This window comes from Halichoerus grypus, chromosome 10 (assembly GCF_964656455.1).
Source record: "Halichoerus grypus chromosome 10, mHalGry1.hap1.1, whole genome shotgun sequence".
NCBI classification, from domain to species: domain Eukaryota; kingdom Metazoa; phylum Chordata; class Mammalia; order Carnivora; family Phocidae; genus Halichoerus; species Halichoerus grypus.
The window spans coordinates 9,165,955-9,310,133 of NC_135721.1; the positions used below are offsets into that span (position 1 = coordinate 9,165,955).

General features: G+C 41.5%; 1 long non-coding RNA gene across 1 annotated transcript; it reads right to left on the reverse strand.

The window, feature by feature from the left end:
- Nucleotides 1-52,752: 52,752 nt before the first annotated feature.
- Nucleotides 52,753-105,185, reverse strand: LOC118546584 (uncharacterized). The gene is made up of 4 exons (XR_004922668.2): nucleotides 104,897-105,185; nucleotides 55,653-55,695; nucleotides 53,028-53,079; nucleotides 52,753-52,925 (listed from the first exon to the last, which is right to left on the reverse strand). It is a non-coding gene; the product is annotated as an uncharacterized LOC118546584 (long non-coding RNA).
- Nucleotides 105,186-144,179: the final 38,994 nt, after the last annotated feature.

Sequence of the window (144,179 nt, forward strand, 5' to 3'; positions counted from 1 at the left end):
AGAACTCTTAACAGAAGGATTGGGGAGAAGCTCAGTGAAGTTATTCGGAAGTCACTGTTTTTAAAAAGAAGTAATGAGTAATGAATGAGTAGTAATCCTTGGTCAAGGGTTCCAGTTCTCATTGAGGTAGAGAGAGTACACTCCCAGTTTAGATCGAAAGCAGCCCAAATCTTCCCTGTGTATTAGCACAGAGAGAAACTGGTCTAGGAAAATCTTCCCCCAGGCACTTGTGTGGTTCAGTTGGTTAAGTGTCCAACTATTGGTCTCGGCTCAGGTCATGATCTCAGGGTCCTGAGATGGAGCCCCAACTCAGGCTCCGCAGTGAGTGGAGCTAATCTCTCTACCTCCCCCACTGCCCCTCACCCCCTTTAAAATAAATAAATCTTTTTTTTTTAAGATTTTATTTATTTATTTGACAGAGAGAGACACAGTGAGAGAGGGAACACAAGCAGGGGGAGTGGGAGAGGGAGAAGCAGGCTTCCTGTGGAGCAGGGAGCCTGATGTGGGGCTCGATCTCAGGACCCTGGGATCATGACCTGAGCCGAAGGCAGACGTTTAACAACTGAGCCACCCAGGCACCCCAAAATAAATAAATATTTAAAGAAAAAAGAAAAAATCCTCCTCTTTCTGGCTTAAGAATTAGGAAGGGAACCTATAACTGAAAGAGAGAGTAGGAGAAATCCTGTTTTATTTTTCCTCTCTTGGTCCTGCTCCCAGGCAAATCCAGACTTGTGTATCATGGAAAGGATGCTACCTTATATTTAAAGTGATAAAATAGCAATTCTAATGAGAAAGTGAAAAATTAAGTGTGTATATTATAATTCATGGAGTAAGGACTAAACCAAAAAATGTACTATACAATGTGATTTTATTTATTTATTTATTTATTTGTTTGTTACTATTTTTTTTTTTAAGTTTCAAGTTTTTATTTAAATTCCAATTAGTTAATATACCATGTAATCTTAGTTTCAGGTGTAGATTTTAGTGATTCAACACTTATATACATCACCTGGTGCTCATCACGGGTGCCCTCCTTAATACCCACTGCCCATTTAGCCCAACCCCCCTCCCACTTCCCCTCCCTCACTTTGTTCTCTATAGTTAAGAGTCAGTTTTATGGTTTGCCTCTCTCTTTTCTCCCCTCCCCAAGTTCTTCTGTTTTGTTTCTTAAATTCCACATGTGACTGAAATCATATGGTATTTGTCTTTCTCTGGTTGACTCATTTTGCTTAGCATAATACACTCCAGCTCTATCCATGTCATTGCAAATGGCAAGATTTCATTCTTTATGGCTGAATAATATTCAATTGTGTGTATATATATATATACATATATATATATATACATATATATATACCACATCTTCTTTATCCATTCATTAATTGATGGACACTGGGGCTATTTCCATAATTTGGCTATTGTAGATAATGCTGCTATAAACATCGGGGTGCATGTATCCCTTCGAATCAGATTTCATTTTTTTTTATTATGTTATGTAAGTCACTATACAGTACTTCATTAGTTTTTAATGTAGTGTTCCATGATTCATTGTTTGTGTATAACACCCAGTGCTCCTTGCAATACGTGCCCTCCTTAATACCCATCACTGGGCTAACCCATCCCCTCAACCCCCACCCCTCTGAAACCCTCAGTTTATTTCCCGAAGTCCATAGTCTAAGTAATCTCTACACCCAACATGGGGCTTACAACCTTGAGATCAAGAGTCTCCTGCTCTACTGACTGAGCCAGCCAGGTTCCTCCTATAATACGATTTTAGATTTAAAATAAGCCTTTAGTTCACCATGTTTTTTAATAGAAGTCTTTTTTAAAGATTATTTATTACTTTTATTTATTTATTATTTATTCTTTTTTTAAAAATTTTATTATGTTATGTTAGTCACCATACAATACATCATTAGTTTTTGATGTAGTGTTCCATGATTCATTGTTTGTGTATAACACCCAGTGCTCCATGCAATACGTGCCCTCTTTAATACCCATCACCGGGCTAACCCATCCCCCCACCCCCCTCCCCTCTAAAACCCTGTTTGTTTCTCAGAGTCCATAGTCTCTCATGGTTCGTCTCTCCCTCCGATTTCCCTCCCTTCATTTTTCCCTTCCTTCTCCTAATGTCCTCCATGCTATTCCTTATGTTCCACAAATAAGTGAAACCATATGATAATTGACTTTCTCTGCTGACTTATTTCACTTAGCATAATCTCCTCCAGTCCCATCCATGTTGATGCAAAAGTTGGGTATTCATCCTTTCTGATGGCTGAGTAATATTCCATTGTATATATGGACCACATCTTCTTTATCCATTCATCTGTGGAAGGATATCTCGGCTCTTTCCACAGTTTGGCTATTGCAGACATTGCTGCTATGAACTTTGGGGTGCATATGGCCCTTCTTTTCACTACATCTGTGTCTTTGGGGTAAATACCCAGGAATGCAATTGCTGGGTCATAGGGTAGCTCTATTTTTAATTTTTTGAGGAACCTCCACACTGTTTTCCAAAGTGGCTGTACCAACTTGCATTCCCACCAACAGTGTAAGAGGCTTCCCCTTTATCCACAACCTCTCCAACATTTGTTGTTTCTTTCCCTGTCCATTTTTGCCATTCTAACTCGTGTAAGGTGGTATCTCAATGTGGTTTTGATTTGAATTTCCCTGATGGCTAATGATGATGAACATTTTTTCATGTGTCTGTTAGCCATTTGTATGTCTTCTTCAGAGAAGTGTCTTTTCATGTCTTCTGCCCATTTTTTGACTTGGTTATTTGTTTTTTGGGTGTTGAGTTTGAGAAGTTCTTTATAGACCTTGGATACCAGCCCTTTATCTGTAGTATTTATTCTTTATATTATACTCTGCAACTAAGTTTAGTATCGTTACCCCATAGGGTAGAAAGACTTTTGTACACACTGCATTATTTTTCCTGAATAATGCTAAAGTATATGGTCTCAATACATTTCCCCAGCTTCAATTCTTTGATGAAGATACTTTAAATAAAAATCTCTAAATGTAATAGACCTTACTTTTTTCTTCTATTTTAACTTAAATATACATTAAAGGAAAGTCATATTTTCTACCATAAGAAGCCTCTAAAGGTGCTTTTGGAGTCACCTTTTTACTGAGTTTTAACCAAGAATGACCTTGTATAGAGGTCCTCAGATGATTGTGATTTCTGCTAGACTGGCCACTCAGGGAAAAATGTCAATTGCTTTAGCAGAAAGTAAAGGGAAAGGCTTACTTCAACATTTGCAAATCTGAATATCAGTGGTTCTCATTTCAAAACTTCTCATTAATTTTTACTAGAAATTATTATCCAGACCTCCAGAGAACCCCTGTGATAGACTGAGTATCATTTGCTCTTCATTTTGTAGATGAGAAAGCAAGGGATATCTACTGTCGGTTTGCATGATTTTCAAACATGATGCCTAATCAAGTAACGAAGAGGCACTTACCCTCCCTCTGAAAAATCCAGAGTTGATTTTAAAGCCTTTGTTGAATTCATTCCTGCTGGGAAAGAGCAGATAATAGTATTTGTTTTGTATTTTGGGCAGCTGAAATATAGAGAGTGTGAATGACTTTGTCAATGACATAACATTGCTCATAGGACCAATTTTATTCCAATTAAATTAAGCAAACATTAACTTACAGAGTGTGTGGTTTATGTGAAAATTATAGCCTTCATTAATAAGTCACATTCATGGATTTCAAGGTTTTTAGTGGAGGAAAAGTTGTTTAGAAGTAGAAGTAGCTAGACCTTCAGACTACAGCTCTTCCTCAGAACATTCCCCTTTGCCCTGGGAATTATTGGTAATTACCATGGCTGCAGCTGATCTGGCCTCAGCTCTGCCCTGGCTGACGGGTGAACACATCAGCAATCTAAATTCTCTACAGCATGGCTAAGATAAGAACAACATACCCAACCTAATCACACCGAATTTGGTGAAACCTGACAATTTAACTTATAAACCTCCTCATCATCATTTGGGGTCCACGTTCTGCACAGTGGCAGATTGGCACAGACCAGTGTAATATAGGCAGGGTGGGAGACAGGTCCAGATGCAGGCAAACACCTGAGCTTCTCCTCCCACCTGCCTCATGTACATTGTCAGAGATGTATTTTCCTTTTAGGATGCACTTCTCGTTGCTGAATCCTCAGTGCATCTGCTTCACTGAAGACAAAGCGTCACCAGAGTAATAAGCTGTAGAATATAGAGCGCAAAACAGAAATCATCGTAATGCATCGTATATTTTATAAGACAACCTAAGATCAGGAGTCTCTTTCCTTGTTATTCTCTGTGCGACAGAATTTGGGGACTATGGATGGTATACTGGGTTGAAGAGGGTTCCCTCCAAATTCATGTCCACTTGGGATCTTAGAATGTGACCTTCTTTGGAAATAGGGTCTTTGCATAAATACGGTCTTCACTGAGAGGAGGTCATACTGGATTCAAGTGGGGCTTCATCCAATGCTTCCTGTCCTTATAAGACGGGAAAAGAGAGACACACAGACACACAGAGAAAACCACCAGTGGTGATGGGGGCAGAGACTGGTGTGACACTGTCACAGACCAAGGAACTCCAGGATTGACAGCTCTGAACCAAAGCCAGGAGAGAGGCCCAGAGCAGATTCCACTTCTGAGCCCCCAAGAAGCAACCAATCCTCTTGACACCTTGGTTTTTCTTTTGTAGACAAAAAGCTGACAGAGAATAAATGTCTGTTGTTTCAAGGCACTGCATTTGTAGTAATCTGTTACAGCAGCTGGAGACACAAACAAGAATGGGAAAGATACTGTTGAAGAGGGTGGGAGAAAAGGAAGACTGCAGGAGCCTTTGATCCCACTTCAACTGACAATAAAACTGGCAAAGATTTTATATTATCTGCTATTTACAGATACATAAATACATAAAATACAACTGTATAGGTATATGTATGTATTTAAAACAAACACTCCTTGTTAACTGTATATATAGTTTTAAAAATATCACTTATTTCTGATTCTTGTCATTTGCAAAGCAAGCAGTTCCTATGTTAGTAAGTCTATTGTCTAGCCATTCCAGATGGTCCCCCCAAAGGCAACGTGGCTCATCGAAGATCACTCAGCCAGTTAGTGGCCAAGCTGAGCTACAATCCTCATCTCCTGGTTCTCTGAATACTCTTTGAATAATGTAGTAATCAAAATAATATCTTCACCTCAAAGAGGAAGGAACTGGGGCACAAAAAGCACAAGTAACTTGCTCAAGTTTCCTGAGCAACAATACAGGTAGAACTAGGAGCCAGGACTTTCTGACCAGAAGGCACGTGTTCCTAAGTATGATCTACAGAAGCCCCACTTGGACTCATGAAATAATGTCCTCAAGAACTCAGGTTAGAAAAAATGTCCCCCGGGATTGCTCCTTAGCTAATTCTGTGGCATAAGGAAAAATGAAGAGAAAATATTCTATGGTTCTGATTGTTTTCAGTGGAATTCAACCATATTTAACCCCACTTTAGAGCTACTTTGTGCCATTTTACTTAACAAGTTGAAGCTTAATCTGTCCACTAATTGAGATAAATCGAATATCCTTGAGATCCTCAGGGATTCCTTAGAATTTTAAAATCTCAGTTTGGAAAGGACCTCAAAGGGACCCCTTGCTCACCCTGCTCCACACCTTCACAGTGAGTAATCCAGTGTAGACATGAGCCCCCACCTACCCTGGACATGATATTTATCACCCCGCCAGGGAACCTATTTCAAATGCCTCACAGTCCAGAGTGTCAGAAAGCACCTTCTCACACTGTTCTTTTTCCAGCTCTTATTTCCAACAGAATGCATCTCATCAGCCCTGCTCATGAGAACCTGTGCAAAATGTGTTTTCCTTCTATTCAATTGTCCAAATTATTCCACCGTTCTAGTCCCTTCTTGATTGATGTCAACACTTAGCTCTTTGATCATTTATTCATTTCACAAAAAATGTATAGGACACAAACTATGATCAAACTAATATTCAGCACTTACTTATTTGTCATGAGGCAGGCATCACTCTGAGGGCTTGGCAAATAGTCTCTTTAAATCTTACCCTGTGAGGGTAAGTACTATTATTTGCCTGATAATACATATTTGAAGTTTAATAAATATTTTTTCAATAAATGAGTGAGCAAATGGATAAATAGATGGATGTACCAAAAAAAAAAACCTCATATTTTATTACATGAGCTTCTTTAATTCTCTGTCATGACTCTTGATTTTAAACCCAATGGTAGTATATGGCTGTGGTCGCTGCTTAAGCTAAAACAAGTAATAAGGATATCTAGAATGGACAACACCTTCAGGAACACCATTGATTCTGAAATAGGCACTTCATTCAGAACTGTCCTCAAGAGGCTGTTCCACAAGATGCTGAGGGATAAAAGAAACTTTTCTGAAATTATACAAGTAAGTGGGTGACAGGAGACCTTGCAAAATGCAAACCACAATAGAATGCATGACTGCCTAGGGGTGGGGATATTCTATAATTATGAAATGCTACCATGAAAGGCTCCTAACCTTTTCAGATATGTTCACCCTGGCTCTAATTAGCTAAAATCCAAAATTATACCTGTAGCCTTTTTTTCTTTGAGGGGTTATTTAAACTCTGTGAATTACTGGTTGAGATTTCTGTTGCCATGATGGGGATGACCTTCAGCATTTCCTGAAAATTATTGCACCTCCTAGAATCTGAGCAGAGTAGGCCCTAGTGACTCTGGCCAGGTACAGTTCTGTGGCATATCAATATCATTAGGCAATCCTGAAAAAGAAAAGGCCAAGATCTCAAAAACAAATACTCATTTGTAAGCACCTACAAATCAGTAAACACCTTCATTCATAAACACCTACAGATAGTTTTCAAAATGTTCAAGAATAATTTCATTTTTGAAGGCAAGTGAAGGTGGTAAAAGAGAAATTTCGGCTAGGTACAAATGGATTATATTCCTATAGACTTCCATGCAAAATTACCAGATGTTGAGGAGGGGGTAAAATATAGAATATTCTCTTTTGGCTTGATTTTTTTTTTCCAAGTGGTATTATTTATCAAGGCCCAGTTTAAATGTGACTATGTGTTAACATGCTGTCCCTGATTCCCTAGACAGAAATTACTTCTTTATCTAAATCTTATCAATTTTTAAATTTCTTCCTGTCCCACTTTCCGCTGGAGGAAAGTTGTCAGCTTAGGTTCAGGTAAGATGTGTTATTTACCTCTGTGTCTTTTCCTCCTCCAGCTAAACAGGTGGTAAGCTAGGCAAAGACCTGATCTTCCCGGAGCTTACAGTACAGTGGAAAAGTCAGACAATTTATAGACAGTGAAAATTCAGCCTATCTTCTAGAATAGGAGTGAGACTTGGGGCTATTGGTGCAAAAAAAAAAAAAAAAAAAAAAGGGCACCAACAGCTTTCTAAATGAGGTGACATTGATGCTGAGAACTGATGAGTAAGGAAGCATCAAGTAGGCAAATATGGGATGGGTGCCACAGAGGGTCAAACCTGTGAAAAAGACCCAGAAGTGAGAGAAGGAGGAAGATGTGTTCAAGAAAATTAAAGGTGGGCTTTCTGGCTAGGCAGGAAGCCTGAGGGCTGAACCTCACGAGAGTTAAGGAGGCTATAGCACGAAGGTCCTCGTGAGCCTCCTGGAGGTGATGGGAAGATCCACACATGCTGAGGCAATGCTGATCATATTTCTAATTTAGAAATATCATTCTCCTTGCAGAATGAGGAGCAAAATAGAGAGGTTATATCTGCAATCAGAGAGAAACCTGGTTCGTGGGAGGATTCATTCTGCTAGGGAATAATGATGGCTAGAGTCAATATAGTAGCAGTGGGGACAGAATGAGATTGATAGAATCATCTAGGGAAATCATTTGGAAAAATTTGAAAAATGGGGATGACTCGAAGGCTGGAGGACTGGAGTTAACTAAAGACACACTCACTTGCTTCTGACATCTGGGTGGGGAAGGAGTCCATGGCTGGGTCTGCCAACATTGCCTACCCATGTAGTTTGGATCCCTCACAGTGTGGTAGACTTGTGGTATTTGTACTTCAGCCATGGTGACGCAGTTTTTCTAGTGGGAGCAATCCAGTGAACATGGTGGAAGCTGCACCTTTTGTGTCCAGGTGTTGCTAGTCATCAGCATCAGAACAATTATACTTTATTGGTGTCCAAGGGTGTACGTGGGCCAGACCACTCAATGTAAGGAGTGACAAAGTTTCTTGGGGCCATGTTTTAAAACTGCCAAAATGTGTAATCTGACCATTATTAGCATCTTGATGTCTTTTTCTTTTTTGCCATATGGACTCATCCTCATACTTCAAAGACTAGAAAATAACACCCTTAAGAAAAATTGTTTCTAATTCTCTAGGCAGAGTTAGTTAGTAACTACATTATAGTACTTACTTCTCTGTGATATGGTAAATTACTTGCTGCTTTTGTCTCCAAGTAATTTATCAGAAATAGGACTTGTCTTATGTCTCCACATATCCCTATCCCCCCTGCTGAGCACAATTCTTGATCCATAGTAAGTATGTGATACATATTTCTTGAATAGAGATTCCAGCTCTTTGTATATGTATTTGTCTTCCCCACTAGAGTGTGAGCTCTATTATATAAGGGACTTGCTTTATCTTTTTCATTAGTTCACCACAGCTGTAGAATATTTCCTAATGTTTAGTAGGTACTCATTAAAAGTTTGGAGAAAAATATCTTGTGGCTATTTTATTCTTCCCTCTCATCAACAACCATGATATCAGCAGCAGAAATGACTTTGATAAGTAATAAGAGGGGAACAGATATTGGTATAAAGGTTTCTCTCCCAAAATATCAAAATTTATCCTCCAAATATATACAGCCTGAGAAGAAATCCTTCAGCAGAAGAGAGTAAATTCCATTTGTATTCAGAAATTCTACAACCTTCCCATCCGGTTTAGCCTGGACTCACATGACTGAACTGGAATGAGGTTTAGGAATCCTAAAGCTATGTTCACTCAGTATGCAGGTGGTGTTCACAGGAAGATGCAACAGAAATGATAGAATTTCCATGCTCTCTGAATCCTGTCACCTTCCCTGCTTTTAGTCTTGTAGAGATTCATAATGGTCAGGAAGATTTCTCCTGGATGTGATTTTCTTTTCATTTAGATTAGAATTATCTTCATGATTAAGTTCTACCTTAACATTTCCAAGTATAAATCATGACTTCCCAAGAAGTAATTTCGTATTTCTTTCCCTCAGAGCAATTTTAAGCTTAAAATCCTCTTAATCCAATTCAGTAGAAACTCATGGATTCTTGACTCTGAGCCAAGTGAGTGTAAGGTGCTGTGTGGAGCATCATTTGACTGTATTCCTTGTGGGGCAGCAGAAGTGTGGTTGTGGATGTGCCCCATCTCCCCACCCCAGGCAAATGTACGTAAACGTCAATGAGACGGACTTTGTCACATTGCCTGATGAGGCTTACTCAATTTAGGTATTTCCTCAAGAGTATTCTTCAGATCACCAGCGCTTTAAGATGCTAAGGTGAGGATATACTGTGTTCCATGTGTTTGGAAATGTTGGATGCTATAACTTCCTCCTAAAGAGATTTTTTAAAATGTCTCATGGAATTTCATTGTACACATTTTAAGAAATATTGATCTAAAGCAATACCTAGAATGCTTCTTTGTGCTCTAAAGTGTTGTTTAAAAAATTTTTTTGTTTTAAATTATTAGATCTACTTTGTGAAATAAGGTCCAGATAGAGTCCTGTCTATACCCAGTGACATAGAGACGGCTCAAAACACAATTCAGTTCTCAGCCTCCCTATGAGGGATCTGAACCGGTATGGCCGAGACAGTATTTGGTGTAGAGCCTCTGTTCCATGTCTCATGTTAGCTGGTCCAGTTGGGTGGGCTGTGCTGTGATGTCTGGATTTTTACTCAGGCTCCATATTATTAGTAAAACTTTACTCATGCATTTTCTTACGATTTAACTTGATACAGGAAAATTCTACAGCTTAGACTATTACCCATCTAAGTGCGGGTAAAGCTCACTCTGGAGAGCTTGGTCAAGTGAATGGAGTCTGAAGTTAGTGTTTCTTAGGTGGGATTCAAGTAAAAGACCACAGATATTCTTGGAGTGAGTTAGGAGGCAAGGAATTTTTCTGGGCATGTCATGATGATTCTGCACATACATAGGATCCTAAATGCTTTCTTTTTTTTTTTTTAATTTTTTTTATTTTTTTTAAAGATTTTATTTATTTATTTGAGAGAGAGAATGAGATAGAGAGAGCATGAGAGTGGGGAGGGTCAGAGGGAGAAGCAGACTCCCTGCTGAGCAGGGAGCCCGATGCGGGACTCGATCCCAGGACTCCAGGATCATGACCTGAGCCGAAGGCAGTCGCTTAACCAACTGAGCCACCCAGGTGCCCCCTTTTTTTTTTTTTAAAGATTTTATTTATTTATTTGAGAGAGAGAATGAGATAGAGAGAGCATGAGAGTGGGGAGGGTCAGAGGGAGAAGCAGACTCCCTGCTGAGCAGGGAGCCTCCTAAAAGCTTTCTTGACCTCAAATCATGAGGAACTATAAGAAATTATGGAAACCATGGCCATGAACAACAATTGCACTAGATCTTCCAGATCACCTGAATTCTGTTGGTCCTGGTGATAGGGACCCCAACAGCTGAAGATAGAATCCTTCAGCAAAATGACCAGCTATTTTGGTTAGAGTATAATAAATAGCATAGACTCCTTTTTGACTTGAATTATTTATCTGGAGGTCCTTGGATGTCTAAGAAAAATTTTCTGTAGGAAAATAGACTGTGATTCAGAGACCATGTTGTCATATGGCATAGGATTTACTTACACTCTTTCTCAGAGGAGAGCCCTCATTGCTTGGCTTGATGCTAGGAATGCAGTAGCTATGACTTTAGCTCCTGTGTGCACTCTATTTCTCTGGAGAAGAAGCATTGTAGGGGGATGACGACAGGAAAAAGCATCCGTTCTCCTTCTTCCAGCCCCCATTCTCCCTTTAATCTCCCTGACACTAGAGCCTAATGGAAGCCAGCTGGCTCCAGCAAAGCATGGTCTCCCAACCCCAGCATCACAGAGTGGAGAAAGGCAGGTTGGAGTTGAACAACCAGAGCAATGATGGACACCCATGTGCTCTTCATTTATTTTCATGAATTGAAAAGATTTTGTCTTGCTTATTTTGTCATTTTTTCCCCCTGAACTGTTTGAAGGTAATGATATCTCCTTCTTAAGTAATTTAGCAGGTGCTTCCTGCTAGTGATACACCATGACTAACACACATGAGAAAATGGACCAAAATTCTATAATTCTGTCATGACACGATTCATATTAAAACTCCTCCATTTGCCCTACAAATACCTTTTATAAGAGCTATTTTTTTTTCCTAGATTTGAAATCTAATCAAGTTCTGAACATTGCATTTGATTGTTAGGTCTCTTGACTCATTTTGCATCTTTTAAATTTGAGTTAAAAATTTTTAGAGTCTAGGCCATTTAAAAAAAATAGAATGTCTCTCATTCTAGATTTTAAAGAAATATTTCCTATAGTATTTGGGAATACTAGGCAGGTGATGTGCACTTCTTACTGCAACACAAGAGGACCATTGCACCAGTCCGTCCCATTACTCATGATACCACATTTGGTCACTTAGCTAGAGTGCTGACTGCCTAGTAGCTCCATTTTAGAGGTGCATTTTCCTTTTAGTAAGTAATCCATGAGATGAAACTTTGAGACCATGTAACTGTGGTATCTCCTGACTTTTCACACATGATTTTACTATCAATTGATGATACTTGCCTGGATCGATTATTATACTGGTGGTTGGAAACTAGCGGCTTCCCTAAGCATTATCCCTTCTACATTCATGACCTGACTTTCTTTCCATCCCCCCCCTTGACTCCCCATCTTTTCTACGTAACACTATGGACACACGGATTTGGGGTTTTAATTCAATGTGTTATAATCCATTTTCGAAATTACTCTTTTTATGTTCAAATTATCACACACTCAGCCAATAAGAACCTCTTGAACATGGCTCCTGTGTTCCACTTGAGTTTCCAATTTCAGGGTTACTCAGGTCACAACAAAACCTAGTTCTCTGAGCTGTAGAATGCAGAAGCAGGAGCAAAAACCAGACAAACCACTTTTTAAAGCATTTACAAATTCAAGCATTATTTCCACAAAAAGTTAGGTGGCTAAGCAAAATTAAAATGTGGGAAAGGGATCTATGACCCGAATCCCTTAAGTTTTCAGTGCCTTGCTCTCTGCCTTGCCCACCACAAGGCGTCCTCTTCCTGCTGATGAACAATGTTTCCTGGAAAGTCACAAGAAGTAGAGTATAAGGGTTTCTCAATGAATGTGGCTGGAGGGGTGGGGTAGGGTGGCAGTGCTGAGTTTTCTGCTAGCTAGCACAGGACCTGGAAGTTACAATACGCCTCACATGCTATTTGTTCAAAGTTACATCACTGCCTTACATCATTTGGGTTAAGTCATTCGGGGTTACATCATTATTCTCAAATGTTCTCACGCTCACCATGTATTATATCTTTCCTGGGCAAGGTGGCCCGTATGCTTATCAGAGTAGCTGAGTTTGTTTAGGGTGACATAAGCAGTGATTATAAGCACACAGGATGAAACATTCTCTATAATATTTTGAAATACACATGCCACGCTCCTGTGCCCTTTATGCACCACCCCCTAGGCTTTGAGCACTTTATTGCCTTTTGGCATATGATGTTGCACAAGTATCATGGCCTTTCTTCGTCCCAGCTCTGGAATCGGCCATTTCTTAGGGAAGTCTTAGTCCCTGGCATTTGGAAACTAATATCTGGGTGCCACGTAAGCTCATGGGCTTTTGTGGCATCACTGATTCTAGGTTCTTTCTGGTAGAAAAGCTAGGAAATACTTAGATATGTAAATAATGAGTTCATACGGATATTTCCAAATCAAATTTTACAACATGGGGCTTTCCTTAATTTATTTTATTTTATATTTTTATTTCATTTTTCCTAGAGTAAAAACCCTGGGTTCTAATATGAACATGCTTAGTTACTGTCTTATCTGTAATAGAAATAGATACTTTCTGATTTTTAATATCAATATTCATAGTAACAATAAAACTACTATGTAAAGATTAAAATTTCTTGGCAATTTTTTTGTCCCTAAACAATATCACATGAAAAATGAACAGAGTACTGTGGTCAACATTTATTCTAATTAGTTTACTTTCACTGCTTCATTATGTTAAAAACTTAAGTATAGTTAGATTTTTATTGTTTTTATTTCTGTTTTTACTGGATTTTCTAAACCTCTGTAACAGTTTTGAGCACACAGATGTTTGCTTCTTTGATAGCTGAGGGGTGTTTCTCTTGATTATCTTCTTAGTTGGTCTTTATTTTCTTTTACCTCTTTCAACCCTTCTCTTTAGTTAGAAGGGTCATAGTAATGATAAATAATATGTGTTGAGTACTCACTGTAACTCATGTATTCTTCAACTAACACTAATAATAGCTTAATGTAAAGAGCAATTACCACCTAATGGGCATGATTTCAAGTGACCTATATATTCTACGAGATATATATATATATATATATATATATATATATATATATATACAGGGAGATAAGAATTTTATTTTTTTGTTCCTTTTGTCAGGACTGTTTATTTTATTCAGTGTATTTAGTATATTAATTTAGGAATTTATATTATATAAAAATATAAAAAATTAAAAAAACCTCAAAGTTCTTATTATTTCCATTTTGCAGATGAGAAAACCAAGGGCATTTATACGAAATAAGTAACTTGCAAAAGACTCACAGCTAGAGAACGGCAAAGCTGGGTCATTTAGCATAAAACTAATCCTCAGCTATATTTCTAATGTATATACTATATCTTTGCAGAGATCACACTTCTTGGTAAGAACCATAAGGATAGGGGAAAAAAAAAATAGGATGAAGACAAATGTAAGCTTGAACTGGACGAACAGAAGAGCAGGCTCTGAAATAAGGAGATTGCCATAGACCACTGGGGAGACATAGCATGAGCCTGGCTCATAATGTTCCCACAGAACATTTAGGAAGTCACTACTATGTCCTAGATGCTTTCATATAATTGTCAGGCATAATCAGCAACAAAATTACTTTAAAATAGCTTTTTACATAAACAAATAAACAAACATTTTTTTTTTAAAGATTTATTTATTTATTTGAGAGAGAAAGAGCGTGCAGGAGCAGGGGGGAGTGGGAGAGGGAGAGAGAATCTCAAGCAGACTCCCTGCTGATTGCAGAGCTCAACGAAGGGCTCAATCCCAGGACCCGGCAATCATGACTTGAGCTGAAATCAAGAGTCAGCAGCTTAACCGACTAAGGCACCCAGGCACCCCTAAATAATCAAACTTTTAAAAGAGCTTTAATGAACTCATGGTCCAACAACCGGTAAAGCTCAAAGATGAGATTACATACTGGTCAGCCTGAGGTCCTTTTACTAAGATACCATTTCAGTAGCTTAAAGGAATGCTGGTGGCCATGAGTAATGTAGTTTGGTTTACTAAGACACAGTAATGAGATCATCTTTCCTGGGGAGGGTATTTGTACCTTAGCAAATAAGAGATGTACTTTGACTACAAACTCACTGTTTTTGCCTACAGAGAAATGGCCAGAGAATCAACATAACTGGGAAATAACTTGGAAAATCAGATAGCAATTCTCATTCCTTCTGAGCCTAAACCTATAATGTATACTGATTCTCTGCCAGGTTTTCCAGAATGATGAGGGAGAGTTGAAAACAGATCAAATTAATTCACTTAAAGATCAAAAGCGTATCCATACGGCATGATTTCATTAAGAGTTAAATAATCCACATGATTTCAAGGTTAATGGCAAACTACTACTCCACGTAACTGTTTAATACTCCCAGAAGGAGTTTGAATGAGGGATAATGGCCTTTAACTAAGAACAGACCCTTCTCGGTTTAATAAGAAGTGATTTCTCTTAATTGCAATTGCCTCCAAGAAAGGTATTCAAGGCCTCAGTATTTGACAAATTGTAGCTAGAATTGACACAGGAGATTTAACTGAAAAAACTATATATGGGTTTTTAGAAGTCAGCCAACTCTATGACCTCCTGACAGAACTTAGCAATTGGATTCTGTGTAGTGTAGGCCCTCAGAAACATCAAATCAAATTGAAGAAAATAATATGTGGGAATTACTGAACTCTTAGCTGACAAAGGTTTTTCCCATTAGGAGAGCTGTTACACAAGAACCAGGCTAACACCTCTGCAGAAGGAGAGGGCCATGTAGAAGTAGGAAGAGAAACCTGGGGAGCTCAAGTCATAAAACCTGATGGTACGAAGGGGAAGACAAAGAGAGTGGCAACCAGTCCAAGTGGGAAGACATCTGGGCAAGACAGACTCCAGAGCAAATGCAGGGAGGATTTGGCAATTATCGTGAGCTGGATAGAGGTTCCTAGTCTTAAGCCCTAACTCCTCTTGGGAAATAGAAAACCAGATAGATCACTGTCTGAAGTCTGTGATTTGTTTTTTTTTTTTTCATGTAAGAAAATCACTTGATTCTTTACATTTTGGGCCCGACGTCTTTCTGAAAATCTGATGGAAAATAATGATCATTCCATGAAAAATGCATGTAGTCATATCTTCACAAATTTTAATTATAATTTCAGGTGTTCTAAAAGCCATGCTCATGCTGGTTAAGAACCTCTGATTTATAGGACCAATAAATGGAGCTAACTCCATTCTGGGAGATTTACCATACGACATTCTTTTACATATGTCTTCTAATCTCTTTGGATAGCTTCTAACACTTAGGAAGTATGAGATAGGAACATTGACTGACTACTGGGTGCCCCTGTGCTCCCCTGGCTATTTTTTCCCATCTCTATTATAATTAGGTGGGATCAGAAGACTAGTTCTGACTTATAGATTGAGAGCTAAAGTGATGTCATTTCTTGTCCAAAGGTAAATATAGTCAGTGAGTTAGTCTTCCTTCCTCCACCCCGTTGATGGTGGAAGCTGCATGTTGAGGTGGTGGACAGGTTACGCTGCTACAACACATGACCTGAAGTGTCAGGTTCGTCACTCACTCCACCTGAACAGAGTGTTGGCAGGGGCTCTGCTCATCATGGTTACTCAGGTACCTAGGCTGATGGCTGTCCTCTCTGAGCACAGAAGAAAACAGTGAATTTTTCAGGTCTGCCTTTCAAAAAGTGGTAAACATGACTGCCACTCTCATTTCATTAACAAGGAATTCCACTTGGCCGAGTACCCTGTGTGTCACCATGGCTACCCTATAGTACTGTTACTCAATGAGACACTAATCTAAGTGTTGCTGTGAAGCATTTTGTTGGCCACATCTACAATCAGTTGACTTTAAGTCAAGGAGACTATTCTTGGTAATCTGGATGGGCCTCTTCATATCAGTGAAAAGGCTGAAGAACAAAATGGAAGTTTCCCAGAAAAAGAAGAAATTCTGCCTCAAGGCTATAGCCATCAGTTCCTGCCCTGGTAATTCCAGTTTACGGCTCTGCCCTGCAAACTTTGGACTTTCCTGCCTCCACAGTACTGTAAGCCAGTTCCTACAAATAAATAATAAATTGTAATAAATTCATATGTATTTATTTCAAGAAATGGACTTGAATTTCAATATGAATGAAACATGCACACGCATTTATATCTCCTCCTGGTTCTGTTTCTCTGGAGGACCTGACTGGTATGGCCACACTTGACTTCAAGTGATCACAACTCCAACTAGAAAATCTACGATTGGGAGCCTGGGTGGTGCAGTCAGTTAAGCACCTGACTTCTGGTTTTGGCTCAGGTCCTGATCTCAGGGTCATGAGATTGAGCCCCGCATCAGGCTCTGAGCTCAGCGTGGAGTCTGTTTAAGACTTTCTCTCCCTCTCCCTCTGCCTGTGCCGCCCCCCTACCTGTGTTCTCTCTCTCAAATAAATAAATAAATGAATGAATCTTTAAAAATAAAAAAAAAGAAAATCTATGATCAAGTCTAATGAATACTGCAATTTCTGAGTCATTATGTTCTGGAAACTGCATGACTTACATTAATTACATTGGATTTTGTGTGAATGATAAACAAATTTACAAATAAAACAATTTAAGCCTGAAGTATTTACCTCTTTGTATAATTTTATTTTTATTGACCCACAAAATATAAGTTTTTCGCTTGGTGATTTCTTATGAACTAAATACATCCATGTAACCAGCGTACAAATAAGAAAGTGAATGTAACCAACATCTCAAGAGATTAACTTTTATTGTACTATGCTGCTGAAATTTTAAGGTGAATTATTCTCTAGACCCATCTTAGCTTATCGTATCTAATAATCCAAGTTGAATTTAGCAGTTTATTTATGTCCAAAGCCAGTAAGTTCTGTTCAGTTAAGAATACCTACATACATACTGCATTATTGTTCTCATTAATCAGTATTTATTAAATACTTAGAAGTCGGCACTGTGCCAAGCATTTTACCTAATGATGACACAGTTAATAATGATAAAAATAATACCATTCTACGGTGGCGCCTGGGTGGCTCAGTCGTTAAGCGTCTGCCTTCGGCTCAGGTCATGATCCCGGAGTCCTGGGATCGAGCCCCGCATCGGGCTCCCTGCTCTGCGGGAAGCCTGCTTCTCCCTCTCCCACTCCCCCTGCTTGTGTTCTCTCTCTCGCTGTGTATCTCTCTCTGTCAAATAAATAAACAAAATCTTTAAAAAAAAAAAAAAAAAAATAATACCATTCTATGTCCCAGTCACTGAGCCAATTATCATAGTTTATCTTCATATCATCCCCCCCAAAATACCTAGTAGGTCAATGTTGTTATTATAACCATTTTGCAGGTGGGCAGACTGATAAGACCATCTTCCTTGATGAAGCTGGTGTCAAAGAGAGGAGGTCTAACTTGGAAGTCTGTGCTCCTAACCACTATTTTATACCAGCTCTCGGGAGCTGGGAAAATGCATGATGCTGTGGAGAAGAGTAAAGAGACAGTGGCACTGGGGAACAGGGGCAGACTGACAGGCTCTTCTTAGCCTACTACTGACAGGAAATCCCTAGCAAGTTCCTTCTCTTACTGGCTTCTGATTCTTCTCCATCTACATCGAGGTAGGCAGATTCACATTGACCGGTAGTGCCCACCTTCAGGTCTCTGAACATCTACGATCAGCAAAGCTGGAAATTAGGACTTTGTGAGCTGTTTTTCTCCAGACATTGCTAAACATTTTAAAATATAGAAAATTTGGAAGGATATGATAATGAATACCTGCATACCTGACCCTTAACATTTGTTAACATTTTGCCATATTTTCTTCTCATTGCCCTCGCTCTCTCTTGCCTTGCCCCACCTGCATTTTGCTGAATTGTTTGAAGAAAACATAGACATCATTCACTTAAACCCTACATATTTTAGCCTCCTTCTCCTCCGTATCAAGGACAATCCCTTTCATAACCATGATGCTATTAGCAGCCCTAAAAAGATTAACAAGAATTTCACAATATCATCTAGTATCTTGTCTTTATTAAAATTCTAGCAATTGCACCAAAATGTATTTTGTAGCTTTTTAAAGAGATTTTTATTTATTTATTTGAGAGAGAGAGAAAGAGAGCATGAACTGGGGGGGGGGGGGGTTGCAGAGAGAAATGGAGAAGCAGACTTACCACTGAGCAGGGAATCTGATGTGGGGCTTGATCCCAGGACCCCAAGATCACGATCTGAACCAAAGGCAAATGCTTAACCCAAAGCCACCCAGGTGTCCCTATAGCTTTTTTTTTTTTTTAAGTTAAGAATCCAATCAGGGTATGGCATTTCATTTGGTTCTTATGACATTTCAAACTCTTTTAGGCTAGAACTACACTGTTCAATAGAGTTCCTCTGTAGCCTTAGCTCATTTCAAGTGGTCAATAGGTACTTGTGGCTAATGGCTACCATACTGGACAGCAAAGAACAATTTATTATTGCTTTACATTTTATTGAACAGTTCTGAGAACAATTCCTTCATATTTTCTTTTCATGGCATTGACTTCTGGGAGAGTCCAAGAGTGCTATCCCATAGAATTCCCACATTCTGGGTTTGTTTGATTATTTCTTCTAGGTGTCTCAGAATAGAATCCAAACCTAAATTTTGCTGAGATTCAGGTTAAACATGTTTTGGTGTGAATAATACATAGGCAATGCTGTATTTCTTAAGGTATCACGTCAAAAGGGCTGTATAATCAGGTGTACAATATTGCCAATACTATATTCTATCATTTGTTAAGGAGGCAATCATCAGATCTCTCCATTGTTAAGGTATATTTTCCTCTTGTAACTATTTAGCAGTGTGTAAGGTAATATTTGGCACCATGCAAAGGTCCTGTTCTTAAGCAGACATCAGCTAATGCTTTCTGCATTTATTGATCATTCTTGCTCGAATCAATTATTATATAGCGAGAGTTGCAAACTTATTTTTTATAAAATTCTATCACTATTTATATACTTGTTAACTGGCATTATTTTGTAAAAGAAAGTTTCCTTTTCTCTATTTTTTTCTTTTTTGGAATGTAACTACAAACTCACAGTTTTTTACTTATGCAAAATTTTAAAATCAGTTAGTTTCCTTCTTTCTTTCTCTTTATCCTCACATACCCTAAATTTGGCCAGTGGGCATTTCCTAGAGCTGGCTACCCAGTCATCTTGCTGTGACCTTATTAAACTTCAAGAACGTCCTTTTTTTTTCCCTGGAATGCCAAGATTTCTTAAGCTTATCTTGTACTTTCTCTGGCTTAGACCTGGAAATCGCAATTTTTCCAAGGAGCCCTGGTTGTTTCTTGATTGGGAAATGATAATTGTCATCCAGTATGGGTGTGAGCAGTGTGTCTACAAGCTATTTTAATAGCTAAAAAAACTAACTGTTAATTAAAGCATTAAGTCTCTGCTTTTAAATGAAATTATATCAAATTTATTTTTTATATAATAGGTTGATTATTCCATATGAATTAGAAACTCTGAAGAGGATTGCCATTGATTTAGGTTAATCAGTAAAGGGTAATTAAGCCATGCTTTGTTCACCACTGCAACAGGATCATCTTAATCCCCTTTCAGCTCTCCTTCTCTACTTGAAAGGCAATTTTCAGTTTCAAGCCATCTTTAACGACATTTTAAACTTCCATCCATCTCAGCACCAAGAGTATAGCAAGATTAAAGTGAGTAATCCTGAAGCTTCAGGCTAAGAAAATTTCTCAGAGGGACATGGGTTATTCCAAATTCCATGGCTATTTAGTTCTTGTTTGGTAAATGGACCATACGTTACCATAGAATGCAGTTGAGTAAAATTGATTTGACAGACCATTTAGGATAAAGCTTCTGGTGAATTATATTTTTTGGTGGACTGATGTATAATAAGCAAGCCTGTTTTACTTCTCCTTTCCCAAATGTCAAAAGTTTACTTTTAAAACTTTAAGTAATCAAACACCTGTAATATGCCAGATTCTTGATAGAACACTGTAATATATGCCATGATTTATTGGCTTTAAGATACCAATAATGATAATATACACCATGCATCTAAGAACTAATTTTTAAGGACAAAAAAAGGTTATAAAATCTGGAGAGTATATTTTAGTAACTGATAGGATCATTCATTTAGCTGTTCAGTTAGAACCCAATTTCTTTTTCACTTTTAAACCTCTTCACATTGTAAAGCTAAAGACTTATTTGAATCACTTGCAGCCACTGGAAGACAGTCATAGATTACTGAACGTGATGGTATACTGTTCTCCATAATCCCTGCTCTGATTTAGACTTTTCAACAACCGATTGACCAATGTCAAAACATATTGAAGAGCAACAGGGCTTTGTATACATTTCTTCTTCATTTAGTCTTTTCTTTAGGTAGCATATTTTAATAACTTACTGAAATATAATTTACATAGTGCATCCAATGTATGTGCACTTTGAGTTCTGAAGAATGTTACGCATGTGGTATCATTGCAAACAGTGAGACAGGATATCTCACCACCCCCAAAGCTTCTTTATACACCCTTTGGTCTCCCAAATCCAGAAAACCCCTAATCTACTTTTTGCCCTTATAGGGTAGCTTGTATTTTAACAATTTTCTGTAATAAAACCATCCAGAATGTACTTTTTGTATCTAGATTCCTTTACTCAACTATTTCAAGATCCATGTTTTATTACTGAGTAGTATTACTTTTTTTTTTTTTTTTAAAGATTTTATTTATTTGACAGAGAGAGAGAGAGAGCACAAGCAGCGGGAGTAGCAGGCAGAGGGAGAAGCAGACTTCCCACTGAGCAGGGAGCCTGAAGCGGGACTTGATCCCAGCTCCCTTGGATCATGACCTGAGCCGAAGGCAGACGCTTAACCCACTGAGCCACCTAGGCATCCCATGAGTAGTATTCCATTCTTTGGAAGTATCACGTTTTGTTTATTTGATCACCTGTCGATGGGCATTAGGGTTGTTTCCAGTTTTTTACTATTTTTAATAAAGCTAATATTAATATTTATGTATAAGTTCTTATATTTCTTGTTGGTAGGTATCTAAGAGTGGAATGACAAGGTCATGTAGTCAGTGTAAGTTTAACTTCATAAGAAACTATGTAATATGTAGTTCTTCTCTGGCTCCTTTAAAGGTATTCTCTACCTTTGGTGTTCTAAAGTTTGGTTATGATATAGCTTGCCATGGTCTTCTTCATATTTCTTCTCTTTGTGATTTATTGAGCTTCTTGAATATGAGTGTTTATATCTTGCAGTAAATTTGGGGAATTGTTGACCATGATTTTTTTTTTAAATATTCTTCTGCCCCATCTGTCTCTTCTCACTTTTTGGGGCTGGGACTACAATTACACATAGGTTAAATTTTTGATATTATACCACAGGTTCCTGAGGGTCACTCATTCTCCTTCCTTCCTTCCTTCCTTCCTTCCTTCCTTCCTTCCTTCCTTCCTTCCTTCCTTCCTTCCTCCTGTTTGTTCTATCAGATTGGATAATTCCTATTGGTCTATCTTCAAGTTCATTGGGCTATCCTCTGAGATCACAAATCATAATTTTATTAAATCCATCCCATGTTTTCTGTTTGTTTTTTTTTAATTTCAGATATTGTATCTTTAAATTTTAAGATTTCCTTTCGGTTCTATTTTGCATCTTTTACTTTTTTGATGAGATATCCTATATTTTCATTTAAAATGGACTTATTTTCTTTAACCTCATTGAGCAGATTTAGAGCAGCCACTTTAAAGTGCTTGCCTGCTAATTTCAACATTTGTGTAATCTTAAGATTTTGTCTCTGGTGACTATTTCTTCCCTTGAAAATGGTCTCATTTTCCTGTTTCTTCCTATGTCAGGCAATATTAGATTGCATCTTGTGCATTGTGAATGTTTGTTGCTGAAGTTGTGGATGTATTACATTCCTTTTAAGAATGTGATGCCTTTGTTTTGCTGACACTCACTTGGCTAACTCAACCTGAAATCCTGTCTCACTCGTGGGTGTGGTGAAATCATACTCACTTCTTTGATCTTTTAAGGAGATTGCTTTGAGTTTGCCCCAAGAGTGAACCAGAATCTTGAAGAATTTTCACCCAGAAGCTGGTGCTTCCCTTCTCTTTCTCTTTTCTAGGATTCCCCCTCACCCTTAGATGTGATTACCTAGGTTCTGGTGTTTCATTCCTCTGGGTAGAAAGGGAGTGAGGCTTCTATTGGAGCTTTAGCCATCCCATGCCATGGTGCAACATGATTACCTTCTGGCAAGACCTGTAAAAATGTGGAACTTAAATTATATTATTCCCTTATTCAAAATGTCAATCCCCCTCCAAAATCTTTCTGGTTTTGATTTCTATTCAGAGTCTTCTAGAAGTTGTTTTGTGTATTTTTTTTTCTACATATGCTGATCTGTTAGAAACTTACCCACCATGTCAGAAATGGAACCACCTTAGCTAAAAACTATACTACCAGAAGTTACATATTTCTAGTGGAAGTCAACATGAAAACAGCTTGTTTTTTTGCCTTCTACAGTTTTCAGAGTGGGGGAAATACTTTAACAGCAGGGGCCTTGAGCTGGTAAGACAAAGGAGGAGGCTTTTACAAAGTTAGGCCCAGAGAGGATGCCCTTTGAGATCTTAAGGAGGGGCCAGATTTGAAAGGAATTTAAGAAGTAACATCCACAGAGTTCAGTGTGCTAAGATTTGGTGAGTGAGAGTGGTATAGGAGAGTGGGTCTCAATGTGTTTTTGGATGAGTGACTATATAGATTATAATCAAAGAAATAGAAGGAGCTATTTTTCATGGGAATGAAGTGGGTATAAGGAGTCCAGTTTTGGAAATTTTGAGTTTGAGAAGCTTGTGGACAACCAAAATGGGTATGTTTATTATATGCAATTTGATGTGTGGGTTTGGACTCTTAGCAAAGAAATAAAGATTCCAGAGTCATCAGCACATACGTGGCAGTTGAAGTGCTAGAAGTCAACGGGATGTTTTCTGTGGGCAGTGGCAGCTGCCAGAGCTTTGTGGGGAGGGAACAGAAGTGACCCAGTGGAAAGCTTCATCTCATTTAGTGGAGGGCAGCCTGGACTGGTTGGGTATGAGCTTGAGAGCAGGTAGGTCAAGTAACGAACCCACTTCAGGAATCTAGGCGTGATAGCATCCGAGGTGGTATGTCCCAAAATAAAGAGGGTTCAAGTAGAGATAAATAGACATGAGACTCCTGGAAAGTTAAAGTGAACAGAACTTTGAAAACACCTGTACATTCTCTTAGCACATGTTACTCTTTGGTCATCAATGAAAACAACCAAAATAAAAACAAGGTTTCCCACAAGTACCTCACGTGTAGCCACTCGTCACACTGATCTAGTGATAGGGAGGGAGACCTCAGTGTCCTGATGGTGGTGTGGATTGGGCCAGATAGAGCAATGGCTGAACTTAATGGAGAAACTAGATTTAAAACGAAGGCCTAGGGAGACACAATAAACCTCCAAAGATCACGTTCAACCCCGGAAAGTCTTAAATTATTCACTCTTTTTATCACTTGCAAGCTCTTTCCTCTGACATTCCACAAGGCTATTTCTCTCCTCTGAATCCTTCAGGGCCTTGCTTTTATCACTTGCAACATTAAAAATAATCCCTTAGTCTTTGGACCTGTCAGTTATTTATAGACAAATGGCAGAGCTGCCACGCCAAGGCTGTGGGTACTAAGTACCTGAAGACTCCTTTATATTGTGCATTATTCATGTCATAACAAGCTTAGCTTTTCCTGAAGTCCTTCTTCCCTGACTTCTTTTTACATTCTGGAAGCTCCCAAACTGAGCTCTGAAGGCGAAAATAGTTCTCAATAGACTGCAAGAGGAAAAACAATCTCCTTATCAGGAATAGGGCTATTTTTATTCACAGGCAACTCCAAATAATGCATTTCGATTTTGTTGATGAAATGCCATGAGGCAGTGAGCTGAAGCTGTCTTTGCAATTCAAGAAAATGTGGGTGCATCCATGCCTTAAAACTGGGATATCAATTACATGCCTGCCAAGTTGTTTTCTGATGGATAATCAGACTTAGATTTACCTTAAGGTATGTAGGTAGGTAGGTAGGTAGGTGTTATTAAGCACTTACACAAGACTTCCCAGATGGCCACGCTGCCTTTTAAGTGATTTCCAAATATTTACTTGGGAGATGATTAGGTTTAGATGAGGTCATGAGGATGGGGCCTTCATAATGGCATTAATGTCCTTATAAAAAGAGGAAGAGAGTAAGCAGATTTCATCCTTTCCACTGTGTGGGGTGAAGAAGAGAAGGCAGCCATCTGTAAGCCCAGAAGAGAGTCCACCTCCGAAAGTGAATCAGCTGGTTCCCTGATCTTGGACTTCCCATCCTTCAGGACTGTGAGAAATAAATGTATGTTGTTTAAGCCACCCGGTCTGTTGTGTTTTTTTAATAACAACCTGAGGAGACTAAAACAATGGGTTGAGGGGGAAAAGGTCGTAAGACATGGGTTACATAATATAATTTTTAAAAATTTCATCAAGGTAGGAAAGAGAGAAAGGGAGGGAGAGAAGGAAGAGGGTGGGGAGGAGGAGAGGGTGGAGAAAGGAGTATCCTGTATGACAAGAGAACATTCTCATATAGTATCTGTTAGGTGTATAATTTAGTAGAAACTTAGTGCAAGTCAGTAAGGCGATATGTACTGAGTCTTACAAGTATGTTTACACTTACAGTGTACATTTAAATTCAAATTCTCAAGGAAAATCTGGAAGTGAGATGTGGTTATTATCTTAGGATGCTTCTACTGACCCTGACTGAGGTATGTATTTTAGTTTAGTTTTGTCTTGAGCCACAAGATGGTGGCTTAAACAAGAGAAATCTATTTTCTCCTAAATCTGGAGATTAGGAGGTCAAAATCAAGGTTTTAGACCATTTGGCTGAAGCTTTCTCAGTATTTCTGCCCCTCTCCCCCCCCTGTCCATTTCTGCTTCGTATTGGTATCGGATTCTGGGCTCAAAATGATTTACTTCTTCTCCCATGGGAATAAAGGATTTTTTTTTTTTCCTTCTATCCTTCCCCAGCTGCAACAGGTCATTGCATATACCCCAGGCATGATGAACTTCACTCCCCTCCCCCTAGGGGCTTAAGGCATTCCAGTCTAAGAAAGTGGGTGGTGTTTCCTGAGTGGTACCTCATAACTGTCAGTTGCCTCCTGCATGTCTGCGTAACTGAGGGGCTCCCTTCAATTTACACGGCCCCCAGTTTTTCTAGAGAACACCTGGTCGGGGCCTGAGCAAGGAGGTCAGATGTGAGTACAAATTTCCCTTGTGTCTGCGGCTGGCGGTTATCCTGAAACTACACATTGAAACACACTTGGCTTTTTAATAATTTGTCAAAATCCTAATCTTTTTCTTTGTACTCACCTATATGGCAGCCACTTATAACGCTTGTGTTCTGCTACAGGTGAGAGAAATTGAGTTCCCCCTTGGGAAAGATTGACCCTGTTTAGAATTCAGGCTACATGGCTGGCTCGTTACATCAGCTCTTCAATGGGCTCAAGAAAAGTGATTTAAGTGATCAAACCAGATACATTGTCAGAGGTACATTTTTTGCAGCTTTCTTCATCCTAGGTGGAAGCAGAATTGCACCCTTTTAGGAGATGAACTACAACACAAGACTCCAAAATGAAAAAAAGAGTTGGGGGGGGAGCAGTGGGAGGGAAGAAAATAGCACCTTATCATTCATAACATACATTCCCATGTCTTATGTTACTAACCAAATCTTATCAAGTTCTCAATGAGCTAGGTCTTAAGCCAGCTCCTGCCTGTGTTAAGCATTTCATGTATATAATCTCATTTAGTCATCACATCAATCTTATGAAATGCATGCTACTAGTATACTCATTTTACATAGATTGAGACTCAGACAGTTTATGTTGTTCAAGGTTACCGAACTAGGCTTTTTGTCATCATCAAGCTTATTCCTTTTTATGTAAGCCATCCCAAAATATATGTGGTATAGACACTGTTGCTTTATTTTACAGGTGAGGGGGTTGGAGTATAGAAACAATGAGTGACTACTACAGGATCATAGAAAAAACACATGAATGCTGGAAACAATTAGAAAATGGGTGTTTGATTTTGAGTTATGAGTGCTCTTCCTCCCACAGAGGCATTGGAAATGGCTTGAAGCTGCGGTCATGGAGTATCTTCTCTAAATTTTTCACAGCACTTTGTACAATGCCCGACACATAATGGAACTTAAACAAACTCTTATTGGATGAAAAAGAGGGAAGAATGATGAGAGAGAGGGTGCAGAGAAGGGAGAGAGAAGGAGATAAATAGAAATAGAAGGAGGATTATAAAGGTGAAAAGAACAGGAGAAAGAAAAGTCCACATTTATACAATATTGTTGAATAAAACATAGAATTTCCCTTTCTGTGCTATTAGGACATGATTTTTAATTTGTATAAGTCATTTAGTGCGATGTTGCCTTGCATGTAGCTGGTCTGATCACCATGACAAAGGCACTGCCTCATCTATAAATAGACAGTCAGATTGATTTCACATCCTGCCCTGGTTCTCCCGACTGTTTGATGAGTGTGACGACGCGATCGATGAGTGATTCCATCCACCCTGACTGCAGAGGCTCACCTGCACTCTCTTCTGGAAGATGACAATCAGGCTCATTAAATTCAGCACAAAGGAGCTTCAAAGGCAAGTGTCCTATCAGAGAAATTGAGCCAGAGCCCATTTCCATTGCATCAAAGGGAACTGTGATATAATCGGCCATCCAGCCCAAAACTATTGTTAGTAAGACAATTTAGATCTTTCCTTTGCCTGTTTGGTTCAATGTTAACTGGAACTTACATGGGCAGAGCCGATGTCAGTCAGGGCTCAGGTATAAGAAAGCTATTCAAGTGGACATGTACAGGTTTCCACTGTGTTGCTGTGACGTACTGAAGACATCTGGAACTGGGATGCCCAAATTGGACATGGGGTCCTACCATAGAAATTCTTGACCTTGAGCAGGTCACTTAATTACCCTTGAGACTGAACCTTCCCCAGTGCACTAAGAATATAGCCTCTGCCATAAGACAGCACAAGTTAAAACACCAACCTGGCAACTCTGTGACCTTGGGTGATTTACTTCATCTCTCTAAAGCTATTTCCTCAACCAATGGTCAAGACAGTGCTAGCATGTCCTTCAGAGGCTGTGGTGAGCGCCAAGTGAAGATGGTGTCTGGTGTATGGTTTCAACGTTCTGGGATGATGGCGAGAAGGATGGGTAATCTCACAGTGTTGTGGACATTAGATGACACATTCTGTAAGGTGATCTTTAAATATTGAGCCAAAATTATAATTATTACAGTTAGAAATCTTAAGGATGTTTAGTCAAGGTGTCTGATAATATATATTGATTCATTTAATTAACATTTATCATGGACATATGAAGCAATTGAGCTACCTAGGAAACTAAAAATGACTTTTGTCCGTTGTAACAATGGTCAAGCACCACATACCCCTTAACCTATTAAGACTAATTTCCTGATATCTGAGAGGCTTCACTGCCATACAGGTGATTAGAACAGGTGTCATTTCTCATTCTTGTCTTCAAAGCCAGCATGTTTGTGAGCAAGAAAGGTGAGGTCAGAAGAGCCAAGACAACCTTGACAGTGCTGTGTAAAGTATCCAGAATTCCCAAGCTCTTCCATTTAGTTTACCCTTCTTCTATGTGAGAAGTCTCCATTAATTCAAAGATTTCTTTGATGTTCTGTGCTTGTTTTGTACCCTGTAATGGTATATAAACTTTCACTGCTAAGCCAACATATATCTATGGAAATGCCAGTGAGGGAAATGGAGTCCCATTCTTCCCTAGGGTAGAAATTTTGTCTCTAACAAGAAACTCAGCGGATTGCCTGACACAAGTGTTATCACCTCCCCAGATGGTGAAATCTGAGGTCCAGAAAGGAGTGTGCTGAGGTGGAAGAAGTCCAAGTCATGAGAGGCCCTTTGTGTCATGTTCAACTTTCTCCTGTGGCAATGCAGAGCCAGACAGGATTAAGGAACACAGTGCATTTGAGTGTTAGAAGGGTCACTGTGCTCAAAGCATAAGAGACTGATCATGTGCCTTAACCTTGTTATGATGCTGAGAGATTTTCAGTATCTATTCCAGAATGTTAGGTGGGGCAATCACATTGCACCAATTGGAGAACTGGTTTGGTGTTTGGTCAGCCTGAGAGATTTTTACTTGTGGCTGGGTTGACTTGGGAGTGCAGTCAGTAATGCCTGAGCATGGAGAAACCTCTCAAGAACAGATGCACAGACGTCCTTTTACTGAGAGTGAGACCTTCCATTTCTCAAAGGAAGCAAACTTCCAGTGCTAATGCCCCCAGCAGGAGAAGCCGGGTGAATGAGCAGGCTTCTTTCTTTCCTCTCCTAATTGTTGGGGGGATAGAGATTAGGATAGCATTGGGAGGGTTCATAGCACAAAAGGCAGTAATGTGGGAAACTAGCGGATTGTTGAGATGATTAAATCAACTAGTTGGAGTAAATAGAAGGTTGTGTATTCATTAATAGATTTAAAAACTGAAAACGTAGTAATTATTGTTCTTATTTCATTAGAAAGTAGGATTTTTTTAAAGTATCATTCCTCTGCATGTAGACCCTTTGGGTGCAGGTCATCGTAAGAACTTGGCCCTTGAACGCCCAGGGCAGGGAGGATTGCTTCAGTCCTTCAAGACAGCAGTGGGGGGAGACAAGTGGAGGGAAGAATGCACAGAGAAGGTGACAGCTGAGCTAAGCTGTGGAAGGATGGGGACCTCAGCCTGTCACGGGATTGGAGGCAGAGACTTGGATCTTTTTTTTGAATAGGACTTCTTTCTAAAGAATGAAATGTAAGAAGTGAAATTCAGATTCTTGTGGAATTGGTTTCCTTTATTAACGGCGCCTAATGGCCTGTAATTAAGCACAACTTGTTAGCTAAACCAACAATTACCATTTGTTTGAAGTGCAGAGAGAAAAATGAATGCCCTTATTCAGCAGTTTGCCTCATTTTAGCAAGCCCTGGCTGAGTTTCAATGTCTCTCTCTCTCTGTCTTCCTTCCTTTCTCGCTACATCCCCCACTTTCCAGACACATAGGCACACAGTCACAGAAGGTGAATTCCTTAATTTATGCAGAAATTAGCTTCTTTTTTTTTAAGCATGTGGGGAAAACATCCCTTCCTTTAAACTCATTTCACAGTTTTCATTACCACGTCACCTTTGCCCCAGCTCTTGGTATCAGTATTGAAATGAGTTTCAAATCGGAAGAAGGATGAGGATGGATGGATAGGATGGTAAAACAAGTAGCCATGTTTTGGTTAGATGGTAAAACATCTGAGAAACAGGGCGATGTTGACAGTTTTGATTTAGCCCTGTTATGAGATGGATATCATGTTGGAAATACCTGTTGCTGCTGTAAGATAGGAAGGAATGAAAGAAAGAGAGAAAGAGATTACAACTATGACATGGAATGTTTTTTGGAGACAAATGCATTTGAGTTGAAGGCCTGAATCTGTCACTTATTTATTATCGGTGTAAGTTTTCAACCTCTTTTTTCATTTTCCTTACCTTTAAAATAAAGCTCTAAACTCATAATTTATACATATGCAAGAAAGACTTTATGAGTGTTGAATAAAATAATATAAAAATTCATAGTATGATGCCTGTCATATAATCAGTGCCCCCATATATAATAATAGCTATTATTTATTGCTATGGACTGAATTGTATGCCCCCAAAGTCATATGTTGAAGTCTTGGCCATCAGTGTGACTATATTTGGAGACAGGGCCTTCGGGGAGGTAATTAAGGTTAAATGAGGTCATAAGGGTGGATGGAGACCTAATCTTACTGGATTGGTGTATAGGAAGAGGAAGAGATAGCAGAGCTTTCTCTAAAAGGACATTGAGAAAAGGCCATGTCAGGACGCAGTGAGAAGGTAGCCATCTGCAAGTCAGAAAGAGAGCTCTCACCAAGAATCAAATTTGCAGGCACCTTGATCATGACCTCCAGCTGTCAGAACTGGAAGATACCTCTTGTTTAAGTCATCCAGTCTGTGGTGTTCCGTTATGGCAGCACAAGCAGACTAACACATATTAATTGCATGTTATACAACCTCTCTTGCCCCACCCAACCACCTCAGAGTCACTCCCACAAGGCCAGGAATAGAACTTCTTCTTGCAATACAGTGGGGAAGGGGCTGAGCTTAGGGGATGCGGAATGGGGCACTCACTACCCAGAACATGGACCATGAAGTCCCTCTCAGTCCTGATGATCCCAGAGACCCCGGCTCTAGCTCTGTCTAACCCTTTGTAGTTCTTGGGTAATGTACACAAAAGAGGTTAACTTCTCCTCTCTAACTTTATGTAAAGGCCATTTTCTTCTAGACTAGGTGGGTTCCAAATTACCTGAAGAATTTCAAAGAGTGTGCATGGTTTCCCCAGGCACAGTATATATATTTTTATAGAGGATTTCAGTGAGTCAATAATAGAAAAGACTGGGGAAATGACCAACAGGATTCTTTTAAGGTTAAGCCCATTAATACTATGGGAACCAGTGGTGGCAGTGCATAAAGAAGTGAGCAAGGTCAGTAATCAAACACGGTGAAGTCATGCTACTGCAGACGATTGTTCCCCAGAGAGAGAAAACCAAACTAAAAATATGACTTCTTCCTAGCTATGCGTGATCCCGTGCACACACCTTACCAACAGTCTCTGGCTGCAGGTAGAAAGCTCTCACAGCAAACTCAAAGGTGGTGGGCAGGACATGCCATGCCACTTAATATTGAGCAACCATAGTTTAAGTTTGAGGATAAACCAGAATAAAAATGAGCTATTTGCAGATTCTTTTGACTCACAGCCCATTCTTTGCCCCTCTCTCATGTGGATCATAAGGGGTGATGAAAACAACATGGGTTGTCAGCTTAACTTCTCTAGGTACAATTCTAAAATCTGCCAATGTTGAGTTGTATCATTTGGCCTATTACTTCTCAGGCTTCAGCTTCTTCTTCTGTCAAATCAGACTAATAATGCCTATTTCTCATTGTATCTGGATTACATTTAAAATGTTACCTAAGAAGACTGTAGAAAAGTTCCTGGCACACAACAGCTGCTCAAGAATGCTCTGGTTTCTTCCTCTTATCATATTATTGCATTCCTTTAAACATTAAAAAAGAAAGCAGGATCCATGGGTCTCGGTGTCAGAAGAGCTGGGTTTGACACTTGGGTCTGGTGTTGACTGACTGATAAAATTGATATGGGAAGGGCCCTGGTGGGTTTTAGTTTCCTCATCTGTATAAGAGAAATAATGTCCCACATACTTTTGGGGGTTTGCCTTATATTATTGTTGTTCAAGTTTAAATGAGAGAGAGAGAAGGGAAGTGTTTGCAGTGTGCTCTAAAGCATTGGACTAATGTCTGGTAAGTAAAGGACTTATAGATGAGAGAATTCTCCTTCTCAGAATAACCTCATGTTAATAGCTTAAAACACAAATTTTCTTCCTTGAAGAGTGAGAAAAGTGTGCATATAGTAAAAAGCACTTACTTTTACTGGAAACATCTAGCTCTTAGGTTATTCTAACATGTCCTTCCTGATGAGAACTACCCAAGGACACAAAGATGTGGTATTACTGGGACGCCTGGGTGGCTCAGTTGGTTAAGCGGCTGCCTTCAGCCCAGGTCATGATCCCAGGGTCCTGGGATCGAGTCCCACATCAGGCTCCTTGCTCAACAGGGAACCTGCTTCTCCCTCTCTCTCCGTCTGCTTGTGCTCTCTCTGTCAAATAAAAAAAAAAAAAAAAAAATCTTAAAAAAAAAAAAAAAAAAAGATGTGGTATTACTATGCTGACCAGGGAGATGTAAATGATAGTTTTATCATCAATTTCTAGTCGTCTACATATGTTATTTGGTTTAAAATTTACAACTAAGGGGTGCCTGGGTGGCTCAGTCAGTTCAGCATCCGGCTCTTGATTTCGCCTTAGGTCATGATCTCAGGGTCGTGAGATCGAGCCCCGTGTCAGGCTCCACACTCAGCACAGAGTCTGCTTGGGTTTCTCTCCATCTGCCCATCCTCCTGCTAGCACACACTTGTGCACACGCATTCTCTCTCTCTCTAAAATAAATAAATAAATCTTAAAAATAAAATAAGATTTACAACTAAGTTGTAAAGTACAAATTATCGTCCTCATACTAAAATTAAAATTTTTTAAAGCTATGCAACTGTGTTAAGAAAAGATGAATTTCAGTCATGGGGTTTGAATTCAGATGCACGCCTGTCTCACTCACTGTCTCCATCCCAACTCTGTGCACTTAGAGTGTCTCAGGGTCCACTAACTGGTCCTGAAGGCGGAAGGCTCAGGATGGAGACACCATTGCTCATCAGTAGATGGGTGATAATTAGGTGGGCCATAGTTTTACATGTCACTTTCCTAATCTGACAGATGAATATATTGATGAATGAATGAATACTGTAGGATGTTTCTATATAACAATACTTAACTTCCAGCAGTTGTGTAGAAGAAAAAAAATCTATCAGTCCAAATTTTGAGTTTTTCTCAGTCAAGGACATAGATCTATTTCTTGGCCATACCATTATAGGTAAGAGAGTGAAAATGGAATGTTAGAGGAAAATTAAGGAGATGAGGGCATACCCTGGAACTTATGACTTCCAAGTCTGAAAACCACCATAGAGACCCATCAGTAGGGTTCTGTGGAGTATACACAGAGGGCGCATCTTAGTGTCCCCTCCCCCCACTGGTAGTAACTTTACCGGCTCTACTATGTTGTAATGCTTCTTCTGTTTCTCAAAGAAATGACTTTTTTTGGTAATTGACTAAATGAGTGAAAGAGTTTGAAATTATTTATATAACTTGTGAAAAATAACTTTAAATTATTTAACAATTTCAACATAATACTTCATTATCAATAGAAAACCTAAACACAAAGGTAAACTCTAAGTATCATCTCATGGATAGACACACAGACTTACACCTTGGATGGTCACCAAAGATGTCATCAACAATTCCTCCTCTCCTCAGACACACATCTTGTTCCTCCTCTCAAAAGTGGAAGTGGTTTCTGCTTATCTTGAATCTGGACTGCCTGATGACGTGTTTTAACCAATATAAATGTTGTGGAAATGTCCCTGTGGACTTCCAGGCCTTGCCCTGAAGAGGCATGGAAGGTTGCCTTTTTTGCTTTCTTGCCATCTGACTGCCATGCAAAGCATGTCCAAGTTATCCTGCTGGAGAGAAAGGCCACAAAGAGAGAGAGACCTTTAAGGATGAGGCGCTACATGGGGAGTGGGGCCACATGGAGGAGAACTCAGATGCCTTATCTGATAGTCAGGTCCAAGGCCCAGACATATGTGAGAGGCCTTCTTGGACCTCCTAGGCAAGCTCAGCCATCAACTGAATGCAAAACCACTGAGAGACATAGTAGATACTGTGGGAAGCAGAAGAGCTACTTAATCAACCTATAGCATCATGAGGAAAGAAAATCATTGTTACTCAAACCATGGATTTCTGGGGGGTGGTCTGTTATGATATAAAAAGGGACTAAAATCAAATCTCCAATAAGGGTGGCCCTGCTGTGCTGTGAGGTAGGATGGGACAGAGGGTATGTGCAGGGGGTGTGTATGGTGAGAGGCAAGGATCCGTGTACTTTCCCTGGTACCACCCTGCAGGGTCTCTGGGTACCATTGATAAATACATGAATGGTTTGTTCAGCTAAACAACTATTATTTATTTATGATGTGTCTTGAGAATGTACTGATTAGCCTTGCCTCTGATGTTTGCAGAAGTTGCAGATGAAAGTTTATTGTAGTTCACTCCACAGGGGTCCCAATTAAAGTTATACATCAATCAGCTCCCTCAAAGTCCATCAAATTTCTGGACCCTGTTGAACTCTATGCTTATCCCCTTGATCAAAACTGCTACATAAACACTTGAAGAAATGCCCTCCTTGTCTCTTGACAAAACTGGTCTGAAGCAATCGATGCCAATGAAGGAAATGAAGAGCATGCAATGTGAGAAGATTCAATTATACATGAAACTTTGGGTTTAGAAATAAATGAAGTTCCAAAACCAGACTGGGTGTATTGCCTTCATGTGCAGAGGAGGGACCACTGAGAAAACACAAAGATTATGAACTAATTCTCCCTACCTCAGCCCTCTCAGACACCTTGTGTGTAATAGTCTCCTGTTGCTGTGTAACAAATTACCACAAACTTAGGGGCTTAAAACATTATGAATTTAGTATCTCACAGTTTCTGTGGGGTTAGTCTGGGCAAAAGTTGGCTGGGTCCTCTGCTCATGGTCTCACAAGGCAGAAATCAAGGTATTTTCTGACCCGCATTCCTCTCTAAAACTTGGAATCTTTTTCATGTAGTTGACGGAATTCGGTTCCTTGCGCTTATAGGACTGAGGTTCTTTCTTGGTAGCTGTCAGTTGGGGTCATTCTCAGCACCTAGAGACCACCTAGAACTCCATGCCACATGGTCCTCTTACAGGTTCTCTTATAATGTGGTGGCTTACTTCCTCCAGGTCAGCAGAAGAACCTCTCACTGCAGTCTGCTACGGTGGAGTCTTCATAATTAAAACAAAATAAAATAAAATAAAATAATTAATATAATAATATAATATAATATAATACAATACAATCACAGGAGTGACTATCCCACTGCCTTGTCATAGTTTATTGACTAGACATAAGTCACAGGTTTCACCTGCATTCAAGAGCAGGAGAATATGCAAAGGCAGACTCATTGGGGATTATTTTAAAATTCTTCCCACCACATTGTGTTGGTAGATGTTGTTCCCAAAATGTCTTCAGATAAAGATTTCAATTGTAACACCAGCAGCGTGTGGAATAGCCCTCAGAGAATTGTGGATCTCTCTGTGAAAAGGTACACACAATGCCATTATAGAACTAAGGGAGGCTGACTAAGTTCAGAGGTAGAGGGATGAGGGTAAGGACAAGGATTCTGCTATCATAATACACACTCAAAGTGCCAGGGCTTTAGAGCAAAAGCTGCTAGATGAAAATCCAAATGCATTGAGTGTGGCTGAGAGGAATGTGTCCTCCTCAGTATTTTCCTTAAATCCTGAGGCACTCCATCAGAAAGTTCCCAATGATTATTTTCTTCTCGGTCTTCCCAGATTAGTTTGAATAGCTATGCACGGAAGAGTCTAACTTGTGGAAGCGTAACTGTGCACAGGGATGGGGACTCTAGTGAACAATATTCTAGTGAAGAACTTGCTTTTGTGGAGGCGAATTTTAACTGGGCAGCCACACTGTCCTAGGCAGTTTCATGTAAGAATTGCATTTAATCTTCCCAGAGAGATAATGCTATTGCCACTTTCAGCTGTAGAGAAGAAAGCCCAGAGAAATGAAGAATTTCCTTTATCTAGACTGTGGTTGCCTTAAAAGCAGGGAATGCACCTTGGTCGGGTCTGTATATCCAGTGCCTTCAGATCATAAGCTGTCAATCATGTCAGGCCATGGAGAGCACACAACTGCTAAGTGGTCTTATCAGGATTCAATCCCTAGTTCCTCTGACTTCAAAGCCCATGCCATTCTATCACCACAGCATCCTTTCCATCAAAGTTAGGGATTCGTCTTTTTTTTTTTTTTTAATTTCTATCAAATGATCCTGGGTGGTCATTGTTTGTGTTACTCACCATTTGAGCTATCAGTAGGAAAGGATTTAGTATTTCAGAAGGGGAGCCTTGCATTAGAAAGTGATTACAAAGTCCCCCAAACTGACCTTTCTGGGGCGTGCAGTAGGGAGGGTGGGGCGGGAGATCAAGAATGGGACAAGAGTGTGATGAGCCTAGGGCACTGGCCTTAAGCACAAACTCTAAGGAGACAACAAAAATCTCAGCAATTCTGATAAATAATATTTTAATGCATTATTAAAAAAAATAAAATTAATGCAAAACGTCCATGACAAATAAAATATCAAAATGTTAAATAAAGACAAGGGTCTGGCCCTTCATTTGCCTGTCCCACCTCACTTACTTCACCCTCATTGCTGCCCTGAGGGAGGAGAGGTAGAGAAGGAAGCAGCGAGAATAAGGTCAAGCAGAATGAGAGTGGAGAAGAGACCTTTATTCTCCCATCTCCTTAGCCTTTCAGGGACAAGAACCAGGGAGAAGCAAGGAACCCCTGGTCCAGAGAGATCATATTCCAGAGACATGACTATAGTCTCTAGAAGAAGTGCTAAAGCCCAAAACTTACCCAGGAAACTCCCAAATCTGTTTTTTCCATGGAAAGATTAGGTATCAGGAGATTTTACTCTAGTCTAGACTCCAACACTAGTTCACTGTGTGATATGGGTTTAGACTTTCTCGTCTCTGGGCCTCAATTTATCCACTTGTAAAATGGAGTGTGGGAATAGATGCTTTCTGATGTCTCATTTAGTTCAGACATTCTAGAAGGCTATGGACTAGCAGCTCCCAGGGAGGATGCTATGTCTCTTTCTCCACGTGGAAGTGCAGTATTCCAGAAAAAGCTTTCCAATGGGTCAATCTTGGACATCTGTTGTCTACTGACCTTCCTGGGCTCTTTCCTCTTCTTCTTCTCTTTTTTTGATGGTCAGTGGATCACAAGAAGAAACTAACAGCTGTTCCCACTGGTTCCCAAACATCAGGCCCCGTGGAGGGTCGATTGAAGTAATTATCTTCTTCTGACTCTAGAACATTGGAGCTGATAGTATAATATTGTTCAACTATGTCATAACTGGGTTTATGTGTAAGACAATGGCTGCTGTGTAAGAATCCATAATTATATAATATTTGAGAGGCAGTATAGCATGGGGCTGCCCCCCACACACAGTTGCCTGGTTTAGAGTTCTGTCTCCCACCCTTACCAGATGCATTGGCCAGGGTACAGCCAGAAGGCAGAGCACACAAGTCACTTTGACTGACAGAGAGAATTTAATACAAACGATTCTTAACGAGGTATTAAGTTGTCAACTAGGTCATTGAAAAGGTAAGAAGTGGACTCTAAGGTGTCGCAAAGTTAGCAAATTCAGGATGCATCTACAGCCCCTAGGGTTAAGGGGATGAAGAGTTTTAGGTGACTAAGTTGTTGAACCGTAACACAGGGCCCCTTGGAGCTAAACCACAGACATCTGAGAAGAGGGCTGGCTGGTGTCCTTGGGGGAATCCACAATAGAGCTTGTCCTGCAAGGGGTAGAAAAACTATGATGTAGAATCAGTTGCTGCAACAGGAAGGAATTGCTTTCAAGGGGAGCAAGTTTTTATGGGGAAATAACAGTGGGCAGGGAGTGATGCAAGAAGCAAACAGGAAGGAGCAAGTCCCTTCAGCCTCGTGGAGACTCGTGGGTATCCAGGTGGCAAAATAGAGAAGTGTTTTGCAGAGCCCAGGTCCCAGCACCACAAAGCAGAGCAGGGTGGTTAGGAGCTGAGAGTTCCTCAATACTTGAGTATTGAGCACACTGCTGTTTGATCTTAGGCAAAGCACCTAACCTTTCTCTGTACCAGTTTACTCACCTGTAAAATAGCAATAATAAAGTAATCCTCTGCATTCAGTTGCTGTAAAGATTAAATTATTTAATACATGAAAAGTGCTTAGAACTGTTCCTGGAACAAAGCATGTGCTTGATAACATTTATTGGGCATTATCATACAAAGGAAAGAGAAGAGAACAAATATGTCTGCCCTTCCCAAGGCACTGGGGTGGCATTTCTCATATATTTTGTGGCTTAATTTCCAGAGTGACTTTGAGAAGCAAGTGTTGGTTTCCCTGATGTTTATGCATGAGGGGAATGAGGTCTAAAGATTTGAGGAGTTTACTGAAGGCACTCATGTGAAAGGATTTGGTCGAGCAAGATTTCTAGGCTACTTGTACTCCACTCCAGTGACCATACTGTTTACATAGCAACATGCTGCTTCCCCTGGAACAAGAGACACAAGGCAATTCTAATTCTCATTTCACCACTCACATATGAAAAGCTAAGCTAGGCTTCACTCCCACTAAAGCCCAGAGAAGCCCCCTGTGAAATTAGAATAAAACACTTGCTCGGAACACCTGATCAAACTTTATTAAAAAAAAAAATAAAAGCAAAATTGATCTCTGTAGACAAGTCCAGCAAGATAAAAGTTACAGAGAACATGAAGTCCTATACAGTGAATTCTGCTATATCATGACATATGTGTTCCTATATATGACAGTACTGGGCAGAGGTATGCAATTAAAAACCATAGGACTGGGGCAAAAAGCGTGGTAAACACTCAAAAACTTCAGTGACACACATTCACAAAAACAGGTACCTAATAAAAATGGCAGCAGAGGGGCACCTGGGTGGCTCAGTCGGGTAAGCATCTGACTCTTGGTTTTGGCTCAGGTCACGATCTCAGGGTTGTGGGACCAAGCCCCGCGTCTTTGCACTCAATGCAGAGTCTGCTTGAGAGTCTGTCTCTCCCTCTTTCTCTGCACGCTCTCTCTCTCTAAAATAAATAAATAAATCTTTAAAAAATGGCTGCAGAGTTGCACTCATGTTAGATAGTGAAGACATGCATACATACCACAATAAATATGGCACTTTTCCGTGGGAAAGACCTGGAGCTTGCTGGCTGGAAGGGGGCAGCTTGTGAGCTCTTATGAAGTAGAGAATGGAGGATGATCTGAAATCAGAGAGAGTTCTAGCACCAGACATGGATGGATGTGGTCATAAGACATGCTGTGATCTGCAGTAGCTGATAGATGCATGAGACGTGTGCGCTGTGCATATTCCTATGGAGCTCAGATCAGTTGTGTGCAGTTTCCTGAACATGAAATAATGCATATACAAGTACATACATTATGCTCAGATTATCCCCTTATGGATCAATCATGCTGCAACAAATTCACATCTTTCAAAATAAGTGTTTTGAAACTGCTTTTTTTAAAATTTTATTTTATTTTATTATGTTATGTTAGTCACCATACAATATATCATTGGTTTTTGATGTAGTGATCCATGATTCATTGCTTTTAGATCAAAAACCTTAGCTGGCAAAATACAAGATGGAAGAGACATGAATTAACAGTCACGTGGGTAAGGACAGCTCCTGGGCTGGTGATCGGCACTGTATGAAACCAGGATGCTCTGTTAGTGAATACCCAGGTTGCATTAAGAAGTGACATAGTGAGACAACAGCAGCAATAATACTAAAGTAGCGCTTCAGTGTTTAATCTGTGCCAGGTGTGAGGCAGAGTGTCTTACTTATATCATCTCCTGGTATCCCCTTGATTCCCCACAGCAGCACTAGGAGTTGAATCTTGCAAAAGAAGAAATTGTGCTGCACGGGTTGTAAATAAGGCACCTAAGGGAGGGCAGTCTGGGGTTTGGATTTAGACCCTTTTCCCTGAAGGTGTTTCAGCAGACTGGATGGTCACATTCTCTAGAAGAGACACAGGTGTCCAGAAAAAGTCTGCTTATGTTTGCTCCTGTGGTTAAAAATAATAAAAATTATCCCATGTAAAAATGTCTTGGAAATTTTAGAACATTCTTCAGAAACAATGTGAAGCCTTACCTTAAAATGTGTATTTTAACACTTTATATTTCTTCTTACAATGCTTTCTTATATATGATTGCCTCACTACTTTGTGAAAATAAAGCGGACATTCTATCCCCATTTCACAGATGGAGCTCCGCATGAGCAAGATAAGGCTAATTTATTCAGCACTCAGTTAGAAGGAAGTTCTTCCGTGCCAGGCAGAATCAGCACCTTCCCTGGGGTGGGGGTGGGGGCGGGGGTTCTGGTTTGCTGAGATGAGTGACCACAGAGAATGCTTACTGCATCACAAGGCACATGGATACCATAATCCCCACTGATGCCAGGATTTAAAGAATTGGATCTGGGTCCAAAAATATCGTCCATTTGACGATGCTGCTCCCTGTGTCATCTAGAAAGATAACCTGTGCCTTTCCTGCTCTGGTGAGTTTACATTCACCTTTTTTTTTTTTTTTTTTTTTTTTTAGAGAGAGAGAGAAGGGGAGTTGGGGCAGAAGGCGAAGGAGAAAGACAATCTCAAGCAGACTCTGTGCTAAATGCAGAGCCTGACGTGGGGCTCGATCTTACGACCCTAAGATGATGACCTGAGCTGAAGTCAAGAGTTGGACTGAGCCACCCAGGAGCCCCATAAGTTCAACTTAAATGCCAAGTGTTCTCTAACTAACTAACCAGGCCAGACTCTCTTGAGCAGAGTGGCATCTCTTGGACACAGCGTAAGTCTGTATCTAGGTGCTTCAGACTAGTACCAAAATATCTGTCAAAACAACGTCATTTTGTTCTACAGAAGTTCTCCATGCCCTCTCACCCCTGCCACCACCCCGGACGTGCCCCTCCCTCTTGGAAAGGACAGAGTGTCCTCCTTATATCCCATGGTGGTGTGATTGTCCTTGGACCACCCGCCCTGCTCTCTCACTCACTGAGAGCTCGCAGGAAGCAGAAACCCGAGCGCGCTCATCAGGACCACGGGACCCAGTGCAGGGCCTCCACACAAAGGCGCCCTATGAGGGCAAGAACTGTATCCTCATGTTGCCCGCAGTGTCTAGGCCAGCCCCCAGCATCCAAGAGGCATGCAGTAAATGTTTGTTGACCGATTGCATGATTGCTCATGAAAGGTAGTTTTCGATAAATCAGTAAATTAAATAAACACGTATCTGTGCGAAATTCTATGGGCAACAACAACAACAATGACAAATCCAAGGGCTTTTTGATGACATGGAAAAATGTTCAGAGTGTAATGATGAGTGGAAAAAAGAACCAGGCTATAAATATATAAGTTCCACATGACCCCCATTGTGTGAAGGAAATGGCCTCTGGTTTACAAAGTCTATCTCTGGGTTCTGAGAAGTGGAGGGACTTTGGTCCTCATCATTATACCATTAGGTCATTTTTTTCCCCAGATTATCTAGAAGAAATCTGTCTTACTTTGAAAACTGGGAAGAAATCACTTTCAGAACAAATAATTTCATCTGATGCTTTAGTTGGTGTGTTCATTCATTTGGGTGCTTTCAGGATAGGATGACTTCTGATAAGGAAAAATTGAACAGAATTGTTTTCTTGGCCTTAAGAAGTCCAACTTTTTTCTCAGTTCAGTGATTCTGGGAATTTTTACAATTAACTGGTGGTCTCCACAGCAGGGGGGTGCGGGGGGGTAGGGTGCCTGAGGGAGAGTATCTTTATTTCTGGGCTTCTCTTACGAGGCAAGAAGAAATCCAAGAACACTAGAGCCTTCCAGCCTTGTTTTATTTTACTTTGTTTATTCTAATTGTGTGGGTTTGTTACAGTGCCTGGGGATGGTACAAAATTAAAACATACTAGCATTGACTGAATCAACAATGATTTCCAGCATTGTTTTTTTCAGGGTCTCTGAGTGTTCTAGGAAAAAAGGTTTAAAACATTAGTCACACACCTTCATTTTTATTTCATCACAATGTATGCCACTTCAAAAAGGAGAATAACCTTTGTGAGTATAAGCCTTTTCCACAATGATACAATCACCCGGTATTCAAAAGTCCTGGGGTCCACATCCTGTTCCTCATGAGCCAAATCTGGACCACAGCCTGTTTTTACATTGCCTGTGAGTTAAGAATGTTTTTCACATTTTTAAATGATTGAAAACAAATCAAAAAGAGAATAATATTTCATGAAATGTCTGAATTATATGAAATTCACATTTCAATGTTTGTAATTAAAATTGTGTTGGAACACACATGCCCATTCTTCTGCATGCTGCCCCTCTTGGCTTTTTCTTTCTTTTTTTTTAAGAAAAATTTTTTTTATATTTATTTATTTAATTCAATTAGCCAACATATAGTACATCATTAGTTTTTGATGTAGTGTTCAATGATTCATTAGTGCGTATAACACCCAGTGCTCATCACAACATGCGCCCTCCTTAATGCCCATCACCCAGTTGCCCCATCCCCCCACCCCCCTCCCCTTCTGCAACCCTCAGTTTGGCTTTTTCTTAACAACAGCAGTGTCGGGTAGTTGGAATAGTAACTAAATGGCCTTCCGGGCCCTCTACAGAAAGTTTGCTGATTCTCAAAGACCTATATCAGTACTGGAAAGCTACTTGGAATGACGTCAACATCTATAAATGTGAAATGAGAAATAGATGTAGAATTTTGAGCTGGGAAAAATTGGGAAAACATATGGAGTTCTATGGAGACATGGTTAAGACCCTCACCGTCTTTCGTTTGATGACTCTAGGAGACTATGAACCTGCCCCTGCCTCTCACCTTGACACTCACACTACATATCCTCTATCCAAGCCACTTCTCCCTGCCTCCCTCCACAGCTGTGCCCCTTTCATCTTTCCAAAGAGAAGATGGCGTCATACCACTTCCTGCTTTGAGGAGCCCTAGACTCCCTGAAGGAATACGTAAGGTACAGAGATGGTACATGAGGGTTTGTGGAGTGGGCAGATTTATGGATCTTCCTCTCTGTGTCCTCCTTTCTACCAGAAAAGCTCTATTTTTTCTTATTTATATATTGTACTTTATTTGAAGAAAGGATTCTGTTGATTAAAAAATAATAGCTTGGAAACCACTAACGGGTACAGTTTAACGTTCTTGCCATGGTCCTGTGTGACCTGGTGTGGTAGACAGTGAGTGCTCACCAAATACATGAGGTGATCCTTCCATGCCCAGTCTCTCTTGCAGGGAATGGGATCATGTGACACACACTTGCCAATGACCTTCGAGTGGAACTGATTGCTGTCATTCCTGGGCTGAGATAGCCAAGCGCCAGGGCACTCCTCCATCTCTCCTTTTCTCTACCTTGGCGACCTTACAGGCCACTTTTTCAGGGTATTGTAGCTAAAATATGGGGAGTCATGCACCAGCCTGGGTCCCTGAGCAACGACACAGAAGATCAGCCTTCACCCTGACCTCTTTTAGACATATAAAATTGAATTAAAAGCAAGATTCTGCAGCAGAAACCCCTGGAATTTTGGAGTCTATTTATTACTAGAGAATAACATTCCTATCCCGACCATGAAACTGGCCCTTGTTCATCTTTCATTAGTCAGCTGGTTGATACGTGACTTGGGTGATTACCTGATCCATTCATTCCACAAGAACAACAACAGACAAATGTGAATAGACTAGAATATATTATGCTAGGTGTTAAGGATATAAATATGTAACAGCCAAAGCTCCCAACCTCGAGGGGTTTGCAGTTGAGTCATTTTCTTTCCATAGAGAGCACAAGAACCCTCCACTCCCCCCACGGACCCCACAGCTCAGTCATTCTAAACTACGTGTATTTTCCTGAACTCACCAAAACATTAAATATCTTGGTGCCCTTTCCAACAACGCTTTTCTTGACTATGGATGGAAAAGTCCCAGAATCTGAACAACCAATATGATAATCTGGTGAAAGCATATGAAGTTTGTGGCCAGAATCAGCGAGTTGTTAGGGGAAAAATAGTGAGCACGGAGCCTAGCAGAGGCAACTTTGCCTAAATCAATCTGGCCAACGTGTCACATGATCTAAGGAAGAGTGAACATTTTCGTTGTTCATTGTGATACTTTCATTTCATGATGCCAAAGTCTCAGACATTAAGAAACACATATGGCACACTTCTGCCTACAGTGATGGGAATATTTCTACATCTACTCTGTCAGATCTGGCAACCACTGGCCACATGTGGCTATTAAGAAATGACCACGAGGCTGAAGTGACTGAGGAGGTGGATTTTCACCTTTAATCACTTTTAATTGAAATTCAAACAGCCACATGTGGCTCATTCCCACCTTAGTGACTGTGGAGCTCTAGAGGAGATTCAGACCTGCTTGTCTAATTTTTTTTTTTTTTTTTTTGGTCACCATAGCCTAAATATAATATATTAAAAAAATACAACTGTGGAATACATTTGGAAATAACGAAAGAAAGGTTGTTGCCAGCTAAATGTGAAGGCTTAATTTTCTCCACAAGTGCTTCCTTCAGGCCCCTTTTGGCTCTTCTCTCAGTGAGCTGCAGCTCTGGGCTATAACCCAGGCAGCTAGACCGCCACCCACGGTTGCCGGTGTTAAGAGGTCCCCTGAGTTGCTGAGGTCTCTGCTATGAGTCTGTCTTCCAAATCAGCAAAGCAATAAATTTCATGGTATCATTGGAAGTATTCAAATGAAGACATTTTTAAGATATTTATGCATTCTTTCAACAACAACAAAATATATTAGAAGCCCAATATGCGGCAGACACTATTACTCTAGGAACTTGGGATACATCAGTGAACAAATCAGAAGAAGATTCCTGACTTTCTGGAGCTTACATTTTAGTAGGGAGACGCAGACAATAAGTATGCATAAGTATAATAATGAGGGAGTATTATAAGTGATATTTAGAAAGAAGTAGGGCAGGATAGGACAGGATACACAGTGATGTTTGAGCAAAGACCAGAAGGTGAAAGAGTTGCATGAATAGTTGGGTATGGCGCAGTCCAGGCCTAACTTCTAATTCCCTGCAAAGCAGACTCTTCAAGGCTCAAAGAAGGGCAGGCACAGGGCCAGGCACACGTCCAGAGTGGGTCTGAACTGGAGTCGGAAGACCTGGATAGGATATAGGGTGTCTCAACAAACTGAGCAGGAGGTGACCTTGAAAGTCTGGATCTTTCTAGGTTGATGGAATTTTTATATTGAATAACTTCAATGTTTCCCCCCATTGATCTCTTAGCAAAGAGTTTAGTGCAGGAAAACAAACATCCACCATGCTCCTGGTCACCAGGAACCCAGGCTTCCAGTCAACCCCTCACCTCTAGGTATGGAAGGATCTTCCTAAATAGTACTTCCTTATGGATCATAAGGCGATTGTACTTTATTATTTCTAAAGGTGCCTCCCAGTTCTAATAATCCGTAAGTCTCAGAAATATCAGACACATACAAAGTGTATTAGTTTGCTGGGGTTGCTGTAATAAAGTGACAGCAGACGTTTATTCTCTCACAGGTCTGGAGGCTAGAAGTCCAAGGTCAAGGCGTTGGTGGTGGTGGTGCCTTTCGAGCTGCTGCTGGTTTGCTGGCGATGCTTGGTGGTCCTCGGCTTATAGAAGCATCACCAGGATCTCTGCCTTCATCTTCACACAGTGCTCTCCCCATGTACGTGTCTTTGTCAGAATTTCCCCTTTTTATAAGGACACAGTCATATTGGATTAGGGCCCACTCTACCCCTATGACCTCATCCTAACTTAATTAATTACATCTGCAACAACCCTATTTCCAAATAAGTTCACATCCCGAGGCACTGAGGCTGAGCCTTCACCATGTGAACTTTGAGGTGGCACAATCACAATGTAACGCACGATTTGACACAAATGGTAAGACTGAGAAACTCAAAGTCTGCCCCACAGTCGACCTGGTCCATATTCTTTGTATAGATACAAGCAATTCGCAGGCTTTTCCCCCCAAACACTTCCCTCTACACCACTGGGCCGTCATGACAAGAGTGATTATCGGACAGCCTCGAATATCGTGCTGACATGAAAGACACTGATTATAATGATTTTCAATGTAAAATATATATATAAAAATTCTTATTTGGATCTCTTTTCTTCTAGAAATGGATGTCTATTTTGAAAATATTGCACTGGCAGCTTCGGCAGAAGCAATGTATCGCCCGCAAAGGAGGAGCTGAGCCAACATATGCGTGCGGATATCAATACAAGTCTGGAGCTACACATAAGCAGAGGGAGCGATGACAGGGAGCTGGGCAGCCTGCCACCGAGGAGCTCTTTTATAAAAGGCAGCGTTTCGCTTCCCTTACAAAAGACTAAAGGGTTGTGCTTGATATTCATAGAAGCTGGGGCGAAAGAAATCTCTGGTCTATTCTGAGAGCAACTTGCCATTGATATGGATCCAACTGGAGAAATAACAATTCTCTAGTTTTCAGAATTGATCAATGTACTGTGTTCTTACCCTAAAATAGGGAATACTGTGTTTTTACTTCTATCTTATAGACCAATAAACAGAAAGCCTGAGCCGCTCATTCAAGGTCACACAGCTTTCAAATGGCAGAGCTGGGATTAGAAATCGTTACTTCGGAAGAATTGCAAAGTTCATACTCTTTCCATTGCCTGCACTGGTTCCAGCCTGGAAAATGGGGTTTGAAATCTAAAATCGAAGGGGGCCAGGGTGGGGGGAGATACTTCAAGATTGACACATTTCTAATTAAGGAAGGCAAAACAAGATAACACAAAACTCCTTGAAGTCATGAAGATTAAAAATCTCCCACTGTGTAAGAGTTTGATTATAGGATTAAGAATACCAATGGGTCCTTGACCATTTACCAAATGTTTTCACACTTAAGATCTCATTTAATCCTCAGAAGTTTATAGGATGGTTTCTTGTGTTACAACAAGGAAACTGAGGCCCAGGTTGGTAAATGACAAATTTAACATGTTACTGCCAAGATGAGGTCAGGTAGAATTCAAGCCTGTATTTAAAACCAAGTCAAATATTAATTCATCTGATCTACTTTTATCCCTTACCATTTGTTTGCTTTCATCTTGGATCTTTAATGGCTCCAGAAGGCCAATGGAGAAAGTATATGATGACCTATCATTGTCCTTTGCTATACTGATGGACCTTCTGGTGCCCCCCTTCCCCACCATGCTGTTCCTGTGTTGGCTGCAGGTTTTTGGTTTGGCCTTGAGGGTAGAGCTGTGGGGAGCAGGATCAGGGAGTGGGGAGTGTGGGGGGATCCTCTTCTCTGGCTTAGCTGCCTTGCTCCATTTTTCTCCAATCCCTTAGCTTTGGTTAAGAGACAATCTCTCTGCCAGTCTTACCCCTGAGCAACCCACATCAGTTGGCCTGGCTGCCTTATCTCTTAACACTCAGCCTTCCTGCTCGATGGGAATAGGGGCATGGCTGGTGGCCAGGAGACCAGACCCCTTCATTCCTCTCACTCATTCCTCTCCATTGTCAAGCTTTGCATGGACCATGCCTTCCTTCAGGGCTCCGGTCCACACTTCAAAAAGCTGATGGATATGATTCAAACAAAAGGAGTGGAAGGCCTTTTGTGTGTCCTAGTCCTTCAGTGGGTCCTCTCTAGGGCTGGCCTTGATTTATGCCTCTATATGACTCCTGCACACAGGCGCTTCTGTTTTTTTCCTTGAGCTTGTGGACACTTGGAGACAGGGTCCATGCCGCTCATTCATTTTTGAATGTACAGCATCTAACACTAGTAGATATTTGGGGATTTGTGAGGTTTTATTTTAGAGCATGAGTGAATGGATCTCTAACTGAAGGGTAGATTCTGTGATGACCTGCTGAAGGAGTGCTATAAGAAATCTTTGGAGGTGAAAAGCAGAGTGAAAAGCCACAAAATGGTGTAGTGCACAGAGCAATATACTAGAAGTCAGGAGATCTGGGATTTCTGCTGAGGTCTGTAGGACTCATGGGACAAATCCATCTTAGAATTTACTGACAGGGGGAAAAAACCTCTCTTCCAAAAAACTGGTTTTTTTTTTTTTTTCCCCTTTCAAGATAATAAATCATTAAATCCATCCTATTTCTTTCGTAGTTTGGCCCTGTTATAGAGTATAGTGTTACAATTAATGCAATAAGTTAGTCTATTTCAGGGCACGAGAGTGAGCAGAGAATTCAGCTTCTGAGTCCCCATAAAGGGTCCTTGATCTTATATGCATTATAAGGAATCTTTTTATAATATTATTTATTTTTAATTTTAGGCTAAAGTTTTTTTGGAAGGTAACTTCTAACAACCTCAGCCTATGAATGCTAATTCAAGTTCTAAATGAGAAAATCATTTTAATGTCCCATTTAAATGTCAATGACATCAGAATGTGTTCTGGATGATTTTTGGAATAATTCATAGACTATTTGGTGGCCATTTCATTGATTTGAGCTCTTTCTGGTCTTAAACTCGGAATCTTAGGGCTGGGAGGGCCATCCTCACCAACCCGAATGTCTCATGCATCTCTTTGAATCCTTCTGAAGCCAAGAAGTGCACCACCTCCTGGGGCCTCCAGTCCATAAGTGTGCATAGGTTACACCTTAGATTGAGCCATTCTTTATACGCCTCCAGGCTATTGGTTAGCATTTGATGTTCAAGCTTAGCATCATGCAGAATATTCTTCTATCTACTACATGGGTGCCCTTGTGAGTCTATCTGGTCTACTATAGTTTACTTATTTATTTAACATGTGCACAATTATCAACCTTATATAAGATTTTGAATTCTTCCTACAGCCTGGTGTCTCTCCCTAAATATATTTCAGTGTGTTAATTTCAGTTCTATGGCTTTCCAAGTTAGCTAATTATAGATTCAATGTTTTCAAGCTAAGTTAGTAGTGGGAAAAACTTATTGAAAATCCGTCAATTATAGGAGAGGAAACTGAGACCCAGGGAAGAAAGGTAACACATGAGAGATCACCCAGCAAGTCAGATAGTGCTGAGAAAGAGTGTGAACACTCAGCCTTGTCTTTTCGATGATCTTGCAGTCACATCCCATTTTCCACCAGGGACTTAGGGAAGCTTCCTCTATCGAGCTCCAAAACCCAGTGTCTGCATCTGTTCAAATAGGTCACGTATTCTTTCCGTTTTCATTCACACATATATCCACCAGCCAATACTTACAGAACACCAGGCTCTAGTGGGGATAGAGTCAGATATTACCTCACTTAGCTTGACAACAACACTCCTGATTCAGCATCTTGTCTCCACTTTACTAATGAGGGAACTGGAGTTTGGGGCGGAAACAAATGACACTTCTCAAATCATGCAGTCAGGAAATGGCACGTGTGTAATTCAGATCCGGGTCTGCCTTCCGTTCTAGGCGATGCCCGTTCAAGGCCAGAGATCACGGCCTCACTTCCCACATGAAGCACAGCAGCCTCTCTTACGCCTTCGGTTTTTATTTTTCTAAATGCAGAGGCAATACCATAGAGCTAAGGCAGGAATTTACATCTGTGATGCAAGAAGTCAGAACCGTGGTTACCCTGAGACAACAGTGATGGGGAAGGGGACAGGAGGGGCTTCTGGCTGCTAGTAATCTTCGTTTCAGATCTTGTGACAATTTGTCAAACTGACGTTTAGGATTTGCATATTTTTCCTGTATTTATTTACAGTTTAATTAAAAAATGTAGAGTAAACATTTTAAAGATGTATTTGTTTGGATTCAAAACACTTGGCCCCTCTTTTACTCTTTCCACCTAAATGTACAATGGATACGTTCAAAGGTGTCCCTGTCCTGTGTCGTCTTGGGTTTACTTACCACTCCTTACCCATTCCATCACTCCCTCTCCCACCCTGGCAGGCAGGGGGCAAATCAGCGATGTCCCCCCCCTCCAGCCCCTACCTACTGACCCTGATCTTTACATTCCTGCCCCTCAGACCTCTCTGGCACCTTCTCTCCCCCCTCCCCCCCCGCCCCTTTAGCCTCAGAGATGTTTACACCCACAGGCTCGTTCTGCCACATGGAACCCTCAGTCTCCTTGACATTGTTGTCCCCCACAATCATCTGCAAGGTACAGCAAGGGACAGGCCCAGCCCCAGAGGATCAGCTCAAGCCCAGCTTCCTCCCCCACCCCTTGCAGCCCGTGGCTTCCCAGAGCTGGAGGTACCAATGCACTTTAGTTTCTGCCCAGATGCACCCTCATGACCGAGGCGGTCTGGGCCCAGGTGGGGAGTATCAGGGCCACAGGGGCGTTCAATTCTAACATTCCATGTGGACGTGGACAAGCCACTGGGCATCTCTGTCCACTTTCTTTGCATAAAGTTAGTCTTTATGTACTTTCTGTACTTGCTCATGAAACCCTCAGGAATGCCGTGAACATCAGAATTTTACAAATAGCAATGACAGCAGCAGCAGCAAAGCATCAGGCACAGGTGCACTGTGCTTAGTGACTGAACGGCGCAGGTGCACGTCACAGCCCACATTGCCTGGACGTAGCAGGGGTGGGGGGTGGGAGGGGGGCACAAAGCTGAACAGCCCCTGCCCTCAAGGAGCTGCCAGTTTCAGGGGGAAGAAATAGAACAAAAAAATCTAGACAGTTAAACAATCAGCTCTGCAAAGTGCCTATGTTTTGATAATACTTTGCAGCTAAAACTCATTTCATTTCATAGTGTCTATTAAATTTATTTTTATAGCAACCCTGTTGGGTACATGTTATTAATGCTCCTCTTTCAACAGAGCAGACTGAGTTCCAGCGAAAGGAAAACTTTTACTCCAGTTAGTGAGAGGCAGAGTTGGTATTTGAATCCAGGATTTTTTGTTGTTGCTCTTTGTTTTTGCTTTGTTTTGTTTTGTTCATAAAAATCGCTTCTCGGCCTTTTGGCTAAGATCAAGTGTTTTGTTCATAAAGCCTTTCTTTGTTATCAGCATCAGAGGGTGCCCATGTCTTTCCATCCTGGGCACTGTTAATGAGGGGAGTGCAGCCTTTCTAAGAATACTTCACCCTTATGTGTGACATTGCCCTCCAAGCTGTGACACCTTTCTGCAAGCTTTGATGGTGGCAGGTTATTTGATTATCTGATTATTACTTAATTATTTCTCTAGTAAAGACTATTTGCTTCACTAATACCAAAGGGATGCTTCCCTTCTCTATTTTTGTGCCTTTTTGTACGCTCAAATGGCTTTTGATTTTACTGCTGAATCATAACATGATCTCCTTGACGATATTTTAAATTTCACCTGTGAGTATTAATAACCCACCGGACGGCCTGGAGCGGAGATCGTCCACGCAGCTCTGCCCCGCATGTGACCGCCCTGGCTCTGTCCCGAAGGTGACCACCCCAGCAGCCACGGCATCACCACCACCACCGGGCTAACAGCAATTTTGACGAGCTTTCTGGTTTCAAATATGGGAAAATAGGGAAAATGTCTGACTTAGAATGTCTGAAATATAGCATATTTTTTTTCCCTAAGAAATCTGCTTTTTCTGGATAGCCTATGAGATGCTTTCAAAAACTGGGTCTCACATACACGTATTGGGCATCTAGGAAGCTAAACTAAAATACCAGGAAGTTAATATTTATTAGGTGTCGACAACGTGCCAGGTAAGAGGTCCCCATTGTACATGTGTCATTTGGTGGGATCACCACAATAGCCCAAGGGTGAGCAGCAGTTTGCCTGTTCTACAGAGTATTTTTTTTAATTTAAATTCAATTAGCCAACATATAGTACATCATTCGTTTCAATGTAGAGTTCAGTAATTCATCAGTTGCCTATACCACCCAGTGCTCATCACATCATGTGCCCTCCTTAACGCCCATCATCCAGTTATCCCCTCCCCTCCCACCTCCCCCCAGGAACCCTCAGTTTGTTTCCTAGAGTTAAGAGTCTCCGATGGTTTGTCTCCCTCTCTGATGACTTCCCATACAGAGTATTTTTAAAAACCATGGTGGGTACATCTAGCACACTTCAAGATACACAAGGGACTCACAATCAATGTATGCTTATGAAGTGAATAAATATGTAGACATCCAGTGACTTGGTCATAGTGACGCAGCAAGTTGACATTGAACCAAAAACTGGTCTTGGCTTGTCTGACTGGAAGCCAGTGTATCTGGCGCCACATTAGCCTGTCTCTCCATATGTCACCACATGGTCTGGCAACGAATGAGAGCCAAAAATGTTTCCTAAGTGAATTTGAGAGTTGAAGGCAAAAAGTGGGGAGGGAAGGATGAAAGGAAGGAAGGAAGGAATGAAGGAAGGAAAAGAAAAAAGGAAGGAAGGACAGAAGGATAGAAAGAACAAAGTAGAGAGAGAAAGGAAAAGAAAAATTGGGAAAAGGGGAAGAATGCAAGGAAGAAGCTGTCAGTGATGGCTAAACATTAAGTAACTGGACTGGAAAGATACCGTTTTCATAAAGGCAAAGCTGGCTTTTTTCCAGATTTCACTAGTTTTACAGTGATCCCAGAAAGTCCTCTAAACATCAGGTTTTAAAGCATGAAGCAGCTCTCCAATGCTACTTGCTCTCAGGTTCTTGACCAACGGAGGGTTAGTGAATAATATATTTGCTCACGGCAAGCTGAGGAAATCAATATCCAAGAAAGCATCTCACTGGTCAGCTCCGTGAGAAAGTAAATCACCCAGGATTTTATATGTAGCATGCATACACTGAAACTGATAACTTATTAAGAATTTTGTGGTGAGACTCCCAGGTATAATTTATCTCAACCCACTAAATACATAGATTCAAGCATTAACCCCACAGAACAGATAGGAAGGCTCTATTCACAGGAAGACTAGCTTTGAGCATTTTAATCAAGATCCAGTATAATGGGGTATGGGTATGGGGGAGACTGTTTTTATAGGCGAGTATTTTCTTTCTCTTTATTCTCCTTATCATTCTTCTTATCCTTTCTGTTCTGATTGAAGTTCCCATTCAGGTCAGAAAATTCTTGGTCTGCAAAGCAGGAGGATATTAGAACAGGAAGCAGGAGAACTGGGTTCAACTCTGAAACTTGCTCAGACAGACTCTCAGTGACCAAACTGTAGCCAGGCTCACCGTAGTCCTCCACTCCTCTCAATGTCTAGACTTCACCCTTGACCTGTAACGACTTGAACAAACACACACATGGTTTCTTTTTTTTTTTAAGATTTTTAAAACTTATTTATTTGAAACAGAGAGAGAGAGCACGAGCAGAGGGAGGGGCAGAGGGAGAGGGAGAGCGAGAACCTCGAGCAGACTCCATGCTGAGTGGGAGCCCAATGCAAGGCTCGATCCCACAACCCCAAGGTCATGACCTGAGGGAAAATCAAGAGTCGGACACTCAACCGACTGAGCTACCCAGGCGATCCCCACACAGGTAGTTTCTAACCTCCAGGCTGATCCCTGGCATGATGGTAGCTCCTCTCAAAGTGCCTCCCTGGGAAACTCAAGGCTGCTGAGAAAACTGTCTTTGTGTTCCAATCACCACCTGGAGACTGGGTCCCCGACTCCCAGCCTCTGTGGGAGGGGAGGAGCCTAACATCCAGAAGCACCAGTAAGGATCCCAGATGAGTTTCACATGGACCAACCTGCCCCTTCCCATTTTTTTTGTAATTTTTACCTCTCCCGACTCTACTGAACCCCTCTCACTCCCTCCCTAGTCCCTCACTCTGCCTTCAAAATGCCCAGATACCTCTAAGCAAGTGGAAGTTGAGTTCAATTCACACTGGACATTCACTGTCTTGCCTATTGCAATAGTATATTACTGATTGGCACCTGTCCTTATGAATTTACCCAGTGTCTGGCTTTTCTCAGGTTCTTGACCAATGGAGGATTAGTGAGTAATATATTTGCTCATGGCAAGCTGAGGAAATCAATATCCACTTGCCACATGACCTTGCACAAAAGGCTTCACTCTTCTCAGTCCCCTTAGAATCGAGGATGCAAGCATGGAAGATGAACCACTAGACAGATAATGTCATTCTACAGTCTCGGTGTCTTGGGTCTGTAATACGTCACCAAGGAGAGCCCGCTATACACTTAGAAATATCCTTTTGTTTCTAAATCACAGGTTTTAACTGAACTGTACAGTACTACAGATTCCTGGTGAAACTTTGGAAAGTATGGAAAAATGTGGAAGAGAAGGAAAGATAATCCCATCATGCAGAAATAACTGTTATTAATATTTTGATTTACTATCTTCCCGTATTTTTATATAAACATATTGAGGAGCATACTACATATAGGTTTTAGCTTCTTATTTTTTTCACTTATTACTTTAAACAATCTCCCATGTCATTACATATCTTTGAAAAACCTGATTTTGAGTAAGTGACTGTGTAGAAATCCATCAAATGAATCAACCAAAATAAATTTGAACATTTTTCCATTGTTGGTCTTTTCAGTGGTTTTGAAGATTTTTGCTAGTACAAAAATGCTGCTTTGCATAACTACATACATGGATTTATGCATATATTTATGCTTTTACAAATCAAATTTCAAGGATTCGAACGACTAGTTTCAAGGATGAGGACCAAGTGTAAATTGTGCGGCAGACCCACGGCAGCAGTGGACCGTGCCAGGGGGTCGTAGGGATGTTCACTGTGCTGCACACTCGCCAACATCAAATCACGTGTAACCACAACAAGAAAAACTCCACAACACATTCTCTCCACGTACTAGGAGCGAATTTTATTTTACTGATATGTCATTATTCATTTCTTTGGTTAGTAGCAGGGTTGGCATTTTTATTTTTATTTGTCACATGCAAATCTTCTCTTGGAAACTGCCTTTTGTAGAATTTGCACAATTTTTGCAGGGTGGGGGAGCACTGGGGCTCAGATGTTCATTTTTTCTTATAGATCTAAAGTCTTTAAATGATAAGGATATAAAACATTGCTGTTCGCTGTAGGGCTTTTTTGGCCATATTTTCTTTTTTTTTATTGTTTAAAGTGTTTTGTTTATAATATCTAAGGAAATATATTTCTAGGACAGAAGTCAAGTTCCCTGAAGCCATGGAAATATATCACTTCCCACCAGAAATACATTCTTCTGGTATTAGCACAGAGCTTTTAAAACAATCCACAGAGGATCCACACCAGAATTGTCCCTCTTAATTTTTTTTCAGCAAAGCCCCATTCTCAGTTCATTATAGCAAAACCTAAAATTTCCATTATTTTAATCATTGCATAATTTGCTAAAGCAAAGTATCCAAAGAAGCCTGCAAAAATCACTTAAAATGTTTTTTTTTCCAGTCCTTCCACCTATGGTAGTCACTGTGAAGTCTGAACTGTTTTTCATGAAGGAACATCCCTGTTCCGGAAGGTCCTAAAAGGATGTAACCACAGGAATGGAGTCTCCCCAAATTGGCCAAAATGAGGGATGAAAGTCTTTGCCTGCATCCATGAAGCAAACGCATCTAGAACTGGGATCCCAGAACCTGAATCTTCTAGCACCATTGATTTTCCTTATTAGCCTCGACTCATTTAAAGCCTTTAAGGACATAGGTCTATTTACATATCCTCCTTTTGTTGGCATCTTGAATAACTGCCCACCTTTCTTCCCGGCTGCCGGCTGTCGCCTGCCTCTGTCACCTGCTTCTGTGTTTTTCGGCCTGTGTCCTGTTAAGCATACGCCCTCATGTCTTTACTATTCAGCGTTAAGGGGGAGTTCTGGCCTAACCATCTCTCACAAGCCACATACCTGGCCCCGATCCTCCCTGCTGCTGACCTCATGTCTCGTCTTCCTGTAAAGAAGAAAACAAAAGTCATGCCTAACATCCCATTGAACTACAGTGACATCTAACATTCTGGAGCCTTCCCCTCCAGCATTTTGTCTACACGTATGTATCAATATTATATATGCTACTGTTTCTCACTTTTTCGTTTAAAGTTCTGTTGTCATCATGTCCCCAAATTATAATTCTTAGTGGCTCTATGATAATCAATTGAACTACTCCTGGATAGATAGACATGGAGGGTGCTTTTAGGTTTTCCTGACTTTTGGCACAGTGGAATGGAACACTCATGGCTTGATTGCACTACAATTACTTTCTGAAAGCAGATTCCTGGAGGAAGGGACATTGTTTGAGCCTCTCAGCATATATATTATAAAAAATGGAAAAGAAAGCTAAACATGTTTTTTGGGGGGGGCACCTGTGTGGCTCAGTCGGTTAAACATCTGCCTCTGGCTCAGGTCATGATCTCAGGGTCCTGGGATCGAGCCCCTCATCGAGCTCCATGCTTGGCGGGGAGCCTGTTTCTCCTTCTCCATCTCCCCTTGCTTGTGCTCTCTCTCTCTATCAAATAAATAAATAAAATCTTTAAAAATACATATTTAAAAAATTTAAAAATAAACATGGTTTTGTGTTGTTGTTGGTACTTAGAAATTTCTACATTGAGGAGGGGAGAGTGAGTGCATATGATATTCTGGCTTATGTTCCTTAGGATGTGTATCAGTATTCTCAATTTTTAAGACTAATAATCATTACCGAATTTCATTGAACAGGAATTTAAAAGCAAACCCAAAGCAAAAGCACTAACACAGTTTCTAACCAATGTCAAGAGGCTCCAGAGTGAGAATTACTCTCACCACAGTTTCTACCCCGTAACGTCCAGGCCTTTCTGCAATTAGAAGTGGCAGGATCTGCCCCACTCTGAAAACCAAAGAAGAGAAAATTCTCTCTTTAGCAGAGAAGAGAGCAGCACCTGCAGCATGCAGGCCGACAGGAGAGCTGACAGAGGTCTGAGTGGTAAGATGAGGGAGCGAGAGTCCCTGTGTGCAGGGAGAGAAGACGGCCCGAGGCTCTGTCTGTTTGCTGACAGGCACCATGCGGCAAGTCTTGGGGAAGGATAATCCGGGAGAGGAGCTAAAAGCTGTCTTCACCATCGCCTGGTAAGAGCTCTAATCTCAGATCTTCTTAGGTTTCCAAATAGGACTATTCATCAAGCACTGCCTATGTATGACCTTTATCTAAAAGATACAAGCAATTGGCACCTTTTCTTGTGTAAAATATGCAACTATTGACAAACTGGTCCCAGCCTACTATTTTCAGTTTTACCTCCTGCCTCTCTTTTTCCCTGCTTCTGTCCCCCACCGAAGCACTCCAGTCTTCTCTGTTCCCTGGATTTACCGAATGCTCAAGTTCAGGTCTCTCTGCTTTCGCTTCATGCTGTGCCTTCTGCCTAGAAAGCCTTTCTTCCATTTGTCAGTCTGGAATCCCACCTGAGCTTCTAAACTCCCGAACCACCTTCCTTCTCACTATCTCCACGGAACTCATTGCCCTCCTCAAGGTCTTCTGATGGCGCCTGTGGTCACTTCCACCAAAGCCACAGCCTCAGAGTTCGTGGCGGCGTCTTTCCCACTGGTCTGTGGACTCCTTGAGGGCAGGTTCCCTGTGTGCCCTGAAATAATCTTTACAACTCCAGGGCTTAGATCAATGCCCCGAGGACATGGAAAGCACAGAATAAATATTTATGTTGGGAAGGAAGGTGAATAAATGAAAGGAAGATGTTAGGAAGTGAATGCTTGTGTCCCCACCCCCAAATTCATATGCCAAAGCCCTAACCCTCGTGGTGAAGGTATTTGGAGGTGGAGCCTCTGGATGGTCATTAGGTTTAGATGAGGTCATGGGGGTTAGACCCCAGTGACGGGTTTAGTGACCTTATGAGAAGAGGAAGAGTGACCAGAGCATGTTTGCGTCCCCTCCCCCGCCACGTGAGGGTAGAGTAAAGGCAGATGTCTGCAAGCAGGAGGAGGGCTCTCACCAGGAACCAAATCTGCCAGCACCTTGATCTTGGACTTCCTCTGCTCCAGAACTGTGAAGAAATAAATGTCTGTTGTTTAAGCCACCCACTCTATGGTATCTTGTTATAGCAGCCTGAGTAGACTAACACAGAAGGGAAGAAGTAAGGCAGAGAGAGAGGGGAAGAAAAATAAATCTAATAAAATGTTTACTGTGTTAAATTTAAGCTGCTACATTAAAAGTATAAGCGTGTTTGAATTTGGTGTCTAAGACCTGGAGTTATACAAATGTGTGAAAAATCTCTTAACTGAAGATCAATTTAACTCTCTGGAACATGGCCAAGAATCTGAAGGAAGTAGAAAAGACCTATGAATAGCACACATACATATATGCAATTGGTACACAAAAGCCCACGCATTAGGAGAGGTTCCCCGCCTCTCAAGACCTCACTCAGTGGTGGCTCTTTCTGCATTATTTATTTATTTGTTTGTTTACTGCCCTGAGAAGTTATGCTAAGGTGTGTTTCCAAGAGCATATACATTTCTTTTTGTAAGCATTAAATGTTATTTGAATCGTTTACATAAAGCGTGGGGGTTACCATTTCATTTAGGAAAGGCACTCGAATGCCCCTGGGTGGCTCAGTTGGTTGGGTGATTGCCTTTGGCTTAGGTCATGATCCTGGAGTCTCAGGATCGAATCCCGCATCGGGCTCCCCGCTCAGCGGGGAGTCTGCTTCTCCCTCTGACCCTCCCCCCTTTCATGTGCTCTCTCTCTCTCATTCTCTCTCTCAAATAAATAAATAAAATCTTTAAAAAAAAAAAAGGAAAGGCACTCGAATTCACACAAGTGTTAGTAGATGAAAGTAGATTAAAACTCAGATTTAGCACTGCTCAGTAACACACCATGGCGGGGGTGAGGGTGGTGCCCATCTCTTTCTCAAAAGCCATCTGCAAATAATTTGCTCTAGAAAACTGGGATATTTATGACTCCTCCACTGTCAAAAGAGCATGAAGTGGCCATTCATCTTCATGAATATTCAATGGAAAATGTCAAATGTGTAGGTGACAGAAGAGACCTTCATTCAACAAAGTCACCTTAGGTTGAAACTAGATATCTGGTCAGATGTGCACGCATACTCCTGCTGACATCTCAGCCCAAGCTTTCTATGGAGGGCTTTGCTCACCCAGGGTGCATCTCTTTACTTTTCGAGAGCACCTTTCTCTCACTCATCCACGTTGCACAGATGACCATAAAGAAAAATCTCTGTCAATAAGATGAAGTTATTAGGAAATGAGTGCAGAATTCTAAGAGTTGGAAGTTTGGCCTGCATACAGGTCTCTTTAATTTTAATTTAATCGTTGTTTATATTTTGAATGAAGAAGGAACAAAAGACTATGGAGTGAAAGACTCCTTCCCATCATTCCTCTCCTCCCAATTTTTAGAGGTTTCTACTGTTATCTACTGCTTGTGTGTCTTTCCAGAGCTGCTTGATTCTAATACAAGGATATGCACATACATACGTGTGTATAAATGTATGTGTGTATGTGTTTGCTTGGTGTGTATAATATATATGTTATATTTGCATGATATAATATATTTGCCTGCGTAGTGTATTTGTTACACACACACAGACAGGATTGTTTTTTTTAAAGATTTATTTATTTATTTGAGAGAGAGAGAGAGAGCGTGCTAGCACAAATGGACTCCCTGGTTTGGGTCAAGCCTGACATGGGGCTCGATCTCATGACTCTGAGATCATGACTTGAGCCAAAATCAAGAGCCAGATGTTTAACTGACTGAGTCGCCCAGGTGCCCCTCACAAAGGCAGGATTTCTGTCTGTTTTTTTATACAAATGGTAGATATCACACACGTTTTTTTGCAATTCACCTTTTCACTTAATAACATACCTCTGAGAAATGTCCATACCAATATATAATGAAATTGTTCATTCTTTGCTGTGGATGCAGAGCATTTCAGTGTGTACAATACTTATTTTATGAGTCCATATTGAGGTACATTTAGGTTATTTCTAATCTCTCATTATTATAAGCAATGCTTCAAGTGACTAATTCTAAGTATACTTCATTCTGTACATATGCTGGTTTAGCTTAGCTGTAAAATAAATTTCTAGAGTAGAAATTGCTGAATCAAAGGCTAGTTGCATTTGTAATTTTCTTTTCTGAGATTTTTTTATTTTACTTACTTTGTGAATAGCAATGAACATATGTATACTGAATTCAAACAGAACAAAGAAGAAATAGTGAAAATGGATCTTTCTCATACACTTTTCTCCTAGGAACCAGTTCTCCCTTTAAGAAAAAGATAATTTGCATCCTGTATATGTTTGTTTCCAGTGACATTCAATGCATATATAAATGAGTGTGTGTACTTATACTGATATACATGCACATAGATGTGTATATACATGCATGTGGGTGTGTGTTATGTATGAGTGTGTATATTCCTCTGTGCGTGTGTTTTCAGTGTTTTCATGTGCGAACTCAGGGAGCTCTTGGCAGGATCCTGGTCACAGCCTGGCATCAGACATCAATTTCCCCATTCACCTATGGGACCCCTGCTTACTTATTGTCTCATTCTTTAGTCTCAGTTATATTTGATGATAGCAAGGCTGGTGATAATATAAAACATGAGCAGTCTTGTTTGTGTTTGGTGGAAAGATGATTTTATAACAAGTATCAAAATTTAAAACGCACTTAGCTTTGCATTTACCAATGCCACTATTTAGGAACATCACCTAACATCGGTATTTGCAGATGTGCACCAAGATCTGTGTAGAAGAACATGCATCACAACATTGTTTTCAAAAGTAAACAGCAAACAAGCAGAACCTGAAATAAAATAAGGTGTTGATCAATATGGGACTGCTTAAGGCGCCTGGTGGCTCAGTTGGTTGAGCATCCGACTCTTGATTTCGGCTCAGGTCATGATCTCAGGGTCATGGGATCAAGCCTGGCAACCTGCTCCATGCTCAGTGGGGAGTCTGCTTGAGATCCTCTCCCTCTGCCCCTCCCCCACTCTCTCTCTCCCAAATAAATAAATAAATAAAATAAATCTTTAAAAAAATAGGGGACTGCTTAAATGAGTTATGGCACATCCTGGAATATTATGGAATCTTTTTTTTTTAAATGAACTCTTAACATGATAATACCAGATCTCCAAAAACGTCAGAACAGTGTGTATTACAGGAACATATGTAACTTTCAACAGTGGTAACCTTTGAGGAAAGGAAAAGGTGGGTATGGAAAGGCTCTTACTCTTTCATTTGGAACTTTCTGTACTAGAAATATAGATTCTTATATATGCACATATATATGATTTTTAAAATATGTCAACATGTGTCAAAGATAATACACCTTAGAGGAGACCTAGGGAGCCATTTTTTTTTTTTTTTTTGCCTTAACTTCCCCATATTAAAATATACATCTAAAATGAAAGCAAAAGAATCACAAATGTGGGGAAGAAAAGGGTTACCAGATCTGAAAGACATAGTCTGGTATGTAACCAGACAGTAGGTTCCTGCGTCTTTCCTTGGGGGCATGAGGACCCCACTGGGAGCTATATCAAAATACAGATTTCAGGACTCAGTTCTGGAGATTCTGACTGAGTCCGGCTAATGGTGAAATTTTGACGCCCGGCTTCATGTGAGAAGCGCTAGCCTCGTCAAAGGCAGTGGCTCCGTTCACTCACCAAGTAACTTTCAGAGCTGGCGTTACGATGCCAAGTTACCGAGTGTTATCACGTGGATTCACCTCGTTTGCACTTGTTCAGTGTATTTGAGGGATTGGGCATAATAGTAGAAAGCACGCGGGCTTTGAAGGCACAATAAAATGGGTTTGAACCATGACCCTAAAAGGCGCTCACTGAAGAATGCTGAGTAATGCCCACAAGTTCCCTAACCTCTCTGAGCTGTTATACTTACCTATAAGTATAGGGGCTAGTATGAGAATTGGAGCCACTCTATGTAAAACACTTGACAAGGGATGTAGGAGAGCTCGCTAAGTGGTAGCTCTTGTTATTTATAGAGCCAGACACAATGCCACTTGTTCATCTTTCTATTATTATAAATACCAGCATGTGACAGGGGCAGGCGGTAACATTAGCTGTGTACATTTCAGACGTACTAAGCAGAAGAACATTGGAAAGACGGTAATTTAGGGGCAGAATGGGGACTCTTAGGCAGGTCGGGTCTTTTAGGATGGCTTTTAGAAAGCTACCTGTCCAGGGGCGCCTGGGTGGCTCAGCCGTTAAGCGTCTGCCTTCAGCTCAGGTCATGGTCCCAGGGTCCTGGGATCGAGCCCGGCATCGGGCTCCCTGCTCTGCGGGAAGCCTGCTTTTCCCTCTCCCACTCCCCCTTCTTGTGTTCCCTCTCTCGCTGTGTCTCTGTCAAATAAATAAAAACTAAGAAAATCTTTAAAAAAATTTAAAAAAAAAGAAAGCTACCTGTCTGGTCGTTTAGAGAAACTTTAATTACATTCATCTCAAACACAGTGTGATTTCATCCTGAATTCCAGAAGCAAACACAGCCTCCAGGAGGGGGGATTAGTAATCAATCACCGCATCTCGAAATTAGAGAGGCAGAAGTCATATTGAACATGATTTAGCTCAGCTCCTGCCTAGATATTGGGTTCCAGGAAGCACTCAGGCACACTTTAGAGACTCCACTTTTAAATACTCCAAGGATTATGTCATGACACAGAATGTGGAGTGGGAGAGCAGGAAGACACCTCAGGGAGTACCTACTTATTACTCCATTCATGAATTTATGCGCCCTGAGAGCATAACTCCAGCTGCCAATGATTTAGTATCCACCGCGAGCCGGGTACCGCGCTACCATGCTAGTCACTGCATGCGGACAATCTCCGATCCATCCTTCAGCCACGCATCACAGAGGGATCCTTGCCCCGGTTTACATTTGAAGAACTGCAATTCAGTGAATCAAGTAACCTGCTGAGGTGACCTCATGCACAAGGGGGGAGCTGTGTTGGGAGCCAGGCACATCAGGGTGCAGAACCCATAAACTCTCTCTAGACCCCAATAAATGCCCTACATGCTGGAGCGTTGTGCCTTGTGTTGGCGTCCACCAAATGGCACTGTGATGTGGCGAGCGTCCCTGCAGCTTGGGAAGGATGAGCGACAGCTCGGGAGAGGCTCTCCTCCTGGCTTTCCTCTTGAGGGCTGTGTGACTTGAGTCAGCCCCTCAGTGGAGCCACCCTGTTTTCAGGGCTTCAGAGAAAATGGGACTCACCCCAACCTCTCTGCAGTGGAAGCCAAGAGATTATTGGGAGTTTGCGGGGGAGGGGGCTTGTGCTCTTCCTGGCCCCTTTATGCTCTGATCTCATTCCTCTCAAGTAGAGCTAAGGATTATTTTACTGTCTCACACTGCAGTTCCTTCCACAGCACGTTGCATTAGATGAGAAATTTGTCCTTTTGTTTCTTTTAAACGCTTCCCCTCAATAAAGCATGCGCATCAGACATTTTTGAACGTGTGATAGAGTTGACAGAATATTTTCTGCCCCCTGCCCCCATGACTAGAATGATTAAGCTTTCCACCTGCTGTCCTCAGCTCCCGGTTCCTGGATGGCATCTGAATCCACACCTGCCCTGATTCCTATACCCTCTGCGCCAGCACCATGGAGGGTCCGAAACGTGAGGATTCAGGGAGACCCTGCTTTCCTCACAGCAAGCACTGTGCCGGGGGCGGGGCAGAGGAGGCAGAGGCTGAAAGGGGCACCGCCTGCTCTAAGGGGCTTTGGATTCTGAGCCAGCACAGCCAAACAGAGAGTTGCTGGAGGGCACTCACAGAGCAGAGCGTCCTCATCCGCTTTCCCAGGTTCACTCCGGTGGCTGCTCGAGGCTGGACATGCTGAAATGACACTGTAACCACATTACCTGCCTCTTCCTCTCCCTGCAAGCAAGTGCACAGTGCCTTGCAGCTCTTGTTACAGAGAAGGCTTTCAAGTACCGCACAGGCCATCCACGAAATGATAAAGCCAATTGCAAAGCTGGATCCAGGCTCAAGTTCTACGTAGGAGCGAGATGTCTACAGAGAGCTTTTCTAAGCAGGGGACCGTCAACTCTCAGGAAGGGGGCTCATGTTGTATTTGGAAATCAGGGTTCTGGTTTGCACATCTCTGCTTTCTGTATGATTTCACCCCCTCCCCTCAGCAGCCCCCACTGTCTCCCACCACCATCACCCTCCCTTCTCTTTGGGTCCTGGGCCCTCAGGGAGAGGAGAGCAGTCTGTCTCACGTAGGTCTCTGCTGGCCAAACAGCAGGCTCCTGTCTCCAGGTTTAATGAGGAAAGCCCAAGTCAGGAAGGCTGGGGCCGAGGTTTTATGGAGGCTCTGGGCCAAATGGCTTAGCCAGGAATTCAACCAGCACTGCCCTCTATCCCCTGGGAGCTGCAAAATGCAAACAGCCCTGGTAAAACAGAGAGCAATTTCCCAAGCAGGAGACGGGAGCTTTTAACGAGCTCAAGTGAGCCTGCCCTGGTCCTCTGTGGTCCTCCTGGCTGGCTAATTAGGTTGCCGGCTGCAAAGAGCCCTTTGATGGCCCAGAGACAGCAAGAGGGTGGAGGCTCAGAGGGGATGGAGTTGACAGTAATGAGTAAGCCATCTGATGGGCTCTCAGACTTTTGGGAAGGTTTCTCTTCCTCTCTCTTCTCCCTTCCTCCAGGTCATGCCTCAAATCCTACTAATGGCACAGTTCTGGATTTTTCGGAGAAGGAGGGAATGGTCAAGTGAAGCATGCAGATCTCCCTGGAGGAAGATGGGATACACTCTTAATTATGGTTTTCATTTATTCATTCATGCATTTTTTTTTCATTGACCTAGTTAGAGTCTGTGCAAGAGTTTGGGATACAGAGATGACTTTGTTTAAAGTTTAAGAAAGAGAAGAAATTCAAACACATAAAGAATTACCAAACACTTGGGAAAGTGACCACAAGGAAGCTGCTGGTAAAGTCAAGTTGGTAATGAGGGCACTGGGGGAGCTAAATTGGAAGAGGGGACATTTGACTGGGTTTTAGAAAATAGATAACCTTTTTTTTTTTTTTTGCATTAAAACCCAAACAAAAGTAGCAAGGTATGTGAGAATTAGTTACCTAGAAAAGATAGGACATTTCGGAAAATTGGAAGGATACTGGCAAATGTTAGATGTCAGAAAAAAGACCGCATATGAGTCATCCTGAATGATGGAGATGTGAAAGCTGACCTGACGGTCACTCGAAGCCAACACGAGAGCCTGCGTCCCTGTCCTCAGGGCTGTCGAGGGGGCACCAGAGGAAGGGCCTCTCTTCGCCCAGCCTCTGGCAGCCACCGAAGCCTGGGGCTACTTGGTATGCTTTTTAAAGAGGAGGTCTATGATAGACTAAACGATTATGCCTTCAAATCCATTTTTCGAAAAGCTCAGCCTCAGGATGGCCGTATTTGCAGATGGGGCCTCTATGGAAGTGCTTTGGGTTGAATGAGGTCATCAGGGTGGGGTCCTGATCTGATGGGATTCGTGATCAGAAGCCACACCAGAGAACTGGCTCTCACTCTCTTCTCTTGTGTGTGCACCCAGGAGAGTCCGCTTGAGGACATGGCAGGAAGACCGCGGTGTGCAAGCCAGAAAGAGGTTCCTCACCAGAAGCAGGAGCAGATGGAGCCTTAATCTTGGACTTCCAGCCTCAAGAACTGCGAGAAAATACATTCCTGTGTGTTTGGGTTTTTGTGTGTTTTGTGTGTGTGTGTGTGTGTGTGTGTGTGTGTGTGTTTACATTTCTGTTGTTTAAGTCCCCCAGGCTGTGGTATTTTGTTAAGACAACCCAAGCGGACGAATGCACAGTCCCAGGAGCTGCGGACGTTGTCCTTGGTTTTGTGCTGACTTTTGTTCTCAGGGGCAACCTTCAGGGGAAAATCATCTCCTGTGTCAGACCTGCCAGACTCAGACTACTGTATTCTCTTTCCCAGAATTCCCTGCCTTTCCTTTAAGATGACTGTGCATCCCCACCCTCCGCCATGAGTAACCTGCTGAAAGAGAATTCCTTTCCTCTGTAAAGTCAGGCTTGGTCTGGCCAGTGGCTGAGGACAGGAAGACCCTTGCAGGGACATTGCATGCCTCCAGCATTCCTATTCTCCATCCGCCGTGAGAAGAGCATTTTGCACAGAGGGGCTGCTTCTTCAGCCCAGAACCTAGAATAAAGGAGATGCATGGAACCGGGTCCCACCTGCTGCGGCCAACACCATGAGTGCAGCTAATATAAAATAGGAGAGAAACCTAAACCCTTGCTGTTGTTGAGGCCATTTGCTATTAGAGCTTATGAGAGAGGACACTGACCAATGTGCGCATCTCATACAATCAGCACTGATCTGATTGTCACTCTAACGAATCAGCACTGATCTGATTGTCACTCTAACTGCACATGATGTACAGCTTCACAGTACTTTCTTTGTCCCCATGTCTGCTCTGTCAGTCTTCCCCTACACCTCCTTCTTGTCCCCTTTATCACCAGGTGGTTCTTGCTTAACTTTCAATACTCCGCCCAGCCATCTGTTCCTGGGTATCTCTTCCCAGGGCCCTATAGCCTGGGCCCCCACTGATGTCCCTAATCTCCTGTGCATGGTTCCCTCACTGCATTCACCAAGGGGAACTGAAAGAATCTGCCTCTGCACCTGTCTCCCCAACTAGAATTTAGAGAACAGGGATCTTACCTAATTTATTACCCTCCACAACATTTGGCTAAAGGCTGGCACATAAGAGTGGCTTAAAAAATGAGCCATTTCTATGCTATAGACATTTCAGTCCCTAGAATCTCTTCTCTGGTAGATCCAGTCTGTTTAGACACTTGTTGAGCTCAATGACTCAGTTCTACAGGGATAGAGAAAGGCTGGCTGCACCCAATATTTTCACAGTAAGTTTAGGGAGCTTATCCATAGGTATAAAGGAGGAAAATGCAATCTCAATGCTGCAGCTATATTTTAAAGTCATAAACAAGTTTTGATCAACAAGAAGATGAACATGTCCTCAAGTGCCCAGACACTGCCACATCATGGCTCTGGGGCTGACCTGACTGTGCTTTCCAGGTGCTCGTGCCATGGCAAAGAGGAATAAGGGAGGGGGAGCGGAACTGACTTGGCAAGCACGTATTCCTGCATTGCACAAACCTCTCCATCTCATCAGGAGCTCCAGCATGCACATACACGGATGCACACATGTGCACATCCACACATACAGATATATGCCCCCCCACACATACACATGTGCACACATGGGTACATCACATGTGCATGCACACTGGCAACGAATCAAAAGATTGGCATTGACCAAGGGAAGATGAAATCACCTAAAATTACCATATTATCTTTTTTGTATTTTTTAATTTATTTTTTTCATATTTTTATTATGTTCAATTAGCCAACATTATTAGTTTCAGATGTAGTGTTCAATAATTTATCAGTTGCATATAACACCCAGTGCTCATCACAGCACGAGTCCTCCTTAATGCCCATCACCAGTTACCCCATCCCTCCACCCATCTCCCCTCCAGCAACCCTCAGTTTGTTTACTAGAGTTAAGAGTCTCTCATGGTTTGTCTCCCTCTCTGATTTCTTCCCATTCAGTTTTCCCTCCCTTCCCCTATGATCCTCTGCCCTGTTTCTTATATTCCAAATATGAGTGAAACGATCTGATAATCATTTTTCTCTGATTGACTTATTTTGCTCACCATAATACCCTCCAGTTCCATCCACATCGATTAAATAAATAAATAAATAAATAAATAAATAAATAAATAAATAAAATTACCATATTAAAACCCACCAAGGTGGAGAAAGTATTGTGCCCAGCGTGCAGTATATTCTCAGTAAGTTTGTTTTATGTTTTGGATTTGGATCTAATTTTAATTCAGTATTATAAGACCAGCAAAATGAAGCTGTTTTAAAATAAATGAAAATTAGATAAACTTATATTTAAAAAATACTTGTGTGTTTTCTCTGTACTTATTGCTGGGCTAGGTAGTGAGAAACTGGAAGTAAGAAGACATAGTTACTGTCTTCAAGTACCTCTGAGTCTGGTGAGAGAGACAATCCCTACAATAAATAATTCAAACATTTGTTAGAATTGCTGTCATTGATGTTTCTGAAGGAAACAATAGAGGTAGCAAAGGGGGAGTCATCAATTTTAATTTGATGGATCAGGGCAGTTTGGGAAGAGATAATAAGTGATATAAGCTTGAAAGATGAGTTAGTGCTCGGTGAAGAGCATCTACACACACACACACACACACTGATTTGTGACATAATATGCATGGACTGTATTTTTAATGAATAAAAGTAACTCTAAATAAATGAATTTCTCTGGGGATGTGGAGAAACAGTGCCAGAGAGAATATCTGATATGTAACACTGGATCTAATGTAATTGATTCATTAAACAGACAATATTCATTGACATTTTCTGATTTCACACTCCTTATCCAATTAATCTTTCTCCTAGACACGGGTACCCATGGACGAGAAGAGCTTCACTGTAGCCCCACAGAACAATAATTTTGCATTTGTCTGCTAGCTTAATGATTCCACTTAGGATACGTTGTAGTTTAATGGAAAGAAAAATGGACTTGGTATCGGAAATACTTGGGTCTCTATCCTCAACCTCTATGAAAATGTGTTTAATTTGGCAAATACCTGAGACTCGGTTTCCCTTCTGTGAGATGAGAAGAAAACTAATATAATACTAAAAATGGTAACAAAATAAGGTGCTGGTCAGGCAATAGGCAGTCAACAAGAGAGTGTGAGTAACTCTGACCTCCCACATTAATTAAGCTTGCTAGGAGTCAAATAATTTTTACTGTTTCTAGAAATCAAATCCACAAATTTATCTGAAAGTTATAAAGATTTGCAGTTCTTTAAGAACATTCAAAACAGTTTGTCTAGGCTCTAACGGTAGATAAATAATAAAGTTTGGAGTACTGTATCCCATTTGGGGTCTTAAAGCTTGGGACTTTCAAGTTGAGACATTTTGGATGAATCTTGATTATAGAATTTAATAGCTGTGCATTCTTGGGAAAGTCATTTTATTTCTCTAGGGCTACTGGGCCATATACAATAACAAATATGTAATAATAGATGATCAATAAATTTATGAAAATAAATTAGAGATTAGATACATAAAGCAGTTACATCAGTGTAATCACTGTATTTATATCAATTATTTTCATCTTTCAGTAAAATGAGCTCAAAATGAAAAACCTCTACCTTCATACAACCAGTACTGAACTTTGACCAAGAGGGGCCTTTGTCCAGGGCTCCACAATTTAGATAGAGTCTTTTCTCTGTGGTTTAACCACAATCTTCCCCAAGGGGTGAGAAATCATTCCCCTACCTTCTACCCATTCTCTAAGGACCTAGGATCCTGCGGTTCTCTGCCCATGTTGCGCAGAGCTCCCTTCACAAGTAGCACAGTCCTCCTTCCTGGGTCCATATGGCCACAGGCTGATGGTGCCACTGGTGGTCATATCCTGGATGTAAGGGATGGTCAAGACTGCCTGAGCAGAGTGCACACAGGCCAGATAGGTTAGAGGATTCACAGGTGGGGAGGAAGGGACAGTGGGCTGGGGGACTGACAGTTCTCCATAGCCTTCTAGGATGAGATTTTGTCAAGGCAAGGAGTTGGATGTTCAAACAAACGTTGTTTTATTGAACAAATATTTAGCTTGGTTTATAACTTTTAAATATACGAGTATAGGGTATATGGGTCCTCATTTATAGATATTTTCAAAGCCTAACCAATATTAGAGGACTTGCTTTTTCCAGTGAAATTTAAATGTCAACCATGTGCCTTTTGAGCAGGAGGCCCTTAGCATTTATACTTTATTCCCCCCCAACCCTCCCGATGGGGGATAGAGGAACAGAGAATTAAAGGGAAAACCAACAGAGGTTCAAGAAAATTCTTGGAATACCTAAACAGACAGGTGGAAACATTCCCCAGATATTTTTAAACTGCTTAAATTTCCCCAAGAATTGCTAAATGTCAAAATGGGCCATGCCTCGATGTCATCTTGTCTTCATCTTTGTAACTCCTTTACTGCACATAGAAAAAGAACGGATTTAAGAACATTTGCAAATGAAATAAATCCTCTTTTGCGCTATGTATCCTCAAAGAAGTATATTTTTAAAAAAGCCAAAGAATTGTACAAAATATCCCCTAATTTGAAAGCAGATTTGACTTCCAGGACCCAAATATGACATTGCTACTCTCCTGCTTAAAATCATTTCAAGGCTTTCCATGTCAAAAAAATCAAGTCAAAATTATTTAATCTTCATATGAGACTTCGTAACTTGGCTTCATTCAGATCCATTTGTTTGCACACAGAGCTTTCATCAGGCCAGATTCTCCTCTCCTCCAAGTCCTGCTGTGTTCCCTCTTGCTTCCTTATGTTTGCACTTAGGAATAAGTCAGTGTTTCCAGTACCGTGGTCCTGATCTAGGGTTTCTGACTCCCAGTGCATCTGCATATAGAGGACTTGTGAACTTGGAAAACAATATTTTCTTGTCTATTGTCACTCACATCAACGGATATTTACCATTTTCTTCCATTATGAACTTAGCAACACACCATAGCAATAGTATTATTAATAACTTGTGGTCTTGTCACTAGCAGAGAGCATCGATTTTTTTATATCACGTTTCATCTATGATAGATAACTTGAAACTGTTTATCCTAACCACTACTTTGAAAATATGATAATTATTAGGCCGCTGCTAGGGGATTGTGTTTAATAAGATCTATTAATGCATTGACAAAGAGGGAATATATTACAATTTTTTGAATATTTTAAAATTGTATTTTAATGCAACATTTTAAAACCATATAATTGGTTTCCTTTGTAAGTCTAGGTATTTGCTTTTATGCATTTAAATATCATATCATATTTTAATGCTTACAAGTCATTACTCTGCAAAGGAATTTACAGGTTTCACTAGACTGTTGAAGAGGTTCATGTCATAAAAGGTTTAAGGAAAGCCTGAGTTAGAAGATTTTCCTTTGTTCATGCTTACCAAACTCCTACTCATCCTTTAAAGCCCATTCAAATGTTAGCCTTTCTCTGAGCCTTTCTCTGAGACTTTACTTGGCATACAAAGTCACTCTATTATGATCCACACCATCATGGAGTTACCTCTATTACAAACTTTTACACTGAATTGAACCGTCAGTTTCCCTGTCTAGCTGGGGAGATAGGGCTTTTTCCTCTTAACATTTTCGGTGACCAATAGAGTTCCCCCGTATGGGGGATGTGTTCAACTTAATAACTGGCGACTTCTTGGAATGAATGAATGGTCAATATTTGACCATTTGGCAGGTGGGGAAGGTCCAGATCAGTTAACTTCTTGGGATCAGAGGCGAGAACCAGGTGATTTCAACTACAACAGCACATACACAGCATATGCCATTTAAAATAAATCTGAAAGTGAGATGCAAATGCCATAGCATGCCTTCTCTAAGTGGGCCCCCTTTATATCCTCTCTCCTCCAGAAACTGGCCTTTGGTTCCAGGAACAGCCACAGTAGCTCTGGGCTGGAGCGCTTGCCTTTGTTAGCCCCCCACTCTGGAATGCTGTTCTTTCATCTCTGCATGACCGGCTCCTTCCCAACTTTGAGATCTCAGGACAAATACCACTACAGTCAGTGAGACCACCCCAGGTCACGTTAGCACACCCACTCTCCGCCACTATTTTCCTTGTGCAGAGCTGCCCCTGAGCTGTGGTTTGGGCATTGCCATGGCTCCAAGCCGAGAGGGTGGGGGTGCTGAAATCTGACCCATGGATTCGCCCAGCGTGCTAGAGGAACTAAAAGGTGCTATTGAGTAGACAAGCTTTTCATCACAGAGGGATTGGTACTTCTTTTTTCGACTTTGTCCACCCAGAGAGGGCAGTTCTTTCTAATTCATACAATGATATCTTGAGAGCGCGTTCATATTATCAGATATTTCTAATTTGGTTTGCTTATTTATTTGTCTGCTCATTTTTTACTTATTGATCATCTACTTCCACCCACTAGCATATAGATTTCATGAGGATAATGACCTGACTGGGTCTGTGTGGTTCATTTCTGGGATCTCAGATTGTAGAATATTGCATAGCACATATTAGTTGTTCAGCAGATATTTATTGGATTACTTAATAGGAAACCATCTCTATTCATAATTTAAAACAACATTAAATGATACATTACATACTGTGAATTGCTAAAAAATGTCCATCACTTCTTATGCCCCAGTGTATATCCTTAAATGGACCTAATTTCTGTTCCCTCAAATGTCTGGCATGTCTTGAACAACAATCCTTTATTGTTTAGGTTTGCTCTGACTATAATGTTCTTTCTGCCCCCTAGGTATGCTTGAAAAAATCCTATCTTCCTAAATAAACTTTGAATTTTCCAAATAAGCTCCCTAGCTTTTGCCCTTGGAAATATTGCACCCTCTCCTGTACTCACCAGGAAGGTAGTTCAGCGCTTGGGAAATTCTTAGCAAAGAACATAGCCTATAGTAGGTTCTTGACCAGGGCCAATTATCCTCTCTGACACTGGAGAATCTTTGAGCTAGCACTCTGTTTTGTTGTTGTTGTTGTTGTTTTAAATCAAAGTTATTTGTTTTACTTTTCTTGTTTCTATCAGAGTATTTATTTTATTAGAGTATTTTGATCACACATCCTCCTTCCCAGCCCAACTGTGCAGTCAGTCTATAGAGGAAAAGTATTGTGTGTTTTACATCTTTGTATTATCCACGAGGCATGTGTTAGAAAAATACTGGCTAAATATTTTTTAAAAGATTTTATTTATTTATTTATTTATTTATTTATTTATTTATTTAGAGAGCACGTGAGCGGGTAGGGGGGCAGAGGGAGAGGGAGAGAGAATCTTAAGCAGACTCCCTGCTGAGCACTGAGCCTGACACAGAGGTCCATCACAGAGGTCCATCCCACAACTCTGAGATCAGGACCTGAGCCGCAGTAAGAGACCCTTAACTGACTGAGCCACCCAGGTGCCCCCTGGCTAAATAGGTCAGCAAAAAATGCATCTATCTTAGATGCTCCAACAGTCCACCTCCCAAGGATATTCATGTGTGGTGGAAGGGAGTTGGATCCTCTTCAGGTCCATCATTAGGATGGTGAATGGAGAGAGGGGCAAAGTTAGGCAGCCGCTGGAAATAATGGACATGTGGCATGATGGATTCATATTAACAACATAGTGCACGGGGACAAAGTTAGAAACAGAATGGGATATAAAAACCATGCCACTTGGAGAAACTAAAATGCATGCATACCAGCCAACAATGAACACAGAATATGAAGATGTGCAAAGGTAAAAACTAACCAGAATAGAATTGTTGCTGATAGCGGGGGCAGGAGAAATGAGAATGAGGAAGGGCAAAAAAGGGAAATAAATAAGTAAATTGACAAACGTATAAATAAATCAAAATAGGAAAAGGTCCTTATATGGGCACATGTGGATCATCAGCCAGGGACGGAACAGTATGGTTAATCCATGCCTCTACCTTTGCAATCCCTAAGCAAAAAGGGACAGCCAAACCAAAAGAAACAAAGATAGCTTCTCCAGGAGGCAGCCTCTGGCACTGTCCTCTCTCCCGCTCGGTGGCCTGGGGTCAGAGCATCTAGTCCCCTGTTGGCTTCTGTCTCGGAGCTTATCTCAAGACACTGCAATCTTCTCTGCACCTGTTTGTGCAAACTTGGGCAGAGTGATGCCTGTCCTAATCTCCTTTATTTTTCCAGCAACTTGCCCAGCAGTAGATACGTAGAAAGTGTTTGATAAATATTTGTTGACTACATTAATTACTGATGGAGAAAAAGCAAGGTGTATTGGATGTAAGGTGATAGAAGTTAGCAACCTTCGTCAAGCTGGCTAAGTATTTTTTTTTTTTTTTAGCCATATATACCCCTCCATATATATGATAGGGATAGAGATATATTTTATGTGTTTTTAAAATGTTCAATGTTGTCTTCAAAATAGCCATCAGAAAACTCCCTTCACTGTGACTGCTTCAAATCAACAAATCCTATTTCTGTCTCCTCAAGTTTAATTTCACAAAATCAGACCAATCAAACTATATCAAGCTCCTTTCAAAATTAAATTTCAAAATTGGGTTCTCAAGGCAGACTGAACCTGATCATTAGGCCAAATCCCAAATAATAAAGGAAGGATAGCAAGGCTGAGCGGTGGGCATGTCACATCCGTAAGCACACCCCGAACACACACATGAACTTTTGAGTCCTTTATTTTTTCCCCGCTAACTTTAGTATGTACCAAGCAGGATGGCTTGAGAATATTTTTATCCCAAGGCTATTTCTGCAGATGTCAAAGAAGCCTTGCAAGTTTAGCTCAGTGCCCTGGTTGCCGAAGATAAGTTATCAAACAGTTCAAAGGCAGTTAGGTCCCCTAATATGTGCTTTTGTCTGCGGTAAATGTATTTGCCTTCGCTGCTGAATCCGAAACCACTTATCAGTGCTCTAACAGCCACAGAGCTGTGGGACAATGGCTGATTAACGATGGCTTTACAAAAGGGCGTGTTACGGTTTGTGTTCTGTCATAACTACACCCCTTAACTACTACAAACACCTTCCCTGCCCCAAAGACCTCTTTGACGGGTCTCCCTAAAGCTGCATGACTTTAGATGAGCAAAATAGCTCTGCATTCCACTGCGCTCACCAAGCCTGAGGATATTATTTAAAAAAAAAAAAAATCAACTAGAAACGGTGCTGCATCTGAGCATGGTGTTTATTTCAAATGTGCAGTTCCACGGACTGTCCTGCTATATTTAAGGAAGGATGTCTAGCAATTATAATAACTTGACTCAAGAATAAAATATTTAGGGCAGCAAAACCATGTCTATTTCGGGCTTTACAGCTGACGTGCATTCTTAGGATATACAGGATAAACACAGTATTTCATTTCAAGTTCCTAAAAAGGGAAATGACCATGAGCATAATGAAAAGGCTTTGTTTCTACACATTGCACACATTTGCAGCTAGCTGGGGTTTGGGCAGCTGAACCACGCCATTAATAAAAGTCTGACACAGCCTGTGACGGAGGACATTGAAAAGGTGGACATAGCTGAGTCTCTCACAGAGGTATAAAGACATGTACATCCACAGAGTTATTAATACATTAGTCGAGCCTATAATTATTACCCTAATGGCTCTTATCAAAAACAGCAAGAGGTAGACAAGAAAGGGATAATTACAGGATGAGCATCAGGAGATGGCTCTTCTTGTTTCAAAAAGCTTTCCATCAGCATAATGACTGAAGTATAAGGGACCCATTCTGAAGTGCATTAACCAGATGATGTGATTACTAGGTCACTTATTTAATTAGCTCTGTTCACCAAAGATTAGTGCAATCCAGACTCCCACCCCTCTGCCCTACCTACCCTAGGTGGAACCGTCCTTCTTCCCCACCAACCAACAGCTACTCATCCTCTTACACCCAGCTTGGCTGTGTCATTGCTTCAGTGATACTTTCCATACCTCCCTCAAAGGAAAATCTATCTCCCCATCTGTCTGTCCATCCATCCATCCATCCATCCATCCATCCACCTGTGCATCATCTTAATTTCCTATGTCTTTCCACAATGGGTTTGAATTGGCTGACAACAAAACATTAAATACAGTAATTTCTTTTTAATCTAGGGAAGGAAAGATGAAAGAAGAGAGAGAGAGAGAGAGAGAGCACCGAAATACAGCCAGTATACAAAATGGATGCTGCATGGTCCCGAAGGGCTTTGGTTTTTTACCTCCATCATTGTCAAAACAAAGAAAAAAATACATATATAATCCCTCGTAGAAATAACTGTGTCCTTAAGGCAGAAGCCAGCCTCTTGCTAAGGGAATGTACACCTATTTTGTTTTCTGAGATCAAGATGCTTCTCACCCTTGGCCTTCATAGAGGGGGCACATGGGAGGCTGTAGATGTCATCCTGCATAACATCCGCCGCTCCCTTAACACACCGGCATATTTCCTATGACTGTTTCTTTTATTTATTTATTTTTTCATTTTTTTTTTTTTAAATCAGAGAGAGAGAGAGTGAGCACAAGCAGGGGGAGTGGCAGGCAGAGGGAGAAGCAGGCTCCCTGCTGAGCAAGGAGCCCGATGTGGGACTTGATCCCAGGACATTAGGATCATGACCTGAGCCGAAGGCAGCCGCTTAACTGGTTGAGCCACCCAGGCGTCCTGAGACTGTTTCTTTTAATAACCCTTGGGCAGCTAGGGGCATAACAGCAATATGAAAGCAAGTAAAGGGAGATTGATGAAAGGCCAAAATAATGGGGTCTCTTAGCACCTTTGATTATTGCAACTTTAGCAATTATTGCAATGTTTTACAACCTCTTGTTTTGTTATCTCCATAATATCAATTCCTTGGGACAAAGAAGAGTCGTCTGTTCACTTGTGAAGCTGCAGAGATTAACACAATACCTAGAACAAATGGTATTTCTAAATGAATTAATTCATATGTTGTAAATGTAAGTTGTTCTCATTTTTACTTTTGTTTTTCAGAAAATATCCTCTCTGAGAGTAAAAAGTTGATACCTTGCTTTAAAATGATCAGCAGAGAAGCACTGAAGAGGCATCCTTGTCTTTGCTGTATGTATTTATATATATATATATATATATATATATATATATATATATGCACACATGTTCATTCTAAGAATGTTGTGGTGGTTAATTTCATGTCACCTTGTCTGAGCCACAGTGCCCAGCTATGCATTCAAATGTCATTCTGGATATTTCTGTGAGGGTGTTTTGGAGTAAGATTTCCATGTAACTCAGTGGACTTTAAGGCAGATTGCCCTCTGTAATGTGGGTGTGCCATACGCAATCAGTGGAAGGTCTAATAGGACAAAAGGATGACCTCTCTGGAGCTAGAGAGAATACTCCAGCAGATTGCTTTCAGACTTCATGAGCACCATCCATGTTCCCTGGTTCTGCAGCAGACTGCCTTCAGACTTGAACTGTAACTCTTTCCCGTTTCTAGCCTGCTGGACTCTCCCATCAGCTATTGAACTCTCCAAACCTCCACAATCTCATAAGCCAAATCCTTCAAATCTCTAGATAGATAGATAGATACATGATAGATAGATAGATAGATAGATATACAGACAGAAAGATAAAGATAGAGATATGATGTCTCCTATTGGTTCTGTTCCTCTGAAGAACCTTGACCGAATACAAATACACTCACTGGCCATGAAGTGTAGATGGCTACACTTCAAGTGTCCTCTCTTGCCCTGACTCATCCCAAGATTCATCCCAGACATCACAGTGTCTGCTGCAGACTTCAGAGCCTGTGGCTGCCTGTGATCCTCCTTCGGAAATACAGCAGATCTGGGACGCCTGGGTGGCTCAGTGGGTGGAATGTCTGACTCTTGGTTTCAGCTCAGGTTATGATCTTAGTATTTTGAGATGGGGCCCCACGCTGGGCTCTGCACTCAGCACGGAGTCTGCTTGAGATTCTCTCTCTCTCTCCCTCTGCTCCCCCCTCCAACTCTCTCTGTCTCTCTAAATAAATAAATAGGTATAATCTTAAAAGAAAGAAAGAAAGAAAGAAAGAAAGAAAGAAAGAAAGAAAGAGAAAGAAAGAAAGAAAGAAATACAGCAGATCCACTGTAAATAGGAGCCCAGATGGGGAGGAAGGAAGGCCACGGAGAGCCAGTCATGAAGATAGTAATAATTCATCCAATCAGGGAGCAGCAGTGTCAAGCCAGACCAGAGAGGCTCTGCAGCTAGGGAAAGAAGGACGTGGGAGTGACCTTTAAGGACAGAAACTAGGAACTGGATGGCAATCAGGTGTCACAGGGGATGTTAAAGTGGGTAGAGAGTAAAATCTAATGGCCACATGGCTTTTTCCCCAACATGCCAGGCGCTTGTTAAGAACCCAGAACACAAACAGCACTCTGGAATTTGCTGGGTTCAGGGGTGTAAGTCCATCATTGAGACTAAGGTCTTACCATCTAGCAAAATGGAGGCTTGAAATAGATATTCAAGTCAGTTTCTAGAAAATAAAGCTATATTTCTTGGAGACTTAAATTTTTTTGTAGCCTAAGATTTGTACCGCTGCAAAACTTAATGTTCTAGAGTAAATGGTGATATATCTGTTAATATTTAAATTATATACATTAAAATATTAATTTAGACACATGCAGCAAAATAGCATGCTTAAATATATTGGTAAATGAGAAAAATGTCAAGTTGATGGACAATGATAACCATTAGTTTTATAGTCATACAGAACCGGGCTTGTATCCCAGATTCATGGCTTGCCCAGGGAACGTCAGCCAGGTGCTGAAATTTCCTTAATTTATATGCTTATCTGTAAGATGGGAGAAACTCTCCCGATGGACTTTAGAGGACTTTTGTGAGAGATAAATTCAGTTATAAATATAAACCACCGAGTCCAGCTTCTCCCTCAGTAGGTGGTGTGCTTCTTTAATTCTCTCCCACAGCATAAAATATGAATGAGTGATAAGAAAGTCTGGAAGGGAACATGTGAAATGAAAACACTTTTGTTGGGGTCATAAAATGATGTGTGATTTTTTTTCGAAGATTTCTGTAATGTCGCATCATTTTATCATCAGAAAACAAAAGTATTAGAAAGTTTTCCATCTCTGCTGCGGGCCCTGCAGCCTGCAATGTGTAAACACTGAGATATGTCAGCTGCATTTGGCTTCTAAGTCCTGCTGCCTTAACACCGAGAGAGGAGGGGCCCCGCAAAGCCGGAGCACTTCCTCCTTGGTTAATCTCAGCCAGGCTGACTGATTGCAACACTCCCAAGCCTCGTGCTTTTCCGAGCCTTTGAGTATCTTGCTGAACTGCTGTCCAAGGGCAAATTTTTTTTTCTGTCAAACAGACCTGCAAGGTTGCTAGGCACATACAAGGATGAAGAGAGCTTCGGGTTACCCAATACTTGTTTTGCAAAGTCTGTTTTAAAAAATTGCATCATATCCCATTTGATGATTGTGCAATGCAGGGTGGATACCTACACTGAAAGCTAAGTAAGTCTGAGCTCTAGGCACCTTTGCAATTTAGACACCCATTTATACTCAAGTGGAAAATATTCAGCAGTTCTCAGTTTGAAAAAAAAAGAAGTGTAGACAGCCAATGACAATAGAAGCCAATGTTCCTTGAACGTATGAAATATACGTAGAATTTCCCATTCTATTTCTTTCTCGGGTGCTTGGTGCATTATATTCATGTGATGAATATAAATAAGATTAGTCCTTGATCCTTGAGAAACTAAATCCCTTATAACACTTCCAATTCACTCAGGGCTGTCTTTTAGTAAAAAGAGCAATAATGATTGAATTACCCAGTCTGGGTTCAAATCCTGGTGCTGCCACTTACTGGCTAGATGACCTTGGGCAAGTGACTTAACCTCTCTGTGTGATTTCCTTCATCTTTAAGATAGGAGTGATGATAGTTAAGTCCAAAATTAATGGGGAATAGCTATAAATGACCGAGGACACAGCCTGGCATGCAGTGGGGATCAACATACATTAGTTCCAGCCCCGACCCTTCCCCATTCTTAAATTGCTCAACATAAGCAGTCCTATTCCATAGTCACTACTGGACACCATCCATCCCAGGACTGACACTAACAGTGGTGGTGGGACTGGGGGCACAGGTACAGGGGAGAGTCACACTTGGGCACTGCCCTTCATGCGGCTCCCAGCTGGGGGACAGGTGCACCCCCCTCGTGAGTCCTATAAGGCAGACAGTGATGCATGCTGAGGCAGAAATTCATGGAGCCAGAGGAGAGTGGGAGGTATTGAGAGAGAGGGGAAAAGGAGATTCTTCCAAACAGAGCTCCCAGAAATTCCTCTGCAGGAGCCAGGCTTACATCGAATAATGTCCTATGAGCAGGGCACGTACTAGAGAGTTTGAGTTGTTCCCCTAAAAACAAAACAAGCAGCTCACTGTCTATTTGCACAGGTGCTCCTCTACTTGGTATTTCTTTAACCTCGGGGTGTCAGTTACCCTCCATCAGCTTCCGTGCCCTCAATCTCAAAAATATGGCCAACATTCCACACTTCCTGATTCTGAGGGAAGGGTTGAGGGTAGAAAGGAATGGGACAGGGTACAGGAAGTCAAGGCTTAATGGCAAAACCGACATGCAGGTTTGTCACATGAACGTGAGAGACTTTTATGGTGCATAACTAATTACACACTTAATGCAAGAGAAGTGGCTTTTCAATTAGACAAAGGACTCAAGGTTTTGTGCAGGTTCAATCCTGGCACTTTGAATAAGATGGATGCCCTTTTATTGAGATCGAGGAGAGAAACAGATTATCTCAGCCTGGAAGTTTGCACAGGAGACGGAAGCGCATTGCTAGCCTCAGGCTCATTCCCTCACCCAGCACATTCTCTATCACACTCTGCTGCCTTTGGCTCAAGAAGCACACACACATGTTTTCAAAGGGCACATGCCAATGCAAATGACACATTTTCCCCAAACATGTGGGATTTATTGTGGCTGGGATAGGCCTGAAGGCTTAGGGGATAATCAAACCAGAACATTTTTGCAGAGTGGATTTTTTATTCCTGAAGTGAGTTCAGAGATAGGTACATTTTCTTTTATTATTATTATTGATGTTATAAAATAAGCAAACTTGAGATGAAGCCTCCATTAAAAGAAGCCTGACACCATCTAGAAACTGAGACTCTTTGGCAGCAATGACAGCATGGGAGGACTTTAAACTCAAAGTTAATTTGGTATTTGTGTTTCCAGAAAAAATAGAAGAGGGGTGTCATTGTATTTTGAACCTGAGTATTTCGGGTACAGTTGTTAGAGCTCCGACAATTTTGACAAAGGTAGAATAATTATCCTTTCAGGTCATTTACTCACATATTCACTCAAAAATATTGATGATATAGCTTATTCACTCATAAATGCTAGAGAGAAATTTGTCTAGTCCCCTCATCATTAATTTACTTATTCAACCATTTGTTATCTTACTGTGGACTTCTTGACATTTATTTTATACTTTGGTTTGAATCCCATACTACTTTATTCATTTTGTCGAAATTGTTCTGGCTTTGGCCATTGGCAGCTCTTTCACGTGACTCCTCAGTCCCTATGACTTACACCATCACAGTGTGTGTGTGTGTGTGTGTGTGTGTGTGTGCGCACTTCCTTACATTCTGCCACTACAATCATCTATTTCTCCAAGAAGCCCTGGTTATTTTTATCGAAGAATGGTATTAGAATCCAAAATCTGAGCCCTGGATGTGCTTGTTCAGCTGGAGTGTATTGCTTCTGGGCTCTCTCAACTCACAAATTAAAAAAGTGTATGTGTATATACTAACCTGCTTCTATAAACGTATCTATAAATATTTCTACCTTTAACTGTAACTATATTCAGCTAAACATGAATTCACACTGACGTCTCCAACTCTAATCTACTGCCACATGGATCATATCCTTTCTTATCTGCAGCCTCCCACTTCAACAGTGAGAAACCTGGCTCCCACCATCCCTCATCCATTTACTTGTTCACTTCTGGGATACAAGGATAGCAGTATCAGAAATGTCAACCCAGACTCCAATGGGAAACAACTTTATCAGCTGTAACACAATTCTTATGTACAGTTCCTTTTGCCTTTATTCCTACTGCCTCCCTCCACTCATTTCCAAAGTTAATTAGGGTAGCATCTTCCCCCCCCACACACACACCCTTCAGTGAGGTCATTTCATGCATTTGAAATTCAATTAGATTATTTTGTGACAGTCTGCATTTTATGCTGGAACTAAGGTTGCTAAGCCAACCTCCTATATGTTTTTTTAATTTGCATAAATTAAAGTTCATTCTTTTTTTTTTTTAATTAAAGTTCATTCTTGGTGCTGTAAATTTCTGTGGGTTTTGACAATGCATAGTGTCATCTATCCACCATTAGAGTGTCATATAGAATAGTTTTGCTGACCTAAAATAACCCCTTGCTTCATTTATTCAAATCTTCTTCTCTACCCAAACCCCTGAAAGCACTGACCTTTTTTTTTTATTATTAATTTATTTTTGAGAGAGAGAGGGAAAGAGGAGGGGCAGAGGGAGAGGGAGAGAGAATCCTCAAGCAGACTCTGCTGAACATGGAGCCTGACATGGGGCTCCATCCCAGAACCCTGAGATCATGACCTGAACCAAAACCAAGAGTCAGATGCTTAACCAACTGAGCCACCCTGGTACCCCTGGAAGCACTGACCTTTTATAATCTCAGTAGTTTTGCCTTTTCCAGAGTCATATGAATTGAATTATACATAGATAGCCTTTTTAGATGGGTCTCTTTACATACTAAGGAGAATAAACTGTTTTAAGAATGTAATAATTACTGGGGCGCCTGGGTGGCTCAGTTGGTTAAACGACTGCCTTCGGCTCAGGTCATGATCCTGGAGTCCCGGGATTGAGTCCCGCACCGGGCTCCCTGCTCAGCGGGAAGCCTGCTTCTCCCTCTGCTTGTGCTCTCTCTCTCTGACAAATAAGTAAATAAAATCTTAAAAAAAATTAAAAAAAAAAAAGAATGTAATAATTACTAATAAATCATATTAATTCATTATTACAGATCTTAGCACTAATTTTACTTCAGAAATACTTGAAGGCTTGTCTCTATGAAGGTATGTACTTTGATGCAACTAAATGTTCTCTTAAACATTTCCAAGCCAATCAAAATTTGTAACATAATGTAGACAAAGAATTGTCAGAGTTTACTTATAGACACCTATTTAAATCAATAAGAAAGCCCCTAAAGATCAAAGATCAAAACACTCAGCCTTGAATTTTATATAAAGAAATGCAATCTAGGGGCGCCTGGGTGGCTCAGTCGTTTAGGCGTCCGACTCTTGATCTCAGCTCAGGTCATGATCTCAAGGTGTTAGAGATTGAGCCCTGTCTTGGGCTCCTTGCTCAGTGCAGAGTCTGCTTGAGATTCTTTCCCTCTTTCTCTGCCCCCTCCCCCTGCTCCAGCTCACTCCCTTTTTGTCTCAAAGTAAATAACTAAAATCTTTAAAAAAAAAGAAATACAATCTAAAAAATCTCTAACCTATTTTTGCTTATGCTGTTAATAAAGAATTATGCTTTAATTATATAAGTTATACTCGGGGCACCTGGGTGGCTCAGTTGGTTACGCATCTGCCTTTGGCTCAGGTCATGATCCCAGGGTCCTGGGATGGAGCCCTGCATCAGGCTCCCTGCTCAGTGGGGAGTCTGCTTCTCCCTCTCCCTTTGTCCCCCTCCTCCAGCCCCACCCTGCTCTCTCTCAAATAAATAAATAAAAAATCTTAAAAAAAAGTTATGCTCATAAATAAAATGCTGGTCAGAATGTTATTTGGTAAAACATTTTTTGAAAGACTTTTGATAATATGTATCAAGAAGTTTAAATATATTCAAAACCTTTGACCCAGTAATCTCAACCTGAGGCTTTATTTTGACAAAGTTTCCAAAGCCATGGGAGAGTTAGAAGAATGTTACAGCAGCCACATGGCAGCAGGTGAAAAAGTAAATGGGAAGATTATCTGTGACAAGTATGCTGTTATGTAATGAGACATTCTTAAGACATTTTTATTTTGAACTAATTTTAATCTTACAGAAAATTTGCTGTGGTGACACAGAGAGTTCCCACAGAGTGTCAACCAGGGTCCTCTAATTGTTGCCACCTTAAATGATAGTGCAATTAACAATGCCCGAGTCTAGGAAGTTAATGTTGCTCAACCAGAGTTTAATTGAACTTTGCTTGATTTCCCATGAACGAAACTTTTCTGTCCCAGGATCCTATCCAGAATTTCAGTTTGCATCAAGCTGTCATTTTTCCTTAGTCTGTTCTAATTAGTAAAATTTCCTCAGTCTTTCCTCGTGTTTTGTGATAAAGAAAGATATTAATAATCTATGCTGGATGAGGAAAGCAGCACACACACACACACACACACACACACACGTAGTGATCTCAAGTATGCAAAGAGAGAAATGACTAGAAAAACATCAGGAGGAAATTATCCAAATTATCCAAAATATTAACTGTCCTTAGCTTATCTCTGAGTGAGGGATTATAGTCAATTATTTTCCTACTACTTTCATTTCCTCTATTTTTAAAAAATATATTTTCAAAAATGGTCACCCAATATTTAAAAACAGAGGAGGAAAAAAACTACAGAATATAAATTCTCCACTTTGGAGAATTTAGCTACATTAAAAGGTTTGTTCTTCCATTTACTCTAACTGAATAGTATTTCATTGTGTTGTAGGTATGAACACAGTTCTAGTTCTTCTTCTAGTTCTCATACAGCTCATATTTTGCCAGCTCGTTCTTTCTTCTTTTTTTCCCCCAACATCTAAATTACCAAGTGTGGAGGAAGTACCCATATATGAGTGGTTCAGAGGCATGAGGGTCTCCTCATCTGGAGGATCAGAAATACAAACGCTCCCTGGAGACAATGGACATAGCAGTAATCCACCTGAACTGGATCTTCCTGATGGAAGGAGGAGCCATTATGGAGGAATGGACCTCAGCTTTCCAGTCTCAAGGTCGCCTGGGAAATATTGATGAGCACTCCTCCATGGGCCTTGTAGAATTAAGACTGAAGAAAAATATCCACTACAGTCATATCTATTCAAAGGTGCTAGGAGCAGGAGGTCAATGTTCCTAATAACACATCACAAGGGTTTTGTATGACACTACACTCTTGGCTGACTCATTCATATTGGCTATTTTTGTCACTTCTAGTTTGTCACCAAAGTGAATGACAGCAAAGTCCTGAAAAAGAAGAGCCACCCCCTTTGTTCATAGGCAGAAAAGAATAGCAGTGAGAGGGGTCCCCTTGCTTCCTAGCTGGGGGTACAGAGGGTATTGGCTGTCCCCACTAAGGGCTAGAAGAGCAGTCTCTTGTGTGGGTGGCACTGGGAAAAAGGCCAGCAGAGGAAGCCTGACTGGCCAGGTCCCAGATGAGCCTGTGTGGTGAATGGAAAGCACCCACCCTTGCCCTTTTGAGCCTATAGAATTTGGATTTGGATCTTGGCTTACCCACATGTAATAACATTTCTCATTTATTGAGTACCTATTATGTTTTTTTTACCTCAATGCTAAATCTTTAACATACCCTTTAACAATGCTAAATCTTTAACAACCCTACAAAATAGGTAAAACTAACCCATTTTACCCAGAGGGACGAGACTCTTACAGAGTATGTAACCTTGAACTGTGTAATTCCATTTCCTCCTCTGTATGATGAAAATAAAAATCCCTTCCCTCTAAAACTATCAAGATTAAATGAACCTCACAGAAAAAGCACTGAACACATTTCCCAAAACCCAGTAGGTTCTTTGACGCCCAGACCCCACAATGATGCTGTTTCTGGGACACTTTCCCTAAAGTGCGATCTGGTTTAGATTTTTTAATTTAAGCCCAGAAACCTAAGGACCTGCCAGAGACAGAAACTCTTCTTGGAATCTTCCTGAAATGCAAACAGTTTAAAGGTCACTGAAAACTTCATCCAGCCTATATTTATATTTGTCTCGTAAACTCTTGAGGAGAATTTTCCAGGAGACGGTGGAGTCTCAGGAGACTTCTTGCTGAGGCTCCCGTAACTCATTTTCTGTTTTTTTTGGCCTCTGCCTCTTGAAAGGAAAAGGGAACTCAGTGAAAAATGTTAAACAAGGCCAAAGACATAAATATATTTAAAAAGCACTAAATTAAAAGTGTTTGAAACCATTGCTGCAGGGGGATTTCTCAGTCAGTGATGCCAAGCAGAAGACTAGCTTTGGTACCCACGAATATTCCTCCTCCAGGCTTCCTGGAGCTCCAGGCATCCTGAATGAGGGGGTTTCTGCTTACTTACTGACAGTGGTTGAGGTGTAAGAGCAGGGTAAATCATGGGAGTTCTTTGCAAAATGCTCTAGCAGGTAAGTGTTGAGTGCCTCCAGACTTCTATACTACATCATCCTTTTGTGGAGAAAAATAAAAATATATCCAGGTTGAAACTCAGAGAGGGATGGAGAGTTATCTCTTACCAGCTGTGTGCTTGTGTGTATGTATATGTGTGTGTGTGTGTGTGTGTGTGTGTGTGTGTGTGTATGTGTGTTTGTGTGTTTTACTGACAAATAAAAATTGTATACATTCAGGTTGTAACAGGTGATATTTTTAAGGTATACAGTGTGATGATCTGATATACATATACGTTAGAAATTGTTACCATAGTATTTATTTATTCTTAATAAAAATGTATATGTGTAAGGTGTACTACATGATATTTTGATATACATGTACATGGTGAAAGTTAATTACCATCTCTGGGTCCTCACATAGTTACCCTTTTCTGTGTATTTCTGGTGAGAGCACCTGAAATCTGCTCTCTTAACAAATTTCCAGTATAAAATACAGTCATCATGCTGTATACTAACTACTGTTACTATGTTGTATTTTGCCTTTAAATATTTGGTGGAAATCAGAGATTAGGGATTAAGTAATTAGTCATTGATAATAGCAATTGTATAATTAATGTTATTTCTCACAGCACATCAAAGGGCACTTCACATACCAAGACTCATGATGATGATTGGTGGAATGAATGAGCAAATGAACAAATAAGCTCAAAACTGTTCCTGCAATTGCAATTGCCTGATGCCATTTCCTCATGATCTGTTGACAGGCTGTTAGACTTTCTTATAGTAGGGTAGGTTTGAATCTCTGCAATATGCCTCATGGTTTATGGACCATTTACATTTAATGTAATCATCATTACTGCTGGGTTTTAGTCTGTCAACTTGCCTTTTGCTTTCCATTTGTCCCTCTGCTTTTGCTTCCTCTGTGGTTGCCCTCCTGTCTTCTTTTTGGATTAATTGAATATTCTTTAGTGTTACATTTTATTTTCCTTATTGGATTTTAGGTATGTCTTTTTTTATTATTTAGTCATTTGTTTTACAGAGATTGTTCAGAGTCCAGCAATGTGTATCCTTCAATTTACTCTACACATAGTCCATATTGTATTTCTCTGTGCTCTACACTTTATACCTCACACTTTCTACTTCCAACTTCTTGATGCACACTTCGAACTTTCCAAATCTATAACAGTAAAACAGTATAGTACCATGTACCATGATCCTTTGTTTGATCATTGTCATATTGTTCATTTTGCAGAAGTTGACTATGATGTGCATAAATTTAGTTCTTTGTTTACATTTATCCTCCTTGGGGTTTATTGAAATTATTGAATTTCTGCAGTAGTGTTGTCTGTTGGTTTTATTTTCTGTTTTCATCAAATTTAGGAAGTTTTCAGTCATGATTTCTTTAAATATGTTTTCTTCCCCAATCTCCCACTTTGTCCTTTTGGGACTCCAATTACACGTATGTTTGATGCTTATATTATCCCATAGATCCTTGAGGATCTTCTAATTTCATTAATTTCCCACTCCCCCCATTATTCAAATTAGATAATTTATTTTAATCAATCTTCAAATTAGCTGGTCTTTACTTCTGCTCACCAATGTATTGTTAGACATTTCACTAATAGTTTTTGTTTCAATTATTGTATTTTTTATTTTTAGTACTTCAGTTTTGTTCATTAGCATAGTTTCCATATTTCTTCTGAAGTTTTTTATCTACTCTTTCATTAAGACCCTTTCTTTCATTCTCTGAACATATTTTAATTTACTTCATTAAACATATATTTATAATCATTGCTTGCATATATTAGGTTCAACATTTGAGTCATCTTGGATTTAGTTTCTATAGACTGCTTTTTTTTCCCTTCAATTGTGAATCATATTTTTGTTATTGTTGTATGTCTAGTGATTTTTGATTGCTAATGGGTATTATGAGTAACAGGTCGTAAAAACTGTAGATTCTATTATTCTTTCCTGAAATGTTGATTCTTGTTTCAGAAGAAAGTTCAATGACTGGATAATCATCTTGAACATGTGTACACTTGATTTTACACTTTGTTAGTAAATATTTGTGAAAGAACAAGGTATATCCAAACCCATTTAGCTGGACAGGACTCAACTTCCTAATTCTGTCTTACCCAAACATCCTTTTGGGACTTTGTTTTAGGCTTTTTAGGAGTGCATCTACAGTAGGTTTAATTCTATGTCATTATCCTTATTCTTAAGACCTCCTGCAGTTGATGTGGTCTCTCTACTTAGTCAAGGTGGGAACTCCATGAATGCTCTTCCTCCAGCACTGCGTGACCTCTGGTATCTGTTCTGCTTTCCATCCTGTAGCAGCTAATCTCTCTTAAGTTCAAATTGTCTTGGGGTGCCTCAGTGGCTCTTGATTTTGGCTCAGGTCATGATCTCAGAGTCCTGGGATCAAGCCCTGTGTTGGGCTCTGTATTCAGCAGAGAGTCTGCTTGAGGGTTATTTGCCTCCCTCTCTCTCTGTCCTTACCCCCCTTGTGCTATAAATAAATAAATAAATAAATAAATAAATAAATAAATCTTTAAAAAAAAGTTCAAATGGTCTTGCCCTGTGTACATACGATCCAGCCTTCATATGGATTTATGGAGGATCTCCATACTGAATTCCAGGGCCCATCACTAAATAGCTTCCTTCCTCTCATGCTTCATCTTACACATATCAGCAGATTTAGTACTCTTAAATCTATCTCTGCCTCCCAAATTCAGTGAGATCACTGCCTCTGCTCAGACTCCAGTTCTCAGTGCTTTGCTGCAAAAACTGACCCTCGTCAGAAAGGTCGATGATTATGGCATTCCTCTTGTGCAGTCTTATAGTTTTGTATGGCAGGGGGGCTTGTTTGTGTCATTTACTCCATCTTAACTAGGATAAGAAGTCCCAGTATAATACCTTGCACTAATGTATGTTCAGTAGGTAATTGTTCTTTGTCTTATTGTTTTTCTATTGCTTCTATAACAAATGACCACACACAATGGTTTTAAACCACACAAATTTATAATCTTAAAGTTCTGCAAGTCAGAAGCTCAAGGTGGGTCCCACTGGGGAGCTATACCTGAAAGCCTAGGTTCTTCTTTCACATTTTTACATTCTATCAATTATTTCATGATATAAGTTAAAGTTTCCAAATATTCCTTAAACCTGCATGTCTATTCTGTCCCTAGTACCACTTCCTTTTGCATGTTTTACCATCTCTGATTTGAACCTTTCCATAGACTCTTAATGGTTTTCTTTTATATGGTGTGATGTAGCTCAGTCTATACTCAACACCACAGCCAATGTGAACTTAGTGAAACATGAATGTGTCCATGGCCCTGCATAGCTTAAAAATCAAAAATCTCCTAACCCCAATAAGACCATCTAGAATTTTGGGTCTGTCTCCCTCCCCAGTTTCCTATCCCATCATGCTAATCTCATCACCATACTAGGATTCCTAGGATTTCTGGGGCATGTTTCTCACCTTATAAGCATCTTCTGTACATTTATAGAAGGCTGCCTCCTCTACTTGGCCTAGATAACCTCTATCTGCCTAGTAAATCTAAAGTTATCCGAAGACCTTAGATCAAATGTTACCTCCAGTATGAGTGCTGCTTTGGTCCATCCAAATACATTTCCTCCTGTATACACTCATAGTGCTTTGGACATCCTTCTATCATGGCAATTATCTTAATGCATTGTCGTGGAACTTTTGTGACTGTCTTTCTACCCAAGAATGAGATTCTCCAGAACAGGGGCTTTGTCATGATCCTATCTATGGTCTCCCTGCCTTTGTCATCATGTAGAAAGTATTTAGCAAATTGTTTATTGGGTGATTCAATTGATACATTCAGTTGATTTCTCATTTTATGTGTTCTTCACTTTAATAAGTAAAAGATTCTTCTTCAGGCAAAGGCTTTTATTTTCTTTCCAAATGATGTGCTCCCTCTCCTCTTCTTCTGTTCTGCCATTTTAAACTCAGTTGCCAGTTAGGGAGCAAGGGCACCTATGGAGAATATTCACTGGTTTCTGAAATTTTTCTTTGTAAGGCAATAGGTAGTAAAATTTTTTTTTAAATTTCAGTTGTTTATGTTTAGTTGGAATTTGGGGAACCATTTTTAGAATTCAAATTTTGGCCTTTTTAAAATAAGATATATCATACATATAAAAGAATATATCTTGAATATATGCTCAATTAAAAATGATAAAACAAGCACTCGTATTCTCCCAAACAGACGTTAAAAATATTGCCATAACCCTGAAGTCCTCTGTTTTTCCTTTCCCAGTTACACCTCTTTTCCTTCCCCTAAGAATTAAACAATAAGCTGATTATTATGTTACTATTCCATTGGTTTATTTTTCTAAAGAGTTGTACTATATACTATTTTATTTCTAAACAATGCATTAGCTTGGTTTGCCTATATTTGACCTTCATACAAATGAAAGTTATTATATACTTTGTGCTCTTTGTCTCTGAAATTTTAACTTTATGAGATTCATACATTTTTTTAAAGATTTTATTTATTTGAGAGAGAGCACTAGCAGTGCAGAGGGGCAGAGGGAAAGGGACAAGTAGACTCCCTGCTGGGTGTGGAGTCCAACGTGGGACTCGATTCCAAGATCCCAAGATTCCAAGATTCCAAGATCATGACTTGAGCCAAAGTCAGATGCTTAACCAACTGAGCTGCCCAGGTGCCCTGAGATTCATACGTTTTAATATATTTAGCTATACATTTACCTATTTTCACTGATGTAGAGTATTTGAGCACATAAATATACTAGTCTTTATATACTCTATGCTTGATAAAAGACTACCTCTGTAATGTTTTTTACTATTAGGCAAAATGTATTTTCTAAATTGATAATATTGTATTTCTACTTTAATATAAAAATATTGTTGATTATCTTAATAGATTTTTTTTTTTTTAAAGATTTTATTTATTTATTTGAGAGAGAGAGAATGAGAGACAGAGAGCATGAGAGGGAGGAGGGTCAGAGGGAGAAGCAGACTCCCCGCCGAGCAGGGAGCCCGATGCGGGACTCGATCCTGGGACTCCAGGATCATGACCTGAGCCGAAGGCAGTCGCTTAACCAACTGAGCCACCCAGGCGCCCTATCTTAATAGATTTTTTTGAATGCCGAAACACTTCTACATTCCTGGGGAACAACCAAGTGGTTTGTTATGACTTACTTATTTTTTATGCTCTTCTGAATTCAATGCCAGTATATTTTAGAATTTCTGCCTCTTGGTTCATGAGTACAATTGCCTTGTGATGTTTCTTTCTTGAACTATTCTCTGGTTTTGATATTGTGGTAGACAAAATTCTAAAAATGGCCCTAAGATCCCATGTCTTAATCCCTGGAACCTATGAGCATGAAATATCACTGCTCTGATCATGTTATGTTTTATGTCATAGCTGATCTTAATAGGCAAGTGATCCTAATCTAATTGCATGAACCCTTCTAAAAGCAGAGAGTTTTCTCTGGCTGAAGGCAGAAGAGTAGGTCAGTGAGATTGGGAGTACTAGGGAGATTTGGTTCATCATTGCTTGCCTGAAGATGGAAGAGAACATGTGGAAAGGATTGCAGGTGGCCTCTAGAATCTGAGACTCCCAGACCACAACCAGCTAGGAAGTTGGAACCTCATTCTACAGCCTACAGAAACTGAATTCTATCAACAACCCGAATGATCTTAGAAGTGAATTATTCCCAGAGACTCCTGATGAGGACTCAGACCAGGCAACACCTTAATTTCAGGCTTGTGATACCCTGAGTATAGAACACCGTAGAGCCTGCAGAGACTAGAACTTACAGAATTGTGAGCTCATAAATGGATGCTTTTTTAAGCCATTGAGATTGTGGTAATTTGTTGCATAGTAATAGGAAATGAATACAAGAATCAAGGATACAGTAGTCTCATTAAATGTGCTGGTGAGTTGGAGAAGCATTTGGAATTTGTTGTTTCCTGAATGTTTGCTAGAATTTACCAGTGTCTGTGCTTTTTAACTAGAGACTATAGCCCACTTGTATTTATCAAATTATATGTTGGTTTTGTTTCTACCCTGTTAATTTGTGATTTCTATTTGTCTTGATTTAACCCACTATCTGTTTTTCTTTCTCTTTTCTTAACCTTCTTTTGAATTGATTGAGGTTTTAAGATTTTCTCTTTATCTTATCTCTTTCCCACTACTAATTTTGAAGTTACATACTGTTTCCCTCTTTTTTGTGGTTATCCTAGAAAGTTTAACTTTTATATTTTAAGAATGTCCAAAATTAATCAATATCCACTATTCCTGAAACACAAAGATTTTAGATCATGAGACAGAAATAGTATTCACTGAACATTCCAATTCTCACCCCTATTATTTCCAAGCCTCCCTTGAAGGTATATTGGGGCCAAGTGACTACTTCAGGCCAACAGACAATGAACAGAAGAGATGTGTGTTACCTCAGGGGTTAAACATTTAAAGGTGAATATTTCTCATTCATTTCTTTCTTCTTCTGACATGGGACCTTGACGTGGAAGCCACTTGAAAGTTTTTCAGGTCATTGCAGAGCACACAGCTAGTGTGAATTTTGTGCAGAACTGACCAGTCCCAAGCCATTATGAGTCTTATCAGGTAGTTTACAAAGTATGCAGATATATTATTTTCCACCCAGAGCTGAGGAGGGGCCAGGTGATTATCCTTAAGCTTCTCTTTATGGGAGGTTTTTTTCTTAATAGTTCACCTGTTGAGGATGTTAGCTTTTGGGGGTCCTGTTTGTGCTCAGGCTCAACCGCTGTTCTCTTGTCTTCATGCACTTGTAGTGTGTGGTCATTGAAACCTAGACACCAGCCCACCAGGGGTTGGGAAATGCTGCCAGGGTTAATACCAACTCTAAAGATTGCCAAGCTTTCTGGCTTTGAGTTTCTCCTAATCATTGGACTTTGAACATTTCTCTTTTTTCTTGCCAGCCCAGCCACCTATTTGAGAAACTGATTTTTAATAGGTATTTTATACTGAGTTTTATGGATTTTATACTGGACGTAGTTTTCTAGAGATATAGACTCTCCTATAGGTCAATATGAAGCAGACATCATAATTTATTATCAAGAAGCTCTATTCTTTTTTGCCTGACTAATTATAAGCAACAGAACGTGATTAATGTCTTTTAAAATGTATTTTTAAAAGCAAGAGAAGTAGCATGAATGATCACTTATTGAATTAGGAGCGGTGAAGTTTTGATGTTGGGTGTTTGAACACATGCATCTGCAATATGTATATATGTGTGTGTGTGTGTGTGTGTGTGTGTGTGTGTATTTATTTATTTATACAGTGATGTACATTTATCAAAACAATTAACTTTTAACCCAAAAACCAATGAAGGCCATTTGCTATGTTCATGACATTGGTTTGAAAAGTAACAAATTACTTGCAATTTTCCACTGCTTTTTAGCCCCGTGTGCCTGCACATCTATTCCCTCTGTTTATCATTTTTCCTTTTGTTATTATCTGCTTAATTGTGCAATGAATATCTAGTGTGTACCATTCAGTGGCTGACAGCTTGCACCATCAGGGATAACTGCTGAATAAGCAGGAAGTCATTGGGTCATCACAATAAAACTAATCATATGTAGCATGTACTAGGCATGATAGCTGTGACTTTCAAATATTTTCTTTAATTATTCTCAAAACAAAATCTATGAGGGAGGGATAGTTACCATTGTTTTAAATATGAAGATGCTGGGACTTGGAGGGGTTAATCAACATGCCCGATGCCACAAGGTTAGTGAGTATCATTGATGGGACTTGAGGTTACATGTCGTGAAACCAATGCCTGTGACTCTCAACTATAGGGCTGCTCCTTGCAGCTGCACTCCAGAGACTGGAGGGCATGCATTCTAATGTGACCCATGCAAATATCCCCATGAGAATCTGGGGCTTTCAGGATAACGACAGAGGATAAAACCATGATAACACACCATTGGGAACTATTTTTTATAGGAAATGTATTTCTCTATTCTTGAAACTCTTGGCTTCCCAAATTTCACTGTCCATAAACATTCCTTGGCTCCTAAGGGCCCCTGGGTGGCTCAATCGGTTAGGCGTCTGACTTTGGTCAGGTCATGATGTCAGGGTCCTGGGATCGAGCCCTGTGTGGGGCTCTGCACTCAGTGGGGTCTGCTTGTCCCTCTCCCCCTGCCCCTCACCCCCACTTGTGCTCTGCCTCTCTGACTCTCTCTCAAATAAATAAATAAAATACTAAACAAACAAACAAACAAACATTCCTTGGCTCTAACTGGGAACAAAAGCAGGTAAGCATGATATGATTGAGGCTCACTTTGTAGGCTACATCCTTCATGACTGAATCTAACATGTTTATTGGGGCTAGACATGATGACAGACAGGCTACACTAGGCAAATCACCCAGACTAAAAATCTAGCCCCTGCAGGGGGCTGTGATATCCTGGGCAAGTCATACTGCCTTTCTATACCCTCTCTGTGAAACAAAGCGCCATTCTTTTTTTTTTTTTTTTTTAAGATTTTATTTATTTGACAGAGAGAGGGACAGTGAGAGGGAACACAAGCAGGGGGAGTGGGAGAGGGAGAAGCAGGCTTCCCGCCGAGCAGGGAGCCCGATGCGGGGCTCGATCCCAGGACCCTGGGATCATGACCTGAGCTGAAGGCAGACGCTTAACGACTGAGCCACCCAGGCGCCCCAGCAAAGCGCCATTCTTTACAAATGGAACAGTGACAGCATTAAAGGAAAACTATGTACAATGCTTAGGAGAGTGCCTGGCACACAGTAGGCCTATTAATTGGTTGTTATTTTCATTATTAATTTATGATTCTTGTTTTGAACAAGCCCTTAGTGGAGAAATGGGGCAGTATTCATGTTTAAAATCAATAAAAGGTAAAAGGGATTTTTATTCATTCAGCATTCATGTTATTCAATGTTCATCAAGAATCTACTACATAAAAATATGAAATTACTTGAGTTGTAAGCCTGGCTTTTAAGTAAAGAAAACGTGAGGTAAAGGAGCCTGATTTTGGATATTTACTCTGAAAATGAGGGGAAAGATCCAAATGCAATGTCACTTTACTCTGAAGGGAAAGCTGAGTGGCCTTGTAGGCTGATTAGATATGAAGTTTCAAGGAGCAGGGAGTCAGGCTGACTTGGCACTTCTGAGCCAGGCCAACCTAGAAAACAGGGAGCCATTAACCTTGCAAGTGAGGAGATATAAGAGAAACAGTGATTTTTTTTTTCCTTTCCCCTGGAAGAAGCTGATGAATTCAGCTTTAGACATGTAGACAGTGAAAAATCTAGGCATGTCTCAACATAAATTGCCACTGCAAAAATTAATTGGAATTGAATAAATAAATAAAAGTACTTTATATCTCCCTAGGAAGAGGCAAAAATAGATTTATTAATCATCCAATTTGAATGTCCAACAGTGAAAGAATGACTAATAAATTATGGCATTTTTTTATACACTAGAATTATGACATACAAAATAAGGTTAACAGAGTTGTTGTAATAACATAAGAAATTGTGAGGTAGAAGAATGAGTAGAAAGAGCATAGTGCAAGATGGTATATAGAATATAATTTTATTTTTTGTGAAAGTACAATATGGAGGGAAAAAAAAGCTAAGAAAAACTAAGGCTGCAGTTGTTGCTTACGGGCTGTTGGACCATGGATGATTTTTTTCCTACTCCATAATTTTTGTTTCTTTTCAAGTTTTCTATAATAAAAGCTCATTAATTTTCTTTTTTAAGATTCCTTTATTTATTTTTAAAATATTTTATTTATTTCTTTGTCAGAGAGGGAACACAAACAGGGGGAGCTGCAGGCAGAGGGAGAGACAGGCTCCCCGCTGAGCAGAGAGCCGGATGCGGGGCTCGATCCCAGGACTCTGGGATCATGACCTGAACCAAAGGCAGACTCTTAACCAACTGAGCCACCCAGGCATCCCAAGGTCTATTTATTTTAGAGAAAGAGAGAGAGAGCAAGCAGGGGGAAAGGCAGAGGGAGAGGGAGAGAGAATCTCAAGCAAACTCCCTGCTGAGCACGTTGCTGGATGCAGGACTCGATTCCATGACCCCCAGATCATGACCCGAGCAGAACCCAAGAGTCAGACACTTAGCCAATTGAGCCACCCAGGAGCCCCCATTAATTTTCTAATAAGTCAAAAGGTGTGAGAATAACCATAATGCCATATGGGAAGAGTTTAAATCATCCAGGTAATAATATCAGCAAGAACACATGTGTCCATGTATCTATGGACAAAGATGACTGTTTGCTTCTGGAAAATTGATTAATATGTGGGGTTCTGAGCACTTTGTATTCAACCAAAGTGTACTAAAGGGTTTAACTAAATCTCCATAATGAAATTAATAAAAGGTTAGTTTATTCTATGTTGACACATCATTTGGCACGTGACTCACAGTTCGGCAGAAGGGGATCAGGCTATTTCCTTGTATGGGAGGCAGTGAACACAGCAATAAAAGAAAAAGAACTACAAATTTATACTTCCACACTTGCTTACTCACTGTGTGAGCTTAGTAGATTACTCACCTTTGCAGTCCCATTTTCCTTAAATGCTAAAATGTGGACAATAATACTGATAGAAACATTTTTAGGATTGAATTAAAACACAAGTCGAGAACATCTGGTGCAATGCTTGGTGCTGGTCTCCATAAATGATAGCCATTCTTGTGTTTCTGTATATATAATTGACGATCTGCTTAGCTACCTATTCTGCGTGTCTTATTCCTATATACAGTACAGAGTATGTCAATTCAGTATGGGTGGTGATTGCATCAGCTTTGTTCGACACTGTATTCCCTCCAGACAGGAAAACACCTGACAGAGAAGGCTCTCAAAAAATACTTACTAAATAAATGGGTGATAACAAAGAGCACAGGGTAGAATTGGGAATGGGGTAGTGATTAGTTCAGGGCCAGGTGTGGACCCATCCTTGTGGGTACACTGGGGAGGGAGGTTCTTTGCCTCTGCAGATGTGCACAAATTAGCACGTGCCCTTGGTCGCCACCGCCCACAACCCTCCCGAAAACATGAAGGGGTCACTGTAAAAAGATGAAGCTGACATGAGATAAAGCAATGTGAACAGAGAGGCAGAAACAAGGTCCTTGGTGATCCCGTGGAGCCACTGGGTCAGGCTTTTCCAGCAGCCCTCCATAACCCCTACATTTTTAGGTCCCACTGTCATAACAGCTAGAGCTGGGTTTTCTGTTATTTCCGGCCAAATGCATTCTAGATGATATCCCTGTCGATTTGCAATTTTCTCACCTTTAAAATGGGAAGAATGATAATCATTATACTATAGATGATTTGTATCACTGTATCCATCCACTTTATGTGGATTGTTGTTTTGAAAACCACCCTCGAATCTCAATCGTGTATCAGTAAACTTCTATTCTTGTGCTCATAAGTCTGGTGGTCATTATCAGATCTAAGATGGGTTTGGTGGGGGGGCGGGCGGGGCAGCCTTGGAGTGCATGGAGAGCATGCAGATATTTTGTGCAGGCCCTGACTAGAGAGACAATTTAAGTCACCTTACATCAGAGTGTCAGCACCACTCGGGCAGGCCAAACACCCACGATCCCACAAAAGAAATACAACACTGCCTGGGAGAGCTTCTCTTCCTTGGGGGCTCTACTTGGCTGGACAGCTCTGCTTCAGAGCGTGGTTGTCCGGTTTGGTAGCTAAGGTGCAGGATGGAAGCCTGGTATAGTTGGTTCATTCTGGCCTAGGCTAAAGAAACAGTGGCTACCTGAGGTCTGTTCTCATGGATCATTATCATCATCATTATAATCAAAGCATCCCACACAAGCCAGACCACACAGGCACATTTATGACCTCTGAAATCCAATGGGTCAACCCAAATCCCATAGAAAATTATACTCTGTCCAAAGTAAGAGAGGTCTGGGACTGATTAGATGCTGGAAAACAATCTAAACTCTCAAATCAGTCCGTCATTAATCCATATAACAGGCATTTATTGAGTGCTAATTATGTGCTAGGCACTATTGTAGAGGCTGGGTGCACAGCGATGGACAAGGTGCAGTCCTGGTCAGCAATATCAGTCTAGGAAGGGAGACAGTCATGTGAACACACAATTACAACACAGTGAATCAGATGCTGATAATAATTTAGTGAGCACATAGCATAGGTCAGAATTTATTCTAAACCCTGTGCATGCCCTAATTCATTTGATCTACTCAACAGTTTTATAGGGCATGGAGGGGTTAATTAATTTATCCAAGCCCACACAGCTAGTTAGTGGCACAAGACTCAATGCCAGACAATTTACCTCTAGAATCTTCAACAATTACTGTAGTGTGTTTATGATAGCACCAGTAGAAAAACTCAGATGGGAAAGTGAATTGTCAACTATAAAAAAACAAAAACAAAAATACCACATAGAAACCAACTGTTATTTTTATTATCTTTCAAATATTCCTCCAAATAGATTCATAGAATGCCAGAGTTGGAAAGTGTCTTAGAGAAAGTCTGGTCCACTCAACAAACATTGTGTGGATAAGGACACTGATGCCCAGAGAGGAGGAGAGACTGGCCTCTCCCCCCAGTCATGCAGCTGGTCAATGGGGAGTCTGAGAAGACTTTTCTCATCTCCAAGCCCAGTGCTCTAGCAGCTGTACCAAATTATCTTTCCAGAAGATGTTGTGATACCTGCCCTGACAGGTAGGATTGATGCTATTGAAAAGAGATGTGGTCTGACTCCCTAATGGGGGTGGGGGTCACGGGCCTGGGATGAATGGACAAATGTGCGCATATCAGCCTTTGGTCATTTAGAACCATATTGTAGATATATGAGCACCGGCTCCTTAGGTGTCAGACCCTGGGTTAGCAGCACAAGAGTGGGGCTGAAATGTATTCGATTATGGGAACTGGGCCAACTCACCCATTCATTGCACCCTAATAATGGTTTTTGGAGATATTTTTGCAAGCTCAAGGGTTGTCATAGTGCAGTGGTTTTCAAACTTTTTGATCTCGAAATGCTTTTACACTCTTGAGAATTATTAATAGCCCTAAAGAGCTCCTGTTTATATGAGTTACATCTATTAATATTTATCACATTAGAAATTAAAACTAAGAAGGTTAAAATATGTATCAATTCATGCATATATCACAATAAGCCTGTTACTATTCACCTAAATAACATTTTAATAAAATAACTATATTTAAAATAAAAATATTTAGGGATTCCTGGGTGGCTCAGTTGGTTAAGCATCCGACTCTTGACTTTGGCTCAGGTCATGATCTCAGGGTCCTGAGACCAAGATCCACTCTGTGCTGGGCGTGGAGCCTGCTTCAGATTCTCTCTCTCCCTCTGTCCCTCCCCACCCTGCTCATGTGCATGCTCTCTCTCTCAAAAAGAAATAAGTAAATAAATAAGTAAATAGATAATATTTAGTGAGAAAAGGGATATTGTTTTATATCTTTGTAAATCTCTTTAACATCTGGTTTAATATAAGATGATTGGATTCTCATGTCTGCTTCTGCCTTCAGTCTGATGTGGTGTGTTTGGACTGATGTATATGAAGTAACATAATAGAGTATGAAAAAACCACTTATGTGGCTTCAGATTCTACATGAAAACAACCATTTAAGAAACTACCACATGTCAAGTTTTAGTGTAGTATCAAAGGAGAATAATTATTATCTCCTCAATTATTAATTACCTGAATTCTCCAATTAACTAAAAAGGCTATCGAAATACTCCCTTTTACAACAACATATCCGTGTGAAGCTGGGTTTCTTCACATACTTTAGGCAGAAGTCAAGCTCATGATGGCAGATACCAGTTTTCTAACCTCTAGTTTCTGCTTAAAAGCTTGCATTTTATTATTAATAACAAATAATGTCAGTTGTATTCTATAAAGTGACAGGCTCTCTTAGTTCGCTTTTGAGAAAATATCTTTGAAATATCCAAATCTGAACAAACAAAAGAAAACAAAATATTGTGTACCAGTTATCCTTTCAAGTAAAAATGGCGCCCACAGATAAGAGCTGCTTGAGGTAGGCAGTGTCCCTCAATTCATCCCACAGAATATTAAAATGCTCAAAGATTGGGGTCTGATGATGAATTTTCATGGCTTCATGAAAGACATTCATAGATGAAGCTGGTCATTTTTATTTGTTTGTTTTCCCTTTTTTAATTATTTAAATTCAATTAATTAACATATAGCGTATTATTAGTTTCAGAGGGAGAGTTTAGCGATTCATCAGCTGCATGTAACACCCAGTGCTCATTCCATCACGTGCCCTCCTTAATGTCCATCACCCAGTGACCCCATCCCCCCATCACTCTCCCCTCCAGGAACCCTCAGTTTGTTTCCTATGCTTAAGAGTCTCTTATGTTTGTTTTGTTTGACTGCAAATGTGTGATGATGAAGAATTCAATGACTACAATTCCAGTTTGGTGCTATTTCCTAGATTCTTGCTGAAGACCCAGCAGTTTTGCCCCCAGGGCCTTAGCCCCATCCATGCAAATATTAACACAGTGGAAATGGCAACTAATCATGAAAATGCTCTTGACCTTGTGGGCCCCCTGGGAAGATGTCAGGGCTTGTCAGGAGCATACGGTCCACACTGCTGCTACAGTGCACCCTGCTTGAATATTTTGAGACAGCAACAGCTCTGGCAACTTGAAGATATGGCATCGCCCACAGGTTGTTCTGATTACCCCTCCTACAATCTTGTCCAGCCCAGAGTCTTCAAGCTTGGGAAAATATTTGAAAGATACTTTTGAATATCAAAGACAGATGACCCCCGAATTCTGATTTGAACACCCACACATATCTATCTCCCCGACAAACCCCCTGTCTTCAATAGACTTTCCAACTTGAGAATATCTCCAAGGGCATATCTGATTTAAAGGGAATCTTTCCTGGTGACCATCCTGATGATCAACTCCAAGGAACTCAAAAAGAAAGCACCAAAACTGTCTCAAGACTCCAGCTCAAAACAAAAACAAAAAACAAAAACAAAAACAAAACCCTCCCGAAAATCACATTAATTGAGGCTAAGATGGCAAGGGTCTAATATCCATCAACATTCTTTAAGGGAGTGTCTAGATCTGTCATACTTTGCCTCAAAGAACTTCCCCAGCTGCCTTCCTTCATTCCACTGTTTAATAAACATGTACTCAGCACTTAATGGGACGTGCTCAGGACTCGCTCAGAGCTCGGGCATGCTTGATGGCCAGTGGGCAGTGCGGTGCGACCGGCTTGGGCTGCAATGGGCACAAGGAGAGGAGTAGCCACCACTAATCACATGGAGGTGGGGGACAGAGAGGCCAGGGAGGGTATCCAAAAGGAACGGATGCCAAGCTTGTCTGGAAGGACTGGGCATTTACTGGGAGAGGAGCAAATGCTCCAGGCAGAGGGAAAGACAAGGGCGAGGACCAGGGTGTGTTGGGGAAACTTAATTCACAAGTTCATTGTCATTCTGTCTCTGCCGTCAGCGAGGTTAAAAGAGGCTGTGTGAGTTATAGGGTTTCCTCTGACCTCTGGGCACTTGGAGAAGCCACAGGCGATGGAAGAGGTAGAATGCCCCCACTTTCAATGAGGCTTGAAGCTCCAGTGACCCCAAAGTCTTATCAGGGACAGCTGGTTCGGTCGGTCCCTTTTCTGAATCTCTCCCGTCCCACGTAGAGCAGGGGGCACACAGAGTAAATGGGAGGAGGGAATGGATGGTGAGGGAGGGGCAAGCCTACTGTGAATGATGACCTGAGGTTGGAAACCATAATCCTAAATCAGTTCACAAAAAAAGTACCATCAGGATGTCTTAACATGAAGTTCACAGGTGGTTTAAAAAAAAAAAGTCTGTAAATACTCTTCAATTTTATGTAAAACTTTCCATGTGCACAGGTGTAATTTGTGGGGGGATGTCAGGCTTTACCTTTAATATTTTTAAAATGTCCTCACAACCCCAAACACTTGAGGCACATTGGACTGGATGTAGAAGATTCAGAAATAAATACAACCTTAGTCTGCAGAATCAGTTTCCTTGCGTGGCAAAACAAAGTAAGAATCTGAAAAGTGGATAGACTTCAGTTCAGTCCTACACCTAAGTTAGCCCTGTTACTTATTAACTGTGTGACTTCAACCAATCACTCAACCTCTCCGGTTTTTTTTCCTGTACTAACACCTACTTAGATTTTGGTGGGGGGAGGGAAGAGGGTCAGCATCAAAATAAAGTGATGTAAACAAATGTTTAGTACATAGTAGGCAATCCAATAGCATAGCTAATTATTTTTACCATTATTTTTACTGATATGCTGGGGGCTGCCCAGGGGACAGAGGGATTTTCGGAATGAGTTTTTTTGGCGACAATATTTAGAGAAAAAACAATGTCTGGCTGGAGGCCTCTGTCTCCATGTGTTCTGGCAGAGTGTTGTTCTTGGCTGTTCCTGGCTGGTGTCTGTCTTTACCTTGAACTGCCCTAAGATTAGAATTTCTTGTAAACAGTGACTTTATTCATCTGCATCCCTTCACAATGCTGGACTGCTTCCCCCGTGAACAGGGAGTCACCCCTCCTGTGGCTGCTCAGAGGACTGGAATTAACCTCTGTGATGTGATTGCTCTTCTTAAAGGCATTCCCTCCAGCCCCCGAAGGATGAGTGCAGGAAAGTTCCCAGATCCAGGACGCACTGCCCGGCACACCCACCTGCTCCCCATAGCCTTGGGGCCGGGACCTGCATGGGCTCCCCTGGGGCTGGGTCCAGGTCAGAAGGAGGTGTGTCTGAGAAAGATGCAGAGGAGCTCACCAGGAAAAGTCTTAGCCAGCAAACCAACGAACTAGCTCCGTATTACAGGCAGTTTCATCTGACTCATCCCAGGATGAAAGTAGATTCTTCTGCTCTGACCTGCTGTCCGCTCCCAGAGCAGACAGCATCTCCTTCCCAAAGCCTTACCTGAACCCCAGACTGAGGGAGATGCCCTTCCCCTGTAGACTGACACGAGAGCACACCCGTAACAGGCACCTTCCCTCCTCGCTTATTCAGATGTCTCTCTTCCCTTGGGCAGTGATTTCTGGGAGCCCAGCCCTGTGCCCTCCTGCATCAGTCTGACTCAGAATAAGGGCCCCCAAAATGGTGATAGGACAGACAGAGGCAGAGAAGAAGGAAAGAAGGGAGGGAAGGAGAGAGGGACAAGGAGGGAAAGAGGGGGAGGGGGAAATAGGTACCGGTTCTGGAGGGAGAAAGTTATGATTCTCTTTCCATGTCCACAGGTGTCTTCTCGTAAGCCTCCAACAAACCTGACTTTCTGTGCGGTGTAACTTCCCTATCTGTGAAAGGGGAGGATGCTACTTGTCTTGCTGGATTGTTTTGGGGATCAGATAGGATCAACACATGGAAATGAAAACAGATGGGATTGAGGTAATTATGAAAACAGCTTTCACTTAAGAAATAAGGTGCCTGGCCCTCCAAAATTCTATTGTTTGCTAGGCTTTAGCCCCAAAGGGTGGATTGTGGCAGAATGTCTCCAGACAGGTCTCCACTAATTTGAGCTGAGCATCTGTAGGCTGATCCCCCACCCGACCTGCCCCTAGGATGTCCCCTCATTGGGCTGCATTGTCACTGCCCTTGCTCAGGCCGCCCTGCAATTTCTCTGGTGGGACTGCTGTGGACTCCCACCTGGGCTCTGGAACTCCAGCCTCTGTCCCCACCTGGCCATCCCCCATGGAACTTCCTCAGTTTTCTTTCTAGAACCCAGATATTCATGCTGGTGCTTAAAAACACCCCCGAGCTCCCCAGTGTCATCGGGATTACACGCTAGCCCCCTGGCACAACCTTCATGGTCCCTCTGGACCTGGTCTCTGTGGTGTGTGATTCTCCCTGCATTCTCTCCTGTCACCCCCATGCCAATCCTGGGCCCCCTGGAATCACCACTCTGCTTCCTGTCTCCCTGCCTTGTTTGGCTTGGGCTGTGGCTTTTGTGGGGACCCCTTCTCTGTGCCCCCTTTGCTCATTGGTCCACCAGGAAATCTCCCACCCTCATTCCAAAGTGTTCTTCCTCTTGGAAAGCTGGTTTCCTCCTAGACAGAATTCACGGCTCGGTGCCCAAGATCCCGTTACACTTCTGTATTACATTGCACATCAGGCTATCTTAGCTCAAACTCCTTGCTTTGCCATTATTTCCTGATGTGTCTGCCCCCCAGGGGCCCGTGCAGTCCTCAAGGATAAGGCCTGGGGCTTTCTCTTGGATGAATTCCCTGTTACATGCTAAGTGAGTAGATGAAGTAATGAATGTACCTCGAATGCATCCATCCTTTCTAAAGACAACGGGGTATCTGCTCCCTTGAGAGGGTCCTTGGCTGACATGTGAATGGGGGCCTGGCAACCTGTTTATTTCACTGGCCTGGCTCCCCACCTTCCCATCGGTGCGGTCTTGCTCTTTCAGCCCCAAGTAGAAGCTCTCTGTCCGCACTTCCTTTCCTGTGGAATCAGCCTCACGGCTGGACTGCAAGCTGTTTGAGAGCTGGGCCATGTCCTCCTCTCTCATGCACCCCACCCTGGGGTCCAGCCCCGCACTTACAGCCACGCTGCCATCCTCCCTGAGATCTTCCTCAGTGTCTGCAGGGAAAAACAAGCAGGCTCATCGGAGCCCAGAGTAGGAAAAGGTGCATGCGGCCTGCCGAGATAGTGTTTGCTTGCCCCTTCTCACTGCATGCCATAAAGTGACTCCATAAAGATTCAGACACCTCGGGCTTCTCTCCCCACCTCCCTGCTCCCAGCAGGTGACCTGTCAGTGACACTCTCCATGTTTCTGCCTTTCTATTCTTTTTCATCTTCTTCTTCCTCTTCTAAATGCGGCCACTGCAATAAATTAAACTTTCATGGTCCCATTTCCTTCTTTCCCATTGCAGAACCTTGACATATTTCCTCAAGGAAATACTTTCAAAATCATAATTGAAACACAGTAATTTATAATAGAAGCGGGAGGAAGAGAGTAATAGATTTAGCTCTCATTTCTGGTGGCAGACATGTTAATTACATTTTCTATTTCCTCTCATTAGCATGGAGCATGTCTCCAACAGGCCAGGCCAGCCTGCTGCTTTCCCTCCCCTGGCTGAACCCCACCCTCTCTCACACAGCGAGCCCAAGGCAAACTTGACAATGCAAAATTGACCAAGTGGCTCTCGGGGCTTGAAACCCATCAGTGTTCCGTGCCCCCCACAGGTCCAGTTTCCGTGGTGGGGATCCCCAGGTCTAACTGCTTCACTCTCCTACCTTAGGGGCTGGACACCCCGAGTCAGTGCAGTGCCCTGCATGCGCTTGGCCTCCTCTTGCTCCCAGCTTTCCATAGGCAGCTGCCTTTTCCAAGGACACCTTTCCCCTTGAGGATGTCAGGAAGGCCACTACCCGGCTACCTTCTCCTCCTCCCTGTGCACCTGCTCTGCTGACAAGGTCAGCACTCTGTCTCCTTCTGGCATCACTGGCCTCTCTTGCTTACCGTCTGCCTCCAGAGGCAGCGATGGTGGCTTTCTTCTCTCTGCTCCTGTAGTCACTGGGCTTAGCCCTGCTGTTACACTTCTGATACCACATTGCAATGGTGTTTTCACTTTCTGTGCCCTAGTTCCTGCCTGCCCCACCCACCAGTACTCAGACCAGCACAGTAAATGACCAGGGACTTGGGGGTAGGGGCTTAACTTATTTCTGAATTATCAGCATGTAGCCCAGTGCCTGGTTCAGAGTACATGTCCACTGGAATTTTCAAAAAAATGTACATAGAATAAAAAAAAAATCATTCTTTTTTTTTTATAAACAAAGATAAACAAAAGATGGGATAAAGAAGCTATTATGAAGCCATTACTGATATATGAAGACTAACTGATTTATTTCAAACTTAAAAGGAGAAGGCATTGATATTTCCAGAAGTTTCTGAACTGATTAGGGTGGGAATTAGGACTTGGGCCCCAAGAAAGAGAGATTTGTGTACGGCCAGACTTCTGGCATGGAGCCTCTCTTGGGGAGCAGCAGGTGGAGAAGGGTCCTTTCGGGCTCGCCTACATCTTCCCCGTGCCCCATCCCAGAGTAGGCGCTACTTCTTCCCCAAAGAGAGCCTTGCAGAGCCAGGCTGGAGCCTGAGACTGAAGGGAAGATGGGAAAATGTGCACCTCCATGCATACTCACCAAAATACCTGCCTATATTTTGATCCAAGTGGAAAATTCTAATAAAAGTTGACTACACACACACACACACACACACACACACACACACAACATGACTACATAGAAAGCCCTGCATCGTGCCGTCTGTTTTCACTTCATGGTTACCCTTCAGGAGTTCACCCAGCAGCGGCCAAGAGGGTGGCGCCGCTTTGGGGCCTGGGGCTTTCTGGAAAGGACTGTCATGGTTGCATAACACAGGCCCGTAAGGGGCGCTTGGGCGGCTCAGTCAGTTAAGCGTCTGTCTTCAGCTCATGTCATGATCCCGGGGTCCTGGGATCGAGTCCCGTGTTGGGCTCCTGGCTCAGCGGGGAGCCTGCTTCTCCCGGCTTCTCTCCACCCCCTCTGCCCCAGCTTGTGTTTTCTCTCTCTCTTTCAAATAAATAAATGAAATCTTAAAAAAAAAAAAAAAGACAGGGCCAAAAAACACATAAACAACAACAGCCTGCCTTTTTTTTTTATTATTTTGTTCATCAAGGATAATTAATTTAATTTAATTTAATTTAATTTAATTTAATTTAATAAAATATTGCCTTCAAGGGCACCCGGGGGGCTCAGTCTGTTAAGCGTCTGACTCTTGATTTTGGCTCAGGTCATGATCTAAGGGTCATGAGATCAAGCCCCACATCAGCCTCCATGCTCAGCAGGGAGTCTTCTTCAGAGTTGCTCTCTCCCTCTTCCTCTGCCCCTCTCCCTGCTTGTTTGCTCTTTCTCTCTCTCTCAAATAAATAGTAAATGGAATCTTTAAAAGAAATTTAAAGAAATAAATACTGCCTTCAAATACTTATCTTGACTTCTGAGATTTTGATGCATACTTAAATTTTGTACCCAAGATGAGAGCGTTCCTGGCCTCACCTAACCCACCCCTGCTCTTCAGCAGCCCCTAATGACCTCAGCCCGGTTTCCCCTCCTCCTCTGAGTTACTTTTCCTCAAGGAGCATCTGATCCAGTGGGGGAAGGTAAGCTTGTTGACTCTTAACTATTTTTTTGGCGAGATAGAATAAACAGGTGCAACAGAAAACATATGAAGTACACACGTGAGCAGAAGAGGGCAAAACTCAGCATGACTCTGTGTTTCAGAGAAGATGGGAAGCAAAATGGGGCATTGGAGTTGGGCCTTGAAAGAGAAATCTCTAATAAGTCAAGGAGAAGGACGAACATTCCAGACGGAAGGAAGAGTGTGAACAAAGCTCAGAAATAAGGCAGTCCGGGGTTGCCTACCAGACCTCAGGGAGGAGGAGAAGGTTCTGCTGCTCAGGATGATGCTCACAGGAAGATGGAACCTTGGGAGGGCTGGTTAAGGCACGGAGTAATGAGAGGTAAGGGGAAAAGAGCTTCCAGCCCCAGCGAGGCAGGATTCCAGCCCCACGGGGGAGCTGGCTCAGCTATTTGAGCCTTCTATGCTCCCACCATCCCGCGTGATCCCCTCTTCCACAGGTCTAATGAATAACAGGATCATGGTGACTGGGTAAGTGGAGGGGGGTCTCTGCTCTCCTCCCTGATGCCTGGGGAGCATTCTTCCCTGAAGAGTTTGGCTGACAAGCTACTGCATTCCACTCTGGCTTCCTTTCTCTGTCACACCCCAGGTGGCTCTCAGAAAACACATTCCACATCTCTCTCCTCCTGTGTAAGTGGGGCTGCCTCATCTTTGGTTCTCACCGATGGCTCTAAGTTTGGCCTGCTCGCCTCCCCCCGTGGGGACAGCGCACCTCAGGCTGCACAGGGCAGGTGGGGGCAAACTTTCCCGAGCTCTGTCTGGGTTGGGCACAAAATTGTCTTCTTTCTCAAGTTTATCTTATTTAAATCACATCGACACTGAGCAGTAGAGAGTTTTATTCCTTTTTTTTTTTTTTTCCAAATAAGGAAGCAGAGGTTTACAGAGGAAGTAATTTGCCTAACAACCTCTAGTTAGAAGCAGGTTCTCTGGCTCCTGAGCCAACAACTTTTCTTTTTTAAGGCACTATTTTATTCTTGAGGTGCAAGGCCTTTCCTGGAGAGAAACTGAGACAGAGAAGAAAAAGAGAAAACCATCTGAAGAGAAGATAAACCATTCTAAGAGTAATTTTGTCAGTTCAATCTATTATTTCCTTCAAATCATGCTTAAGGAGTGTCTCTCATAGTATGGACTAGGCTGTGGCCCCAAACTCCAGCTTGCCATGGGACAACCTCGTCTGTGCAGTGTTCTTGAGGGAGAGTGTCTGGAGATCCTTCCCTGACACTGCCCCCAACCAAGGGAAAGTAAATAGCTTCCTCCTCTTGGCTCCCAAACAGGTTGTACACATGTTACACTACAGCTCTTAGTGCTAATTCAACTATGTGTTGTCAACTAAAAATGAGAGAGAGAGAGAATTTTATATATCAGCTTGACTGCGACATGGGACATCCAGACATTGGGTTAAATTTTATTCTGGATATGTCTGTGAAAATATTTCTGGATGAGGTTAACCTTTAAATCAATGGACTGAGTAAAGTAGATGTTCCTCCTTAATGTGGGTGGGCCTCATCCAATCAGTTGAAGGGATGAATAGAACAAAAAGGGGGGATAAGAAAGGACACTCTCTCTCTTCCTGACTGTCTTAGAACTGGGACACAGGTCCTTCTTCTGCCTTTAGACTTGGACTCAGACTGGAACCACCCTATCAGCTCTCCTGTGTCTCCAGCCTGTTGACCTTAAATCTTGGGATTTGTCAACCTTCATAACTGCGTGAGCCAGTTCCTTAAAATAAAGCTCTCTTTATATTATAAGGAATTGGCTCATATAATTTTATATGTATCTTATGGGTTCAGCTTCTTGGAGAACTCTGAATACAGAGAAAGGGAGAGAGGGAGAGAGAGAGATTCTCTCACCTTCCAATAAAAGTAGAAGTATTATGGGGCTAGAATCTGAGATATAGAATATCTCTGTAGTTACACAGGGCAAAGTTGGTCAAAGCACAACCAAACCCATATTAATTCTTCAGTGTCAGGGGAGGTCTAAGATAGGTTCTTCTAGAACATAAAATGATAAATTGAGGTGAATAAGAAATAGCTTCTGCTCTATGGGGTAAGCCAGGTGAGGGCAGGTGATGGTACACAGAGCAGCATTCCAAAGTAAGTCCAGTGTCTAGGCATGTAACTTATTAGACCTGCGAACATTTTCACATTCTTAGTCTCCTTTAATCCCTAACTGATCCTCCAAGAGAAGTGAGAGGAAGATAGGCCAGAGGTTGTCTTCTGCATTAACTTCACAAATATTGGCTGAGTACTGATCCAGGCTAACCTCTCTACCTAGAACCAAGGAGACAGAAGTAAATGAAACTGTCATGATCACTGCCCTCATGGAGTTTATATTCCAACAGGGAAGAGACTCTGAGCAGGGACTTATGACTGTGCTATCTTTTATAGAAGCAAAGAAGTTGGCATAGAAGAATAGCAGAAGGAGATCTAATGGTAAAGGTCATGGATGGAGTCACTGAGCAAAACACATTGCAGCCAAAGCTCAAAGCATATGCAGAGGCTCTCAGGATCTTAGGACTCTGCTCACAGCCCCCTCTGATGGAGATTGAGCAAACAGAGCAATAGCCAACTGGAAAAGTAAAGTTGCAGCCAAGCAAGCATTTGATAATTCAGAACAAGGCCTTGGCAAAACCTGGATCAGAAATTGTGACTTAGGCTTGAGGTTCTATTTGGACTTTGGTCTCTGAATCTCAAGTTTTAGCTCTGTATACTCAGGTGTACCTGAGGTCTGGAAAGAAGGAAGAGGAAAGAGAAGGAGCCCTGATTCCAATGAATGAGATTGGAGGATGGAAGATAAGAGGGTACATGCATTCAGAGGTGCCAGAATGCCACATGAGGAGTGCTTTGAACAAAGAGACAGGGCCCCCTAGTAAAACATGGCCTCATAAATTCAAATTCCCACCGTCGGATTAATAAAGCCTCCCCCTTTGGGGAAATGGGGGCTGGCAGCATATCTTAAATCATACCCTCCAATGGGAAGAAGGGAGAATTCTTTTCCAGAGTTCACATTACTAATGAGGACAAGTAGAGTGTTAATGAGTTCCCCCCATATCCCATATCTCCCTGACCTCCCTCCCCAACATGAGTGAATAGGAGGATTGTATGGACATGCAGGCGTGGTTCAGCTATGACGGACCTTGGGAGCTGGGTCAAGAAATTTGGACACAAACCACTGGAGGTTACTCAAGAGTAGAGTTACAGGATCAGATCAGTATTTTGAAGTCATTACTCTGATTGCAGTAAAAGCTATTTGTCAGAGGCACAAGCAGCAAAATTAGGATTCTGTTATAAAAATTAGGGAAGCGATGACAGTAGCTCAGTCTGGGATAGTAGCAGTGGGATGGCGAAAGGGGACATGTCCGAGAGAGGTCTTCAAGGGGTGATTGGATGGGCTGGGCTGAGCCGAGCAGAGGGGTCCTGTGACTCTCCCGAGTTTCTCACTTACTCAGCCCGGTAGATTGTACTGGAACAATGGCTGAGGAGCTGCTCTGGATAGCAAGAAACTGTGAGATCAGTTGGCGATGCACCAGATTTGAATTAACTCTGAGTCACCCTAGTGAATTTGCCTTAACATTGTTGGATATATGGGTATGGATTTCAGGAGGGAAGACTGGGCTGGAACCCGAAATTTGGGAGATGTCCGCAGATACTTAGTCAATGTATCCAGGAACAAACAGTTTCCCAGGAGGCAGGACTTGCGGTGCTAAAACCAGGGACACGTCTGGCGAACCCACATAAGTTTTGTACCTTTTTCACAAGCAAATGTGCTGGAGAATGGGCTGCCAAAGAGGCCAAGGATAATGGGTTTTCCAGCTCTTCTCAAAAACGAGTTAGCAGACAAAAATGGGGGCTTTGCTTAGCGTCAAGAGAGGAGTAGCCCTACTGGAGCAGGATTTGAGAGGTTCAGGCAGCACACTGCCCGCGAGCCCGCTCAGACGCCTGATTATTGTAATTACTCTTTCATTTGCTCACACGAGTGTGTCATTACTTCCCTCAAAACAATTAGATTTAGGGTCTTCATTGCCCAGAGCACAGTGTTCGAACATCTCAGGTAAACACCTCTGTCTCTCCACAATGATAATCTGGCCTTTCCTTCTTCTTTTCCCCCACATAACTCGGACCCCCCAGCCACATGGACTCACTTTCTGTCCTTGGGAGGACCCATTTCTTGTGCACAGTTTTCCCTTAGAACATACAGCCCTTCCCTGACCCCGACTGTCCAGCGCGGAGACGCTCCCCCCGCCACAGGCTCATCACCTTCTCAGCAAACATGCAGGAAGCTCCCACATTTCAGGCTCTGCCTGAAGATACAGATGTGACTGTGGGGACAGGTGTTGTCCTTGAGAGGAACCTGTGAGTTTAGGCTCCCCCTTGGGGCTCCCAGAGCACTTATGTGCCATCTACCACACCTGTGTTTTAGGGACTTTGCTGTGCATCTGAAGGAAGGAGGACAGACTGGACAGAACACAGGACTCAGGAGCTCAAGACCCTCTGCTACCGGCCTTCCTCTGGTCCCCTCACTGCTTTGAGCGTCCATTCACTCATTTATAAGATAACCTCATAGAGTTGCAATAATGATCTAACAAAATAATTGATATAAAAATGCCTTCTTCCCTATAAAAAAAAATTTTTTTTTTGACTTGCTGCTCAAGGTCTAAGAGCATGGGTCAGCTTTGCCTCCATACCACAAACTCATAGTAGCTGTCTCTGGTATAGACTGGGATGCTCTGTTCATGATATATCAAATCTGAGGGGGTGGGGGGAGGATCTCACTAAATGCGATCTGATCAGGCTAAATGACCAACTTTACCACTTAATTTATAAATATGCAGAAAACTTGAGACTTTTCCTCAGATGTCTAAAAGGAGGTGAAGGAGAAGGGATGGGAGAAGTCCCCACGCATCTGACACCTCATGCCAAAGGGGACTCGTTTTCCTCAGGAAACATGGGGGCTCTTGCCTCTTCTTTTCCTGCCGGCTGTTAGAATTGTAGGAATGTGTATTCCCACAGCACCAGGGACACTCTAGAGACTCCAGTTCCCTTCTGATGTTCAGGTGAGGAAATGGAATCATCTCAGCCAGAGAGAATGAAAGGAACGGAAGGTTGGGCTCCCAGGTCCTAGATGCGGGCCCCGTGGCTCTGCCCCAGCCGTGTCTTCTTCCCTGGAACACCAGCCAGCCCTGCCGATGAGTCATCAATTGGCAGCTCTCTTGTTTTTTGGTCTGGAGCCACTTTAAATGTGATAAACAAGGTTATTTAAAAAAAAATAATAGTGCCATGTCCAAATAAAAATGTCTCATGTTCCGTCAAGACCAATTGGAGTACCTTTTTGTCTCAACAGGGAGAAAAGGTACTTCATGTCAGAGATAATATGTTAAATTAGTGAAAATGGGTAATTTCAACAATCATTGTCCAAAGCTGAAGAGGACGCCAATATTTATTGATGCAGATTTTTTCCCTGGTAGTGTTTTTGTATTACTGATGTCCCTTTGCACGTATCTGGGCACTTTGAGTTCGTGAAAAGAAAAAAGAAAAAAGAGAACGGGAGATGGACAATTTAAGATGAAAAGGTGGTTTTGGTCAGGTATAAGGCAAAAAGGAATATAAAGTGCATGAAACCTTTCCTCCTTTGTTCTCTGGTTGGGTTGCTGGTGCAGGTTTGAGGTCTCTGCTGTTTTGCAGGAAAGGGTGGGAGCTCCCTCCACCCTTCCCCTTCCTGCCCCTCCACGGGTTGAATAAGCAAGAGAAGGTCAGGACGACTCATACCGAAAGCCCAGGGAGCCCAGGCCCTGGCAGATCAAGGTCACCTGGCAGGGCTCTTGCTTCTCGAAGCTTTGGTAGAACTCGGAGCCATGTCAGCTTGGCAGGAGTGCACATCTCAGTCAACACAAATACACATGAACTAGAGGAATTGTATGGTTTGTGAATTATATCTCAATAAAGCTGTTACAGAAAAAGATCACACCCTCCCCCCTGCGCACACATAGACAACTGTGAGACCATATGCAGGATTCGGCATCAATGAGTCTCAAAAGTACCTTGCATTTGTACAGCTCCTTACGGTTTCTACGGATTGTTCATAAACCCGAGTCGATGCTGCTCCACCGAGGCATTAAGCAGGGAAATAGGGATAAGGAAATGGAAGTCCTGTCCCCACAAAAGAATTGATTTTCCCAAGACTGCACAGCCAGTGAATGTCAGATGCAAGAGCTTGGGGTTTTGAACCCAGTGTTCATCATACCACTGCACCACTATGGTCCAAATGGAGGTGAGGGTATGGGCTTTACCAACATTTGGATTTTTTTCAGGGTTACTGTGAGCTCTGGTGTTAAAGAGGCAGTGCTACAAAAAAAAGAGAAAAGTTATCTCCTGGAAGGAAATTCTAAATAGATAGTTTCTATTATGGTCTAGAAATATGCAGCACAATTGAAAAAATTCTGGAGTGTCTATTATGTATCAAGTGTATGCATAATAACTATCAGCCCTCAGTTAGTTCCTGTGCAAAATTAGGGGCTTTCAGGGAGCCCTGCACAAGACTCACATTTGCTGAATTCTGATTTCTTAGAGAGGTAAAATTCAGAATGGTGACTTAAAACAGGACTGTAAGCCATTCAAGGTTTCTTCCTGAGAGAAGTGGTATCTGAGCCTTGCTGACTGGGTGGACTTAGGAACTGGGAAGAAACACCGCTGATTGGAGACTAATGTATACAGACCTGTGAACTCAGAAATTCAAGGCACATGTTAGCAGATGTAAGTAGATGTAAGAATATTCTGGAAGGGGGCAAATGGGACATGCAGTTGAAATCAGAAAATTTGGAACTGAAAGAGAATCCAAGACTTGGCAAAGGGTAGAAAGCTTTAAAATGAAAGAAGCAGAGCCCAAGGCTGAGGTAGTAACTGGCTGGCTCGGGGCCAAGCAGCGAGACCACACCAAAGCTGCCTGGCACAAAAAGTCAGGTTTCCTGGTTCCTGGTTCAACTCTCCACCTGCCACTGCCCCTGGGGGCTTCACATCTGAACGTGAGAGCACAGTCCAGAAATCTTCACTGATTCAGCCTGTCTGCCTCCACACCTAACTGCCACCCATGCCTCCCCGCCCCGCTACTTCCCACGTGAAACATCTGGCTTGAGGTTCACCAATGACAGCTCACAAACCACAGGTCTAAGTTAGTGGGACTTGAGTTGTCAAAAGAATCACCCAAAAATCCAAGGAAAAGGAAACAGATGACTTGGGTTTGAAGGTTTTCACCCATGCCCTCCAGATGGTGGTTTCATATAAGGATGCAACACAATCAGTATGGCAGTCTTCGCTCGCTTTTCCATTAGACAACCAGCCCGACATTCTCAGAGACCTCAGTAGGAGCCTGCTATTAAATCTCGGGGGCTGCTCTGGAAAGACAATGGTTGCTTTTTCTGTTACCAGTGATGTGTTTTTCCATCCCGTGAATTAATTATTTTACGAGAGTGGAAGGGATTTGATGTTGAATTCTCTGCCTTCAGCCCTCTGACTGGGGAAACTCAGTTAGCGAAGCACCGGAGGACACCCCCAGCTGCTCGTCCATCAGCACCATCTTGTCATCCTGAGCTGAACTGAACGCTTCTCCCCCTAACCCCCTCCACCCGTGGGATCCCCACCCCAAGGAGAGGAATCCTCACCCATTCCACTACACAATTCAGAAAGACAGGAGGAATTTACATATAGGTCAATGAACAGACTTTGTGACCAAAGATCCTGGGTCGGAATCCTGGTTCTAACAGTTCGTAACCTGGTAAGATACAACAATTTTTCTCATCTTGAAAATTAGAGCCGTAATACCTTTCCATGACTTTGTCTTGAAGAATAAATGAGAAAAGCACTTTGCACAGTGCCTGGTATGTATTAAGTACTCGATAAATGCTAGGTATGATATTCTAACTCTGATTCATACATCCTTAAATCCCATCACGTGGCCCGGGATGTGACACACAGTAAATACACAATAACTATCTGATCCCTAAGGGAATGAATGAATTTGACATGTCCTACTGACATCCCATGAACTTGATTTTATATAATTTATTTAAACAAACCCTGATGATAGATATTATTTCTATTATGTGGAAGAGTAAACTGAGGCCATGTTGGGAAACCAGAAATGTATTTTTCTGAATAATACATTTGGTGGCTTTGAACCATGAAGATAAATATATGGATGGATGCTAGTAATGCTAACATAAGTTAACTTATTATGTTAGAAATAAGATGGTGTGCTCCCTGCATTCAGAATCTGTGGAGATTTGGGAAAGTTGCCAGGATATTCCTTACCAGCATGTGCCAGAGAGAGTGTGTTGTGCATTGCCAGATATCTTGATAGTGCTTGACTGTGCAACCCCGGTGAACACCCAACACAGCTTGGAAGTGGGAGCTGCTGTTCCCATTTTACAGAGAGGGGAACTGAGGCTCAGAGTCAGAGTAATGTTTCCATATTACACAGATTGTGAGTTTTAGAATCAGATTCTAAACCTGGGTCTGGGTGACTCCAATGCCTTTATTCCTTCCCACAACAACACACTGCCTCCCACGGGTTTCCTGAAATAGAATGAGAAAACTGTGTGACTCATAATCTTCCTCATCCCAAAGTCATCTCGAAAATCTGAGGCTTGAAAAAGACTTTGAAGGACAACAGATCAGGAGATCCTCCTGATGTTGGAATCTCCTCTATATTTGTCCCCCAAATATTCTGTACTCTCCTCAAACATGTCCCGGGACAGAGAGCTGGCTCCTTGTAGGGATGGTCAACAAGATAGTAGAGGCATGGAGGGCCCCTGATTCAACCCTTCATTATGTTGATAATGACCCTGAGGTCCAAAGAAAGGATATGTTACCCAGGATCACACACCGAGAAGCATATACCCAGATGATTGAGGATAGTTTCTAGAACAGCTTCACCAGACCCCAAGGCTGCACTGAATAGATTTGAGAGATGATACTACCAAAGCAAAGACTCTTCAGCCCAAAAGCTTCATTAAAATAGAAAGAAGTGTTTCTAACACAGCAGGGGTAGGATCTACCCTTTCCAGATTGGTCTCTCAAGGTGGAATATTTTCCAGTCCTCTGACAACTTCTATGACATAAAGGCAATAATAAGATTAGTCAGCATTTATGAAGAATGTTACATCTGACAAAACCTTATCTTAATCTTCACACTAATCCTATGAAGAAAGCAGTGCAGAAATTATGGTCTCCATTTGTCTTACAAGGGACTGGAGACTAAGTATTGTTTTTTGCCAGTATTGCATTCACATTGCTACCAGAAGAAAACTTTTTTTTTTAAGATTTTTAAAAATTTATTTATTTTTCAGAATGAGAGAGAGAAAAAGAGAGAGAGAATATAATAAGGGGGAGCGGCAAGCAGAGGGAGAAGCAGGCTCCCTGCTGAGCAAGGAGCCCGATACAGGACTCGATCCCAGGATCCTGGGATCATGATCTGAGCAGAAGGCAGACGCTTAACCCACTGAGCCACCCAGGTGTCCCCAGAAAACTTTCATATGTGGGCGCCTGGGTGGCTCAGTTGGTTAAGCGACTGCCTTCGGCTCAGGTCATGATCCTGGAGACCCTGGATCGAGTCCTGCATCGGGCTCCCTGCTCGGCAGGGAGCCTGCTTCTCCCTCTGACCCTCCCCCCTCTCATGTGCTCTCTGTCTCAAATAAATAAATAAAATCTTAAAAAAAAAAAAAAAAACTTTCATATGTAAATCTGCTGAGATGTGGGGTGTTTGTCATTCATTTCACAGTCCTTTGTGGGTCTGAAGTGGGAAGGTGGAGAGGATTCTTCATGCATTCAGAGATCCAGGCTCCACAGAAGGTCTAGAAATACATAAAACAGAATTTGTGCTAGGAAAAAAAAAAATCCCCTACTGCCTAGTAGAGAAACTAGAAAGATCGGTAATTAAAAATGAGTTTGGCGAGCATTGTAATAAATGTGGGCACAAAGAGTAATGGCAATATAGGCAAGAGGAAAATAATGGTGCCTGGGGAGGGTTTCAAGGTGGAAGCAATTTTTAAGGCATTTGTTGAAGGTATTTTTGATTCCCAATGAGCACATGTAGACAGAAGTACCCGTCACAATGACCAAATACTAATGAGAACTTTATCTCAGATGATGCTTTAGGAATATGATAGTGGAAAAATGATAGGAGATAAGTTTGAATTCCTAATTTGTACCCAGACAGCAAAAATTTGAATGGCACATAAATAATTTCAAATTCTTGCCTTATGGCATGATGGGAGGAGGGGCTGAGCTAAAATTCAAACCCTGGTTTTCCAAACTTGCTTCCGGATCATTGTACCCATCTGTTCCTGCTTCCCTCTTGACTTAAAAAAATAAGTGAAAATTTGTATCTTGGGAAATTAACTGAGAACATTAACTGATCCACCCATAGTTTGTTTTCTCTCTTGCACTCCTCTTCCTCTCTCATTTTCCCTAAGCCATTTCAGAGTAGTCATTTAATGTCAAGTCCTGAGCCTACATATTTAGAGATTTGCATGAAGTCAGTGCCTTCAAGGAGTTTTCATAATCTACTAAAGGAGGCCAACAATAGACAATGAATGACAGCCCAGCACATGCACTAGAATATTCCTCAAAAATGCTGGGGGGACACCTGGAAGTGGTGCCTCCATCAGAGCCCACCAGGCTAAATAAAGGATATGAGGATATGATGTCTGTGCAATTTAATTCCAAAGGAGCCTTGCTTTATTGAATTCCCAGCAGGGACTTCTTATTTTGAAGAGGTTCAAATTACACTGCCCTACGAGAGAACATGTTTGCGGGTTACATGAATCCAAGACCTTTGAATAACCTGGGTTAATGGAGTGGCAAATTTGTGGCATTCTAGTACGGCAGAAAAAGGTGACTTCTTTTGGCAGAGGTCTTCATGGTGTCTTTTAAATCATTGATAATTACATATTGTACCAATTTCAAGAAAGTCTGCTTCTAAAAAGAAAAAAAGTCTGCTTCGGACTATTGGCCAAGTAGATGTAGAAGAATGATCTGGTGGGAAGACTCAATGCTTTCTGCAGGAAGAACACTCTTCAGAAGCCACAAAAGCATCCTCCCACATTGACTGTGACTTCTGGTCCACAGCCACATCTCAGGAGCAATGACACTAAGCTTTTCTGTCTCCAGGATGCACCAACCATGTCCTTGTGGTTAGCAGATGCATTGGTTTTGCAACGAAAGGCTAAACAAGCCTGAAAGGAAACCATGAGTCTGATCTTGGAAGATTTTATGTTCTCAAGCTCACTGAGTCATCAGTGAATTTATGAGCCAGGTGAGGAATTTCCAGAGGCCAGATGTCATATACTATTTCCCCAAAACGTGACTTTGGAGGAAAGGGAGAAGAAAGGGGGTGAGTACCACCAATCTTCAGATCTGGGAACATTCTCTCAAACTCCCACCTTGCCTAAGATTTGTTGGCGAGAAAGTTCAGGGCCGAAGTCCAGGCCCAATGTCCTTCACGGTGCTGTTTTACAGGTGAGATAAAATAGATTGGCTTAAAAGGGGGAAATGTCTCTTACAGAAATGATATCATTCCTTTTAAAAATTCCTCTCTTCATGATTTTTTTATGACTTCATGTTTTGGCCTAGATCAGCACTCTCCAAAAGAACTCTCCGCAGTGATGAAAATGTTCTAAATTTGCACTATCCAATGTGGCAACTACCAGTCACATGTGCGGATGGAGCCCTTGAATTGTGGCCTCTGTGACTCAGGAACTGAATGTCTAATTGTATTTAACCTTAAATTAAATAAACTTACAGCTGGTGACTCCCATACTGGACAGCGCATGTCAAAAGTGTAAGTGAATGTCCCTTTGTTAATATCAACCGTAAGATCTGGTATCAAAATTCAGCAGAGAAATAGGACCTTTTTTTATGTTTGGGGGAAAAGAAAAAATCTCTATATGGGGAATCTGGCTCTTCTCTGCACACAGCTTGGTTTCCAACCACTTTAGAATATAGTTCATGAGCTTAAAGTTCAGGAAATCTTAGCTCTCTAAGTTCAAGGACCCAGTTTCCCTCAGCCTTAGTTTAACCTTCATAGGGAGGCTGGTGTACTAGACACACGTTACAAGAGCCAAGAGGAAGAATGCATACAACAAATCCCTGGACCCTACAGAAAAGGGCTGAACAAAGAGGAAACTTAGAGTCCACCTTAGAATTAAAGAGATATGCACAAAATAAACGATCTGTAGGCGTGAGTTAACAGTCCAATGCCTGGGAACTTAATGCACTTTTTGTCTGCTGTTTTTATATGTCTTATCAGAGAAGCATGTTACATTGCCATCTTTGTATTTGAGAGAACTATGACATTAGTCAATGAGAAGCTGATTTTTCCATACATACTACAAATAATTCTCTGACTAGCTGTAATAATTCCCAACATTTATAAGTGTCTATCTTCATTGCCCCTACTCTACAGGTAGGAACCCTGTAATTCAGAGAGTTTAAACTACTTGTCCAAATCACATGTCATTTGTTCTTCATACTTGATGCTGATTTCAACAGGTCATTCTTGTTATCCTTCCCCGCCACACACCACACCCCACGCCCACCGGTCATTGCCTTGTTTGGTCCGGACTCTGGTTTTCCAAATTGAATATGATGTGTTAGAATGTGCAGGTGCATGGATCCAGGCACATAGAAGTGCATTGTGGTGGATACCCTTGGTGGGGAAAGAAGCACTGGGGGCTGGTGCAACCCCCACCACCTTCACACGAGACACCTTTAAGTCCCAGCTCCATGATTACCTGTTTTGGAGAGTCTTGGTTCAACTACCTTCTACTCACCCTTAGTCTTTCTTGGATACTGAAAACAGTATTTAAATCCAAACAATAGCAGCTAGCATGAGTGCATTAAGCAATGTGGTTTGCTTACTAATTTTCATCCAATATCTGGAACTATCCTGTATCATCCCCTTTTTAAGGATGAAGTTGATGAGGCTGCACAGAGTATAACAACCAGATCCAGCTTCAGATTAGTGCAGCCCTTCAAACTAGCTATGATGAAAGAGGTTTCTTTGGTTTTAATTACCCAGAGAGATCATTGCTATTGACCAAATGCATCAGAACCGAGTCCCCCTGGGGCCTTGTCTACACAGCTGCATCAGGACCACACCTGCCTCTGGGTCGTCTTCACAGACCCCTTCCTGGGGAGAACCACAGCTGCCTGACACTTGAGTATTCCAGCTTGATTCCAACAAGAGACGTGTGCCTTTGTTTCTTTTGAGATCCCTGCATTAGCCAAGGCTTCTTTTTCCATTTCTGCTTGGTTGGTTGGTTTTGTTTATGGAATTATTTTTTGCAGATACTGAGAATTCTTTTTTTTTTTTAAGTTTATTTAAGTAATCTCTACACCCAACATGGGGCTCAAACTCATGACCTTGAGATCAAGAGTCACATGCTCTTCGGACTGAGCCAGCCAGGTGCCCCAATACTGAGAATTCTTAAATGGAGAATAAGGAGAGTTTATATTAGGACCTCTAGTGCTACTTCTGAATCTTGGGGAAGAAATATGGTAGGCTTTGGTTTCAACTGGCCTGGCTTCACGTACCAGTTCTGATAGGAAGTAACTGTGGGACCGGAGGCAGGTCACAGCATCTCTACGACTCTGTTTCCTTGGCTGTTTACTGGAAATGATGTGTGCTGTATGGATTACAGAAAACTATCAGAGCACTTAAAAGATGGCCTTGCCCAGACTAAGTTCTTATTACAACTTTATCAACTCTGGAAATGTAAATAATGCATTCCAGATTTTTTAAGAATAGTCCAAATAATAAATATTTGCCTCATTATTAAATACTGTGTCCCTAATTTTGGTTCAGAATGTGTGGTTACTTCCTAAATTAAAAAAAAAATTAGTACATATTAGCCGCTTCATTCTTGAGGGTTTAATTCTGACCACCCTACCCCAGCCAGTGTTTCTCTCTAAGTTCAGAAATCACAACTGCTAATGATTAATTTCTCAAGAGGCTCTATTCTTTGGCTATCACTGAGTTGACTTTCTAGAGTATCTCCATTTATGCATTCACAAACACCTCCAAGAGAAGTACACAAATACAGCCTTCAGAGTCAGGTCTGTGACAATAAACAGCATCTTCCTGTCATCTGCTAATTATAAAACAAAAACATAGACTATCAGATTGGTAGAGGTTCCCTGATGTTATTTGGTCCAAACTTTCAGTTTACAGAGGGGAAAATGAAGCTAGGAAGGGCATATTCTCAACCAAGAAGGTAAAATAGTGGGTTAGCAAGACCTAGACCTGGAATCCAGTTCTTCAAGTCCTGAATATCCAGATGCCAACCCCGTCCCACAAAGGCATGTCAAGATCCTCATATCTTCTAATTTGTGCCTATGTTTAGCTCTGATAAGGGTATTTCTGTACCAGGGCTACCATCATCCTGGATCCACAGCTCTGAGGATAACTTTTTTTTTTTAATTTAAAATCACTTAGCCAACATCATTAGTTTTTGATATAATGTTCAGTCATTCATTAGTTGCATATAACACCCAGTGCTCATCACATCATGTGCCCTCCTTATTGCGCATAACTCTAAAGTTAACTTCAGTGCCCGTGGGCCAAATCCTAGGGACAAATACATCTGCACAGATGGTCCCATGAAGATAGTTACCCATGCTCCTACAGAGAAGTCCTGATTCTGCCACTACTACTGCCAATGGCTCCAGCAGCTGGAACTTTCCCTGGTGCCACCAGGAGGAATACCATCTGAGACAACATGGCATTCACCACACCGCTTGGTTTGAGGCTGTCCCTAAACCACATGGTGAGGCCATAAGACTGGTTTGCATTTCTGTTTCATTCATGGCAACATCTACCTGAGGTTGGTTCATCATGCCTACAAATTTTCTTTAACCTCAGCCCCTACATATAGTGACTCACAAAACCCTTTGTCTCTCCCTCCTAACTATTCCTCTTATCTACTTCCTTTCTCGTGCCCGAAACCACCAACCTGCTCAGGCCACCACTGTCCGCAGCCTGGGCTACCTTAGAGTATCTCCCCAACTTGCTATAAAGTCCTCATCCTTGAGTGCCTCACCTACCACAGCACTCATCATACTTGCTTTGTCAGTGGCCCCTGTCCTTGCTATGCTGTAAGCTTTGGGAGCATAAGGCTGCTATAGGACCCCCAGCACCAGTCACAGGACTTGAAATATAATCTCCTCCAGGGCAAGGATTGCACATCATCACCATTGTGCCTATCGTCCTGCCCCACCTCAGAGACTAACACAGAGTCTGATTCCCAGTACATACTCTTCATGGTTTGCTGATTGAAATGAATGGAAACGTTAGATCTTGTTGTTTTAACCACTGGAATATGGCATCCTATTCACAGATGCCAGGGAGTATGCGTGTGGTCCAGACCCACAATAAGCAAATCTGTATCCAAAGCCTCTGTGTTTGGCACTACTTGTTTTCAACAAGCAGAGCCTCAGTGGAGGAGGTACAGCTAATCCTCAGAGTCAGGTGGGGATGCTGACAAGAAGCTCTGGGGAGGAAGGGGACGCCAGGACAGCACCAATACTGAAAAGAAGAAAACCAGAAATAAGACTTAAAATCTGATCTCAATCAGATCCATGCAGGTTGACAGGCTTGAAATGCTGTTTCTCCAGAGCCCTTCAGCATGAAGACGTGGTCCCAAAATCTGGCTTGAGGTTTAACTGAATCCATCACTTTTACTGGAAAGTGTTCAAGCACCACAGCATAGGACATTCATCAAGAGTGCTTCAATGGGCTTTAATTGATCGTAAGACAGAACATTTAATTTGTTCGCTGGAAGATGTACTCTTAACAGATGAGGATGCAGTGTGTTTGTGTGTGTGTGTGTTTCTTTTTCTTCCTTCTTCATGCTCCTACCAGTCAAAGTCCACAAATTGTCAGCAAGGAACCTCTCTAAATCAAGAGATACAACCAAGCCTCACGCTACATACGGCTGGGTGGGTGGTGTCTCTTCTGTCTGGACTTGGTTTAAATGAACTGCTACGTTCTGAGGGATAATTTTTCGAAAAAATCTGACAGTTGAAGATGAAGGTCAGCTCCCAGCAGCTATCTCTGCTGAGTGAGATAACATCAGAACATGCCAGAAGTGCTGAGGGAAAGTGTGAGAACCAGCTTACAACAGAGGTCAAAAGTGAAATGTCCCTACAATGGCAGGGATATCTGGCCAGACAGAGACTAGGGTTGAGTACCTACCATGTGCCGACACCATAAACTGATTGAATCCTGTTAGCAATCCTAATGTGGTTCTTTGACAGATAAATGATCGGAGGATCAGAGAAAGCAAATGACTGGCCTCAGGTCAAACATATACTACTTGTGTTGAGGCCAGATTCATCAATCGAGGAACCTCTCTGTTTCACTTCACCAAAACACTAGGTGCTCACTGACCTTGCTGACCTCACTCTCCTATGACAGGTTGACTTCAAGGTATTTTTTGAAAAGTCTCTGATGAGCAGAGTGCCCTGTGCATGTAAGGGCACCCGGGCCAAGCTTAAACCTCTGCTGTGAGGAAACTTTCCTTCCCAAAAAATAACTGTAAGTAAGAGTGACAGACTTGTAATATAACTATAAACAAACTAAGGCTCAGACATACTCATTAAATCACTTGCCTAGAGTCACACACTCAGGACCGAACTCAAATGTAGCTGAGAAAAAAATTGTATGCTCTTTCTAACACTCTTCATTGTTTCACCTTAAAAAACATAGAAAAAATATTTTGAGTCTTCATATTTTTCACATCCATAAGCCTGTGTGCGTGTGTGTATGCATGTGTGTATGTGTCTATGCATGAGTGTGTATGTGTGTGCGTATGTGTGTATGTGAGTGTGTGTGTTTTCCATCCTGCTAGTTTTCTTTCTCAAGCTTAAGATTCATAACTCAGCTAGTTTGAGATCTAGTATTGTGGGGACTATATATTCAGTTTCTTCTCTCCACTGATGACCACCATAGCCAAGGGTGCTGTTAACAATCTCCTCACTCCACAAACCCTTATAGTTCCCTGATTTCACCTGCCATTCATTGCAGTGGTCTGAGCCCACAATATAATTAGAGAAATTAGTTCATATCTCAAAGGCGGTAACTCTTTTGAATGAAGAATGCAAATTATAACAGTGAGTATAGACTCACCATGATGCTGTTCCTTCAATCACGTAGGATGTGATGACACCACTGATTGGCGCTTGTAGGTACTGTCAGGGGACTATCTGTAAACCATTTCAAAACAAAGATCTCTCAGGGAAAGTTTTAACTTGATTTTCTCTTCCATCTCCTCTATTCTTCCACTGTGTTCCTTACCTCCTCCCTTCCTGCCCCTGATCCCAACACAAATGTACCCTACAAGTGATACCAGGATCCTCTTCTTTGAGGATATGTGATCAGATGTACTTACTGTGTAAATATGTTCCATGGTTTCTAATTGATCCTACAATGAATTCCAAGTGCCATGGATTTGAGACCATCTATGAGCTAGCGCCTTGCTCTGTACCCTTGGTCTTGGTCATGGCTCTTTATTTGCTCTGCAGACCGTAAGTTATAGCCTAGACTCTTTGTCATTTACCAAGGACACCTCTAAAGGTGATCTCTTTTCCCCTGTGATATGTCTGCCACCATCCATGTCTGTGAAAATCCTACCTGTGAGTCGCACTGAGCTCAAATGACAATCGTTAAGGCTTATCTTCTGTTTAGGCTGGACATCATCCTTCTTATCTTTGAACTCTTCATAGTACATAGTTAGATGACCCTTTGCAAAGCACTTATCATTTTAATGCTATTAAAAGTATTTATTTATAGTCTCACTTCTTTGTAAGTTGCTTTTTATTTGGTTTACACAACTTGTCTGTACTTTCCTCAGGCCTAGTGTAGGGACTTATATAGGATAAAGGCTATATAAATTTTGTGTTAAAATATTTTTTCAACTTTTCAAATCTTAATGCCAAAGAATTGGTATTTCAAAGAATTTGTATTTCAAATTAATAATTTCAAAGAATCCAGTGAACCCTTATTTTCTGGTGATTCAATGATGGCATACAGCTTTTTATCACAGAAAATTTATATTTTATATTTATTGAAAATGTTCTTTAGACATGTGAGATATTGTTTTTAATCTTATACCACTTATGCAAACATAAAAAGGAAAATATAAGTAAAGTTAATTGGTTAAGGGATACTAAAATTACTTCCTACTCATAATCACTTGTCTGAAACAATTTTCAACTACTTACTGATGTCCTTTTTTTTTCTCACATAATATTATCCTCTGTGTCAACAAGAACTTTCCACTATTGTTTCAAGACTTATATCCAAGCCACTTACATCAATTCTGTAACTTCTAATTCTGGCAGATATTTGATATTACCAAAAGGTGTCAATAAAATCTTTTCAGACAACAACCAGGATTCATGTTCATTCCTTAAATAGTCTTTAAATGGTTGTTGGCTGAAACATCAAAAGAGTTCCATTTTCTTGTCATGCTACCAGAATATTAACCAACTTTTGCCAGAGTGAATATAACAATATGGGTCTGGGCAACTGCAATTGTAAGATGCTTCTAAATTTTATTGGTGTCAAGATGGATGGATGGATATATATTCAAAAGCGCATCCCAGAATTAATAGGAAACAGACATTGCAAAACATCATTCAAATTCTAGTCATAAGACTCCTTCCAGTAAAACAAAACAATAATCTAAATTCATATTTTCCTTTTAAACAATTGATGAGGAGGAATACTGGAGCATAGCTATCCAAAAGTTATGACACAATGTGATAAGAGTCAGAAGACACTAATGGAGAATTGCTTTGTCTTTAGGTGCTATTTCTAGGGTCAGAGCTAAACCAGAAAACAAGCTGGAATAAAGGGATCTGAAGGGCCAGGAAAGCCTCCGTGACCACTGGAGAGTGTCAGATAGTGTCCCGGTGTCAGACAGTGTCCCTGGGAGAGGCCCAGGTTGAGAAAAACATATGAATGTGGGTGTCTGGAAGGTTCTGATCAGATCTTGGCCAGGGGAAGTATTCACTGGAATGAGGGCATTGAGTTCATTAGGACACTAAAAATTCAAGTCGTGACCAAAATACAGCTTTCAGTTTTTGTAGTATTACATCCCCTGTCTGCACTGCCTGGCATTATAGCATTCCCTCTGAGCAGGCCATCTTTCCTCTGAAATGGAATATTTCTAGAAAAACCATTTGATGTCACTTTTCCCGATCACCAGTAACACACTTTTACATGTCTTGACAAGAATCTCCCCCTCTGTGTTTCTACTGTGTATTCACAGACTAACTTTGAAATTGTCAGAGAGAAGATGTTAACTGAATCCGTGTATCACCATCTAATCTAGCTTATTTAGGAAAACAAGAACAACAACAAAGCGAAAACATGGATTCATTCATGAAACACTTACTGATTATTTTCTTTCTGGGAGGCAGGCACCATACTGGGTTTGGGAATACATAGATAAAAACAATGGACTGAACTTCCAATGCCCACAGTCCTGCCCTTACTTACCTCTTACTGTCAGAGTGATTTGTGTATTTCTGCGTGGGTCATAGAACCAGCTTGTCAATTTCTATAAAAACCCTGACTTGATTTTTATCAGGACCGTGCAGAAGATACAGCTTAACTTGATCGAATATGCTTCGTAACTTTGAGTCTTCCAGTAGATGAACATGGTATATTGCTCCATTCATTTAAATCTTCCTTACTTTCTCTCAGCAATGTTTTGTCATTTTCAGCATACAAGGATTGCATATCTTTTACCAGCTTTATCCCTAAGATTTTATATTTTTGATGGTATTATGAATCCTTCAAACATTTTGAGGAATTCAAAAATAAAACTTTGCTTTATTACAAATGATTTACTGAGGAATAAAGTCCTAAATGCGTAGATAACACAAACAAAATTATTCCATATAAAGATACACCTTTTTCTATCATGCCTATGAGGTGTTCTTATTTTAGTTTTGCTTTTCAAGTAGTTTTCTTGCAGTTACACCATCTGCACATTTATAAATTCTCTATAGGACCTACTAAACAAGTGACACAGAATAGGTACTCCATGGACTTGCTGAATTAGCATTATTGAAACAAAAATCCTTCCTTCTTCTCCATTCCAAAATATTTGCCATATTAAAATACTATAGGTAGACAAGCTCCAATTTCCCTCAGTTTCTCACTTGTAGAAAGGGGATGGTAACAACTGGGTATGGTTTTTGTAAAGTTTAAGTGGGAAATGTGAGTTGTACATAGCACTTAATTTTTTATAAAGATTTTATTTATTTATTTAGAGAGAGAGTGAGGGGAGAGGCAGAGGGAGAGGGCGAGAGAGAATCTCATGCAGACTCCGAAGGGCTCTAACTCATGACCCTGTGATCATGACCTGAGCCAAAATCAAGAGTCAGACACTCAACCGACTGAGCCACCCAGGTGCCCCTGTATGTAGCACTTTAGATGATGAGATATGGAGAATTATATTTTTCTGCTTAGATGCTACTAAATCTTCTTTTAATGACATCGCTGTGGGGGATGTGTAAACCTCCAATGCCTGGGATAGGTTAGCTGTCTACGTAGAGGAACTTGGACAATATCAAGCCAATATCAAGAACTAACAGGAATAGGGAGCTTTTATTCTTGCTTTCATCATGTGAAGTCTAACATGACAGCAAACCTATTGATAGGCCTTTCTTGGCATAAAGTATATTTCTGCCTCTAAAGCTTGGCCCTTTTCCATCAATTCAGTAGAGTTGTCTTAAGCAAACACAAACAAAAAACCACAGAAGTTTGGAGCAGAAAAGGAACATAGAAAACATCTGATGGCACACATCGCTGCGAATTTCACCCACAGTTTCCTTGTCAGGATTACCGAGGATCTCTTGTTGATCCTGTGATAAGGAATGTATAGGACAGATGATTTCATCTTGGATTACTGAGTCATAATCCCAGTGAGTTGAAATCTCCCTGTTCAAATTGCCTGCCTAATGAAGCTCACCCAGAGTGAGTCAACAGTTTTTCTTTCTTTATAGCCACTCTACACTTGAAAACAGAATTGGGGTCTCCACTGAGTTTTCTGTCTTCAGCTAAATATTTCTTTTTCTCTCCATGTTGTTCTCTCATTAGAGGTGGTTTTCTGGCCTCACAAGACTTAATATACTAGTCATTTTTCTCTGGACAAACTCTTATTTGTCAGTCTTATGTTTACACTTTAGTGCTCAGGGCTGAGGAGGATGCACTTGGTGTACATCATGGAGCAAATGAGTGCAGGAAGTAGCCAAGTTCACCTCCAGCGACTGTGTCCCAAGGTCTAGGTGTACCGTAATCACTCCTAGAGTCAGGTCAAGAAAGACAAGATCAGCTCCGGTGGAGTAAAGTACAACAATGTTATTGCAGCTGACACCCCTGTCAGAAGCAGACCTCTCTCCCTCCCTCTCTCCTTCCCTCTGTCTCCCCTCCTTCCCCCTCCCCCTCTTTGCTTCTCCCCCTCCCTCCCTCCCTTTCTTGCTCCTCTTCCTCTTCCTCTTCTTCATCTTTGTCTTCATCTTCTCTCTTTCTCTTTCAAACCTCTTTGTCTTAAGTTATATTTTGTATATAATTGACTTTGCTGGAAGCTGGCCCTCTGAATAATAGAATTCATTAAATATGAATTCCAAATAATATATTCTACATGTACTTGGAAAGAGCTTTCCTAAAAGTAGCCTTACCATTAAAATTCCTTGGTTCTAACCATGATCATTGATGATATGTTTTAACCCCTGAATCATATTGTGTCTAGCGTAGGTTAGACTGTTAATATAAGGCCGTATCTTATCATGACAAAAAAGTATTTTACAACTGAGTCAGGCTGTGTACCTCCAGTCCACAGATAAACTTTTATAAAGAAATCCTACTTGAATGTTCATCAATTGTATGTCTGGGATGTGTCTGTCACTCTGTATTTTCAGGTCCAAGGAGAAAGTTGGCTTTATTCTTAGTTCCTAATGAAAATAAGAAATTTTGAAAACTAAAATAAGAGGTTTTAATTTATAGAGGGTGTATTCTCTTCCTCAAGGCAAATATCTGCAATACTTTCCCTCCAGGGAAATGCTCAGCTTATTTGGAGAAGATGAAGAGAGTTTACTATTTCCTGTGCTTCTTAACTGCATGGGTATTTCCAACCCGATATGTCATGAGGCCATGTGGGGACTGTGGTGTCACCTTTGATGGCTTAGTAGGAAGAGTCTGAGGAGGACAAACATCCCTGCCAGGAATTAAATGGCGGCACAAGGAAACCATCTTTGCTTTTGCAAAGCCATCTTCCTTCATTACACAAGACCTCTTTTAGGAAAGACTTCCAAAAGCTTCAAATACATAAACAACACCTAAACAAAGGCTCACTGATCCCTGAGCTTGCTTCACCCTCAAGATGACCATTCACAGCAAAGTCCTTGGCTTTGACAGCGAGGAGGGTCAGAACGACTACGGACAGACCAAATTGGTCTCTGACTGCACTTTCTAACAGGAAAAAAATCTGCCTTGGAACTCACTCTGAAGATTTCTTAGTCTCCCTGAAATGAGGAAAGAATCCACCCCACAGGCTCAAGCAACATGCTTGGCTCAGCTTCCCATAAAACCAACGGCTGCTTGCCTTAGAAACTTTCTTTTCATTGGAATAGCTTAGGGGCATGTCATCATTGACTCATATCTCATAAACATAAGACTTGGTGTCAGCTGGGTTTTATTAAACTGTAAATTTTTTAAAAACCTGTATCCAGAATATCCAACAGCTTAACACCCGCAAATTCACTGGCTCTCCTCTTCCTGCATCTTTTGGAGGCTGATAACCCTAAAAAAAGGTGCACCTCATCGACCCCCATCAACTGCTGTCTGCACTGGGGGGGAAAACCTTCACATTCACAGAATTCCTCAGCACAGATACTCGTGTGAGCGTGTGTGTGCATGCACACCACCAGCACAAGCAAAAAATGAGGATTTATATAGTGATTCCAAAGAAAACCAACTACTCCATTCATACACAGCAAATGAGAAAGTCATGCGGTGTCGACCTAGAAATACACATTTTTAAGAGCCAGACTTATTACTTAAAAAACGAAAAGTGCTTTGGTTGAACTTGTCAGGGAGAAGCAGTGAAACACGAAAGAAAATAGGATGCCTGGTCAGTACAATAATTTAATTAAAGGGCATTGTTCTGACTCTGACAACCATTCATCTGCCTGCAAATATTATATACAAAGTCTGTTCTCACTGGTTCCTTGAGTTCATGGAAATCTTCATGTCATTTTATTGGATTGTTTTATATTTTAAATGATTATTATATAGGGCTCCTGGGAAGATTGAGAGGCATTGAAAACTCTAGAGACCTTTTCTCTTTACTTTGTATAATAATGTTTATGAAATCATTCAGAAGAAAAAATAATGATGCAGGATCCTCAGCAGAACCCAAAATAAGTGACCAAAATTATGCACTTTGGATTCTGAAAGGTATTTACTTGGCCCTCACACCAATAGGCTGGATTTGAACAGCAATGATAATAAATGACTTAGAATTCATGAAGAGACTCAGTTCAGTTACTGGGTTGATAGTGTATTTTGTTAGAGTAGCACCATATGTCACAAACAAGTGAAAAAAATGTATGAGCAGCAATGTGATGGAAATCTATTTTTTTGCTCACATAAATCCCAAAATTTATGTTCCTCATTAGCAGCGCAGACTTTCTGGGACCTGGTGTGTTCCCATGGTGTGGCTCTGCTATCTTCAATACGTGCTTTCCAAAACAATGACCAGATCCATCTGTGTGAAGCTGGAAAAAAAGGGAAGGGTACAAGAAAGCATGTGTAGGTAGTAGCCTTCCATGGACCAGAACGGAAGCAGCCCTTACCACCTCTGAACACAGCCCACTGGCCGGAATTCAGTCACATGGCCTCACCTAACTTCAAAGAAAGTTGGAAATGTCTCCTTGCTGTGTGTTCAGGGAAAAAAAAAGAAATGGGTTTGGTACATAGCTAGCCAGGCTCTGCTGCCCCAAAAGAAAGAAGATACCCTCAATTCTCCATCTCTCCTCTTCCAATCAGAAGGCATGGCAAGCACCACAGTTCATACGCATTCAGCATGCAATTGGCATTTAGGATAGATTTTCAGCAGTGATCCCAGGAACCGGACTATCCAACCCTCACCAGGGGGTCCCTTTTCCAGGGAGTGAGTTTCAAAAGTGGAACTTCCAACCAGTCTGCCTTGGACAAGGGTTTGGGTATAATGAATAATAATGCCTGGCCTTTGGCTAAAATGGCTTTGGAAGTCAACTTTATCTGAGTCACCACATCAGGGAATGTCTTTCCATTATTTTTTTTTTTTAACTTTCAAATCTTTGTGTATTCAATCAAGCAGAAATTGACTCATTTATCTTTCTTTTTTTTAAGATTTTATGTATTTATTAGAGGAAGAGAGCATGAGAGGGGGGAGGGTCGGAGGGAGAAGCAGACACCCCACTGAGCAGGGAGCCCAACGTGTGGCTTGATCCCAGGACTCCGGGATCATGACCTGAGATGAAGGCAGACACTTAACTGACTGAGCCACCCAGGCCCCTCACTCATTTATCTTTCCATTTCTTTCACAAAGTAAGTTGAAGCAACCCGCAAAATACACAACATCCAGTAAGAAAATAACAAAACCAGGAACTTGAAAAGGTAACATTATTGATAGTAAAATTAAAGGAAGTTAGAAGTGAGGGTACTGTATTTGATATATACATGTAAGTCTCTAAAAGAGAGGGTGAAATGGAGGGGTCTACGTGGGCTCATTTGATAGTGGCCAAAGTAAGGAAGGGAGCCTCCAATGTTGGGCACTTGCTTACCTTCCATGCTGGTCTGATGACCTGATTCCTGACAGGGGCTCCCAAGTGTCCTCAAACCCATTGATAATGAGAATTGAATAGTAGGGAACACTCCTGAAGAGAATACTCAAGTGAGGGATGAAATCAAGTACTGAATTTAAAGAGAAATGGATGAGCTAGGAAATTATTATGGCAAGGAGAAAAAAAGGCATAGTGAGGGAGAGAGAAGGAACGCCCTGGCAACCTAACTTGTTTCCTTGTTGGATGAAAAACAAAGCACAAGAAGCAAGTTGTGTGTGTGTGTGTGTGTGTGTGTGTTTTGAGGAGGGCTGTCAGACCCCCCAGACTAAACCAGCGCAGAATGAGCAAAGAGAAGGTGAAGGAGGACAGCCAACGTGCACAAAACTCCATAAAAGGGGAGACGGGTGCTGGTGTGTTTGACTAGATGGATATAAATAGAAGATCACAGCATCTGGAATGTTTGTGGAATGTCTTAAGATAACCATGAGCATCCTATTAAAAATGGGGTTCTTACCTTCCAAATTCTATCAAACTCTAAGAGAAAATAACAAGAACCAAAGTACCAAAAGGCATAGTAAAAGTGAAATGAGTTATTTTGTGTATTGACATGAATGTTTTATCACAGAATGGGGACTTAACTAAGAAAACAACTGAAATGGTTCAATAATTTATGGCACATTCCCTGAATAAAATATTATGTAGCTATTAAAACGAACATTGTGAAAACACCATAGCAACAAGTAAAATTGTTTATTATGCAGTAATAATGAAAAAAAAAAGCAAGGGTCAAAAGATGTATCATCATAGTATATATATTACGATTACCACTGTGTGAAAAACAATTGTGGGAAAGGGGTGGAGGGAAATAGGGCAAAAAATGTTATATATTCAGGGTGATGGGAAAAACAGAGTGTTTTTAATTTAAATAGCTTAACTGTTATATTATCATTTCAGTAAGCACTGCAGGTGGCCTATGACATGCATAGGCACAGAGCTGGCCTGGGCCAGCCCTGCTTGCACTCCAGCTGGTGGCCTCACCCAGCCTTCTCCAACTGTACAAAGGCTGACATGGGGTCCTCACAGCAGAGCCAGGAGCATCAGGTGCCCTGTGTTGGGCCCCAGCTCCTGTGGCCATTCCTTGGGCTTCTGCCTCAGCTTCTTCACATGCTGGTATGGGTGAGAAAAGAAACTATGTCCTCTGGGCCTCAGTTTCCACCTGGGTCAACCTCGCAGACTGGGTGTGAGGACTGCGGGGAGCATAGCTAAGTACAAATAGGGGTTGCTACTGATAATTGTGTGAACACTGTTAAGATGCCATAAAGATGCTTCTTCCTTGTTATAGTCTCCTGCCCCTTCTGCCCCTCTTCCTCTTTCTTATCTCTCTTTGTCTGACATGCTTTGTCTCTCTCAGTATCTGCTTCAGTCTCTCTCCATCTCTGTTTCTTTTTTGGGGGGAAGGAGGGGCAGAGGGAGAGGGAGAAAGAGAATCTCAAGCAGACTCCACGCCCAACACAGAGCCCCATGCGGAGCTCGATCTCACAACCATGAGATTATGACCTGAGCTGGAATCAAGAGTCCGATGCTTAACCAACTGAGCCACCAAGGTGCCCCTCACTCCATCTCTGTTTTTCTTTCTCTCTCCGTCCCTCCCTCCCTCCCTCCCTCCAACCCTTCTCTCCCACACTACCCTGTCTACCTCTGTCCTCTTTCAGTCATGTGCTCACACACACACACAGGTATTTAAACACACTCATGCACACTCTCTGCTCCAGATACACTCAACTCTGCGTTGGTGAACACACCCTGCTCTCTTGCCTCCAATAGGCACCTGCTGTTCCTCTGCTTGTCTACTTCATCTCCCTAAGCCTCTTAGGGTTCCCCTGAACACCCTCTTCGTTTTTCCATCTAATAGACACCTGCAATGAATGTTTCTTGTTGTCATCTTCGATAGGACACAGTAATATTGCACTGTGGTTAGACTCGGTGTCCTGTGTCTCAGATGTCCCAGTATAGCTGGTGAGGCTGATTAACTAAGGGAATCCTGGCACCAAGGTGCTGACATAGGTGTTAACTACGTGAAACACTCTCAGGGTTTCAAGGCACTTTACCAGTATTTATTTTATTATTTAGAATAAAAAAATTTCATTCGTTATTTTTTATTAACAATATCACAACTCAAGGAGTTAAATAGAGCAGATTGTATCAGTGACACCATTTTACAAATGAGCAAAGTGAGGCTCAGGAATGTTACTAAGGTAAGAATCTAACCAATGGAAGAACTGGGAATGGAATAGAGGGCTGCCTGCACCCCAATCCTAAACTCCCCGAAGGACACTTGTATGTCCCTTGCACGGGCAACTCTGGTCCCACAGATAAGAAGGCAGTATTTGCATGTTGCTATGCAATCACCACATGGCTGGGCCCCACCCCAGGATTTCTGATGAGTTTCTGACTCAGCAGATTGGCAGCTGTAGAGCCCAGAAATTTGCATTTCTAACAAATTTCCCAGGCAATGCTGATGCCGCTGACCTGGAGACCACACTTGGAGAACCACTCATCTATCCAAGTGCTCTGAGCTACGCAGTGTAAACCACTGGCCGAACATCTGTCAGATCACCAGTTCCTTCTGCATACATGACATTTTAGAAATTACCATCATGCAGAATTGTAATGGTGCTGTGCTTTTCCTGGGCAGGTTTTCTAAGTTATGAAATGCCTTCGGAAATTGTGTTTAATGGAGTGCATGGTGGGGAAGGAGTTGCCAAATGCATGGGTCTTTGGCCCTCATTAATATTTAGAGCTTCCGGAACCTTGAGGAAAGCAGGGCTCAGCAGCCTGGCAGCCGGACATGCCCAAACAAACAGACCTATTCAGGCAGCCAGGAACCAGCTAACGTGCACGTTAAATGTTAACTCCCTTTAAAAATAAAAATAGCGCAAAAAGCAATCTTCGCTGAGGAAATAGATCACTCTAGATTAGGCAAAAGTTGTTGTTTCAGGTGGCTAACCCTATTGCTCCCAACCTGAGCTGGGAGTTAAAAAGCAAAACCACAAACCAGAGGGCTAGTCCACAGTGCGGTAGTCTGAAGGCAGCACTATTAATGGTGAGTTAACACCATGGATTCGGGACCTTTTCTCTGTGGCCCCTTTTGCTGCTCAGGAGGACTTAAAATTGAAGAGCGCTGCCCAGTGAGCACGAGCAGTTGACTTGTCTTCCATCACATGCCTGGTGGGAGGTACCGACTTCACACGTTGTATCCTGGAGGAGTATTTCCCAGGTCAGGGGTACAACCCTGTGGGGGTGCCCATGGGTCGGGGGAAAGTGGAAGGTCCCCAGCACAGAAGTTTGGACCACCATCTTTGGAAACCATTGTGCATAATTCAATGGTCTTGGAATTTGGCTTCACTAATATAACTTCAGTCACGTGAAACATTAACCTAGGGTGGACGGTGGTCATCACCGGGAGAGCGTCTCCAACTAAGCTGTTGTTGGGCTGGCCACGTGCACCATGGCGCAGCGGATGCGTTGCTGTGCTGAGAAAGTCATGGCCGCCATACCAAGTGAGCCCAGGGACCTCAGCTCTGAGAAGCCCAACAAAGTCCTCAGTGACACGAACAGGGAATAGTCCCCAGGGGAGAGGGGAGAGGTGCACCCCAATGATGTAGTTTAGCAGTTTGAATGGGAAGCAAACACACAACAAAACCTGGTCATAACCGCTGCTCTCCCAGGCTTCAACATTCAGCCAAGCATCCACACTGGGAGTCTCCAGGGGATTTTAACCCCAGAGACCTTCAGTAAAATGCCAAACCACACTGCTGCCATCATGTTCTTTGTGTTCCATGAAGAAGCCACGCATCTGCTCATTGACACCTGACATTTATGGAGTTAGTTCTGTGTACCAAGCATTAAACTGGTGAAATTTCACAGTATCATTTCATCTATATTAAGACCTTCTTGGTAGACATTATTAGAATCAGCTCACAAATAAGAAAAGTAGATGATGGGTCTAGTAATTTACCCAAGGTGAAATAGGGAGTAAGAAGTGAGATTCCAACCAAAACACCGTGGTTGATATTTTAGGTGGTGTTCTCTCTGCCTATAATATTTTGTTTCCCATTTTTTTCTACCCAGGCAACCTCCTCTCTTTTTCTGGGGTCCTGATCCAACGCATCTCTTCTGTGTGTCTTTCCTGAAACCTGTCCTCTGACCAAGCAGAGCCATTTACACTTCCCTCCTCTGTGTCCTTACAGCCCTTGGTGTATATATATATATATATATATATATATATATATATATATATAGTATTTGTCACACACTGTTACACAATTATTTACATTTATCTTCCTGACTACATATACATTGTACTCTTGAAAGCAGAAACCCTGCTTTATTTCTCTTTACACACGATATCTGGTACTTAGTGAATATTTGTTGAATCCAACTGAATTATACTTGTAATTTAATACCATTCAGGTGGTTGGCCTCTAACGATATCTAATAATGTAGTCCTTCAGTAAAGCTTAAGTCTAATTGTGAACTATGGAATAAGGCACACCCGGGCAGGTATCACATGGAAACCCCTTCAAGGGCACTGAATTTCACTGTATATGGCCCAAATGGAAAGCAGGGATCTAGGCCTTAGGGACAATCTGCGTGATGATCTTGTATGGACACCCTGGTTAGGAGTTGCCATCATCTTGGCAATCCCCAGCATAGGTAATACACATGATGTTTCCAAGTGTCCTCATAGTGACTTGTGTGATCCTCACCACAGCATCAGGATGCTGATTGTAACACTGCTCTTTCACAGATGAAAAATTGAAGTTCAGTGATGGTAAATAAACCACCCAGTGTCACACAGCAAATATATCAAAAGAGCGTGATTTTAATCCAGGTTTTTACAAACCATAACCCTTTCAAACAAACAATTCTGTCTTGAATAAAGTATGAGGCGAAGACAACAAGATCCATTGCTTTAGAGAAATGAAACAACAACAAAAAATAAAACATAACATGATCGAATCAAGGGCACTGCAAAGTCCAGACATCTGGCTTCTCATCTGATCTTTCTTGAGTATTAGCAATGTAGCACCTCCCAAAACAGCAGAAGCCTGGAAACCTCCATTTTCTTTTGGAAACTCCATTAAACAGCATAATCGTAAGTGCCCTTCTTTCTTTAGAGGAATATATGCAGCTGATGCACATGAAACCTCCCAGTAAACTGTCTAACACTCTACAGGTCTGAGAAGCCATTAGAGGTGTTTTTAGCTTTGAGGGAATGATGAGATTGGTTGGGGCAGGTTTGGTTCAATCATGTAATCATAAATAAAAAATTCATTCATGCAAACATCTTCAAGGAAGATACATTGACTTCTTTGCAGAGTTTATTCTGTACCAAGTATACAAAATGAATAACCAGTCCTTACAGGTCTTTGCTAAATTTGAATGAGGAGAAAGTTCTGGATATTTTGGATGAAATTAAGACTACATATTCTAGAAGAAAGAGGAGCGATATGATGGCAACATGTGTGCTCTGATAGAACATGAGGGGGGTGGCCCAAGTGATCCTGGGCACTGCTTTTCCTCAAGTCTGTGGTCCTGACCAGCCATTAGTCCTTCTCCCCCTGAACGAGAGCTATTCTGCCTCTCTGTTTTCTGGGATGGCTAAACCCAAATAAACAGTCTATGATCTCTGTCTGAGGTCAGAAAGCCACACCTTAATTCACCGGGGTTCCCTCATGATGGCTCCTGAGTTGTCACCTTGGTCTCTTTAGATCATAGGCCACAGAGATCCATCAAAATTTGTGGTCTGTTTATTGCTTAACCTGAGGAGTTATTGGCTAGAAAGTTCTTTAAAAACATCATCCGAAAAATTGTGTGCAGGATATCGCAAACAAAAGAAGCCATGAGGAGAAAAGGATTTTGTGACGCATTGCGTTTTTGCAAAAAAAAGGGAGAAACTCATGATACTCCAAATGTGTAGTGTGGGAGAGTCAGTGACCCAACCAGGATATGGAGAAGGAAGATTAGGTTATGGGAGGTCCTGAGAGAATTTAAGGAATGTGGTTTTAGTTACATTGAGTTCGAGGACCTGTGGTGTCTACAGATATAAATGTCCATCAGACAGTTAGATACTTGCAGACATAGGGTTCAAGCAAAAGGCTACATGGGTGGTTAAGAAACACACACACACACTCACACTCACACACTCACACACAGACCTGGGAGTAATCCACACACCAGGGAAGCAAGGAAATAACGCACGAAATACAGTGGATATCACAGAGATGACAAGAGCATTACATTAGCTGTCTAGGTCTCAATAATAGTCTTAAATGATTATTTATGGTTTTGCTAATGTTAATCATGTTCACTAAATAAAATATAAACTTTTCATAAATTGTGATTATAATTAAGACAGAGCCAAATGTTTGAATTTCATATCCAAGTTGATGAAGACCACAGTCCATTATTTCCTAAGCTAGATAGGAGGTTCATGAGTGTTTATTTCATTATTATCTTTTAATAACAGGTATCATCCCTTAAATCATACAAAAACATTACATATACTCTTTTTATATAGGCTAAATTTCGAAATAATGAAAATCCTACAAACATAGTATCAGAACTGAGGAGAAGTTTATTCAAAACTTAATTTTATTAGGCAGGTAGAGAGGTGATGATTTGACCCACTATTTCCAACATGGTCCATTGTTCTGACCCCAAATTTCATGAGGATTTGGCAAACTCTAGACGTCATGTCTATTATGATTGTGATACTGAGAAATTTGAGTAAGTTGGATAAAACTGTTACGGATTCGGATCATACAGCAGAAATGTACATGCAGGTAATAACTTTTCAATTACGATCATTCATCCATCCCCCAATTTATTCAACTAATACTTTCTGGGTGACCACTCTTTTCCAGGTACTATGCTGGCTCTTGGGGGCACAGAAATTAATAATACAGAGCGACTCCCTCGAGTTGGAGTCTACAAGTGCACTATCAGCTATAATTCTACCTGATAGAGGTTGACACAAGACACCAGAGAGCACAGGGGAAGGATATGTGCCGTGGAATGAATGTTTCTATGAGGTGACATTTGAGCTGATGATCACAGATAAGAAACTAACAGGTAGATATGGAGAGGAACAGCATTTTAGGAAGAGGGAACTGAGTATGCAAAAAGATAAAATTTTTAAAGCATCTATGATAGCATTGGCATTCAGCCTTAAATAAAAAGAAAATACTCTATTATGAAAATCTGCTTTCTTAGACTAGAAACACAATAATCATTCTCCCACTGAGTGGGGACCATCCCCAAGGAGGTCCCGCCCCCATTGTTCTGCTTTGCTCTGGTCCTGTACCTCTTCTCAAACTCTTCCAACAACCTATGTGATTCTCATTAAATGTAATGTAGAAGAAACTCACAGCAATAATTTATTATCCAGGTGACTGAAATAAGTGTTTTGGGAGTTTACATAGACAGGAAAAAAGAAAGCAGGAATGCCTCCCTTCCCTGGGGGCCTTCTCGAAGCCCTGATGAAGTGTTGCTCTTTCTGGTTTGCAAATTCGGAACCTCTGACAATCCATAGACTGATTCCATGAGAAAGCCACAGCGGATGGTTTGTTGAAACTGTGTTTAGTATGTGGCAACACATGGCTCGGAATTTTAAAATATTTCAGTGCTGCAGTGATTGAGCAACCTAAAGTGGTTCCACATGGCTGGTAAAAGCCTCATCCAGCAGAGAGATCTGGACTATTTCTCCTACTCTAGATTCTTATAATCTGCAGCCTGTTTTTTGTATTATGGAATATAACCAGCAGCTTCAAGGTGTATCCTCAAAGGGAAGGAACACAGTATCTGATTTCCCTCCAAACCAGTCTAGTGATGTGCCTTTTAAGCCAAGAGGGGGACAGCTACCCCAAACCTTAACTTTGCCTCCTGTTTTTCTGAAAAAGACATCAAGAATTTTATCTGCCTTTGGCAGTTCAGGGTTCTGAAGAGATCTGGAAATTATATTCAGATTCCATTTTAATTTAAGAAAAGGCATAGAAACAATTGTGAAAGGTGTTTGCTCTTATATTTTAGTCTGTTCAGACTGCTATAATAATGTATCATAGACCGGATGGCTTGTTAACAACAGAAATTTATTTCTCACCGTTGTGGAGGCTGGAGATCTGAGATCAGACTGATCAGGGTTCTAGTGAGGCAGTTTCTCTCTCTTGTTGCAGGCTGCTGACTTCTCTTCGTGTCCTCCCAGGGCACAATGAGGGCAAAAGAGCTCTCTGAGGTTCCTTTTATAAGGGCACTTACCTCCTTCATAAGAGCTCTGCCCTCATGTCCTAATTACCTCCCAAAGGCCCCAACTCCTAATGCCCTAGCATCGAGGGTTAGAATTTCAACATATACGTTTTGAGGGGACACAAACATTTAGCCTTTCCCATGTTATTTTAAATTTGCACTTACAGAGCATTTTCTATTACATAGGCCCAACATATATTTTATAAGGACGTGATAAATAAATGAATGGAAAAGAAACGCACAAACCTGGTCGTAGTCACAGACTGTGGAAGATCACTCTGCTGCTTGCAAGGGCTTCTTTCCCATCAGAATCTGCTGCTTCTCACAAGAGTAGGAAGCACCGTGATGTAACACAAGTCCTTGGTGATGAAGCGAAGTAAAGAGGCGATGGTAGATTACCACAGACTGAATCTGAGATCACCGACCGAATGAAAAAAAGCTGGAAGAGAGCCCAGAGTCCAGTTGCCTCTCTACAGATCCTGCCTAGTGGTGCCATGGAAAGAACATAGTGTTGAAAGGGAGTCTCTAGAAGTGACCCCCAGTGGACACTTTCTTCCAACACATCTGGGATAAGTATCCTGGTTCACTAAGAAACACAAGTAGAGAAATGGCATGGAGTCAGGGATAATTAAAAGGTCTTCGATGGGGGTAGAAATGATACGGGGTTTCCACTCAAGCAGCACTGGATGGAACACTCAGCTCTGCCACTAATGAACTATTTAACTCTGGCAAGTTTTTCCTTAAGTCCTTGAAGTACCTTCTCCCTGTTTGTGACTTGCAAGAACTTTTTAGAAGCATTCAGTGAGCAAATGCACTGAATTAGTACCATGATGGGCTCATGGTTGACACTCCAGAGTTGGAGATGTCCACAGCTATCTCTTCAACAAAGTTCTGACTCGACAGAGAGACAATCACAGGACCCAGGGAGATGAAAATCCAAATACAGTGAGAAAGGCCACACTGGAGAATATGACTTAGGTTTTGGCAGCAGTGGGCTTCTGTCCTGACTCTTAGAATTGGACATACTTACTTACCCAATCACTGTCAGTGGGTGGCCACTTCGTGCAAGGACATAGCCAACCCCTAAGAATCTATCCTGTCTGCAGGTAGGCAGATCTGAAGAGAAAGGAGAGAAGCGGAGTGCATTCTCAGCTCCTGCTAAAATGGCCCGCAGAGTGCCTGCTCGTGCTGGGGGCTGTATGGTGAGCGCGGGGCCAGCAGAGGAAGAAAGAGCGGGACTTCATCCCTACTTTAACAGTTTACAGCCTGAAAGGATAAGGCTGCTGTGAGGCTTGAGTGAATACTTATCTTGAAAGATGCTGATGCATTTTATTTTATTTTATTTCATTTTTTAGATGTATTTATTTATTAGAGAGAGGGAGAGAGCGAGTAGGGGGAGGGGCAGAGGGAGATGGAGAGAAAGAATCTCAAGCAGACTCCCTCTTGAGCACAGAACCCAACATGAGGCTAGATCCCAGGACCCCGAGATCATGACTGAGCCGAAATCAAGAGTCAGCTGTTTAACCGACTCAGCCACGCAGGCGCCCCTAAAGATGCTGATACATTTTAATGCACTTTCAGATGCTTCATGAGATATAGAGGACAGTGATGAAGCATTAGGAAATTTAGTATGGAAGAAAACTCCCCAGCTTAGCATCTGATAAGTGCATTTGGAGAGAAGAAAAAGGCTGCTATGAAGAAGGTCAGGTACACACTTACAGATTCCTGCTATTCCTGCAGAACATATTTCAGACTTTTGCATTTCAAAGGTGTGAATTAGAGATAAAAATGGCATCAGGTCTGAAAGGAGGAATTTTGAATTTTGGCATTGGACTCAATGTGCCCTAATTCACTTTGACAATGACCTTTTCTTCTTCCACCATCTGCATGCAAGAGGACTCCCCAACTTCCCTCTCAAAATTCAAAGGGTTTATAGCTACATTTTCACATCTCCTAGGGTGCAAGCATTTTAATACACTGAAACAAATGTAATATAAAGTAAAGTACTTTAAGAGGCAATGGACAATGATTCCACTGGGGGGATGGAAGTAGCACTAGGTGGTAATGGGCAGCAAAGTTGGTATTTTTGTGGCAGGATCCTAATACACATAACCAAAAAAATCGCCTCGCTTTCCCTGTCTCTTAAGTCTTGGTCAGCCCAAAAAGGAAAAAAAAAAAACCAGGAAACACTTGCTCCTGTTTTAGGCATTGCCCTCAAACTGTGCGGTTGTGGCAGCAAAGCAAAAAACACAGATCAGAGATAGAGTAGGTCAAAGATACAGTCAATTTTAGCTGAGTCTGTGGACATTGAAGACAGTGGAATGATGCAATCTTTTTTCTCTTCCAGAATGTTAGGTCAAAATGTCCAATTGGTAGGACAACCATAGGGACTGACATGCTACCATCGCTTGATACCATGTCTTTAAGATGTTCATGAAGTAGACCCAATCTGAAGCTGCCGCTCAGACAGACTCTGTAGCGAGGATGAGAATTCTTGAGTGATTGTTCATAGCTCCATCCTCTCATTTCTGGAGGCTCACTGTTATGCTGTAATTGAGCATGTGAGAGTATTTTGGTCAGGAGCGCAGTGAGGAAAGAAATAACTTTAAACAAAACTAAAATAGCATGATAGTTTAGACACATATTTTAAAAGGACCTTGGGGCTCATCAACTTCACCATGATCATAAGCATGAGATGAGCACTACACGTGCCCCCCGTGATGTGAGACCATCATAGGACAGTGACATGGTCTCAGACCTTAACACCAGCGCGCCTGGGCTTGATTCCTTCTCCCGCAATGACAGGTGCGACTTGGGCAAGTTACTTAACTTCTGTGATCCTCACTCTTCATCTGTAAAATGGGCTCAATATGACCAAAAGGGAAACACGAACCACCCACACAGGGCTGAACTAATGAATGGATAGTGCTGGAAATAGCATTTATCAACAACAGAACATTCAACAAATCTCCATCCTTCAGTTATACAGGTTGAAAAAATGCACACTTCTGTGTGTGCATATGCATGTGTGTGTGTCTGTGTCTTAGTGAAGAATACATGGAAACTGTTCTAATTGAAAGACCAAATAGCAGCTGAATGGCATTGTCCCAAATCTCTGATTTGTTATCTAGCTTTAAGCATTGTTTTTTTTTTTTTTAAGAAATAAAGGCAAATCTGGAATATGATTAATACTCAGCAGAAAAACATGGAAGAAGAAGTAGAATAAGGAGGAGGAGAAGGAGAGGAAGAAGAGGAAGAAGAAGAGGAAGAAGGAGAAGAAGAAGAAGAAGAAGAAGAAGAAGAAGAAGAAGAAGAAGAAGAAGAAAGAAGAAGAAGAGAAAGGGGAGAAGAAGAAAGATAAGAAGAGGAAGGAGGAGCAGGGGGAGGAGGGAGGAAGAGGAGAGGAGAGGAAGAAGAGGAAGAAGAAGGGGGAGAGTGCTTTATCTAAGTCACTAAGTTTTTTCATTCTAAAAAAAGAAAGCAGTGAAAAGCCTATAAAATATATGGTGTAACCAATTGAAAAGAGAGATACTTCACTCTTTAGCTTCTTAGAAGCCTGTATCTATAGTAATGAAAACAAGCACTTTTTCAGGACCAAAAAAAAAAAACACGCTCTGAGTATCGTAGGTGTATGTCTAATTCCTTAAAACCTGCCAGTACTTTGTCACTGAAGAAATTAAAACTGCCAGCACTGGCGATGGGAATTGGGCTGATATAAAAGTGAGTTGCTTGGCAACAGATTAACTTATTTAAAACTTTTACCGCTGCTTTGACAAAGAGGCTGAAAAAGGAAATATGAAGGCAACAGTACAATCCTCAGGATCAGAACCTCCAGGAGACCCTCCAAAGTAGAAGACTCACTGACCTACATAAAGCTGCCCGTTTGCAAGCCGAACTTGCCTAGCACCCTGGCCAGTGGGTTTCCTGTTAGATTCAGCTAGTGAGAGGTGCTGGCTGCAGACCACCAGACCGGGGAGAGAAGCAGGAGGTTTGTGCCTCTGACAGTGTCAAAGCTGTTGGATAGAGCTGGCCGTGACCGTCGGGGGACTGCAGACTCCAGTGGCTGGGGAAGAAGTAGCCCCTTTTTTGTAGCCCCAGCCATGGCCCATGGGGTGCCCTGGGGTAGATTCAGGATCGGCTGCGAGAGTGT